The following is a 106,317-nucleotide window of genomic DNA, read 5'->3' as shown; positions in this document are numbered from 1 at the left end:
TTTATTTATTATTTATTTATTAAAAAATAGAAAATAGGAAATTACATAAAAAATCGCCAAACTGCAAAGCAGTTTGTTGGCGATAATAGCGCTCTTTATTATACATTTTTCTTTATTGTGTTTTTATAGTTTACAATGAGTGTAGTTGCATTTATTATTCTTATATATAAACAATAATCACATTATATATACTTTATCTTGCAACTATTACAATATAAAAATTAAATTTATATTCTAGGAACATCAACCTGTTTATATCTACCATTATTTATTACAACTAATTCTTATTGAAATTTCTATTTGGTTAACAATTGTAATGAGATCTGTTCTTACTCCTATGTTTATTTATAATATTAATACTTCTTTTAGTCTTTTCTTAATAGTTACTTTGCTTACTTCTTTGGACATATTTCTTATAAAGTCTAGTTTATTAAATATTACAGGAGTTATATATTTCCTTGTTCTTTTACCATAATAATTTCTTACAGATGGTATTACATATTTACCCTGTTCAACCCGCCTAGTGCGATAATTATGTGCTATTGGATTTTTTGTACATATTTAGCTTATATTGTTCTAATGCTATAAGGTAATCTACTTTTGCATGCACTGGTAGTATTTCACATATTTTAAATAATTCGTCGTAGTTTTGTTTGCACTTTAGTTTAACTTTTTTTCCTAACTAAATATTTAATTATTCTTATTTGTAACTGTTTAATGCGATCTAATTGCGTTTTGAACGTGAGGCCATAACTACTTAGTCCATAACTAATTATTGAGTCGACGAGTGCATAGTATACTACATATAACTTTTCTATTCACAAAGCTACTCAAATGAAAGAATTTGCTTAGGATTGATTGCAGTCTATTGCATACCTCATTAACGTGAAGTTTCCAGTTAAGTTCACTATCCACTGTCAAACCTAGGTACCGGAATTTATCTACTACGTCTATAGCTACGCACTGGCATCCTATTTTGTTGTGGTGCAGACATTCGTAAGTATGTCCGTAGATAGGTATACTTAACTTACCTTGTTTATTGTAGTGACTATACGGGGAACTGATGTACATTACCTTTGTCTTAGCGAAATTAATTATTATGCCGTTATCATGTGCCCATTTAATGATATTTTCAAAATCTTCCTGTATATGCATTTGTGCATCTCTTGTGTTATTGGACGAATACATTAAACACATGTCATCCGCGTACATGAACATCTTACAATGCTTTATTACGTTAGTGACACTATTGACATGCATAATATAGCCAACGGGGCCGTACACGGAGCCGGTCGGCACACCGAGACTCACGCTTACCTCTTCTCCTGTGGTTCCGTCTATCGAGGTGCGGATAGTCCTATTCTCCAGATAACACTTGAACCACCTGCTGACGGGGCCTCTGATGCCACATTCATCCATTGCTCGTAGCAGCACCTCGTGGTCCAGAGTGTCGAAGGCCTTTTTATAATCAATAAACAGAGCAGCAACAAACTTACCCTCGTTGAGACTGTTGTTGACGTAGTCTGTGAACTGCGTGAGCGCGGTGGCGGTGCTGCGTCCACGCCGGAACCCGTGCTGTGCTTCTGATATTATATTATTTTGTTCTAAGTAACTACTTATTTCATTAACAATTACTTTTTCTGTTATTTTATTTAATACAGATAATATCGCGACTGGCCTATAGTTGCCATAGTCTATGTGGCTCCCCTGTTTATATATAGGACGTATGATAGATTTCTTTAAAATATCCGGGTACATTCCTTTATCTACACACATGTTTATAAATTTCGCTAATACTGGGCTTATTTGTTTTTTGACTTGTTTAATATCCTGTACTCTAATTCTATCTATTCCAGGTGCTTTATTAAAATCTAGTTTATTTATATATTTTTCTATAGTGCTTGCATCTACCTTTCTAAAATAAAAAGACATATTAATTGGCTTCACATATGAGCTCCTATCTAGAAAATTGTTATTGCAATTATGCTTAATTTTTAATATTTCTCCAGTGAAGGTTTGAGAGAACTTATTACATATATTATATACAGTATTTGTTGGCCCTAAGTATTTTAAAATAACACTATCTAAGCTAGTTTTAGGGTTACCTATCCATTTATTTATATTAGACCATATTTTTCTAGAATTCTTATTACAATTCTTTATCTCAAGCTGTCTGTATCTATTTTTAGCGATGTCTATTAATTTATTTACTTTATTTCTGTATCTTGTATATATTAATCTATTATTCATGTTATTCGGTGAAGATTTCCAAGCCCTGAAAAGCAAATCCCTATATTCTAACTTTTTTTTGAGTTCACTATCTACCCAAGGTTGCGTAATTCTCTTTTCCTTTTTTATTATTTCTATTTTACATGTATTGTATGTTTCATCAAAAATCTTGTGTAGTTTTTCATACATTAAATTAGGACAATTAATTTGCAATAATTCTGACCAATCAACTGCTTCTAAACTAGCGCGAACCATTTTTTCGTTTAAATTGTTTGTATTTTAAAATTATTGTTGGATACCTCACCGATTTTTGCCAAGCTAATTCCAACCATATAGTGATCGGATAGGGTACAAGTTAGCAAGTGCGCGCGCGCATCGAGCGGCCGGCCGCGGCCCGCGCGCACGCACACATGGTCAATATTCGAGGAATTCAGCCGGCCGTCCACGATCGCTTCGCGCGTCGCCTCGGTCGTAGGTATTGCACTTTGCAGGCCGCTTTCACACAACATGATTTTATAAGCATTTAGACTCGTGTCTGTATGTTGACTTATATTAATGTTGACATCTCCGATTAATAATAATTCTTCTGAAAATGGAATTTGTTTCAGTATGGCTTCCAATTCCGCAATGAATATTAGCTTGTTTTTGTTTGGTGGTCGGTATATAGCCATTATGTGTGTAGTTCTGTTCCCATTTGTAAGTTTTCCATATGTCAATTCTGTTGCTTTTAGTGCTATTTGTGGCATTACTGTAGTAAAAGTCAAGTCTTCTCTTACATACACCAGTATCCCACCTCCTCTTCTTGCCTCCTGGTGTTAGGAAATACTATATATCCCGGAATTTTATACAATGAAACTTCTTCACTTTTTATGTTCACTTCTGTAAGAACTATGACACTTATTGTTCTGTTGACTATACAATGACTTAATAAGACAAGCAATTGGTTAAATTGTTTTCGCATAGATCTTATGTTCAGGTGTATTATGTTATTAAGAGTGTTGTGCTAGAATACTATTTCCATCGGTCTTGACGTGAGATAGTTGTTGAAACCTGTAGAAGTCATTAATTTATAAATAATTTTTAAGAATTTATAGTAAAATATAATAATAATTAAATGGTTCTAAAAACTGTCTCACCTCGACATCGAGTTATAATCAGTGTAAATTTTAGAATAATACTGAATTATGTTAAAATGACTGATTTTTTATTATGTGTTGGAGCCTAAGATTTTTGTAGACTCGGTTTTAATAGACTTCTAATAACTTAACCTAATGTAAGTTCACCCTCTAGTTTGCACTAAAGACAAATAATTAATATTCAAGTACCTACATCAATATTAAAGCAATTCTCGTTAATTACTATTCATGTAAGTAGGGTTTCATAGTTATTATTATTTTATTGATATCATTACACTGCCAGTATCATACATATAGACGAATTACGATAGCGATTTGGGTCCGAGTTTTATATTTCTGTCTTATACAACGGTATATTGTAAGTTTTTGAACTATTTTATAATGCAATTTTGTTTTCCGACATTGGTGCCGCGGCACACAAGGTTCTGTTTTCTCCTGCAAGCTCTGCGCTGTCTCTAAGCGTGCACTCTACTGTTTCTCGTTCTTTGTATTTGAGCATTTGTTATGTACTATAAGTCTCCCGTCAGTGTTGACGGGTGTCATGTCTTCGTGATAATACATGTTTAAATAATCGAAGTAAATTTAATGTTGATAGGTAAGTTACTGTGACTTTCACTTCACATCACGACTTGAGCAGGCGTTTGAATTCTAAAGCCAATATTGATTAAGCGCTGCAAACGTTGGCGCAACACTTGCGATTCGTAATTCGAAATTAATAATAAGGTCTATACTAAATCCAGTAAAACATTTCTTTTGAATTACGAATCGAACGGTTGCAACGAAAACTTACGTAATAAGGTCTTGTAAATACGTACGTTAAAATTGTAAGACAAGTTGTACGGCACAGATGTAATTCTATACGGATAGTGACGTCACTGGACGGTACCGTCCAGAGCGATGGAAGCACGCTGTAGGTACACAATGCTCCCCACGCTGCACGCACACATAGACAGCAGAGCACACAACCCCAGTACAAAATACAAGAGGTGCGATATCTCGCCGACGAACACCGATTTGTGTTTTATTTTAGACATTAATTATATTATACCTACAATATATATTACGTTTTGTTTCAACTGTGATTATTTAGTTGTACAATTCTGACGATTATAAAAGAATGAATAAAATAATATGAAAAATATTTACTTACGCGTTTTAATTATGAAATCCCATTTTCCCAATTGGTAATAAATCTCTAACATAGCAAATTAGTGTAATTAAACCTTGAGAATGTACATATACATATTGTATATCACTACTGATTTGTAATTTGATGTGGCTTAAGCCTAAAGTACCACATAGCAATTAACCAAATAATACTGGACATTAGACAGACAAAGCAACTTTTAAGTATATCAAACTCCTGATAAAAAAAAAACATCTTACGACAACGCCTCGACTATCCCGAGTTCAAAATCACAACGAAAAGAAAACATGTAAGTATAGTAATTTTTCAGGGAAAATCTAATCCTTAACACATTTACACAATGTTTTAATCCTTACACTAGACTAATAAATTCTTCTCTTTATACACAATTACTATAGCAACAATATCCATATGTTAACAAAATTAATTTCACTCTGGCAATTAAGTAGTTTGTTCCAAGCAATTATCGCTTCATTTGCTTTAAATTGAATATCACAGACGCTTGTAGGCAATACAATCGAATTACACACACATACAAACATATACGTTCACAGTTCAAACAATAATCTTACCCAAACCCAACGCAACCCGAACTAATACCCAGTAATCTAAATTAAACAGTGCCTGTGAAGGACTCGGCACACACCGAACACTCGTCCCCAGTATGTATTATGCGGTCGTTAAAATACCTTCTACGTTGAATTTACAATTGAATTTTTCACATCTCGCCTCAGAAACGAAGTGTAAAGTCTGTAAAGGTACTTTTACATTTACATAGGAGAGACTTTGCATTGAATAGATAGTAAACATAGATGTAGTCGCACAACGCTCCGACCGACAAACGAAGCCGCATCTTGACGTTCGGCCACCGCAGATCCGAGGTCAGCGCTCGCCACAAAACGATCGCTTCGCTGAGCCAGGACCCAAAAGCTTGTTGAAAAGGCCAAAATTAAATTGAACAGCTTTTCCATGAATTCATGTTCGTATCGATCGAATAATACACTAGAAACACCACTCTATATATGAGACCGCATTTAAAGTAGATCCCTACACAACCTATTAATCGCACCGAGATTAAAGGGTTTAAAATTAATCCTAACTGATAACTCTGAAACGCTAGTTTCAAAAATTATGCAAATGTGTTTTATTACAACAAGATTTACAAGATTATGTTAATACACATGTAGTTTTACGAAAGGGGTAGAAATGTAACAGCCATAAAGTGAGAAATATCAAAGCCAGGCCTGATAAACAAGTAGGTTCGGGTCCGCTCACTTTTATGATCTCTGGGATTACGATCATGCCTAACCTATTTAACCCGACCTAACTGCCCGAGCAATTATCATGTGCGGCCTTCGGGCATAGTAGGTGTCAATAGGCTTACATGAGCCTGGATAATGTACTTGTATTGAACGTACAGAGGGTACATAGCCGGTAGGTGGCTGATATGATGTGCGAAGTTATTGTTAGCGCCAGACAATTGGACGTAGGGTGGATCAGGACGTTTATGTCCCGCCCATTGTTGTGCCTGGATAGATTTACCGGACACCTCCAAAAGCTTACTAATGGTTTCTGAACTTCCGTCGTCAGTCATTTAAGTTTACGCACTGACTAAATGAAGAAGGGTTAAAGGGTTATATGTGAATAAAGACATTCTTCTCTCAGTTTGTAATAGTTGAAGTTTTTGATTGTTCCAGATATCACTTTAACTTATTTATGGATGTTAAATGAAAAGTAGGTAGATATAGATACCTTTGTTTAGTGAAACATATAATATTTTTATCCAAATCAATTATAACACTGAATAATGGTAAGTACAGACTTAATCGAAGTAGTCAATGCACAATTTGTCTACATTATAAGTCAAGCACCTCATAATGGTCTTGGCATAAAATTCAAAAGGTTTGGCACTGGACGACGTCTCCTCTCCAAATAGCGATACGCATTATGTGATGCGATTGTACAAAGCACATATCTTCCGTGTAATAAACCGAACTTACAACTAATGGGGGAGTTCGAAATCGACTGCGGAATAAAGATATGTAAAGAGCGCTATTCCAGTCATACAAATCCACTTACTTTGCATATTCGTCGGGGACCGTCGCACGAACAAATAGTTACTAGAATAATAAAGTCAAAATTTATTTTCATCGACTTTAAATTCTTAAAATAGAGAGAAAAAAACAAATGAACACTCCAAGGCAATCCTAAATTGTAGCTCTCTGCATGCAACTTCGTCACAGAGGCAAAGCTTCTGCGGTTCCGAAATAAAAAGTACGTCCTTCGCTAGGATTCAATCTATCTGCATACCAAATTCCATCAGTCTTTTCGACGATAAAGCCGTCAAATTTTACAGAGAGATTTGTTTTGCATTATTTTGTGCTCAAGTACTTTAACGGAAAATTTGGACAGTTTTCCTCGTTGAAATTGAAGTATTTCGATGGTAAAGCAGTAATAGGTATGTGACCTTAGCATTCCGATACACAAACATGGTTTCTGAAGCCGACAGATGCAAATGCAGATGTAGACGTGCATGTGACGGCCCTCGCCTCATCACTCATTCGGGTCAGATGCTACGACACAAGTAATCGAAGTTTACGGTACCTACATGCCGGCAGTAAGGCAATTAAGATAAACGGGTTACTATTGTGCTCTCAAGCGACTAGCTATCAATTGCCGGATACGCTTTTACAAACTGCAAACCATTACAACCTCGTCTATAAGAACTTGAGAACCATGAACGCTCCATACTCTTTCACAATAAAGGAGAGAAAATAGAATTAAAACTCTTCCACTTTTAGAATGTTTTAATCTTTGAACGTTTTTCGCTTAAACAAAGCTCGAATAGCAGTTTTAAGGTACATAATGAAAAGACTCAGTCTTGTTGTATTCAAGGTACGCAACAAAGAGGAATCTTTCGTGTTTCAAACAATAGTTTGAATGATAAAAACAATTTAAACTTCATCTGTGTATGATCTTACAAAACAGGTATACTCTAACAATTTTTGAATAGGTATAACAGTATTTCATATTTGCAAAAATAAGAAAATAAATGAAAGTTCCGTTATATATTACTTCGTAATGGCTAAATGGATACTAAAATATTTTTCATCGTGAAATATTACAGGGAAATATGTAAGTAGCTGCGAAGGTGACAAAAATTCACGAGAGATTTTCAACAAGCGACACATTGAGATGAAATGATTTGCTGTCAGTTCCTTTAACTTAGCGTCAAGTATTCAGAGGATTTTGAACATTGCATGTTACAATATTCATAAATGTTTTATACATTTTTTCGTCGTCTTATTTCAATGAGCTTGTTAGCAAGTAATTATGTATCAGGAGGCTAACGAGTCTTGGGTGCACAAGTTTTAAAGAGTAAACGAAGCGTGGTCAAAGCGCAAAACTTGTAAAGATGTTGGCTTAGACTTTTCTCCTCGACATATTTATCCCTATTTCCTTAAGTTGTCAATAGCGATAACCAATACGAGGAACGTTTGGTATTTATTAAGTTAAAAAAATGCAGCAGTTTATGAAACATGCATGAAACTGGTAAAAGCAAAGAGGATATTCATGGTTGTCGTTACTTAACGTGTGCATGTGTCATATCGATTTATTAAAGTTTTTTTACTGTTTCTTTACTAATGGAAAAAATAGCATTTTATTTACAGAATGTTTTGATGCTCATCAACATTTACGATACTAATGTTTACATTTTTAAACTATATTAAACTTAACAAATTAGTATGAATTTCTTGTTGATACTAATGTTAAATATCTACCCCGTCTGGTATCCGTCTAGATGAGCTCAACAATAGCGTTCACCTTTCGTTGAGCTAATCACTTTGTTTATTAAGCTAAAAAGGACATAATTCTGGACAAAAATAAGCACACAATGCTTATATTTATGAACATCAACGCAGTTCAAGTAACAGACAAAAACTCGTAATATTTTGTTCTTGTATCTTGTCGTCATTCGTAGATATGTTACATTTCCTAGATAATATTTTTGAGAAGGTGAGTTTCGATATATTTGATACATCGTACATACATAGGTACCTACTTCTATCGTAACACATACTTGTATCGATAAAAGACTTAACGTAGAGAATAGTAGATCAAAAACTTTTATACACTTAGATGGCTAAGTAATTTCTTTAGTCTGAAGGACAGGGTACCTAGATAAATAAACGTAAGGCCTTGTCTTCAATTTCTACTATAGATGGTTTAATTCACTTTTCTTGAACTAGCAGAAATCAATTTGCAGGAGAGTAAATGTTGTATTGTTGGATTCACGTAACTCCTTAAGAGGACCTTCAGTCTTTATCTTAATTAAATTGAAAGAATATAAATAAAATTAGTCGACTTAGATCATCATCATTGGCCTAGCCTTTTCCCAACTATGTTGGGGTCGGCTACCAGTCCAACCGGTTTTAGCTAAGTACCAGTGTTTTACAAGGAGCGACTGCCTATCTGACCTCCTCAACCCAGTTACCTGGACAACACGATAGATGGTTAGACTGGCTGTCAGACTTTTTCAAGCTTCTGACTACCTGTAACGACTGACAAAGATGTAGGAATAACAGCCGGGACCCAAAATTTAACGTGCCTTCCGAAACACGGAGGAACTCGTTATGACAAAGATGGTCACCCATCTACGGACCAACCGCGTCAAGCATAGCTTAACCTGTGATCGAATCACTTATGCGGTTATAGCTTAGCCACGAGCTCCTCGTGTCATTAGTCGACTTAGATCATCGTAATATAAGAGAGGACATTTTGGTTACACCGCTACACCTATTTCTACATGAGTCTTTAAATTGGCATAACTATTGTATTGGTGAAACGAGATATTATCAATAAAAAATGAACAATAAGCATAATTTTAAGAGAGTCAATAATACATCTTTATCTCTACCCAAGTCGGGAAACGTGCCTAGAAGGCTGGCTGCATTGCCACGTTGTATGGCAATCCTAATCCTTTGAGTAAAATACAGACCAGCCTTTTAATCGTTGGCAGAATTCGCTTCACTTTTTATATTAACTTAACTGTAAAAGCGTTACTTTAGGAAGTAGTAGTAAGCCTCTGTTGCCTTCTGTTTTGTTCTTCTGTTGTTTCTTGTTCACAAAATAGATCTAACAACAGCTATCGACAAGATACCGTCAAAAATATCGATACATACAAAAAGCATAAAATAGCATAACATAAAAGTTTATTATATCATTCTAATACTGAAACGTCTGGCAACGAAACAATAAAATGTACTCCGCATAACAAAGATGCCAAAAAGAGACAAACTACTGAACTTAAAGTTATAGCAAAATCAATAAATTATCCATTTAGTGGTATTAATACAACGTTGAAACAACAAATAATTGGAACTATAACGTTCAGGGTCAAACGCTTCGGAACATCCACTTAAGATTGAACTCGTTACAATGCCATGCTTAAGACAAAGGACAGACGTTACGCAATTGTTAACAAAATTATGTTTCACGATTGACTAAGAAAGGGCGTGCTTCATGTATTAGGTACGTTAATACTAGTGGCTAAAGTTTCGTCTCAAAGGATCAGATCCCAGGCAAGTACTAACGATAATATAATTGTTATATAACCTTCAATGTAGGAATGGAAATGTATTTTCTTTTGGTAAGTTAATTGGCTAAATAAAATATGGATATGTAAAAATGCATTGGAGAGCAAAATACTCTACAATCGCCAACACTTACGTTCATATCATGAGCGTTAACAATTGTACACTCTTTTTAATTTATGCGAAAAATTTAGACGAAAAACGGAGTGTGTGTATTTTATTTTTTTAAGTGTCAAATGTTTTTTTTAGCCACAAGAAGATAAATATAGCCGGTATTATAGACTTTCCTAACACGATTTTTAACAGAAATCTTGTTGCAGTAGTATTTTATTTGCCACAAAAATATATCAATGATAATTAAAACTGTGCAGAAGGGTTTCGTTTCGGTCAATTCCCGTGGGGACTGATATTTAGATGAACAACGTTTGTGCAATATGAGATTCATCTGAAAACACCCAAGAGGAATCCAGTTTAGAAACAATATTAATACACCAATTTGGGCCAAAAAATAAACATAGTAATTACATTGGTCTCCGTAAGTTCTATGTCTATTTTATTAAACAATTTTTCTGGACCCACCGCAAACTCGGTAACGAAAGTTTCGCACGAATATTATAATGGTCTGTCATCAAATGTTGCCCATAAATTCAATATTCTATAATTCAATAAAACCCAATAATTTTGCCTTTGTGTCAGATACCTTAAAAATGCAGCAACCTCTTTATTTGCGCTTTCGAGAAAATTAATAGTCCTTTCCGGAAACCGGACAAAAGATTTATTTATCGAATTTTAACTATTGGGCCTGAATGATTTATGAAGCGCAATCACAGTAGGAGAAAATGCTAGAGCGAGAGCAGTGTTTTGAGAGTTGAAAAAAATTGGATAAAAGTGGTTCTGCGTACGTTGAAGCCTCTTCACGATCTCGCGTTCCACTCCATTAATTCGTTTCGATTCGTTTTTGGTATACGGAGCTAGTAAGCTTGTAGTTTCAGGTACCTATGTGAAGGTATTATACTTTGTTTTTGCAGGTTTTACAATTAGTTGCAATCGGTGTAGTTTTTTTATAATGGGTGTAGGGTCATATATGTAGATTTTATTTTACAGTTAAAAGCACTAAGTAAATATTAGAATCAATTAATATTCTTCATAACTATGAACTAAACTAAACTAATATTTACATTTTGAAAGCTATATAATATAAAAAGAAAAATATGCATTATTTACAAAGCGTCGAAAAAGATATCCTCATCCCTGCCAAAGTCGGGAAACGTACCCAGAAGGCTGGCTGCATTGCCACGTTGTATGGCAATGTTAATTCTTTGGGCAAAATATAGACCAGCCTTCTGATCACGTGTAGAGTCGACCAAACGCTTTGCGAGTTCTTTATAAAGAACTCGTGCACCTGGTCCCCATGTCCCGAACGTTTCGACCCCAAACGGCTCAAAAATATAATTACCAACAAGGTTATTATATTTCCGCCGTTTTAGGGCTTCCGCGGCTCCAGCAGCAGCGCCCGGCGAGACCGCTGAACTTAGAACATGGGATGGCGCGAGGGTGTCGACGCATGTCGCGTCCCACACCAAAGGCCGACCCAATTTCCAAGGCAGCAATGACATTCCGTCTGGTCTCTTACCATCGTTGCGTACCAAACCATTGGGTTCTAAAACGGCAGGTACACCAGCAGTGACAAGAGCACGACGAATGATGTCATTAATATTTGCATGACGCGGTATACGCCCCGCGCTCCTGCCGCAGGACAGGCCATGATGGCCAAGGCAATCGACTCTTTCACCGCATTGGCAAAGATGAGATGCGACACATTGTACACCCAAACGCAAACCAATGGCGAGCCGGAGAGTATTGTTATCCAACATCGTACCTATGTTGGCTGAAGGTAATGCCTGTAACCAGAGGCCCGATTCCCATTCTCCCAGAGCCAAGAGACGAGCACGCTCTGCAGTATTGAGTGACGTTTCAACTAATTCATTCCGTATCAAACTGCAAAGCGGCTCATCCCATTGCCTCTGAGAAGAAAGTTGTGCGGGAAGATCCGTGCCCGGGCAGGACATTTTCCAACTATTTACTGCCTCCGACATGCATAGGATCTGAAAATCAACCAGAGAAAATTCTAAAATTTCTCTTGTCAATTTTTCAGTGCTATGGACTGAAGACAGAAACGCTGGCAAACTCAAGCTGGTAACTTTACGGATACCTAGTCCACCAAAACGAATCGGCAATGTGGCTTGGGACCACGCTCGGTCGTCCAAAGTCACATTGAGAATAGACGTTAAGGTGGACCGTATAATTTGGTCTACTTTTTCCAAAAGGGGTAAATGCATCCATAAATTTGAAGACCGGAGGAAGTATATAAATTTTGGACCAAAACAACAAAACCGAATCAAAGTTAAGGCCGAATGCAGAGAGATTTTAAAAAGTCTATCCGAAATAGATTGAAAATTTTGAATTTTATCATCTATAAATTTACTAAAGGATTCTTCTAATATTGGGGACCCTAGAAGGCGAAGTGAATATTGGTCTACAATTTTTATATCTGGGGCTAATGAAAAGAATTTTTGTAATAATGGTTGATTTTGAATTAATGGCTGATTGTTCGGGATGAAAATTTCACATTTATTTGTGTTTAAATCAAGGCCAATGGAATGAAGTTCATTTTTTAAAGTAGTGAAATCTTCTGTGATTGTGTTAATATCGCCTCCTAAGGTTCCGTCATCTAGATACCATACATTTAATTTAGATTTAAGTTTCCTGATGATTGGGTGTATTGCTAAACTAAAAATGACTGGCCCGAGAGGATCTCCTTGTTGGCAACCGACGGAAGAGTTCAAAAGATTATCTTTATACACTAATTTAGAAGGGGTTCTGTAGCACTGCCAAATAAAACTAAAAATTTTAGGGGTTTCATTTTTGACTTCTGCCAACAAGGTATCTCTATTGACAGAGTTAAAGGCATTTTTTATATCAACCTTAAGGACAACCTCATTTTTGCGGTAGGCCAAAAATGTTGAAAGTGCATGTACGGCAGCTTCACAACCACCTTTCGAACCAAAACCTAACTGAAGGGGCTGGAATTTTTCCGATAAAAATTTACTGTAAAATTTACAGCAAATTTTAGCTGCCGTACGTCTATAAGTTGATCCCACTGCAATCGGGCGAATGCCTCCGTCTTTTTTGCGAAGAGCACAAAGATTAGCACCGTAAAGTGTATCAATGACGCCCTCATGGACCTTGCCTTCTAGCATCAGGTTAGTCAGAGCAGTAAGCTCTTTCAAAAGGGACTCACCGGCTTCACCAGCGCTGGGACCTGTCAAATCCTTTAAATGCTGAGGAGACAGGCCATCCAGACCACCAGCAGAGCCACTTCGGAATGAGCCTATTGCTGCGACTAACTGGTTCACTGAAATTTGGAATGAGTGTAAATTTGGGTCTGGTGGGTCAGGAAAAATAAGGTTGTCGCCAGGAGTTGGGTGTTTGCTCTCCAGAGCACTGAGTGTTTCTGAAGAGCACGGTGCGACCTCGTCATCACTAAACAGTACTTTAGCGGCTCCCCGAATATCACCTTCACTTAATTTACTCTCGACAATGCGAGCAACGTCAACTGGTGACTTGTGTTTTTTAGATGAGAATTTAGCGTCGAAATTGAGGTGCAATGTGGAACAGTTTATTTTAATTTGTGATGTCAAAGATTTTTGAGTAGCCGAATTTTTCTGTACATGTAAAACTTTGTATGGGAAGGTGAGTAATTGTTCCCAGGCAGTTATTGTATTCTCTTGAGATGCAAGGCGAACACATCTTGCAAGATGCAGAGCAACTGAAGGCCTTGCACCCCGAGGAATACGTTTTATAATAGGAAGAGAGTTTTTTAAAGTAGATAATTTTTGCCAGAATGGTTGAGTTGGTGTCGTGAGGGTAACATTAGGTGACGGATTATTGAGGCCAGGGCAAGAGGACGCACTTTGGGATTTGTGGACTTTCCCAACATGTATCCTCAAGCCCCGGTTACCTTTAAAATATCGTGCCTGAGAACAATACGGGCAGCACACTAAATCACCCGTAGTAGATGACGTGGGTTGCATAACAACACCCACCGACACATCACCGCCCGCGCTCGAGGTCATATACACTTAAAAATTAAAAATAAACACAAAAACAATTATAAAAATAAAAACACAAATTGTTCAGGTTCGCCGTGCACGCAGAACCCGGCAGCCACGGCCTATGCGATGCACCCGGCAGCGTCGCCACACCTTCGCTAGCACCAAAATCCTTATGGTTTTGAGTGATTGAGCGGATGTTCATAATACATAATTTACACACGTTTTGGTTAAACAATAATAATATTATTTGACAAACATGTCATGTCATGATGTGTCATTGGGTACGGCGCAGCCGCTTGGGGCGCCGCAACGCGCGCATACTGGCGGCGGCGCCCTAAAAAAAACTTTCCAAACCTCTGCACCTCTTTAAGTTGTTCCTGTGATTTAATGTATTATATATTAATATAACGATGGACTTTATTGTAGACATATATAGACAATATATGTAGATTGTGTCTTAATAAAAGCATAGTGATGCCATCGTCCATTTCACAAATTTTGTTACCTTGGATTATGATGTCACAATGCTCGTATACTTTGTATAAACAACTCAAAAATAATAACACCCTGTATTTTTCCTGTACAAGGCAAATGCCTTCACTCAGAGAAGAAACGAGCTTTGATCCTCCCTATCTCATCCGTTCTTAACAGTTCCACGAATAGCAACATGTTTTGCCTATAAGTTCAACCTTCTTAAACATTTTGTTTTCCCTTAAAATACGTTTCATACTTTCGTTTGTTAGAAACCGTGTCTTGAATATTTAGTACTACCTTCATTTGGTAAATATTCGATAGTTTATGTACATTCAGCCTGATCAATATTCTTGAACGTTCTCGAATGACGATCAAATAATATTCTCTGTAAACTATTCCCAGGTGGTACCTAATTTTCCTTTACATTACAATAAATTAACCTATGTAGGATGAGGTCAATGACCCAAATCAATAGCCCAAACTGAGGTTTCGGGTACAATTTGCAATTACCTACAGTTTACTGAACATATGTCAGTACATTAAACCCAAGTGGTCTCGCGTTAACCAATTATATTCTACTACAGGAACCATGCATTATCTATACTAATATTTGATTGTTAATAATCTCGGTAAACTCCAGAACTACTGGTCCGATTTGGAAAAGTATTGTAGTATTAGACACCTAGCCCTTATTGAGGCAGGATATAAAATCAAGCTATGATTACTAGGAGCAGAGTAGTAATTTAATATTTTACAAGCTCGGGAGAAGTTGCGTGCACTACTACTAATAGATATATTTTTTTATATTACATCAAGTTACATAATTAAACCTATTTTTTCATCAAAAAAACTACACGGAAGGATTTGCGCTCAACACCCCCAATGAAATAATGTAAAAAGGTTGGATAAAAACTCAAGTTTAAAATACAACAAGGAGCATTCGCCAACTCAACAAATGTGTTGTTGAGTGTTTACTTCAAGTAACTACACTATCTTATCTAGTTTAAAGAAAACACTCAGCAGTAGTGGCTTAATTCCGGGTTTTTTCCTCCTAACTCTAGTTTTTCGCTGGTTCTTTTATCTGGCGGAAGGACGGGTATTGTCACCAGGTTTCATGATCACACTGTCTTAAGCGTTTCTGTTTAGTGTTAGTACCAACAAAAAAGGCGTGAGAAGAAAAATACTGTTAGTTTTATCCGACTTCAAAATGGAGGTCCTCAATTCGGCCAGTTTTCTTTTATGTGTGTACCAATTTCTCGGAGATTTCTGTTGCGATTACCGAAGCTTTAAATAACTAATGACGAAGAAATACATACAAATGACTTCAAATAAAAACTACTGAGCTAATCTTGATGTAATTTTAGCGGATCAAATGACAGCTATTTCACGTAAAATGAAAAAAGAATCAACAAAATCAATTTATCCAGTCCGAACTTCTGAGGTAACAATAATAAAAAACAAAAATACAGAAGAATTGATAAACTCCTCGTCTTTTAAGTTGGTTGAAAACATGAATGCTTGGCGTTAGATCAACCATGAAAATTAATTTCATCATCATCATCTTCATTTTTTAAGTCGACTTAATTTTGATGAAAATAATTGGTAACTTATACGATAGGGAAAAGACAGGTAGTTAGGTGCCCACCTAACAAATCAAATATATACCTACCTTAATTGATTCCCTGAGGTACAAAACGATGTTCGGGGTTATCCCATGACGACCCAATTACGAATTCATATATATTACATACACTAGAAGTCGTAAGCGGCTTCACCCGCACCGATGTTGAAGCATAAGACTATTTTTAAATCCAATTAGAAGTACGAAGAAGTAGATGTGTGAAAAAAGTTTAATCATGATCTATTTAGTATTTTTTGCGTGAAAGCGTAATAAACCAACTTACCTTTTTATCATTAGTAGGGCTACCCAAGTAATTTTCTCAAATTCTGGAAATTGGTTCTCCTTGTCTTCATATATAGACATAGGTACTTAAGTAGGTACATACTGTAGGTAAATATTCCAAAAGCTGCACAAAACTTTTCTCTAGTACCCGTCACAAAGAACTTGTTCAGTTTTCTATTTTAATATGAACGAAGATGCTTACGTTTTCGTCTGATAAAAAATGGAGTGTCAGCAAATTTGGGGTGACTGATCATTGCGGGCGATACGACGCTAACGTTATACATATATACCAAGTCACATCTGGCTTCTAATGTTATCCATGGGGATATTAAAAAATATCTCATAATTTATCGTTTTGATTAGTGATGGTCATCCCTCTATCGATTACGGGATGTTGTGTTTGTTGTAGCACAGAAAGCTCATGAATAAAGGTTGTTATCGAAAACCTTTCCGAGCTTAAAGTATACATTTCCGAAACAACATATCAATTAACAGTTTGGAACTCGAAACTATTAAAACTGCTAATTATTAAAGTCTGTTCTACTAAATTAAGTGCAGCACTATCATATAGAAATGTGGAGAAACCGTCTCGAGACTTAAAACTTTTTATCGTGTGTGAAGAAGCGCTAAACGGACTGAAGTTATGAATGATGAAAACTTTCTGGCAGCCGCTGGAGAAAGTTACGCTTCCTTTAAAGAAATAAAGAAAAAAGCTAGATAGTTCGATGGTCGCCTTGATTGGACTAACAATAGAATCGCAGTGAGGTTTTACGAGTATAATAATAACTGACAGACAGATCGGCATTTTGTCGCCATGCACGCCATGTTGCACGTTTGAATTCACACGTCAATATTCGTCGAAACAACATTCAATAAAATGTTTTATATTTATTTGGAAAATGTACGACCATAATATAACGTACATAGACAATATTTAAGTCGCTTTATTTTACGAGAACTTTCGAAAACCTTTAGGACCTTGATAAGTAGGTAATTAGAATTCGCATTGATATTTTTTTGTCTCATACGTTTTTATTACGCAACTATCTTTTGCCCACGGGTGATTTTTATAGATGCAATTAGTGTTACAACCATACCAAATATCTTCAAAATGTATTAAATCACTTGGACTTTGATCGTATTAAATTTAAAAATATACCTCATAGTTATCTATATAATAGGTATATCATTGACCTAAAGTAATCACAGAATTTCGAGATATAAATCAACTTAATATACTTATTACGCTTTAGCAAATTTAATTAGTAGGCACATAGACAACAGTAACCGACACTGCAGAGGCATTGTGGTGAGCGCTATATGCGACGTAATATTTAGCAGGCGACTTATCACAAAGAAGTATAATCCTTGTGGGTATAACGTTGTTAGATAGGGAACAATTATGTGCCGCTGCTGTCCCGAGAATCCTAAGTATGCTTATTTAAGTGAAATAACGACGTGCCGCTGCGACGAAGTCTTATAAAATTTAATAATAGTAAAATGGGCAACGATGCCCTTCTTGAGGCCTTAGAGCCACATAACGCGTTATAATGGCTGCTAATAGCATGCAGTCAGTCAGTTTAACGTGAAATAAAAACGAATCAAGGTACGAGTTTTAACTATCATTCAAAATCCGATCCAGAAAGTTTTCAAATTTAACTCACGCGATAGGCATTCACAGCTATGATGTAACTACGGGCGCACTCTGTGTACGGTAGTTGTTCGATATCTAGTTGTAAGCCATCAAGCTCCAAATTCACGTACATAATATTGTAATATTTACGACCAATTATGAGTATCCCAATAAGATAATTCTATCGTATAATACCCGCATTCTGCCAAAACGGTTCATCATAAATACATCAACGTCGCATGAAAATGTAATTACTAAATTGAATTCAGATAAACCCTTGGAATAACCGTTTGACTAAAATATGTCTGTTTGGTTAGTTTGCGGCGATCTCGGGCCATGAAATAAAATTTCTAGAGGGTCGGCTACGCTTGGTAAAACGTAAAACTACGAGTTTATTTTTTAGAAACAAAATCCTATTGAATCATTCATTGATACCTGCGTGGAAGCGCGTAGGCGTGTGTTTTAGGTGTATCTAGCCGTATAAAGCGTAGAAGTAACAGTCAAAGTTCAAGGATTCCGAAAGAAGTCTACATTTTCGCCTCACAAGTAATAAATAAGTATAAAAACACAAAGAAATGTAGGATTTTCTACACTAGTCTGTCAGAAATTAAGCAGCTAACTGAGCTAAAAGGTTCAATGATAACTTGAAGATAAAAAATCTTGTTACGGACCTACGTAAGTAGATATTTAGTTCATTTTAATAAGAAAGAATTGCTCGTCTCTCTTGACATCTGCTGAATTCACTGAACAAGAAAAAGTTAAAAACAGTTCTGCTACGCTGTAGGTAATCTTAATGTGAAGAACAAAAGGAGCAATGTCAGTGAACAGCTTGCTGCTATAATATTCTTTCAGCGCAATAGAAAAGGACATTAAAACGCAATAACAGTACGAGAGCAATAGCATACAAGTTGTACTAGTAATAAAAATTCATCATGTAGGCAGTTTCGACGCACGCATTTTGGAACGTTTGCTGTCAAATTGCATTTTTCAGTTGAATAATGGATTCTCACTTATCCGCAGTAAAACGGATTGAATAAGCTTTACACTAACACTTGATAACAATAGAGGGGCGCTCAATGGCCGGCCGACATGGCCGCTCGCCATACTTATAGATCGACTCTGATTACTCTCATACATAAAGCATATTTGACCTGCAACGTTTTTATACTCGATGATTTCATACGAAATCAATTTATTTTCAAGCGTAGCATTTTGTAGTGGCGTTATTGATTGTAGTATGCTTCTCGTAGCACTCGGCTGTAGACGGACACGTTTTCATTTTAAACATAAAAAAATGTATTTTATTTTTATGTTAAGTTTTTTATGAAATATCAACATATGGTGTACACTGCATATGACTTGTTTTTGAATGTCTACATTTCTATGTATTATGTAAAGTAAAAAAACATTTTTTTACAATTATTATAAATACGAATATCAATTTGTCTGTTCGTTACGCTTTCACAGTAAAACTGCAAATCTTGTGGGTGCAATTTAAACTCAAAGAAGGAACATCAGTTTCTTTATGACGAACCTTTATACATGTAAAAAAAAATATAAAATACGGGGTCGAAACAGAGTTCATATTGATTAGTTTTATGCTTTAATAGAACCCGGACAAATTGTATTCGGACTCTTGTATGTTTCCTACGTATTTTTTTCTACATACATGCAAACTTGTGCGATTTATATAGCCATCATTTTTTGGTTACTTATCCTTATATAAACTTACAGTGACCCCAGCTGCCATTAAGACCACTTGCTACGAGAGAGAATTAGTCTGAGTCGCTATCACCAGACACGTTGAAGAAGACTTGAAAGATTAATAAAATACACGGATCTACAAATATACTATTATTATTGTAGCGAAACATTGAACTAGACTAAGTATATATGCATCTCGCTTCCACAACAGCGATGGTCCTACTCTAAAAGTCCTGTTTAAAAATCTACTTGTATCCTTGAAAGGAAGCTAACATCAATAACTAATGCACCAAGAAAATCTCTACTTAAACGAAATAGAAGAAATGCTCTTTGAACACAGAAATTTGCAGCGGTATCGTTCCTAATAAAAAAAGTCAAAATATCGACTGCAATGATACCGTAAAATTGAAGAAATAAAAGCAACGAGCAGTGTATCGTTATTCGATTACTGGATGTATGATGTAAATCAAATTGGGACGGGTTACTTTCTAGCAAAGTTCTCGATATACAATCTACTTGCTTGCTATTTACTTTTTCTTTTGTTTTTAAGCATCCAAATGTTTACCGGTCTTCTGAATAATCAGTATGCATATTTACCAACATCGTGTTCAAAAGTGATAGGTCTACTTAGACCGAATTTGGCCCATGAGACAGTCAAACATTATTGTTTTTTGACCTAAACAAGTTTCGTCGTTTACATAGATGGTTTAAAAGGTTTGTCAAAGAATAATGTGTTTTTAACATTTGTATTAAAGGACCTAAAAACAAACTTCAAACGGTTTTGATCAACCTGTAACGTTTGAGGCAAACGTGTTTGATCGTCTAGGATACATTTTTAGAGCTCATTTACAAAAAGAAGATGTCCTCTCATTTATACAAGACCGTTCAAATTTAAAACCTTTACAACAAAACATAAATTAAGTATCATACGAATGCTTTCATACATATTTCTTCAACCAATGAACTTTGAGATTCAAGTGCCGTAACAACGTCTCATCATGAATATTTATTTTATTTTTGTAGATTCAGTACCTAAAGAATTGTTGGCTACTTACCTTGAATAAGTTTTCGATCGAGTTCTTTCATATTTCAACAATTCAGATGAATAATTTCTCTTTAAAAGAATCTTTTCTGAACATTAACTTTGAGTGAAATTCTAAACGATGAACGTTGGTTATTGTGAAACTTTCACTTTCAGTTTACTTTATATTTTATTACGAAAGTACATTGATGGGGAATTGCAAAACAATAGATGAAAAAAAAATACTATTGAAAAATATTTTGTAAATAGTGAATTCTTACTTAATTCCATGATTGCAAAATGAAGACAAACAGATCAGCCACCACTGCTTGAAGCGATACCATTCCAGTTGTATTAGGACGAGACGAGATAGAGATAGTTATAGTTTCCCAACCCTTTTCATAAAAATTTACCAATATAATGACCATGCTAAAGAAGCAACTTTTTCCAGGTACAAAATGTAGCGTTGTCGCTTATTTATTAAAACATTGTTAAAATTGGTCTCTAATTTATAATATACTTAGAACCACACTAATTCAAAAATAAAATAAAATAATTTTGCTTTTATACATACTGTTATTCATTATTAACTTCCACTTACAAGTACATCATTATTAACAAAATGCATTCTCTACCCTCGGATTTTCGAAATAATCGTGTATATTTTCAATTAAGTTTATTGGCGTCCGCAGGTCCCTGTAGAGGGTTCAAAAACAATGCTGTAAACATGAAGCTGGTCTGGTCGGCGACCGCAGTGAGCCTCGCGCACCGGTGCCACTGAAAGGGGTACTACAATTAGTGACAAAGCGCCATTTTAAACTTCCCGGACACTCGATGTTAAAATTGATTAGATAGTGTTACTGTTTTCTGTGCGTTTTAAGTAAGTGGGTGAGGATTTACCTACAGAAAGTAGGTACGGAGATAGCTTGAGCGTTTTCGTGTACCACGTGATATACTTATGACGGACTTACAAACAGTAGTTGATTTATAACAAAATGTTAGATTTATATTTATGCGATGCTACGTTTAATTACTTGGATTCTCCTTTATGATACCGATTGGATCAGAAGCTAGTCGGGTAATCTGAATCAATGTATGAATCATCCCCACAAAAGTTACCATAATAATATGTTATTTTTAATTGATTATTTTGGTCCATTCAAGTCTACAGCCTAACGTTTTTCATCTATAAGTTATTGCGCAATAATGTGTTATTTTTTATTGCTATAAACTCCCACATGGGAAAGTTAAAGGGTTCTAATATCAGGATACAACTAAAAATAGCTTATTAGAATCCCACTATTTACTTTTCCCGAAAAATACTCCGATACTAGTTCCGTGCCGCCCCTGCGTATCGCTAAAGGGATTTCTTATTAATGTATAATGCTAATAAAATTTGGGAAACTGAAAAACAAAATACGAGCAATATCATTTTTGATAAATAGATAAATTTTGACCAGCCATTACTGAAATAAAAAAGGACTCCCACACTAAGGAATTACTCCTTGTATCGTGAGGGTTTCAAAAACATTCAAGTCATATACACAAACACATACAGAATCCGCGAGGACTGCCCTAATCAAGGATTGAACCCACGACCCATTGCTCTAGTGTATCTACTACTATACCACTCGGCTATACCAGCAGTTGGATTTGAATTTCAGCTCTACTTTAAAACAATGATGTATTATGTTTTACTTACTACATAGAGTAGTGTCGCAGCTGCGATTCGACTCAACTGGAATATTAATCAAAGTTTAAGATGAATATTGGTATTTTACAGTGAGTAGGTACTATTCAGCACTTAATAATTTCGACTACGGCCAGGTTTCAATGTTGACTCTCTACCTACGGAGTTAGTAATTACCAACGCTTCATTTATGTTGCAAAATCGGCTGCAAAAGGAATTGTAGCATGTTACTGTAGAATATTTTCTTGAATTTATAGTGCTTTCGATGTTGTATCCAATGTTTTCGTTATCGCGTTTTTCATTGGCATGCTATATCACTCTCGACAGTCGAAACGAAAACGCTTGTCGCACATTTCATCTATATTTTTATCTTCCCCCATTCGTAACCAAACGAAATACATACTCGTTCTATTTCGCTTTACTTTCGCCTAGATTAGAACGGGCGGAATCTGTACAAATCCCATAGTACCTACTCACAACATACGAGCGAACGAGCGCTTACTGCCGAGAGCCCCGGGATGAAAAGTACAGACACACACATGAGTATACCACTCCTTCCGAAAAGAACCTTCAATGCAATTTATAAATATAACTGCAGATTCAGAGAGACGGCAGGAACGAGTGCGGAGTGAAATGGACTGTAGTATTGCATTATATATAGGTAGGTAGAGTCATCAAAACGCTGAGGACGGTACGTTTCGTTAAACTGATAAATTCAATAGAAACGACCTCTGTCCGACTCCGTCCTGAATTAGGTTTGAGGACATTGTAGCCGTATTGCAAACTAGAATAAGTAAGCAAGTCCCAGCCTTAATAACATCAAGCGAAGAGAATTTGTTTCTTTTGGCATAAATAAAGTCGAGTAGCTGCGGTGCACTCCACGGCTTGGCGAAGTTTAGAACCTTATTGATATGTTTCTCCCAATACCCGTACCACGTATTTATCTTAAGCCATGTGGAAGTTATTAGGGTAAATACTGGCTAACTCTTAGTAATACCGAGCACCGGCGCGGCTTCTAGCGGCTACAGTTGTTTACAAACTCGTGCTGTTATGTAGGTATTCGTTCGCTTTAAGAGAAATGTAACAAACGTTACACCAATAAAGCGATCACTTTGCATACATATCGCGGATAACAATGTTCAGTAGCATGCGGGGATCAAAGTCAAATCGAATGAATGGTTATCATCGGTGCAATTACGTCGTACACCCACCCACGAGTACGCCAGTTCCAGTAAAATTGAGTCACACAGTCACTGTCATAGTGTTTTGTATCCAGCGAACCGATATCTCGTACTTTTATGTTTTAGGAGTTAGCTCGGTAGCGGAGCCAGTTTCAATTTTACAAAGAGATCCCGATACGGTATAATATTTGTGCCTCACATGTCCAATAGGTGAATGGTATTTCCAATACTTGTTTGCTTGAGATTGATTCTGCTCTTACTTGCATACGTACGCAATATAAATAAAATTGTCTCGCTTCTATTTGTGTCTTCTTGAATTAAATATTTTCTTTCTATTTGTTCAAGTTAGTTACCAAGACGAAACGATTAAAGTAAGTATTAATGTTTTGTCTAGCTTCGTATTTCTCTAAATACACGAGTAATTGACAAGCTTTATTTACCTTCACCTGTTCCTTTGTTTGTCTGTCGGTCAGTAACCAAATCTCTCAAGTTGAATTTGATCCATTTCCCGGTTTCCGATTGAGCTGAAATTTTGACAGCATATGCATATTGCGTGATAATGCAATATTATATCACGACAATGACATAGAGCCGATCTGATTCTGGCCATTAGTAAAAACACCATTATACAATATACACAACAACTAACAGCATTTCGTTTAAATTCTTTTGAGTTGCATTTCATAGTCGAAAGCAAAAATTAAAAGCTTATTTTGAATGATTTTTTTTACATAGCATTAGCCTGTTTAATATTAAACTTTCTAAATACGTCTGTCTTTCGCATTCTGATTATTATTTTATATTGAATTCATTATGCAAATGTATTATTCCTGTGCTTGTCATTATGACGAATGGCCTCAGGCGCACATCAATTATATCTTACTAACAGAATCTTAAGCTTGGTTTACGCTGTAACACTAAACAATTAAAGATAAACTTCTTGTTTATATTACACTCTACATTTTGATTATTTAGATAGTATTTGTGTGTCGTGACTAATGTCTTCCCATACATTTTAGCAATGTAATGCGGAAACAAATACAATCGAAAAAAAGTAATCTAACTTTTCAAAAAAAAATATGACGCATTGATTGTATTTTTAATGTCAAATGAGAGTTTAATATTAAAGAATATCCACACTGGTGTTCTCCATTCCATCTACATTATGAATTCGAATGCATGTTTGGTTTGCCACGTCTAAGTTGAAAATAATTTTATGAGCTGCGGAACATTGCGAGATTAGTCGGTTTTAGTCTCGAAGAAACTAACATCATACAGACTCAATAGATCTAGATAGAAGTTGTCAGATATTGTAGTCTGGTGTGTAGAGAAAACCTTTGTAACGCATCAAAAGAAAAAAGACTTAAAAATACAGTCAAAATCGTTATCAGAGTGGTTTGATTTCTAGAAGACCTAAAAAGGCGCTCTAGAAACATTAAATAATACATCAAGTGACTGTTGTGCAAATTCAATCCAAGAATCCAAATAGCATACAGCATATTAAATTTAAAACTGTCACAAAGCGTATAACCATTCCTTTACCTGGCAATATAGCAGTTGATACTATCGAAGCAATGTGTACAAAGAGCCTTAATCCCACCTACTAATATAGGTACATGTGTATAACCTGTCATTTACGTCACTTGCCTTACTTGCAACCGCTTCAGATTTAATTGAAGGTATGATATACGCATTAATGTATCCTCAGTCGGTTTGTAGTAATTGACGATTGCCGATTAAACTAATGAATGCGGATTTATCAGCGTAATTTGTCTCGGATCGTGCCGTAGTATAGGCCTTAATGAACTCGATGTCAAAACGTTTATGATAATCAATTTGGCACTTTAAATTAACGACGGGGTTTATGTTTTGTTTGTCAAAAGTTTCTATAAAGATAGTCTTATATGTACATCGGAAAAATAGTAAAATGTGTTTTTATGAACATAATATTTTAACTCTTGAGCTATTTTTGGTATGATTCTTAATTGAATCAAAGAAGATTGAAAAAAGAAATAATAATAAAAAAATTACCATTTAAACTACCATTTTAACTCGTATAACTCAGAAACGTCTATCAAAACCAATTACCCTTTAAACTTAAAAAAATCCATAAACTTAAAACTATTAAACTCGCTACTAAACTAAAATAGTAAAATCTAATTTTCTGGCAAGCAGTAAAAGTATGAGGCGCAATGATATAAAAGTGCTTGCTATGGAGTATGAAGTAAAATATTGACTCCGTAACGCTTCCGCCAAAAGTGCGTTATTACGTGCTCAGAGGTTTTATAGTAACTGTTCCCGAATTGATACCGGCGCTATCAAATAGTTATTAGATACGTGAAGAGATGTAACTTTTCGTCTTCGTCTGAAATCCGTATGTAATATCAATTGTACAAGTAATACTGAGTGATCATTGTGCCACAAAATTTTAGGTATACTTCTTTGTAAGTATATATTGAGTGTATTAAAATTAACAAAAAAACAAAATAAATTTTGTATGAAAGGGGAAAATTAAATTTTAAAAGAGACTTGAGGTTAAAAGACTTTTTTCCATTTTAGTTATGACTAAAGAATGTCGATCATAAACTATATTACAGTTCTATCAGAATCAGTAACGTTGCATCACACGGAGTTATTTCACTAAATCGGACTATCGCCTTGCAACAAATCAGACGAATGTTCAGTCTACATGACACAGTTTTCAGAACTTAGTTTGTGTTATTTCAGAAAGGAGATGCGAAGTTTAACTCTAAATCATACTTAGTTGAGACAACAAGCATCCGAGGTTGCAAGTGCCGCTCCCCTCCGCCCCGCCCCGCTCGCGTCCTGCTCCGCATCACATCAACACTTCGCCAAGCATTGGACTGAAGTATGCACATGGAAACTTTCCTCCTACTTCCTTCACTGTTCAGAATATTCTAAGTCATACATAAAAGGCGAGTCGGGAAGCAGGATTTAGTTAGGTATTCGTTGTTCGCTCAACTAACTTGACCCATGGTTTGTGAATTCTTATCTGAATGGAAAGAAAATGTTCGTTTTGGTACCGAATGAATACAAATTTCTGTATTAAACGATTTGAGAGTTGAAATTGGTATTTATTCGTAAACTAAGAAGTCTTTCATGTCTTTATTTAACTGTACGTTAATATGAGTGATGGTATGGTTTCTTCATATTGTGTCAGAGCAAGTTCAACTTTCTGTTATAGAATTGTGTCCAGTAAAAAGTCAATTAAGTTTCGTAAGTAAACTTTGTTAACTCGTTATCTGTCATAGTAGTTATAAAGAATAGGCTTACGATTAACCTTAATATTTAACTATATTAACTCTACACCACCAAACACAGCAGAAAAGCAAAGTCCTTGCTAAATGAATCATAGAAGTCTAATATCTAGAAGTGACTATCCAAACAAACAAAATAACCAAGCCAAACGAGACGGGAAATACACAAACAGTGCGCACCACAATTTACCGAATGCAGGCAGCACTCATTGAAGGGGTACAGTGAATTAAATGCGCCACAGAAATAAGATAGACGCCTGTGTGCCGGGCACGTGCCCTGTTTATCGAGTCCCGAACAACGTACAACCGTATTTAAACGTAAACTTTCTGTTACCATTCACTTTAAGTAATTTCAAAATTTAAGCTCAAACTGTTCGCTAACGATAATTTAAGAGCGAGTTAATGTTCGCTTTATTTGTCGAATAAATAAAAGTTAATTCGCTAGAGACAAATGCGAGGATTTGATTTGTTATTGCTACATTAGGTTAGGTGCTTTGGCTCATTAATATTGTTTTAAGGTTGGATAAAAGGGAAACGGGAGCAAACAGATGGTACTTAGGTCAGGACGCCCGTTTTTTAGTGAAACATTAGGTAATCTAGTGTTGATCCTGATTAATTTGTGGTTATAGGATTTCTAAACTCTAAATGCGATGTATTACGGTTGGGTAGGTTTCATTTGCCTAATGGCTATATCTAGTAATCTATTTTCTCTTGGTACCGGAATTGTATACCTATGTTCGGTATACAATTTCGGTACCAAACAGCAATCAAGGCTTTGAAATGTTAATTTTAGAACATAACGGTTAAATTAGACAACTTTAGCTTTGACCACGTAGCTTTACTCACATAAATCTGGCAAACATGTACCGACGAACATAAATATAGATACATCATTATAATTTACTTTGAAAGTATGGCAACACTCGTCCCTTTTATAAAAAGGTCATCATTTGCGGTCGGTAACGTGGCAAACATGACATATGCTACCCGAGAAGGAACTTTGACAGCTGGTTTAGACAATTTTATCCGTCAGAATTGCCATAATTCATGTTGAAACTATTTGGAAGGATTTTAATCAAGGTTTGATGTATGGCTCGGGTGACTGGGTTTTATTGGAGCCATATTTTACTGAGTATTGCTTCCGATTAGCTTAACGAGTTGACACGAAACAGTGGATAGTGGTTTTAGGACCACAGGGCGACGTAGGTGTGTGGTTAGCTTCGTCGGCAGTTTGTAGACATGTAAGCTGTATCTACGTAACTATATAGATGTTGGTAGATTACGGAACGACGGAACCTCCGTAACTGGTGCGGAGTAAACCAGTTGTTCAATATTTATTTTGTTCAACTAATACGATTGGAATCAATTACTTACATCTCGGTTAAATATGTATGTGGTTGCGGGCAGTCACTATACAGCTTATCGGAGCATGTACGTAAAAAGCAGAAATTTTCGATGAGAATGGACGTATTGCCAAAAAAAACGATCAAGAGAGACAGGGTTCTATGAATTCCATCAACATAACAAATGAAAAAAAAAATGATGAACATGAAATGAAAAAAATGAAAAATGAAACCCAACCCATCATATTTGTGCCTGTACCAATCGTTGCTTAAGATTAATTTTGATAAATCTTACAAACTCTAACCAACTAGCTACAATCTCAAGAAATTTAACAAAATAGAGCCTCATTAAATCGTAAAAAAACATAAAATTATGAACATAACAACGCAATTGTCCAACATCATAGATTAATTCTAATAAAATTATAAGAATAATTTCAAATAACAAGCTAACGAAAACATAGAATTTTCCTCCGGTAATTGCTTTAACAAGTTAAATAAGTACTCAGTTCACCTAAGAAAGATACTCCTAATAAAAATGTTAAACATACTTGTAAATGACGCTTTCATTGTATACTTACCGAGAGCAAAGTAAGTAAAAGCGTTTATCAAGCAGTTGCGACCACTCGGTAGTTTAATTAAATTTTTAATTTATTGTGAAGGAGGCAGCGTGTGGCGCGGCTCGACTCCCGCAATTTGCTCTCCATCTTTATCTAATGTAACTACACCATATCTTGGTACTAACCAGTGAAATATGTCTTTTATTATCAGTCAAGCCTTCGAGCAACTTTCTTGGCGACCCAAATCTAAGAAGATGTAGTTAAATTTGTTGTATCGAAAGATTTCGGACCTGGAAGACAGTTCATAACAATAGTGAAATGAGATTTTTGCAAGTGTTGATGTCAATAGATAACGCTCAAATGTATGACGAGAAAAATCAAAAATCAAAAATCCCGATGGCATAAACCCTCTGCCCTAACAACTTTAAAGACTTCACTAAGAACACTCTCACACAATTCACCTTTCCAGACAGACAACCAGACAAACAAAGAGACCCGTCAAACTTAGAACACTCCTCTTTTCGCGTAATAGGTTAAAATTGACATTTTGTTTCTATAAATCACGTGCATGTGTATTAATATTTGAGCACTTTCTATCAAAGTTATTGATTTTCGAAGTGATACATATCTAGAAAATTTTGCCGGTTTCTGAACAGTATTTCGTTTCCGTACCGTGGCTAGTACTAGTAACTATCCTCCATAATATGTATAGACATAAGCCAGCCCAGTTCGCAGCTTAGCTATGCATTGCCGTGGAAACCCATCAAACGCAAATGCACTATGCGACTGTACAACAATACGACTCGAATTAAATTGAACATACATATATTAACCTGAGTACAGATTCTTTGAGCATACATGGAACAGTGATGTTACACGTAGCTACAGAAATAAGAAAGTACGGTAATCCGTTATCATTGCGATGGATGTTCGCAATACGCATATGCTAATATCAACATACTCGTACACGCCAATATGAACTCAGTTTATAAACTTAGTTTGATACCTATCTCAAACTACCTACGTGATTGCCATAATAGTTAATTGAATCTCCTAATTAGTGTACTAAAATTGTCTACGTGACCTTCGAGTAATTAACCTACACTAATTTTGTAAGCTATCAAATTAAGCACGTGGGTATTCCAATAAATTTATTAGGGAACTAAAAAATGGGCTATAATTATAAAATGTTCCAAGAAAAAACTCTTAACTTGTTTCAAATTACAACAGGCGATGGATAAATTATCTCCTCTTCTGAATCAAAATTAATTTTAGTAATTTCTTTCTTGAAAGACGGGTAATATTGACGGCAATTATTTTCTAATTATAATTATTTAATTTCGTTTTGGATTTCTGCGAATCATTTGAATTTGAATGGTAATGGGAATGGTCTTTTGCGCTCTGATGGGATATGGCAGGTGTAGGTAGAATATAAAGAAAAAGTACATTTTCATAGCGGGTCATGTGGAATGGGAGGCTATTACAGAAGGGATTTATAGCGTGGACGGGAGTGGAAATACCGGGAAGGGACGCCCTAGAACTTTATTGGTCATGTCCTTCAAAGGTGAGTAGAGCAAATGGCGGGTGCAACTTAAATAAAAAGCGGAAGTTTTAGTTCCTATGTCACTCGATGAAAATACGTCTTTGTAGTTTCAACTGTCTTTGGAATAAACTTAACATTAACTTACTTTTATTTATTTTTTCCTTAAAAAAACGGCACTCACATTAAGGTATTAATTTAATCCTTGAATTGAGGGGATTTTCACAAAACTTCAAACATGCACAAAGACTCCCAGACTCAAAACAAGCATTCTTGGATCACACAAACGTTTCAGGATCGAACCCGAGAACCGTCACTCACAGCATTCAATGTACGAAAACCGAATAAATTTTGTACGAAAGCTATCTAGTGAGTACAGAGTTATGAGAACCATCAGAAGAAAATAACGTGCATTTGTTGTTGAATAAGATATTTGCCTACGAGATTACCTGCCAGTAACAATGCAATCGCATGAACCAACAATACCGTTCAACTAGAATTTCGCAACTCTCGTGTCTATTTCAGCCGATATACGTCCCTTCTAGTTACATATTTTAGCTTTCGTCTAGAGGTCATTCCAAAATTTTCTGAGCACGACCGCTTAATTAATATACGAAAAGTTTTATTTAAAGTTAGTAAATTACTGACTTTTTAATATTTATAATACAATATTTCGCTGAAAATCATAGCTATGTTACAGATTGAATGGTTAACCACACAGCGACGGCTTATGAATAGAGAATATTCGTGAATAAGCCCTAACTGGGTTCGAAAAAACTAAAACCGAATCAAATATGAATGCTTTGTTTTGTAGGCAGTACACACGAGCCTTTTTGATTGATGGCGCGAGAGTCCCCGTGGCCAATGGCCTGAGGCGATAGAGGTGACTCGATTTAAAATATCAGTGTGGGTACAGTCAGCATCAGAAGTTGGCTAACACAATGAGCGGGGTAACTCCCGAAACTGGTTGCGTTCTGTTTTTGATTCCGTGCTCTATTTAAACCTCAAATGGTACTATCGAACCAAATCAAGATCGATGGCGTTTGAGTGTTATCAGCTTTGGACGTTAGCTGTTTTCCAAGCGTAGTACCAATTCATGCCCCTGCACGATTAGCGCATGTGTGAGGTTCCAAAGAACCAACTAGATCTCAATTCAGTTGAGACAGACCTCGATGTTGTCTTGTGTACATATTTATAAAAAACGTATTTCAATGGGACATGTAGAATAGGGATGATGACTGGGTATAAAAAGAAAAAATCTCATTAGTCCCTCAGTTAGATAATTGAAAAGTATGAGACACGTATTTTTTTATTTTTCAGAAAAACTAGAATTGACAAAGATTAACTGGTTTAAAGTTTAGGAGAGGGGGCTTGTGACGTAATGATAGAGTAAAATTTATACTCAATCGTGACGTCACGCGTAAGTTTCATTCACTGTAATTTGGTCAATTTATGTTTGCGGGACAAATTAAAAAATACGTATGCATTATTATACAAAAATCTACAAGACGGACACTGCAAAAAAATTGTCATCATCCCTATTGGTGTTTAGTTTGTTTGAACTATACTTTAGGGCAAACTTACTTTGTTACCCAATAAAGCACAATCGTAAATCCTTGAATTTGATTGGTAGTTGTTGTGACAATCTGATTGTGGTATCCAACTTCCTTTGCCAACGGTATAATATTTGATGACGCGTAATCAGAGACTCGTGTTAATTTAATAGTCAAAAGATTGTGTTATCTATATAGAACGATTTCTCCAGATTGATATTTATTAATATACATGTCCCAATTACAAACTGCTTTTGGCTAACCAGATATCGATGATAAAATACGAAAGAAAAATTTCAGTTTTCATTACAAGAATTGTATCTGAAATTAATAATTCTTTTAAAATTTACCCGGACAAAAGTACACGAACCTCTGTTCTTGAAAAAAACAGATTTATTTTTAATTTTGTAATCGATTAAGTACTTATAAATATTGAAAATCGGAACGCCTACTCGGTTTATCGATAATTATTATCTTCTTTGACAACAACAGCTGTTTACACGAAACTCTGGCCTGTACAGCCTGGGAAACGAAACACACTTAGCTACGTACCTATATATTATTCTTTATAAGTTCTAACAGTAGGTACGTGGCCCTTAAACTTATAAGAACTTTTGATTTAAGCATAAAGTTTCTATCTGTTCGATATTAGACAGAATTCAGTGTTGTGCCACCGTTACACAGAATTTATGTACCTACTGTGTTTTTTTTATCCTGTAACTTTTATTTTTTGGATAGAAATAAAAAATATTTTTGACAAACTTTTGACATAAATATAACGTGAGATATTTTTACTTGTTTGGAATGTTGGTGTTCAAAATTATTTTGTTTATTTTGTTCTCAAACAAGCAAGCTGACATTTTTGATAGTACATAATTATGTCTAATACTTAACGCTGAAAAGAAACAAAGGCAAAGCGTATATTTTTTAACTTACTTGAAACTGATTTTATTCACGGAAAGAGTAGATGTGTTATGTTTCTAACAATGAAGTTGTTTAAATGGGTAAGTCTTAAGGTAATAATGAAATATTGGCGAGAAGGATAATCTCTCTTACCTTAACTGGAAACACCAAAAAACCTTATATTTCAGAAACTTTGATGGGTAATGATAGTTGTTGCAAGAAATTATCCGCAAAGTAACCGATATCAAGTTTCCAATAATTTCGTATGGAGGCGAAGTTTGTAAAGAACATTATGACCGGTTCTTGTCTTTCAAGTAGTTTTTCGTAGAATTTAAATATTTCATATTTGTTCAATATTTTCCCGAAAAGCAATTCTGAAATAATTTCACAAAACCGTGAATGAAATCGATACAAATCTGTAAATTAATCCGAATTCCCATAGCCATTCCGTGGCTATAAATAACATCCCTGTAAAATAACGAGCGAAATCTACAAGGAAAGTCTAGTAAAATATTTAACTGTAAAGGCTAATTTAGTTTACCCCACTCGCCTTCTCCTTGAAACTCTGACGGTAATATCGATTTGAATGTTAAATTGCATTGTTCACAAGTGACATTATAACCAAGCCAGAGAATATTTAAATTATATACATTCAGCTTCATGATTTGCCTCTGAATGAGAAATTTAGCTTTCCAAACTCAGTCCAGAATATCTTTGTTTTTAAAACACAGTCGGTTTTCTCTTTTGTAAATAATTCCCAGTAAATTCAGGGTAAATTTGCCTTGCGGCAAAGTTCTCCCTGACAATCAACAATATTTAGAAGCAAATTAAACTATTGAGAGGTTCTAAGTACCTTAATTTGTTGCTCTACTGTGAAAACGGATTTAGGTTCGCTCGAAACCTTTCCAATCACGATTAAATTCCATTAAGATACTCAATTTGATAAGCTAGACCAAGACACTGAATATGGTTAATATCGTAGATGGAGAATATACTTCGGAAAGTGGAATTGCGGATTTAAGATATGGATGGATATAAAATATGGGGACTAAACTTGATGTGATTAGGTTTTAATAAAATTTCAAGTGTTTCTCTATTTTCAGGAGATATTTGCCGAAAATGAGTTAGATTTTCGACATCGTCGTTACGGGTTTTGGTCGTTCGCCTTTAGTATTTTTCTTTACTAAAAAAATGGAAAATCTTACTACCATTATTGTTGAGCAAGTTGTCAATGGTGTGGGTGGAATTCAGGTGCTTAAGCTATTTAGTTTCCCAGTCCTAATACTAAGTTATCTTTTACAGTTGATTGTTTTCAAAATCATTACAAATCTGATAATGTTCGTGTATTTCTGTTACTGACTGTAGTTCAGTTTTAAATAATGCCCATAGTAATAACATTAAATAAGCACACCTAGATAATCAAGACTAGGCCACAGTCCAGCTGCAATAATCGCAACCAACACCACAACTGGGCAGTAAAACGTCTTTTACTACTCCAACATCTGCTTTGTATTTCTATTTAACTCTATTATGGAAGGGATGATCAAAGTAGAGCATGCCAAGCGCGTAGCTGTAATGTGAAAAGTACTAAGAACCTACAACCACTTCTTAAAATAATAAATGTGGAAGAGAGAGGCCTCTACGCTGTGTAGACTGCTGTCACGCTTTCACAAATGCAATATTATATAAGATGGCGAAAAAAAGAAAATGAAAGGCAGACGGAGACAGGCGCCACGATAATAGTATAGAGCGAACTACTTGGGCACCTACCTAACGCAATTCAGAACACTCGTTCGCAATGCGTGCCGGTTGCTAGTTACTGCTCCAAAATTGTTTTGTAAAGTGGGGTGATCATCTCTCTATTTTATTAACGGTGGATATTTGCGTCAAGTTGGGATGAAAATGTTGAAAACAAGGCTGTTGATATTGATTTGGTATCTATGTTCCAAAGATAGCGGTCTTATTTCCACTAAGAAAGTTTCTACGAACTTATTATTAGCTACTTAGGTATCTACTTTTTAATTTCTTTGTTGTTGCCAGAATAAGTATAGAACACTAGGCGGGGTCCTTCTTGTATTTAATACATTTTACCAGTAGGTGTCTGAGTATAAGCGTGGGCTAAGTTTAGTTTTCATCCGTACCAAGAAGGATTATTTAATGTCAATCTTGTTATTTCTCTATTATTTTGTCTTATCTACGCAATACTTATGTAGCAGACTAGAGTGAAACTTCTGCCCTTGCTGCAAAGAAACCGACGAATACCTCAGAAACATTCAAGCTTGATGTGTCCCTGGGGCAAAGATTGACTATCTTAGAACCCGCAACGAAATTAATCAGAAATAGTAAAAGGAGGAGTAAGAAAAATATATTGCACTTCCCTCCTCTGCAAGCTGGAGACAAAAATAAATAGCTAGCTGAATCAACGAAGAGAACGAGATTGACAGCTAAGACCGGTCCAGTTGCGAGGCATCATGGTTATAAATTAAGGAGCTGTTTTTGATTGCCATTTCACCATCAGTTCCTCGGACACATCTAATTTTGATTTAAATAATTATAATCTGTCGACCTTTTTACGTTAGCGATGGCTCAAGTCGTTTTGTGTCTAGATCAACCGGTAAAAGTCGAGCGGGGCTACAGCAGGGCAGGGTACAAGAAAATAAAAGTCAACCTTTGTTTTTAATGCGCACTTAGATGTAATTATGTAACTACACAAGCACACACTAAATCCTCGTATAAATAGATCTAGATGCATAGGTGTGATACATGAAATCTAGCTCAGAGACGTTCTGGATTCAATTAATCTAAACCCCGTCAGATTAAGCTTACGAACCTCGCTCTATTACGTATCTACGAATCCCGCTAGGGCTTCAGGTAATCTATTGTGATTCCAGGAAGCCTACTGTCACTTTTTACTTTAAGTAAAGTGTGACCATCGTATGAAAGAGACGTCTCTCTGTACAGACTAGTGCGCTCTCTCTTCCACAACTGCGAACGTCTTTGGTCTGTACTCTATACCAGTGACCCAGTTGTTATGCTTTGCAAATAATATAATATTCCATGTCTAATACGTGATATAAGCACATTAGTGACCTTTTGTTTCATCATGTTTTAAATAAGTAGGTTAAGTAAAGTGCTTCCGAGAACTCGACGACATCGCATCAATTTTCCTTTTTTGGAAAAGTTCAAACGAGTCTATGTGCCGTATCTACTCATATGTACCCTCTGGCATTTTACCCTCATGGAACCAGAAAACTTTTAGGTAACGAAACATGTTTTATCTAGTTTTGGTATAGACCTATAAGAAAAGTGTGAGCAGACATAAGGACTTAAAGTGACAGATGTCTTCTGAAAGTGACTTAGAAACATTACCTATGTTATGCTGTATTTGTACTATTAAATGGAATGTTAAGATAATTATATAATATATTTAAAATTTCACTTGGCAAAATGTGTCGTCCTGATTGAGTACGGCCATAAATGCGCTCCTACACTTATGATCATATTAAATCTGCGCGATGAAGCTATGGTATATATATATAGCTATTCTAGAACGACGTATCCGTTTGGTGATGTTCGGTCGAAAATCAAAATTCGTCAAATGGAGACAGAAGATTCGGTAATTTTAAATGATATATATTCCCAGTTAGTACGATATAGTAATGTAAGCATAAGAATATAAAGGACCGAAATCTTCCATCGTTTGTCGATCGAAGCAATATCTTTTAGATTCTTAAATCACGATAAAATAGAGATTGGCTTTTCTTTACGGACCTCACATCTCTAGTGTCTGCAGTTCCTTATGATTTCATTTTATGACATTTTCCTAGATATATCAGTTAAGCCAGGTACCTATGGTATTTTGTGGGTGGGGTATAAGTAATTGTTAGAGATTCAACTAGCTTTACTTCATATCTGCCCACTCTCTTAATCATTATACCTAGTTAAGCACTGAAGATTAGTGAAGATACAAACTCCTAGTCATTATTCGTGTAGTTACGATAATGTCGGTATATAGAGTAAACAGCTGTCACACTTCCTGTCTGCCTGCCAAGTAATGATGACCACTTAATGTAACCGGTTCTCGGGAAATCTAAATACATTAGTTATAGGTCAAATGTCAACCTGTATAATTGATCTGCTCTACCTAGTTACAGTAATTACCCTGAGTTTACGTTTCTTCCAGAAAAAAAAGGCTACACGAGATTTTTTTAAACTGGTCTCTTAGGTATATATATCTACGTATCTATGCAATTAGTAAAATACCTATGCAATATGTATACCAATATTTTACCTAACTATTCAAACTTTCTTCTTTTTGACGTCTGTTAAAAACCAGTCCGAGCTTTCAGTCAACGCCATCTATTTCATTTTACATGAACTACAAATAAAAAGAGTTTTATTAATCCAAGGTTTCCAACATACAACGCCGTGGCTTTTACAATAACCTAGCAACAAAATATTCGAATCGTAAACAGAATCGTGTCATAATGCAAATTCTTCGATCGAATAACGAAATTAGCGATACGACTACCAACTTCCTTTGTCGATAAAGTTTATTAAGATCTACGTTATTCGTCCTTCTATACATATTTTTTAATAACTACTTTAACGTAATCCATAATTATCGCAATATAATTATTTAATCACATAATTTGACTTACTTAGATAATGAAAATTAGCACAATGTTGTCGTCCGTATCAGAGGCTAATAAATTAACTGGTAAGCGATTGTAAGATAGATCGGAACTGTGATTGATAAGCAAGATGACAGGCGTTAATTAATTGTCGTTAATGAGATGAACGCAGATACCTATTACGGAAATCAATCTAGTTTGTGATGGTTCATATTTTGGACTTATTAACTTATATACATAAAAACTGAATATTATATTGTGTTAGGTACTAGAAAACTGACACTTCTCCCTTTTTTATCATTTACAAGACTCAAAATAAAGTATTTCAGATTGGGTACTTTTCAGTATAATAGGTATATTTTATAGGTAGTCCTACTAATAATTTAAACGCGAAAGTTCGGATGTTCGTTCCTCTTTCGCGCTCTTCTTTCAAAAACCACTGAACGGACTAAAACAACTTGGTACACAGGTAGTTTATATATGGGTAGTTTATGACCAGGATTATTGATAATTTTTATCCAGAATTTATATTCCCGTGGGACCATTCTCTATTTGTAGGAGCGGGCCCGCAGGCAACAGCTACTAAAAGCTAGCCAGCCTTGCCTTGAACTTCAATGTGCCTGATTTCTGTCATATGCGTGTGACATAATTTGGTTAAGCAAGAATATGGAATAAAAACACAGGACTGTAGATTTTGGTTGTTTATTCTCAGGAAGCAAATGATTCACAGCATTGGTGGGATACAGAAGTTTGACAATACTGGGCCGAAACATTGAATCTCCTGAAATTTGTATTTTCTAGCAATAGGTACAACAGCTTAGAATATATAAGTACCCAAATATAAAAACGTGGGAAAACAACATTACATAGCTGTAGAATAGTATAATTTATTTAGTAAAGCGAGTTTTTTTTTCATATTTTTTTTACAAACTACACACCTTACTAAATCACAATTTCTAATTATGTCAAAAATTATTTATCACATTTATAACATTCTGTACAAAGTAAAAAAATATTTTCATACTCCACTAGTACAAAGTAAAGCTGCATAGACATTTCCGACCACTCATATTATTATTGATGTCTATGTAGAAAATGAATATTCAGATATACATTTACCGATTTCACTGAAAATGTACTTTTTTAAACAATTGAGCAGACATTAACAAATAGTTAGACAATCCACTTTTATATCACACTCAATTGATGATTGATTGATATGCTGTATGTAATGCTATCAATGTGTTGCATCGACGGTACCACTCTGGGGCTAGGCTACAGGCATACTTATAAAGTTACAAATATTAAGTTACTCTTTCTATGTTTAATCTATACTTCAACTTGTTTTAAATATCATAATAAAATTGTTAAGATATAAATAACACAAAAGTTACGTTATGTGGACTTACAACCTTCAGAAGGAGTGACATATCATGTATCTTACAAAATAATAGTCCCTTATGGTTCTGTTAACAGTAACACTACTAATAATAAAATCACAGCACAGAAATGTATTCTCTTCGTATTTAAATAATTGTAGATTGAAGAAACAAGGTTTGGTAAGTCAACAATGGTGTTATCAAGAGAGAATACAGTTCTTTGGCAAGTGATTAATAAACAACATCAATAAAACGTGTCGACAAGCTGCATATCAATCGGCCACAGCACAACACCCAGCACCCACCCATGCGCGTGACTCATATGACTCGATTAAAAAAAACACTTCTTTTTTATAATTATGCAAAAACAATTATACAACCCTTCTAATTAGAACTTTTCATTAAAAACTGGGACTTTAAAAATGCAAATTGTGATTTGTGACAGTGATCATAGAGAAACAATCAAATATACTCTATAGGGACACTCAAATTATTACAACGTAATTTACAAATATAGTCATTCTCTAAATATCAACTAATTTATATAAACTGAATTATTTACAAAATACGAACACATCGGATGCGACGTGTCACCTCTCTTACATATTTGTAACTATTTACAATGACTATTATTATAAACATTAATTAAGAGCATTGCATTTTCGTGAGCTTGATCAAAATAATCCCTTGTTCAACTCATATGTATAAAATGGTTTAACATTACTAGGTACAATCACATAAATATGTGGCCAGTCACAATATTACTTTAGCGCCTTCTCAACCATTGAACAAACAGTCCTCAACTCTGAAAGTGGCCGATGACGCTCGTCCTTGTGAACACAGTTTTAACATTACGTTCGTAGAAGCCCAATAATTTTCTAGTATTAGAGATCAGTCTTGGGACAAAGGAAACAGTTCCGTATTTTAGTATAATTCGTCACATTCCGACTTAGAACTGTATATTGAATAGTTTTGAAGTTAGCATCGTATTTACAAGATCTATTGTTTTATATTAAATTATGTATTGCATAAAAATTGTAGAAATTCGAGGCAGAGCAAAGAATATAAGGGAATTCCAACATTTTATGTTCGAAAGATGCCACAAGCAGCAAACATTGATGTTATTGAAAGAAGATAGAGGTTTATCCTAATATTATTCACACTTTCTTTTGATTATAACATTAACAATAAAAAACAAACACTAGAATACCTCTACTATTATGTTATTATACTATCTTATAAACCATGTCACTTAACTAATCTTCTTAATCCAATTTTAAACTCATACAAATTCAATTTGTACTAATGTAAATGTACTAAATTGTCATGTGCATTATTTTTATTTAAGAAAGCAGTTCAAACTACCTCTTTTGTAATTTGTTTAGTTTTATTGCTTGTTTGGTTACCCTTGTCACTTAAATAAAATGTTGCTATTTACTATCAAACTATGGATAAATTGATGGACACTGACTGTTTCAATCTATTACCTAAATAAATTTTAAGAAATTTATACTGACTAAACATGAAACAAATAATTATTAATTATACACCAATATATGGCACTTGTATTAACCCAAAATGTTTAACACATTGTAAGCTAATAAAATTGATCAAATGAAAGTGTTTGTACCAATTTTTTTATTTGATTTCATTTCTATGATAATAACACTAAAGTTCTGTAAAGCTGCCAATAATAACGTAACTATTATCTAGATATGCCCCTGAAGGTGGAATTCCCTCAATATTCTACGCTAGAACTACAAACATTTATGTTTATAAATAATTGCACTTTCAATTTGTGATTCAAAGATTTGAAAGTATGGAATATTGTAACGGATAAAAGTCTGGAAATTATCATGACTTGAGTCAACATCACTAATTCATTGTGATTTATATTATTTAATCCTGATACTTGTAAAATCTTACATTTTAAGGATAAACTGTCTACAGTCGAAAATAAAATCCTCGAGCTTTTTACAAATGCACTTTCAAAAGATCCGCCAAAATCGTTATTCAAGAAGTAGATCGCAGCTGTCAGTATTTGTATCATATTTTTTTATCTAAAGAGATTAATTGTTGTGTAAAGATGTTCCCCTCTCAATATGTAGAGCAGCTGCTTTGTCGGACGCGCCGAGATCAGGCAGATGTAACGGTGCATAGGCGGATGTGATAACTTCGGGTCACAATGGCGAAAATAATAATAATACATTTGCTGATACTTGGTATGCAGTAATCTTGAAGCACAAGGAAGGATAAAAATGGGTTACTTTTCGTTTCGATTAAGGAGGTCCAAGCTCCGTGTTTCGAGGACTAAGTTAAAATAGGAACTGGTTTTTTACAGAAAACAATTGTTAAGCTAAGTTAGTGGCCATGTGAAAACTTGAACAAATATAACCACATCGGCCACTAGATAAACACGTAAGAAACATAAATACTTATTTGATTTCAATTGATATCAATTTATCCGATTTTTGTTGGTTTTTCTGAAGTATCTGTCCTGTGTTACGAAAATGTATTTACAATACTTGATTTGGACGAAAACTTTTCACTATCTTAATTAGCATTAGTAAGATTTAGTTATTTTTATACATGAACCACCTACTGATATCAACCTAGAGAAATGGTCACAATCTAAATATCAATTTGTAATATAATTTATTTTTTAAAACTTTGTAATTTATCAAATTTCCTATATTCAGCGACTTCACTCTAAGGCCCATCGTAATTATTATTACACATTTCTAAGTCATTCTGTCAGAGTTTGCATTGATCATTACTTTAGGTGTGGTCAAATTTACAGTAAGATAAAAATTATAATGTGCAATCAAATACATGTCTCCAGTTAAAAAAACAAAAATTAAATAATCATTGGAATGTCATTAAATCCTAATAAATACATCGAAAGTGCAATTACCCTTAAACATTAGAAATAGTTTTCAGTAGACCCTCTAATAAATTAGTCCGTCAAGCCCTCATAATATTTAACATCATAGATCTACCTAATATCTCATTCTACTTCAAAAGAAATCCTTCAGGATTCACGTGTCAAGGGTTCACATCACGCCGGGTACGGACAGCACGCAGACGGGCCGACCGGGTCAATATTTACAATTTTTGAACTCACACTTTGGTACTAATCTGGGCAGATCACACGCGGACACGGCTCAGCCTGCAGACTACTTGTCGGCGGGCTCGGGCGGCGCGCCGCCGAAGTCCAGCTGGTAGCCGCCCGCGCGCGTCATCTCCTCCATGCTGGGCTCCTTGCACTCGTGGCCCGCGTGGCCCGCCGCGCCGCAGTTCCAGCACGACAGCTTGGGCGGCGCGTACAGCACCGACACGAAGCCGGCGTACGGCGCGGCCGCGGGGTAGGGCGGCGGCTCGCCGTTGGCGAAGGGCGGCGGCGGCTGGCGGTACGCGGGCGGCGGCGTGGGGTAGGCGAAGGGCCGCGGGTACTGCAGGAAGGGCACGGGCGGCGGCGCCGAGGCCGTGGCGCGGCGCGGCGCGGGCAGCGGCGTGTCGGGCGGGGACGACGCCGCGCTCGACCCCGAGTCCGACGACGAGCGCGCCGCGCCGCTGTACGGGCCCGCCAGCCGCCGCACGCCGTTCAGCTTCTCCAGCGATCTGTACTGCTGCTGATGTACGGCACTTAATTCGCGTAACCGATCATCCCCGATATTATGACGCATCTGAAAATCACACATTTTCTCTTAAGATTTAGGTAACATGTTATGTTGAACCACCACCATAATTTCAGGACTACGCTGATTACGTTGTTATTGCACAGAATCCACTCAAGTTGTATGTTTTATTGCACTCCTATTTTACTTGACTACACACATGAGTGTCTTCCTGCAATAACAGTATAGTTGGATAAGTGGTGTTAGTAGTGATTAGTAGTAGGTTTAATGTAGTATTAGGTACAACAAAGCACGATAATGCACATAGCAAAGTAAAAAAAATAGGCGTATTCTTATGTGTCATTTCGTAAATTGTTGTATTTCATAGAAATAAACATAAGACAGTCGCAACGACACCTTGCGAAATTAAATCGCGTGACACCGTGCAGCTAAACTCGCCTCGTGTGAAAACAGCATTAATGCAGGAGATTGTTTGCGGCGAAGGAGGTCCGTCGTAAACACAGCGAAGGGGCCGCGTTGATGGGAAGAGGGACCCACCTCGGCGACTGATAGGTTCTCGAAGTTGGCGGCAAGTTGGTGCGGCAGCTGCGGGTCGAGCGCGCCGCCCGCGGCCGGCGGCGGCGAGCGCTCGCGCGACATGCGGCGCCGCGCGCGAGGCGACGCGCAGCGGCTGTCGCCCGGCGACGACACCAGCGGCGACGTCGGCGCACCACTTGCCGCCGTGTAATTTATTACCTGGAAGTGTCCCAACCACGCACACTGCTATCAATTCATATTTTACTACAAAATCTTATTTCACTGTTACTTTTTTATTAATATTTATAAAGTATGGTACTTTTTAAATATTACTAAAAAGCTATAATAGTACTAGGCCAGTAAGGAACACATGTCATTCATTTAATGACTATAAAAAATCAGTTCAGCAGGTTCAACCTCACTAATTGTAACACAAGTAACTTGAAAGTTTTATTTATGGCACCTGTATAAGTTTGCTCATACTTGAATTATGAAATTGACATAAACTTATTTTTCTTTAGGATCACTGAAAGGAACACATCGTTTAAAAAAATAAAACAAAAAACATAGTGACAGAATTTTACCTCAAGTGGTTGATTTATAGGTGATACTATGATATTTGCAGGCCATGCGTTATGTCCCATGTATTCAGCCATATTGTACTGTGGTAGTGGTAGTCCCGGCGGAGCATGAGGCACTTCACTCAGTAGCGGCACAGCTCCAGTCAGGACCGGTGGTGAGCTGAGCTCAGGCACTGTGTCTGTACTCTGCGGCTGAAATATTCATAGTCACCTATATTGACACTTTTATTACTAGGCTATAAATGAGTAAGTTTTGTGATGTTTGTTCAAATGTTAAGCTTTCACAGACCAACCATACAACAACATTTTATATTGTGATGGTTACAAATTAGGCTGTTTATTACTGTGATAACTAATCTGTATACAAAGTTATTGGCAAAATCTAGTATTAATGCTTTAAAAACATATTCTAATAAATCAGCTGTAAATTTTAACCTCAATTTAATATTTTACAAAATGTTGATCTAAGAATAATATTACTGGCATGGTCACCTGGTAAGAAAAAAGTTTTGGTTGCTATAAATAAATATGACCTTATTATTCAATTTGGCTTAAAAAGAGGACATGTGAGTGATTTCATGAAAAGATAAATTTCATAATTATGAAGACCATACAAGCATAATGAACATCAATTATTTTTATGAGGGTAGGGAGTAAAACATGAATGCAAGGAAAATGGACATAATGTTATGGATTTATATAGACAATGTCGTAAATTTTACAGATACTATAATGAGCAACCAAATCTATGAAATTATTTTTAAGCTTAACAAATAAATGACAATCACACAACTAATTCATATGGTTGATGAACTTATTCTAATGAAAAAGTATATTCAAGCAACATATACATATACTTGGCAGTAATTTTATACAACAGGGAACACATCAATAAAATTTTACACAAGGTAGTAATGGATAGAAATCAAATGCCAAAGTTGATCCCAGCTGGCCGATAAATATCAATTGTTATTCAGACCTTGAATATCAGAATTATATTAAAACTCATTTGTACAAAATTTATTTAGGACAAATAACATATAATGGAAAATACTAAGCGTCATTAGTTTATCAGTGTAATCCCTCAATAAACATGAACTGTGTATGTAATGATATGCTCAGTGAAAAGCGAACTCAGCAGTGATTGTGGTATGGAGGTGAAATAATATAAACACTGACCTGCACCCCAGGTGTTTTGACAAACACAATACCGGGAGGTGGCCCCAAGCTAGACAAGTTAGGTGGTGGTACTGACATATTAGCAGTGATACTAGACTGTGTATGGCAAGCACTCACAGGCACTAAATTTATATGCTCTTGTGGCTCTGAAAACTGTATTCTCTGATCTTCCATTTTTAATTTCTCTAATATTTCACCAAAGTGTGACTTTTGGTCAAATGTAAACGCTGGGTGATGTAACGCCATTGTGTACAGGAGAAAGATTTCTTCCAAGAGGTCACCATACAAGCCTTTCAGCAGACCACTCTGTTCCAAACTGACCATAGCATTGTACAATGTGGTAGCACACGCAAAATTACACGAGCGTAATAACGACACATACAAGGCCATTTTCCGTCGCGTTCTGGGGTCTGTGTTAGCGCCTCCAATGTCCGCAGCCAGGTCTGTGGGATTGTTGGCTCTCAGTTCAGCACCACGCAACTCCTGAAAGTCCCGCTTACCTAGCTCCTCTAGGTAGGTGCCAATGAAACGTAGTTCAAATGGCAAACACATATTTAATAACGTACACATCGCGTCTATGCGTTTATAGCTTTCCAATTCTTTAAACCATGATACCACGTCCTCTTTGCAAACCATTTCCAGAACACATTGAAATTTTATGTAAAGAATCAACCGGTCCCCTGCAGCCGAAGCGCGTCCGTTGCTTATAATTTTTGGCACACGCAATTCTCGTGACAATGTGATGGTTGTAATCTCAGAATTTTCGATTGTAACATTAGTAATTACAAGCTTTTATCCGTATTTTACAAGTACAGTATATTGGTTAAGCAACTACAGGCAATGCTAGTAGTTTCGTCTCGTCTATAGTCTTTGGAATAGGAAAGGCAAAGACAAAAGCATGCATATAGACAAAGGTACTACGTAAAGTCTGTTGAAAAATTATTTCTGTCTGTCAATTTAAACAATGTCAGTAGTTTAGAACCATGAATACGTCTTGTTGAGAGACATTGTAAAACTTGTAATTCTCTAATGAAGCGCGAATTAGTCATGTAATTTTAAAGCACTTCTTATCGTTCATAACCACTCAACATAATCATCCAGTATTGCTGGTTTAATAACAATAACTTGATATTAAAATGATTATAACACCTCCAGTCAACTCCAGTGCTATAAAGCTCTATACATTAAAACTTAGATCATTTTATTTACGTGTTAGCGCTTTTAATTTTTTATTAAGAACTAAGGAATAAAAACGTAAAATAATAAATTTGGTTTTGTTTATGGTCAGGTACTCAGCAAATACTTGGCCCGATTTGGTTCTATGGGAACGTGGCCAAAATAATATATTATTGTAAATTAATTGTTCTAGACGATTAGTTAAATCAATGACTTCTTTTAGCTTTTAGGTTAAAAATATATTTTCTAAACATTTTCTTTCCATTTATTAGAGATAATGATAGGGATGAATGAAATAAAATAGTACTACACTGTTTATAACGTGACAGCAATAGTTTTTTCTTACTCATATTATCATGTGAATTTGAATATTTAAAGGATATTTTAGTTCCGGGGAGGAGTAGTTAATTTTATTTAGTTCCAAGAAAGTATCCGAACGACATACTTACTTTTTAAAGTTGTTCCATTCGGAGTATAGCCATAAAATAAACATGCGTAAAATTTGAGGAGAACACGAGTAAAAGAGCGGCATGATCAGATTTTCCTTTGAGTGAAAGAGATAGCTAAAAGAAAACATTCTACAATCCATAAGTGCCTGGTGTGGAACGCTTCATAGTTACTCGGCATTTTTTGACAAAAGGAACGAAAAATATCACAATCATTAATTCCAAAAGATCTGTTCCTCAAAGATTACTATTGCTTGTTGTTTATTGAATAAACTATAAGAAACCGTGTCTAAACATGGCTCCTGCGGAAGATGTTGAAATGAAAAATGTGGAAAGCCCTGCTGCTGCGAGTGATGCTGAAACCCCTGAGGTGAAGAAAGATGCAGACGTGCTTGCTGTTCAAGATTTGAGAGAACATGTAAGACAAATTGATAAGGCTGTAACATCCAAAGAGCCGAGGTTTGCTATGCGTGTTTTAAGGTCTCTTCCAAGCACCAGAAGGAAGTTAAATGGCAATGTTTTACGTGCTATTTTCAATCAACTCTATCCAACAAGCGCTGATAAAGAAGCACTACTGGTGTTTGTCGAAAACCCTCTACCTGGTGCCGTGGAAATCGAGCCTCCGCGCTCTAGGAGTGCACCAAAACAACCAGTACCAGAAGTTGATGTGTACTTGCATCTCTTGGTGTTGTTGCGTTTGCTTGACACCAATAGATTGGAAGAGGCAGCTGAGTGTTCTCAGCAACTAATGAACAAAGTATTGGCTCAAAACAGAAGAACTCTTGATTTAATTGCTGCTAAATGCTATTTTTACCATTCAAGAGTGTTTGAATTGACAAATAAGTTGGATCTTATTAGAGGGCTACTTCATGCTCGCCTGCGAACTTCTACTCTTCGCAATGATTATGAAGGACAAGCTGTACTAATCAACTGCCTTTTGCGTAACTATCTGCACTACTCATTATATGATCAAGCTGACAAGCTTGTCAGCAAATCAGTCTTCCCTGAAAATGCAAGTAATAATGAGTGGGCAAGGTTTTTGTATTACCTTGGAAGAATAAAGGCTGCCCGCTTGGAGTACAGTGATGCTCATAAACATTTGGTACAAGCATTAAGGAAGGCACCACAGACTGCTGCAGTTGGCTTCCGCCAAACTGTGCAGAAGCTGGCTATTGTTGTGGAGTTGCTCTTGGGTGATATTCCTGAAAGAGCCATTTTCAGACAAGCCCCTCTAAGGAAAGCTCTGGCACCCTATTTCCAACTCACCCAAGCTGTCAGGCTTGGTAACTTGCAAAGATTTGGAGAAGTGCTTGAGAACTTTGGGCCCCAGTTCCGCAGTGATCATACATTCACATTGATTCTTCGTCTGAGACAGAATGTAATAAAAACTGCTATCCGTTCCATTGGTTTGTCATACTCACGCATCTCACCAAAGGATATTGCCAGGAAATTGGGGTTGGACTCTGCTGAGGATGCAGAATTTATTGTAGCTAAAGCTATTCGTGATGGAGTTATTGAGGCTACCCTTGACCCTGAAAAGGGCTACATGAGTAACAAGGAGAGCTCTGACCTCTACTGCACAAGGGAGCCACAACTGGCCTTCCACCAACGTATCTCCTTCTGCCTGGATTTACACAACCAGAGCGTAAAAGCTATGAGATATCCACCAAAGTCATATGGAAAGGAGCTTGAAAGTGCTGAGGAGAGGCGTGAAAGAGAACAGCAGGACCTAGAGCTGGCTAAGGAAATGGCTGAAGAAGATGATGATGGCTTCCCCTAAATAACTTCTTCAAATGTTTCAAATTATTTTGTAATTGTGATGCATTAGATGTTTAATTCTGCATTAACCTTAATATTATAATAAAATCTAACTAAATGTTATTAGTCTTATTTGAATTTGATCCAAAAAACTTTGTTTAGGAACAAAATCGTAAAACAACATTGGTCATAGTTGAATGACATCTGTTCTCAAAATAAAACTAGAGTTATTGTTTCCATTCTCATAGTATTGGGTGTTTCTTTCCCATAGAGGCTGTGTATAGTTTGTTTAGGGATATGACCATATTTATAAACCAGTACCAAATGAGTAATATAGGATATCTGTTACAAAAGAGGAGAGATTTTTGAATTTGTAAATTTTTTTTTTTCGTAAAATAAGTTTCATATGACCTACTTCTCTATTTCTGGTTCAGGTGAGATTTCACATGTATATTATTAAGGCTATAACTAAAGAAGTGACCTTATACTGAAATTGTGATAATAGATACGTAATGAAGATTATATGAGATTAATCTACTAAAAACAACATACATTACAGACCTATACAGACATTACATATCTTAACAGAGTTAAGGCTCGTTTGGTTCGTTTAAATTGGCAGATACTTAAGTCCCAATTAAGGGTTAATACCCAGCCTTTATCTTTTAAAATCAGAATTTAACTTCTAGTTAATATTTATTCCAAGCTGATATTTACACCAAATCAAGTCGAGGTCAATGAACTCTAAGGCGATTATGCAACCAGGGCCCCAATTCCGATATTTACAATGCCCGATGAATGGATATAGGATTAAAATGAAACTGTTCTGATTTTCTTAAGCATTTTTCTTTTTCATTTCTTTTTTTTGAGCCTGAGCGATCCGCACCGTACTTCATTGCCAATTATGGCAAAATGATATTAATTTGCTAATGTTATTTCCATTTATTCATCGCCTATTGTAAATAGCGGAAATTGGGGCTCAGGAATCTTTAAGACATTCGGTTTGCTGTATTGGCATTGAAAATGAGAGTTTAAAATCAATATAGTTTTTGTCTGCACGTCGCTATAGCAACAAACTCCTTTAAATTAAATCATTTTCGTATATTCTGTAATCAGTATCGTAGCAACTGCGATTCATTGATTAAACGAAACCAAAATATTAATTTGAAAGGTATTTTTTCTTGTTTGTGATTTTATTCCAGTATTTATCGCTATATTTACCATCTTAACATTATTCCGATTCTGTTTAAGGAGTATTTTATAAAAGATCTCGATAAAAATGGAGTTTACCCCCGCAACTATGAACCAACTCGTGCAGTTATTGAGACCACCGGAACCAGAAGTTTTACAAGGAGAAGACCTGCCGTCTACCGGTAGATATATTGTATATAGTCTCTTGGTATTATTAACATAGTTAGGTACCTAACAAATAAATTATTCGTGTTGCCTTTTTAAGGTGTTTTGTAAGTTCCTTAGCGGTGGAAAATTTGGATTTAATAAAATAGAGTAAAGGCTTCCTAAGGTACTGAGTTCCTAAGCTGAAAACAATCAAACGTTTGATGTAGGAATAGATATCCATCTAAAATTACACAAGAAATACCATTATCTTATTGTAATTACAAGTTTCAAGCAACTATTCCAAGGTTTAGTTCCGCATGCTTAGAATTGAACATCTAAGTAAATAAAGGAACTAAACATGAAAAAAAAATGTATTCTCTTACCAGTAGCAACCAACCTATTTTCAGGTTTTGATATAACTTCAAACAGGGATAAAGTAGCAGTAGCGGAAGAAAAGAATCCTCCAAAAACAATTGAAGAATATGAGGAACAGGTGGCGAAAGAGTTGGACAGTGTCGGTCACGTCGGCGTTGGATTAGGCGACAGAAAATGTCCAGAATATACCATGAACTACCAACAGTCCGTATCAGCTGAAGATGTGTATCTTCAGGTAGGTTTTACATTAACATTTGGGTCTGTCAACGGATCCACTCCACGGATCCAATATCGGGATATTTTTTAAGAATCCGTACATTCCATTTCCCAGAACTTCTACATACCTCTCCTCTCAGCTTCCTACTTAGGAAGGGTTCTGACCTAGAAAGATTTTATGGTCTCCTCTAAGCCCATAGAGAACTGAGTAAGCTGTTCCACTCAGCCATATCGTAGTGAAGAAGAATGTATATAGGGGAGACACGTGTATTTACATATAAGTACAGAATATTATATCACATACAAATTGCATGTTTATGGTCACCTTGATGTATCTTAAATGTAGATATCTAATTACATAATCTAGACACACAATAGCAAACCTGACGTGAATTAGATGTCGAGATACAAAACCTATTAAATACAATGGGCTTTCATGTTCATAATATATTTTACAAAAAAAAAAAAACAGCAACAATAATTATTATTATTAGATATTTATCTATGAAACTTGTACGTGCTGTTTAAGGATCTACCTACTTCCTCCAACTACCAATTTATTTTGAATACTTTTTTGTAGATTGGGCCAAAAACACCCGGTTCAGCCAGTTGCGAGAATCTCATAGTGCGAGTAAAGATGCCAGGAGATAAAAAGGAAAATGTTGATCTAAACGTGGATAAAACCAGTGTGACTGTGGACTCCTCACAATATTCCCTGAAACTGCCTTTACCGCATGGAATTGATCCTGACTGTTCGAAAGCAAGCTGGGACACAGACACAGAAACTTTAGTTCTGACTCTCAAGTTAGACAGAGAATTTGATTTTGTTAATTTTTAATATTAATTTTCTTGCAATAAAATTTAAATACGCTGAATATTCTGTTCTTGATTTAAGAACCAAGTAAGTTCTATTTTCCATCAAAAAAATGCTTTGGTCCTGCGCAATAAGTAAATGCTTTATTGATGTTTATTAAATTGATTCTATGCCTGTTTTATTAAAAGTAATCACAATACATCCACCGGTCATCGACGCATCAATTAAGCTTCCAAGATAACGGCCCGCCAATGTCGAAGTTATTAAAATGATGACCTAGGGACTTTTAAACAACCGTTCAAAGCTATATTTTATCTGACCTATTTAATTTAGCAACCTCAACTTTAATTTAATATCAGGCTTGCTATTTTGCTTGTTGACCCATTAGCAAATTGTAGAATTTGAACTAGCTTTTAATGATTTCAATTGTTTGTAATGATTGTGTGCCCGTATTGTTGAACTGATATAGGTATGAGTGGGTATCCACTGGCGTCTTACGTACCTATGTCTTAATGGTCGGAATTTTCGTTCAACAGATATTAAAAAAATTGGGATACTTAAATATCAAAATGATTTGGACAAAAACAACAACGACAATAAAGACAAATCAAAAAATATTATAAACTTAACAGTTTGTTTTGATGGATGGATGTTTGTAACTGTTTCACAAAAAAGACACTAGAAAAATATATATAGTTTTATAACTTGGATTTACTAATACCTACGGTAGTTTTTATCCCGATTTTATGTTTCCGTGGGTTCTTTTTCGACTTGTAGCGGGTGTAGCCGCTGACAAAAGTCAGACTATTTTAATTTTCTGCTAGTAAATCTGACAAAATTAACCAAAACGTAGGTACCTAATTAACTCTTCAATAATAGTTGTACCTAACTAATATTATATTTGAGCGAAAACTGCAAAAGTAGACGCCAATTTAAATATAATTTTATACTACATGTGTACTTTTAACAATAAAGGAACGCTTATTTGTGCTACATAATATACCAAAGAGCCACGAAATAAATAGAAGAGGAAAGAGCGGGCTTATAATAGTATGGCATATATATATTTTAATAACATGCTTTCACTTGTTGACGGCATCCGTAACATTTAATATTATATAAACAAATTTAACATATGTACTTGATTCGTTTCGTTTCTGCCTCATAGATTCATTTAACCTTAATGTAGCGTGTAGCACAGTTATTATTTTGTATTAACAATGAATTTGTCATGTTTTTATTTAATGCTTGGAATGTGCGCCCAAAGCTTGCCATTAAACAAAACAAAACATTCAACATGTCTCTATACAGCGCAATCATAGGCTACGAGGGATATAAAAGTGTGCCATTTTTTGCAAGCTCGTAACACCATACAAAAGGAAGTCTGTTCTCCTTTAAACTTGTAAATAATGAATCTAAGTAGGGTGAGCATTATTTCAACGCAGACACTGCTGGGGTATAGGATCCACCCTTTCTACCGCATTTAGATTTCCTAGAAGCTTAACTTCTCCTCGAAGTGATACACTGCACTGTGTATAGCAGCATTTCTGCCATAGCTGCAACAATTTCACTATAAGATGTGCCTAAATGAGGCTTTATGGTAACAATCAGTACAAATCTCACCATTTCAACATGTTCTGACAAGTCGTTGTCTCCAATCTGTTATTGTCTAAAGTTTTGTAACCAAAAGTAGAGACTAACGAGCGTTAAAGTTCGGCTCAATACGTTTTGAGATATGACGTGAATATGAATATAAATACCTATTCCACGTTGATAGTGGATGTGCTACAGATACAAGAGTTTATTCTAACAATCAAGAAATCAATTTAGTGTTAGGAACCAATTAAGGTCAATGCTCAGAACTGCACAAACCTACACGAAACTTGACTCTATGAATCTGGCGCCATGCATTTTGATTGTTTTCTATAACGGTTTAAATTTCTGCGTTTGTTTTTAATAATTGAGAAAGATTCCATTGCCTACCCTTATAATTGGGTCAGCAAACCAAGCTTTCCTAAAATTCCTCAATTTTAAATGTTGTGTCCAAAATCTGAACTTGTGATTTGAAATTTAATTATACTGTTACTTTAAATAACCTTAATTTCAATTAAAGTTTAATTACATTATCCCTTTAATACACCGGAAACAAGAAACAAAACCTCATACTTACATACAAATTTATAATGATAATCAAAAGGTCACTTCGAATTATTCTCAGTAATGATTATGTTCGAACTTCCGTAGCTTCAAAAGAGTATGTTTTGTTTAGCTATATTTAGGAAGCGTGCTAACAACACTCGAATTGAAAAGACCAATACAGTAACAGTAGTTTTCAGGGTTCCGCTACTCTTCAATATCAATGTTAAATTTGTTAAGAAAGATTATGTATATAATTGGCTACGCTTACGACAAAACAGTCATTTTTAGTTCATTGTAGTTTTTTTTTTATGTAGCCTGTTTTAGATCCCACTGCTGGCCAAAGGTCACCACCCATCTCTTGCATAATAATTATGTGGAGCTAGAAGTATAGATGGTTTATAGAATGGCTCTCGTTTCTCGTTTCTCGTAAGAAAATTAATTTATTCACGTTGGTCTTATGTCTGCCTGGTAAACTTAAAAAACAATCTACTTATACATATCCTTCACCCATAATTTACAGTTAAACAGTGATTTAAAAATAGAACAAATAGGGCTACAAAACTTTACAAATTATAGCATCCTTATAATGAGGCACTGCTTTTTTTTAATTCTATACATTGATATAAAGTATTTGAAGAAAGAACGCAGGTGTTTCATTTTTTATGTTATCTCTTTGACGGACCTTTTTTTTATTTTTATTAAAATGCCTATTCAAATGCATAAAAGGACTGTAATTAAAACCTTTGTTATAGTAATTAATTGTAATGGATACCTAACAATGGGTTTTCAGTCTCTTGGAATTACCTTGACTGTTCTAATCTAGACAAGTGTTTACAATTTAAATGTTAATCATGTAGCAAGCCTAATGATTTTGCCGTGTTAAAATATATAAATAATTAAAAATGTAATTGATAGGTATTCAAAGTTAATAATTAAAGCAACTGCAAAAAAACTTGTTGATGTGTGTTTACATATTCAATCTAGCAGCCGAGTTTTCGAGAAATCATGTTATGTTACAAAGATACGATAATACTTGTAGATCGAACTATAAAAATATCTTAACCAAAATCGCATTTTGTTACTTTCATTAAAATAGTAATGACTTGAATAGCCCCATGCATGAAAAATATTTTTAAGATAACTTATCTAAGTATGATAACAGAGTGGTAAATAATAAATAATATTGTAACAAGTAATAAGCAAAATAACTTTCCTGATTTCATATTTTCGCGACCGGCATCATACTACAGTAAGTAATTAATGTTTATATTAAATAACATGTAAATATTTAATCAAAATAACTCTGTTGAACACAGTCTGCAATCGTGCATGCCTTGTCAGTTATTTTTTGTATTAGGTAGCTGCGAAACGTTTATCAAGGATCATTTGTAGTTCTTCGTTCGGTATAGACTAGGCATGGTTATTTCAATTGAAGCGTTCGCGTAGCGCGGCTGTGATTGGCACACATTTATTAAATCATCAAATTCTCAAGAGATTGTAATCAAGCGTACCTAGTCGTCGTGAGAATGTTTTCTGTAAACTTCGCTTGGGGAAGCAGTCTTGTGTGATCGACCGTCAGAGTGTGGTGTAGACGACATTTTACGAAACAATCCTCATAAAAAGTGCATTAATAAATCTGTTAAAAAAGTAAGTATCGAATGCGTGTATTCGAGTCATAAATCATTTATTTATTTCCAATTCTGCTGACCATTTGTCATGGGTTGTAATCTTAATTAAACTTAAATTAAGGCTTGGTTGTTTACTGATTCATTCTATAGAGTCTACTCGTTTACGGTAAATAATAACAACTATACAATATGTCAACGGTTGGATTGAAATACAGGAAATTTTGAATTTAAAAGTGCATAATAATATGGTGCGATGTAGCTATAAATAAAGAAATAAAAGTTTATTTATTTTTAAGTCGTATTTAAAGTTTGGTACCATAGAGATGAATTTATAATAGCTACCAAAATATACATAATGCAAAATATTGTGATCAAATAAGTAAATGTTAATTGAAAAGTCTTCATAACTTGTGTAATATACATTTTATTTGCAAATTGATTCTGATGCACGTCGGCGCAAATACTGTTTGCGCTACAAAACTCAATTGCTGACTAAATCTAAAACTAAATTGTCACTGTTTTACAAACCTATTGACTTTACTAATATGTGTAATTAATAGCAACTAAATACGAAATAATATGACCGTTAATGTTTCAAATACGTTAGTATTTGTGTAATGAAATTCACGGTTAATTGATTTAGATAAAATGTTGCGTTAGTTTCAGCGGCTGTGTTGTTGTGTATGTTTGCAGCTGTATTAAAATATAAACCATAACTTATTTCGTTTATAGCATGTACTTACGTGGTATACTGTGGGTCCTGATCCTGGTCTTATTAAATTCATCGTTTGAATACGAACCCTCACATCAATGGAGTAATAAACGTAAGTAAATTTTTTGGACCTTATTTTTGCACTTATTTTCAGATTTAAATTAGAAATTGAATAACAAATGTCGAAACTCTGAACAGGATAGCTTGAGTGTCTGAAACTGTAGTAGTATTGGCAGCTCTACTTTAGTTTTATTTCTTAGTGTACTTTTTCTTGAAGCTAAACAGTTCCATTAGTAGTTTGTACTTACTATTCTGATCAAGTCCCCAATTGAAGTAACCGAACTATCATGAATAAACTAAGCTAAACTACAAAAAAAACGGGGATAAGATGAGTGAAATCAGAAACTATTGATCCCATTTTGTAAATTATTAACTTATATTTTCAAAATTACGTGGAAAAAGTCGCTTGTAACGGCTAGTCCTAAATAAAAGTCCTACTGATTTACCCAAACCCTGCGTCTTTTGGTACAGGTATAACTGGAACTAAAGCTGTTTACGTATTTTGTGTGTTTCAGAGATGTTCCCGCCACATTTTATACCTGAAAATGCTCTTCACCCCCAAAGGTCGGTGGTCCGAAGAAAAATAGTTCTATACCACAATTTCTTCAGAACTAAAGTTCGTCCAACTGCTGCAAACATGTTATTAATGGTAAGTGTTCTTTTGTTTTTGTATAATTTGTGTACGAAGGGCCTACCATCACCTCCAAGGGACTTAGTACATGAAGTAACTAAAGGCAACTATCAGCTTATAAACTTCTTCAAGTTTCCTGTAAAAATTGAATGGTTGCTAAAACGTGTATTGCCGCAATTTGAAGGCATCTTTAAGCAACTTACGGCGGCCCTGTCATTGCCGGGTAGAGTGATGGGGAAGGATAATGTGAAATCGCCAGACACATTGCGATAGATTGTTGAGGACACCGGCAACTTTAAAAAAATAGGCAATTAGGACCTAACTAAGTCATCGTTTATAGCAAGTGAAAACTGTTTACTATCACCGGAATTCAAAACTCGAGTTGGTATGTCAGCTGTTGGTATAAACAGCTGTTTGACAGTTTTTTGCAATAGTTTATCCATGCGCAAACCTTCTTGGAGTAAGACTCTTTGAGACAGGTAGGCTCCTAGTAGATATTTGATTGTAGTGCCTACTGGAATTTGCCATAAAGTATAAATAGCAACTTGTTATACAATTTTAAAAGAAACGCACCCTGTATTGTTTACTTACAAACCATAACAAATTAAAAAATAAAGTTTTTTGTAGAGATGATGCACAAAACCTTATCTTTTTCCCACATTGTCTTGTTGTAAAAAAATATATTAACAGTGTGTTAATTAGCTCCCGAAAAATACATTTTCATTTTGATGTCCATTAAAACTCTTATTATTTATCATGATCAAATCTTCAGGACTGCTTTTGGCATTGCTTGGTTTGACATGTCTTAAATTATTTATTGAAATTTAGAAAGAAAACCGTTCCTGTGCCGATAAGTCAATGACCGTTCAAATAAAAAAATAGTTTTCAATTATAGCAATATAATCAACAACCTACGTTGTAAACAATTACAGAATTCCTATTAAATGAAGTTTTAAATTGATTTACTCCTATCTTTCTCATTATTTAATTAAAATAATATTCATCTAATAATAACATTCGTACGTACGTGATACATAATTAAAACGATAGTTTTAATTACGTATGCTTACGAAACTTGATGTCGTCGATATACCATCATTACAAACGTCACTTCATGATAGGTAAATGATAAGTAAATGCGTTTTGTTTAGACATGGCATGCAGGCGCTGCCCGTCAAGCGCAGGCATACGCCGAGAAGTGCATGTTTCTGACGCACAACGATGTTAGAGAAAATAACGTTCCACACCTCGGCACCTGCGGGCAAAACCTTTTTGTGGCTGCGCAGAAAACACCTTGGTAAGTCATTGTTTGATTTAAAAGTTTACTCACGTTTATTTGTCAGGATCACCTGACCAGCCATTGGTAAGTCTTATAAATATGCCAATTTTACATTCATTGGCATTTCCAAAACATTGAATGATTAAATGACTCTAGTTGCGAATTTCTTAAATGTAATTCCCGTGAAGAAGAGCCATCAAGATACATTGTAGGTAGGACTTTTAAAAAGAGAATTTTAGGGGAGAAAATACTACAGGTACATGCTAGAGTGATTTTTTTGCTCTTAAGACAAAAAAAAATCATTCTGTCTATTCGTTAACTTTTCTTAAAATCCAGTCATAAAGTCGAGGTCTTTTGTTTACAATTTTTGTATAAAGGTCGTTAGATGATTTAAAAGGTTTTTGATGACCGCTGATATTATTCACGACACTATAATTAAGATTATTTTTCGGAGTCAGTCTTGTATAACAATTTAAAATGTTCAACATTTTGTTTTAGCAATTTCAGGGTAGGTAGAGTCTCACCAAATTGTTCCTTTCGTATGATCCTTGCCTACATTATTGACTAACTTAACATCGTAATAATATCGTAATAGAAAGACTATTCACACAGAAACTTTGTGACGTTCTGTTATAAAAATGTTTGTTTTCTTCTATATTTCAATTGACAATGGAAGACCGCATCATACTAGCCTTATCCCAACTTTGTTGGGGTCGGCTTCCAGTCTTACCAAATGCAGCTAAGTAATAGTGTTACCATTGCCTATCTGACCTCCTCAGCCACGTTACTTGGGCAATGAAAAACTACCCCTTAGTAAGATGGTTGCCAAACTTTCTAGTTTAACAAATGAAAGACGGGACCCACAATTTAGCTTACATTCCGAAACATTGCGGAACTCTTAAATCGCTCTTAAAAAGCTCTCAAATAGTCACCCATCGTTGGACGCGCAGCTAAACCTGTGATCGATCAACTTACACAGTTGTAGCTTAACCACGAGCTCCTCCGTTGAAGACGGTATGACGGTTAAATATGTCAACTTAGTGACTTATGTGAATACGGTCAATGGTCGCTAATTTAGTTAGTTTCAAATTAGCGACCATTGAACATGTCCTGTATATTCCTTTTTTCTAGTAATAATTAAATTTAAATATAGGTATATATTTCTTTAATTATGCCCGACTTAAAGATTAATACTTTCACGTGTAGGTATTATTCTTGTACTAAAGTGGTAGTCATAATTTACTTTAATCTTTAAGTCGTTGAGCTTTGATTGAATTAGTTTCAGTGTAAAACGATTAATTTTACACAAAATCTAATTAAAAAGACACAATTTCAGTTACGAAAAAATTAGGATAGTTTGTATCGGGAATTGGTTCCAACTTTTTAAGTACCTACAATCAAACAAAGAAAATTTTAAATATTCACGATTCAGCCAAAGTATTTAAAAGAAGGCGATTTTGGCTTTATTCTAGGATTCTGCATCTACTCGGTCAAATAAGACTGTTTCTATTATAAGGCTCCGCTGTCTGTCCGTCTGCCCAAGGCTCACGTCCAAGAAGGCATAGTAGCAAGATAGCTTCTCACCCTAAGATCTGAAAGTTCGAACAAACAAGAAGTACAAAGCTGTAGCCTCCCACTTTTCCTGAAGATAATCTTCCGGGCTTCCTTGGAGATTTCTGTATAAAAAAAAATCCATGTAACAGCGTAGCTAGATTAATTAAATTACCAAACAACGGCAAGGTTTCGACCTAAACACGCACTTTAATTATACAAATTGAAGAAGATGAATTACAATTGCCGCCATCATGATCATGTTTTTTTTTTAATCGTTTTATTTCCTTGTTACGATGTTCCTATTCACGATTGTCTTTTTACCTCACCTCGTTTCCATAATGGTGAATTCGTGAACAGGCAATTATCTGTAATAGATAAAGGAATTGCCCTTTGGCTTGCTAAACCAATCAAGTACAATTCTATAATAATACTCAACAATTTAATCTGTGTTAGTTGAGAAGAAAATTAAGTTATTTACGTTAGTCTGTTAGTCATTAGCTTTGCAACCACGATTGCAAGTTATTTTTATTGTTTTATTGAGATTCTTATGCTAATAGCGAATACAGCTAGGTTAGGTTTTTTTGTATAAGACGATGTGTTGAACATTAACAAACAGTTTTTTGTGTAAAAATCTATTCAGACGTTGGTTTTAGTACTTTTTGTATTTTTGTTGTTGCCTCCTTTGTATTTTTATTCTCTATATTCGATCTTTTTTTTTCTTTCATTTTCCAGGTTCTTCGCTATTAAGACATGGTTCCTTGAATATCGAAACTTCACGTATGGAGATCCTAGGTACAACCTGAAGCATATTGGCCACTACACTCAGATGGTGTGGGCCACCAGCCATAAGGTCGGCTGTGGGGTGGCGCACTGCAAGGGAGGCCCTTGGGGACAGTTCTATAATTACGTGTGCCATTATTGTCCAGGGTAAGCTATTCTTTTGTATGTTTTAATTAAGTATTCTCTTGTGTCTTGTAGTCTCATAAATAACAGTAAGACAATTTCCCTCCTTCGTTTAATAGAGTTCAGATCCAGCCCTCTCTTGATGCTTGCTTGATAAGATTGTTTTGCAAGGCACTAAGTTGGGACCTTAACCTCAACAGGGTGTTGCCTTAAGGATACGTTGCTACCATAGTTTTGTCTTTGCTCAAGCTTGATAAGATTTCATAAAAATATATCATAAATAACTTTGGTCTACCATATTCAGATAGGGTACTACAATTTCACTAACATAATGTTTCGCTTACTCGGTGCGGTTTATTTTTTTCTTGGTTTCAACAAACTTTCTACTTATCTTGATATGACGTACGAGTAGAACGAAGAACAATGAATGAATGAAGGAATCAAATGAAAAATATAAAACATGTCGTAAAATAAACCAAGTACTGTATTTTGCGTTTTTTTCGTCAACACTTCATTGTGAGATTATACGTATTAGTAATAGCTCGGGCTCTATTGAAATACAAACGGTAGTTTAGGCACTAAGTACAGTTTTAGCTCTGATAGATTAGTGATAAGACCGCAGGACTGTCAAGTCAAAGATCCTGAGTTCGATATCATGGCACTCACCAACTTTTTGAATGTTATTTGCTGTCGTGTTTCGAAAAGCATGTAAAAATGTAGGTCCTGCAAATAGTGCTTTGACCATAAGAAGGGAACAGAAATTCACTTTTTTTTTATTCCATTGAGATCATCAATTTCTTTTGTTTTAGCGGCAACTACCACAGCATAACGCATTACCCCTACAAAATCGGTCAGCCGTGTGCAGAATGTCCTGATCACTGCTTATCTGGGACTCTGTGCACTAACTCCTGCTCTAAAATGGACTTCTATTCAAACTGTGCAGATCTTGTGAGTATAACGCAAGACGTGTGCAGACAAGGCGTGTGTAATGCGACTTGTAACTGTGCAGAGGACAGAATTCACAGAAATTATCCGTGGAGATAAAAGTACGAAGATTATTTCATTTTGAAAATAATTACCCTATAGCTATGTAACCATCTGTAGGTCATTGTCATGTAAGCCTTGAATTTCTGTAAATAAATAAATATTACGATAGGTTTTTTGTTTGCTTTTGATAACCTCGTGAGCCTGAATTACGATTTGTAGAAGTAGAGTCTATGGATAATTCGTAAACTACACTTCGTCGAAAACTTTAAGAAAACGGAATAGATTTTATTAACTAGCCTGCTCATTCTTTTTGACACTTGGGATTGATTATAATATTTATTCTGAGCATGCGCAATTTTACAACATTTCAGGCACGTAACATACCGCGTAATTCGGAAGCCTGCGAAGCCATGATGAAAATCTTATAGCAATGTGTACTAGAGAGATGTTGCTCTTTCGAACGCCTTTGTATCTTGAATTATATATCGCTGCAGAGTTGCATCGTTTCATATGTAATTCCTCATGCGGATTCCGGCGTTTCTGGATTCAGCACTTCTCTGGACGCTTACTTTATAAGGAAAGCTTTATTTTTGTTTGTCCATTTAGTTGTAATTTTTATATGAATTCAAATTGATTGGTTTTCCGGTATTTTTATTTGTGTGAAGGGTTTTAGCTCGACAGGTGAGTCAACAGGTAGGGTGGTTGCCGGCGCGGAACCAACCGCGTTCCCCTAGCGTGTCTTTCTTTCCAGTACAAAATCTGTTTTGTAGATTGGCAAATAACAAAGAGTAGAACACTCTACATTTTGGCAATATAATTACAGAGTACGAGTTTGATGTGTATTGTGTATTATGTATTATTATTATGCAATTCTTAAACTATTTTGTAATAATTGTGTGGATACACTGAAACTAGTGATTGGTTTAATCTTAAAAATGTTTATGGTAAGGTGTTGATCGTTATGTAAATTTTATGTAAACATAAGACGACATAGAAGAGTATAGCAACTTATCGTGAATTTTATTGGCATCGCTTTGTATTCAGTGATGTTCCCGACTGACCGAGCAACATGTTTCCCACCCCCACCACGTCTCCGACCCAATTGTAATGCAGCGGCGGGCGCGGGTCCGGCGCGCCGCGCGGGCATTGTGAGACGGCCGCCGCACCCGCCGCCACCTGCCGCCATCTGCCGCGCGCTATGGTCTGCGACCAGGCGCTGCACGCCTCATCGCCTCACGCGCCGCGCAAGTCGTTGCGCCGCCTCGCTTCCACTCGAGGATTCAAACCGCGACCGGTCAACGAATATGGCTGGATACGCGTTTTTGAAGGTCTTGAGCCTTTCGCCGTTGATGCTCCCAGCAAACTTATCAAGGTCACCCTAAACACTACCGTCGAAGAAGTTAACAGAAACCTTGGCTTTGTTGATGAGCTATCCCTCTGGATGCAAATTGGTGGCGAGAATGCGCGACGATTGGAACTGGACGAGTTTCCCCTTCGAATTCAGGAGCAATATTTGGCGACTTGTGGATGGAATTCACAGGCCCGCAGGTTGAGGTTGGCTGTGGACCCTGAACTGCGACACTCGTTAAGGTGGTGCGCCGGTCCCGCTCCGCGCTCTGGAGGTGTTCTGAAATCTGGCACGGTGTATGTGCTCAAGGGGCACGTTTTTCCACAATGGAAACCGAGAGCAGCTCACGTGATAGGATCCAGGTTGCATTCTTATGGTAAGTGATGATCTGGTTCATAAGCAATAACATCCGGCCTGCTTGTAATAGATTAACAACGTTATTCCAACTATTTCAGGTTCGAACTGGGAAATGTTAGAACTAAGTGGCGGCAGTATAGAGCTATGCCAACCCAAAGCTCAAAGGCTGGTCCTCTGTGTGAAGCCGCGTTGTCAAGGGAACCCAGTGTCTGGAGACAACAGTATGAATCACCTGTTCCTGGGATTCAGCACGATTTGGGAGAGAAATATGTGGTTCTGCTGGTTGAAAGAGGTATGTAGCGCTGTGATGCGTATAAAATGTTATTGATTAACTTGATGTGGAAGGCGCGTGTAGAAAACTAATCTGTTCTCGTAGAGTTAAACGTGTGTAGGCAAATTGGTTTGTTATGGTTGGCAAGCGGTATTTCAAGCAGTGTAATTGGAGCAAATCTTTTGTGGTTTTATGTTTAGTTCCGTCGCGTGCTCTATGTCGTGCAAGATATGAGCTCTTAGCAGATGATTGGGGATTTGATTCCGGTACACTTCTCAAACTAACGAACCGTCAACTTAACTGCGGCAAATTGTTACAGATTTTCTAAAGCTTACCGAGTTTTTGACGTTTCAATGTACAATGTGACGTTAATTATCGTACGGTTGTGTAGTTACGAGATTAGGTATAATACTCGTACACCAGTATTTGTTACGTGATCGTAATAATAGTTCTTAAGAAAATTATTGTTTAGTTTTATATATAGTCGGACATTTTTTCTAATTCTTAAAGATGTTAAGTAATATTCGTTTCTCACTAAACTTTATGTTAGAAAATAGCAAAATTTTTAATTTCTGTTGATAAATATGTTAAATAAAAAAAATCCTGAAAAATTGAAATAATATTTTTATCGCACAATATTCAAAAGAAACAAGTAGTAGAAAATTTGTTGTTTAAAACATTTTCAGCTTCTAGTCTCGCTGATCATGTTTAGTGTACCCACTGTATTTCAAGGTAATATGGTTCATTTTCCACAACTCCTTGCTCCGCCGTGGTTACGAGGTGGATCAGGCTTTACGGTTCTCGAAAGTTCGCGATCAGTAAAACAATACTCAAAAGTCTTGTTTGTTGTTAATTACTCACTTCTAAAAATAGTTATTTTTACTTTCGTTAAACTAACTCTTACTCGTAGACTTGAAAATAATTTACAACGTGTGAGAGTTGTAAAGCATAATTTATATGCTAACTATCTGATTTGGAAAAAGATAAGGAATGTCTGTACCAGAAGAGGTATTGTTTGTATTATGATGAGTTCTAAGAAAAGTGTGTTAATTGAAAAATTGTGCGCTACTCCCTAAAAGAAATGTCACGGTCGAGATGCGAAGAGTACGGCTGCGCCGGCGCCGGTGATAGTAACCTGCGCGCACGTTGACGCATCACAAGTGAAAAATCACTCGTAGCGATCACACAGACCTTACCTTCAGAGCACAATACGTTATCATCTTAGTAACATATAAAGCTTTAAATAAATAATATTGGTGTTTTAACTCACAAAAAAACATTTTAAAACAAAACATGAACACGAATTCTGGCGAAGTATTCAATGATCATGGTTTCTAGAAATCAGTATTAATCAAGGGCAAAACGCCATTTATGCAAGCAATACCAACGTGAACGGAATAATCAAGTGGACAGGAGTTATTCCGTAGTCTTTGGGAATAACAATGCTCAAAGGAGTTCGTCGGCCCCACCGTGGTTACACACCGAGACAAACGAACAGTGTCTTACTGCAGTCACTTTTAAAATGTCATTTGATGTAACAACAATGGGTGAAACAAAACTCTTTGGTTTTGTGGTTAGTGTTGTGTGTCAGTGATGTGATGGTAGAGAGGAGTAAAATGAAGTGTGAAGGTGATGAAGTGGACAGTCTGGATGTGTTCACACAGAACTCCGAGGACGTCTTCCTGGACAGCTTGGAGCCCAACACCCTGAAGGAAAGATGTGTACTCGCGGTTGGTCAATGTTCATGCCTCATAAACAAACTTTCTCATAATTAGTTACTATGTTATGTAGAAATTCACTCTAGGTATAATTTAATCGTGTCGTGTTAAAATTTTCTTTCTTTTGCTAGCAACAGATTAGATTTTCACTAAACAGAAATTAACTAGATATAAAACACTATTGTGTTGTATCGTACTTATTAAGAAAAATTTAGTAACATCTATGAAAAAAATCAGACTGGAATTTGAAGTGTAAACAGATGAAGGTTTACAGGTATTTTACTCGTAATTACAAACCATAAAAGATTTCAAATAATCTGTGAGCATACCTACATATTTTTAATTACAAACCTCACTATTTCAACAGCACCATCAGTCTAGATTTCAAAACTAATTTATTGTTCTAGGGTACACAAAGCACACAACCTCCCAATGTGTTGGACCTGAGCGGCGGTGGTAGAGCATCCCTTGGAGCGGCGCTCGCGCAGCATGCAGCCGGCGCGTTCACGGTGCGTGTGCTGCGCCTGCGCAGTAACGCCCTCACGGCCCTGCCACCCCAGGCCTGGACGCTACAAGCCCTCACACATTTAGATATCAGTGATAACAGGATCACTGAATTACCCCTGGAAATATGTCAGCTTACACAGTGAGTTTATTTTCATTTCATACTATAATCCTTCCAATTTCCAGTGGCCTCGGTCACCGGTAACCGAAAAACATTAGATTTGTATTTGGTCAGTGTTTTGAGATAAACTACTGAATAGAGTCCATGCATTCAACTGAACAAGCAACAGTAAAACTGAACATCGTTAAACATCTTACTGTTTGGTAATCGATGATACCAGCCTTAAAGATATCGAAAATACTCAGTGCAGACAAGCTTGTAAGGCTTAAAAATAATCAGGCATCGCGCTTAGTCGTCCGTCCCGTCATCTTTATAGTTTCCATAACACGATAGTCGAAATACTTTATACATCATAGATAGAAAATATATTCGCTCTTCCTATCAAGATAAGTTTTACAAGAAATTTTTCAAAGAAATATTTGTGTATGGTTAAAAGCAGACATGATTTAAGAATGTGTCAAAGAAATATGAATTATTTTGCTTAGAATACTTAGTAAGCTTATCAATTCTATCACATGTAAAGGAATCCTTTAGTGGCATTACAAAAACTAGCAATCCAAAGACATTATACACCTAATGTTGTTTATTAGTGCTTTCTACGACATCCTTAAAAGTCCACCCATACATAATGTTTAAGTTTTTTCTAACTATCGCAATGAATAATGTTGTAGCTCGGAGATTCAACTAATTCATCGGACATTTAAAACAAATTGATAATTCAATAAATGTAAATACTTGTATAATGTGTTCCAGTTTTTCTCACTTAGGTAGGTACATTCATAGTATCAGTAACTGTCCAACTCTACTCATAAATTCAAGTTGGTATTTGGCTCTTAAATTCTAAATATTAGTTTCCATATGATCATGAACATATTTACTAGATGTGTTGTTTAATTGAATCTTACTAACAAATGTTATAAACGTGAATGTTTCAATGTATGGATGTTTGTTACTGTTTCACGTAAAAAACACTGAACAGATTAAAACGAAACTTAGTACACAGATAGCTTATCATCTAGATTAGCATATAGGATAGTTTTTATTTCGATTTTATGTTATAAATGACAGTAGTTACGAACTATGACAGAAGGTGTTGTAGAGTGTAAACACTACACGAAAAACTTGAATGGCGTTTCGTTAATAATATGCATCAGAGTAAATGCAATAATTTTGGCTGCCTGACGACTGAAGTGAATAGTGTTCAAGCGTAGTGTGCATACGAATATGTACAGTCAGCAACTCAAGTTATTTAATACAATAATATTATTAAAACAACTATACACTAATTAGTATTTTAGTGTGTTGTTTTTGTGCTTTAAGATAGCAAAATAGGTTTGAAACCTAGTGTAATTAACCGCTGCTACTGAGAAATACTCACATTGTAAATTTGGTTGTGCCCTTCTAGCCTTATAATATAATTAGTAGCGGTATCGGAAACTATTAAGGATGAAGAATTTTTTTTCAATGTCTGTTTTCTCTTTTTAAGCTCTTGTTCTGTTCAGCAAACTTTAATTCTGTTCTATTTACAGTGACGTCATTTCTGTGTATACATTCTTACGTCACAAATCTCTCTCCTTAACTTTAAAGCAGTTTATCTTTGTCAATATATATTGTTAACAACTAAAAGCATAAAGATACGTGTGTATGATTTTATTGACCTGACGGATTAGAAAGAATTTACTTTTCACAACCAGTCTCTGTTAGTCGCTTGACTTGTACCTGTTATTTCACACAGCGTTTTCTGTATATGCTAACGATTGTCCAAGTAGGTAGTGGTAATTCTTAGGGCTGTTTCTGACCATACCTATAGAGTATACGATCATTACTAGACTCATTCAGTAACGCTCGGCTGCCGGAGCGTGGCATCCGCGGCACCTCTCGCATGAATCTTAGCCTTCGCCCCATTGTTCCGATATGCATGTACTTCTAATATTTACATGTGATATCGAGAGATATTCCTTGCATGTAAATATAGTGTAGTCTACACGATGTATGGATTAAATGATAACGCGATTACGAGAGGGGAAGATTGTTCGGCACAAAATTAATAAATATACTCTGAATTCTAAAAAAGAATCAATTGTAATTTAACTGGCATTTTTCAAAAACAAAAACATAATTTTGACAAAATAATATATTTGCAAAAACATATTTTGCATACAAACCAACAGCAAGCAAATCTTTGATATTTTGTAATGTTAAACTGTTGTCATTACATATAGACGTGATTGTTGATATTATCATCGGAAACCATTATCATGGTTCTCGTGTACTTGTCTAAGTTAGTAGTCATCATATGTTAGTGTAAGACGCTGAGTTTCCGTTGTGTGCTAATTTTTTTAAGTGAGTGCTTGCGTACGCGCCGCGGGGCGGGGCTATCTACATCTGCTCGCCGGACCGTGCGCGTTACGTTCACTTTGCTTCGCCGTACGCGCAATCCCTGTTAGCTAATCTATATAGAACGTATGTTTGAAGTACTTATTGATAAATTTTCATGGTGTGTTGCGAAAAACTGCACTTTCCATTGCGATTTTCTCAATTAAATTACCCCATTTTCATTTTGCCTTTTTTTTAGAGCAATTTATGAATGATTTCATAAAAGTTAACGATGCATTTTTACGCATTTCCTTGGATAGATTAAGAAATCAGACATTGAAAACAAGTAGAATATAAACAGTTTCTCGGACATCGCTTGACCGGCATGGCGTTTAAAGGTTAAAATAAGTCTAAAGTCTCTCTAAGAAAAATACAAGTAAGTAAGTAAAGTACTCTACTAAAATTACTATGAAGCACGCAATTTCAAAGCCAAATAAATACAGGTGCTTAATAACAATCATTTGATCGTATCAAACGAAGTTTGCGAGTCATTCGAAGCATTTATTCGTCCTTAACCATTTCCGTACATTCTACTGTAATGAAGATTCCATTATTTATGTTTGTTTTAATGCAATTATACGTCTGAGGAACGACAATAGTCATTAATAGGCAGTTGGAGTGGTTATAGATTATGGACGAGCAAATGTATGTATTAATTATTTACTGTGTTTTCGCTTTTTATAGAAATTTTACCGATTTTCTTTGAATAAACTTTTCGGTATGAATTTATTGAAATTACGTATTAAATATATTTTTTGCAGACAAGATTTTTTGGTTCAAATTAAAAAAATAAATTATTGTTGACCGACAGTTAAGCTACTTTGTTTTCGAAAGTAGGAAAGAGATGAAGAAAAATTAAATTTATAAAAAGTGTTTTTTTCTTGTGATCGGTAACAAATTCAGTTTTTCTTAATTCCAACTATTTAAGATTAGAGAGAGTTAAATTTAAACAGTATTCAAAAGTTCAAAGGTTTAATAGATTTCAATTGTACTGTAAACGGCTTTGAAGTGGGTCAATTTAAAAATTATGTTTAACGACAGGAAATAAACACGTAAAATGTTTACAAATCTTTTTTTATATCTACCATCAGAGCACTTACTGTGATAATACTACAGCAAACGAGATTATACTTAACCATCTTCAACATAGTTCTCAACTCTATACTTAAGAGATCCAAATCAAGCCAACATTAAACGAAAATAGCTCGAACTATCTAGAAGAAAACGAATTTCCTAACCGAGACATAATTATAATCTAAACTTGAAAGAAAATTGTGTAGTAACATGATGAATGTGTTAAAGCAAGATGCATTGATAGATAGGGCAACAACAATGCTTGTTTGTAACATCGATGCTAGAACTCTATGGTAGGAACCTCGTTGCTTAAGCCGCCCGTGGCCAGTGGGCCGGCGCCTGCGCCTGCGCACTCTCCGCGGTCAGTTTGCGCACACACTTACTTTACACCAGCAGTTCTATTTGTTTTTATTATTGTATTTTTGTTGCAACATATTTTTTTTGAGGTTTTATTATGTGTCGGTATAGTGAATGTGTTTTCCTGTGGTTGTCTGTTTTGTTGTATTAAGAGAAGGCTTTTTAATTTAGTTGGTTTACCGGTGAGTTACTTTCATTTTTGTTCTTGATATCTTTTATCCCATTAGAATAAAGAAAAGGTAAACTTATTTTGTGACAAAAATGACTCTACTGTACAAATTCTGTGCTTTAACTCTCGCTCTCACATCTTACAACTCAGGAATCGAATCCGTTAATAATATCAAACTCATATTCTCCGAAATTAATTGAACCATCGAAGTCTAAAATACTACCATATCGATGCGATCATATATCTGTACAGCCGCAATGACGACTGTAATCCAACACCTTATTCAAACATAACCAAAAAATATAGTTTTTCACAATTTTCTTCTGAAACAGTTAACAAGACTTACCGTAAATTCCCTTATACATATGTCGGCCAACAGTTATGAACTTGTACGTAATAATTGTTTACCCAGTCATTATCACTGTGTCGCTCTCGTTGCTCCATATGTCTTCAAGATAACAATCTCAGCGCGTTAATTATTTAATAAGAAATGCTTTTAAGTTAAAAGGCATGTAAGTTAGGTGCCTTGAAATATTGCCTTTTGATTTGCGCATGTTTTACATATTTTAAAAAATGACGACCCCTGGCTTAGGAATTTAATCCTGGTGTCGCAAGGGGTTTCACAAATATTCAAGTTAAATGTACAAACACACCCAAAACAGGCATTCATGAATCACAAAAATGCTTGTCCTACGTGGGGATCGAACCCGCGACGCGTAGCGCACCGTGGGCTTACATTGATGTTCTATACGGCAGTGTAGACGAACAGGAGATAGAATAATTAAAATGGGTAATAAAAGCCTTTTCTCCTAAAGAAACGGAAAGGAAGGATTAATCAGGAAAATATTGATCACGACGCCTACTTGCTGAAACTTGAATTTTGAGAATTCCAGATTTGATTTTTTTGACCACTGGTTTTCGCCCCCACCTATCTCTATTTATCGTAGAATATTAAACAACAGTTAAAATGCATGTTGTTACCTACCTGGATTTGAACCTGCAACTTATGTCCAAACAATGGTCTTTATTAAACACCTGAGCCATAAAGATCATAAAGTTTGTGTATACCTAAAGATCGAAGGGGGGGTTAATCACAATGTTGTCCATGATATTATTTTCAGTGTTATGTTCAGAACTCTGTTGTCAGAAAATTGCCTCTTTTAACTTTAATAATTTCAGGAAAATTCATGTAACGAATTACTCTATTTCCTAACTTTCATTCTACCTACATATAAATACATAATTAGATTGGATACAGAACACACTCGTTTAACGATATACATCTCTATCATTATTGTAAGTAAGGCATTGTTTCCAGCTGTTAATAGCGCCATAAACACAACGTTCGAGAGTTTTCTTGATTAGAATCTATTGACTACAATTGTCTATCAACAGAACAATCATCTCTAGGTAATCTCGTATTTGTTATTTAGTTTACATAAAAGCCAAAGTATCTATCCGTAAGTGCTTATTAAGAGTATATTTTCAATAAATTTCTAGTTGGTTTTAAATAAACCATCCCCGTTCCAAGGAGTTTAATCCTTGCGAGGTGGGGGCTAGATTTATCGGTTAAAGGAATTCGCTCTACCTTTCGGAAAATGCCAAAGAAATTCTCGAAACATAACTTTCCAAGCATAGTGCTACTTATTTCTTATTTCAAAAATATTTATAAGAATTACTTGTAAAAGCTTTTAATTACATTGGTCACGGTTTTTGAACTACTGGGGCACATTAACATGCGCGGTCTGTGCCACACAGCTGCGAAATAGTGAAAATCTATTGTTGGATGTAAATGATGCAACGATATCATTATTATAAGGTTTCCAAGACATTCGGGCAATAAACTATATTTGTTTGTGTCCTTCACAGATTAATTTTTGTTTATTTTAGGGTGTCATATTAATGAATATATCATGATTCGTGTGCCTACTTGTCTTGTAATTATCCAATCTCTTCGTTGCGACTTACTTTACGATGGATTATGTCAATGAAACTGGCAACCACACATATGAAGGCGGATTAGACTTAGTGCTATCTCTTTCAAAATCCACTTTTTTCAAATAAGTATTCTTTTTGTCTACCAATAAATGAATATGTATATAGTATCTAACCAAAAAACTGTGTGATAAAACAATTGAAGTAAGACAGGCTAAAAAAAAATATGTCTTCCAATTTCATGATTGCTATATAACATACCTATCTACAAGTGTATAGTAGATGCAGACAAGTTGAGATTAGATCTTTGTTATGCCGTAAATTGTCTTGCAGCGCAGGTATTTCAGGTAACTTGCATTTACAAATTTTAATTGGCCATTCTTCAGTGCATTCAACTCAATAACAAACTATTTATTTGCCGAAGTAGTTATACTAAATTTCAAAATACGGCATTGCTTAATGTAATTAGAACAGAGCTATATTTCAATTATATTTGACATTTATAGCTTTAGGCAGTGTGAATCTTCATTTTATTGTACTAAACTACGTGTTTCTATCTTGAAACCAATCATAGACGGAAATAGTATAAATTAATAGCTCCCTATTTCCTCTTTAAATATATTTTCAGTTCAAATTTAAAACATATTTTTCTACATGACCATTTTTGGTAAGAATAACCAATTTATTTCGCGTTGTCAAGTCGCGATTTCTATATTTATATTTTTTTACTAGACTTTATGAGTTCCCGCGATTGAGCGAAAATCACTTTCTTCTTTCGATATTTGACGGCCTTAAATCTGTTTTTTTTATTTAATTGATGTTGTATTGTTTTTGATCTTCAGGTTGGAAGAGATTCAGTTGAGTGACAACGAGTTGCGGTCGGTCGACTGTGTTCTCCGACTGCCGAGATTAAGGACTCTGGTGGCTTCCAACAACGTTATCAATAGTTTTGGGGTAAGTTATTGCTTTGAAATATGAACAGTATCATTACTTTCATTTGTTTTAATCGTTTTTTTTTAGAATTTTATGTTTATCGAACGAACACTAACTAACTAAAAACTAACCAATAAAACTATCTCTATCTCGTAAACAAATCTCTTGCTTTATTTTTATAGATCGAATGGAATTTCGAAAAATTACAGGCGTATTTTTCATTTCACCTAAGTACTAACAAATAAATATTATAAATAAAAAATAAACTATTATCCAACAGAAAAAAATGAAAAATTAAATTGAATTGAAGTGTACTTATCATTAAATCACGCAACAACTCGACTAATTAGTAAACTTTTTCATAATTTCCACATACCAAATACCTTATACTTATATTCCAGGGTAGCAACAGAGTTCAAATGGGGCCGGACGACGAAAATAAAACGGAATACCGCGCCCCCCTCACCACCGTCGACCTGCGCCATAACAAACTCAAAGGAAGCATCATACTCGGTAATTATGAGGTTTGTATTAATCAGCAGTATTTACGCAATATTTTTTAAACATGAACTAATTTTATTCGGAAGCGCGTCCGCTGTTAAGGCCAATGTCAGATTATGGTAGTAGATTTTATCATCGAACTTGCTTCTACATATTTAGCCTATTTGCCTGTTTTAGACGAACTTTATTGAATAATATTGTAGAGACTACGTTTTGTGTTTTGTTTTTCAAAGATATCGAAACTCATATTAAATTACCATTCTTTATCGAGAAGATTTTTCGTGCTGAGATATACCAAAAACATATCGCACTTGGTGGTTCCTTTCTTCAGCACCTTTGTAGAACAACTATGTGATCACAGTTTAACGCGTCTGTATCTAACGCAAGTGAACATACACTTCCCCTATTAATTTAATTACATAAAGAAGCTAATTTTGTCACTTCACGTCCTCATTTCCAACAGGCAAGCACCATACCCTTGCCATTAACAGCCGTATTCATATAAGACACTTTACTTTGTGACATCCTTAAATGTTCATGATGTCTTAACAGTCCAATGTCCTATAGAAAATTATAGTAAATATCTTAATTTCAGTAAATTACTCTTTGAATCGCTTATTTATTCACCATTTAACTCTCTGTTTCAGCACCTTGTATCCCTGGATGTGTCATATAATAGCGTGGAAGTGTTAGTTGTGTCGGCACTGCGTGGACTACGGGAGCTGTACGTGGCACACAATACACTGCAGCACCTGGCCTTGCATGGTGCTATGCTGAGGACACTGCGGGCGCCATACAACCGTAAGCCATCTGTTTTTATTTTGGAACGATATATTTTGTGGATATAGTTGAATGCTTAAGGTTAGATTTACATGTAAAAAAATAAATCGAAAGGAATCGAGAGAGAGAGAAACTGTTATAGGTTAAGCCATATTTGTTTTATCTACCATGTTCATTTGTTATGGTGAACTTAAGTAGGAATATTGTTTTTTACGTATTAGTTAAAATCATTTCTTTCCCCTTTCAGATTTAGAAACCCTAACGACAACCGTACCACCGATAAACCTGGTTGAAATAGACGTTTCACACAATAAGTTGACATCCTTACCGCAATGGCTCAGCGGCTGCTCGGATCTCACGACGCTCCATGCCAGCAACAACCAGCTGACGTCACTTCCCGAACATCTGTTCTGCAGTGAACTGTCCAGCCTCAGCAGCCTACACTTAGCCCACAACAAGATCTCCAGTATTCCTTCAATGCCAAGACTTAGGTCTCCTTTACGGGAGTTACTTCTACATGATAACTGTATACAGTCCTTACCAGAAAATTTCTTCTCAGCTTGTGACAGACTGTGCGTTTTGAACCTAACAAACAATCGGCTAAGTAGGTTGCCACACGCAAGAGGCCCCTCATCACATTGCTTGGAACGCCTCTATTTAACAGCAAATTGTCTTACGGATGAAGTCGCAGATGTGATAATAGCGTTTCGAGGACTAAAGATACTCCATATTGCGTACAACTGTTTAACTAATATTCCCGAAGCATGCATTAACTTTTGGCCAGATATTGAAGAACTAGTCTTATCTGGTAACTGTTTGTCAAAATTACCTGAAAACTTGCCACAACTTAATAATATTCGAGTCGTCAGAGCTCATTCAAACAGGTTACGTTCAGTTCCAATGTTTGCATGTAGTGCTTCTGTCAAAATTCTTGATTTCGCACACAACGAACTAGACAGTATTGATTTACGACTACTTGCTCCAAAACAATTGAAGTTTTTAGACATATCGTGTAACAAGAAATTACAAGTAGATCCTTCACAATTTAGTGCTTACCGATGTCAGCGTCCACTAAGTTTGGTCGATGTCTCCGGAAAGCATTCTTTGCCATGGACACAAAAAAGTGGGTACCATGAAGAATTAAATGGCTCGACGCCTTGGACAACAGGGTTCTCTGAATGCCCTAACAAATCATTGCAGTTATGTTGTTCTCAAATCCGTCTTCCCTCCTTTTGCAATCGGGAAGGTTTATTCGCTATCATCGACGGTGAAACCGATATTGAAGTGCCAAAGATCTTACAAACGTGTATTCCCGGTCTCGTTCTAGAAGAGAAGTCAATTAAGGAGACAGTAAACGAGTACATGAAGTATGTAGTGTTATCTGCACATAGAGAGCTCAAAGAAAAAGGACAGAAGAAAGGGGCGTGTTTGATTTTGTGCCACTTATCACCTATGACTCCTCAAGAAAACGGATTTGGTCATACTTCTCGGAAATATACCTTAAGACTTGCGAATGTTGGAGATACTAAAGCAGTTCTCAGCAGAAGAAATGGACCGTTAAGTTTAGGAATCGAAAACAATAAACGATTAGGATATTCAACTCGGTATCCTAACACTGTGCCGGACCCTGATGTTATTCAAACTGTCATAAAGGAGGATGACGAGTTTCTGATATTAGGTAATGGTAAATTTTGGAACGCTGTTAGTATGGAAACTGCTGTTTCTGAAGTACGGGCTGAGCGAAATCCCGTCCTTGCAGCTAAAAGATTACAAGATCTAGCTCAGAGTTATGGTGTAGAGGACTGCATTTCCGTTATAATAGTCCGCTTTGACGCTGCTCGCTCCGACGTAGATTTATTAATGAGAGAATTACGGCAAACTATAAATAGCAATAAGTCTGTGTGTCGGTCGGATTGCTGTTGCTCTCGTTTGGAACCTTGTTGTCATTCAGTGTCGCCACCAAAACCAAGTAGTGAGAGGTCGTCACCGAGTGGCCAGAGTGATCGACCTCCAAGCGAAGCTGTGAGCCACCAACACTATGCTAGCGTACGGTCACCGCATAGGCCATCAGAGCGAAGGAGCTGTAGGGGAGGCGTCGCTCGTGCCATCCGCGTTCGTGTCGAAGAAGACAAAGAGGAAAATAAAGTTGAAGACTTACCCAACCCAGAAGAACAATTTAAATGCTGGGAATACATGCTTGAGCAAAACACGCAGATGCTATTTGACAAAGAACTAGACAACTTATCAAAAGGAATTAAATCGAATGTCAGTAGTCTAAGGAACTTGAAAGGTTTATCAGGCAGCAGTCCGCAATTGCATTTAACCGGTAAGCAATCAAAAGGCGTACCGTTTTTGTCCAAACATTTCGGTAGCGCAAGATCTTTTGGCAATACACTGAAACCTGATTTCCGTTTTGGTTCTGGAAGATTGCCAAACGGAGGTCCGAACGCTGCATATTTCGGTTCACTGCAGCGGCTGATGCCTTACCACTTGGAATACGACTTTGCGGTTATACAGGAAAAGTCAACACAAGACTCTTTGGACCTTGAAGGTCGTATGCAGCAGTACTGGGGCGTGGCCACAACGGAACTTTAATACATTGTTAGCTCTATGTTAGGTTATGTAAGGTTTTAGAACTAAGTTGTAAATAAAACTTTATTGTAATTACATGTACAATTATTTATATAGATACCATTCATCTGTCGACTAGATTTTTTGCACAAAGTATTATAATCACTATGGACTTGCCTATATCAGCTATTAATTACTTATCTTACTTTAATTCTATGTACAATATTGTGATAATTTCTGTCGAATGTTAAATAGTAAATAAATATTGCGTTATGCTACATAAATTATATTTTCTTTCATAATATTGTAGTAATAATGTACATATAATATTGGTACTCTTACATCTTAACATCTATTAATGACTCTATAAAGTAATTATTTACAGTTATTTACCTTGCTAGTTTAAGGCGTTTAAATTAACTTGTGCACAAACTTTATATACAAATATTTTAGATACAAAACAATGTAATAACGGAACGAACAGAATGGTTTAATGTATAATAACAAAAAATCTAAGAAAATTAATTGGATCATATAAAGGGGACACTGTGATAGGGGTGGTGCACAAACATCTTGGGTTGTATACTTATGTCTTAAAATCTTCAAGCGGCAACAACATCGGCAATTCAAACTTCACAAATGCCTTGGAATATCTATAATAAAAACTTAATGCAATCAACACCTGTGCTGTCTCCACGCTTAAACGTGTGCACGTAATACAGTGCTTAGTGTTTCAAATGTTCACAACATCTGTGCTTATTTGCGGCACATTAAACTTACACTTGGTTCACAGTTGTGTAGTCACAGCTCACGTTTTACGACTAGTTCAAGCGGTTGCTGTGCAAGCGCGTGGGGGTAAGGCGCGAGTGTCGGGGGCGCCGGCGGCGTGGGCCGCGCATGCGCCGGCGGTGGCCGCCGCTAGGGAAAGGCGCGCGGCGAGTAGTGGTGCGCCTCGCCCAGCCACGAGTCGGGCGACGGAGGGAAGTCGGGGTACCCACCCGCCGCGGGGGACGACGAACTACTCAGGTCTGATGCGCCACCCGCACCGCCAGCGCCACCGATGCCCGCACCACTCATTGCTTGACCTATGACAGAAGATTTTGCGATTGTATTTGAGTCTTCATAAGTAAGAATGATACCCGATCTTTTCATAGCTCTGGCGTACAACCAGCTTCTTAATTCTTCTCTTTCGTTAAATGGCTTCCTCAATAAGGAATTCAATTCTTGTTACGGAGGCTTCATAAACATTTCATTTCAATTCAAAGGCGCAAAGGCAACAAGTGTCATACATCACATAACTGCTTGTTCTCTATGCGATAATCGAACCGAGGATCTAACATACCTGCACGGGCATTTAGCTATACCTACGAAAGTCCTTCCAACTTACCTATATTGGTATATACAAGATGATCAGGAGGGTAGTGGTAGTGTGGGTGCGGAGGCGAGTGCGCGCGCAGGTACGGCGGGGTGGCCGCGTAGCGCGCGCCGCCGGCCGCAGCGCCGCCGCCCGCAGGGGAACCTTCCTCGCCTCCCAGAGCCACAGTGCTGTAGCTGTCGTTGCTTAACTCTGCAATTTGTATGAAAAAAAATACAGTTTCAAATGAAAATACCCTGTAGGTTCTCAAATGATAGGGCAGTATTGGAATAAAATATTATAAAAACTTTGGTGATTAGTGTCTATCTGTTAAAAATATTCAGAAGGTTAAGATATGGACTGGTACCAAACGTAAATGAATACCCTTCAGTTTAAGAGATTACCTAAGGCTATAAGTATTATTACTTTGTGGATATTATTCTAGGGGTATAGATGAAGCAAATATTTACCATGATGGCTGAACGAATCCAAGTCTATCTTGAGTTCGTCTTTATCGAGCAACCTGTCATGGGACCGTGGCGACCCGCTCCCACTCTTCATAGATCTGAAGTACTGCGACCAGCGCGTGCGGCCCGCATCCTTTTTCAGTCGCTTCTCTTTTGCTCTCCTATGGAATAAATAAAAGGTTTAAAATATTGTCACATAATCTATAGTTAAAAATGTCCAAAGTAATGTTGCCTTAATTTCATCGCGAACGATCACTAAGGATTTCCACAATTTTTATTAGGTACCTATAGGCAGGTATAAATATAAACTACTAGTCGTAAAACTGTCTATTTGTATACAACAATAAGCGGAGAAAAGTTATACCGACATGTATTTAAACCGAAAAAACTAGCAGTAGTTTACTACCCCAAACTAGCAAATTAGCAATATTCAATGTTTATTTAACAACTATTTAGTAATAACGACTGAACTTTGATTTAATAATGCAACTCGTTATAACGCTTCGATTACTTTCGATTTAAACAAATAATACAGTATAGTATAAACAAGACACCCTCGCATGTTTTGCGTGTGTTATTAGTGAGGCGGCGGGGCGCCGGCGCGGGCTTTCAACAAAGAGCTTGATTAATTAAAGTGCCTCCGCCCAGTCCGCTGGGAGCAAAGCGCGTGCCGCGATATACCTTGTGCGGATTATTGATGCATTGTCCCGGATATTTTCTAGGACTAGTCCCAGCTGAATACCCCTACCTAAGTACTAAGCTATAGAATTTATTACTGAAAAAAAATCTGTGGTCAAAGAGGTTCTTAGATTTCTAGTAAGGGATGAAAGAATAATCGACTAGCAGAAACAAAATAAGAATAATGAGGATGGGCGATTCCAAATACTAATCCAATATAAGCAATTATACTTCAGCAATTCATCGCCGTTTTCGGAAGTCATTCACGTTTTCTACAATTGAGAAAGTCTTGAATTTACTGAAGTACTTATGTACCTACATGTATGAACATAATTAATAACTGAAGTGAATTGAACTTGAACCATTAGGTAGCAAAAAGCACCCCAATTAACAGGCCCTTAGCGACCACTAATAAACAAGGCTAGCAGCTAGTAAATACCACAGCTCGGGTTAACAACGCTAAAGCAGACTTGTAAAACCGCCATATAAATGGCTGCCAATATAATGCAAACTACCTCATGTTCAACACGAGCATGTATTGTGTATATCGATCACATAAAGTAAAGAAGTCGAGCATTGTGATATCGCGTTCAGTTTTACGAGGCGAGGCCGATGTGCAGGGCGTGACCGTTGCCGTGACTGTGTCCACTCGCGCGCGACACAACATAGCTCCGCGGCTGCGCTCCCAACACACCAATAACCACATTAACAGTTGAACCACAATACGCGAATATCGAAGGCCGATCTATTGTTAAATATAGCATTATGACAGTCTGCCCACAAATGATGTTCGCGTAAAAAGAAAATGCATATTTAAATGTCGAAGCAAGAACTTTGTAGAGCTCTTTGGTTGATCGTCGTCTATAAAAATAGCATATTCGCTCAGCACAGTGTCCGTAAAATAAACTTCATTCGTTCGATCTTTGAAAGAGAATTAACCTACGGAAACTAAAATGCAGTATTTAATCATTAATAACCTAAAGAAAAAGTTTTAAGTAGGTCAAACAAGAGTAGGTACACGACCAAGTTCGATAGCTAGTCACGCCTCAGGATTTCTCTTAAATACCAAATCGACTGTACGAGTGTAACCTGCTAAACAACCTTTAAAGGAATTCAGATCACAAAATGCAAATATCAAAATTGGTACTTAATCAATCGAGATCTTGGCTCTAAAGCGATTACTTAAAAACAATTTATCATTTATGAGGTTTGAATATTGCCTAATGAAGATTAATGATTATATTCCTGGAAAATCGTACAGTTAAATGTGATATGACACAAAATTAATAAAAGTTATGTTCACTTGTTACGCAGTGTTGCCATAAGAAAACGTGATTTCCATTATTTATTGGTGCTTCAACAATTTATCTACAAGGAGACTACAACCTCCTTGGAGTATTTTATTTCTACAGTAATCGCAGTTGCACGTTACATTAATTTTACTGAACATTTTAATGTTTACCTCCGTTAGGCTATAAAGCTCTAATCTCTCTTTACGTCTTGTTAAGTCACTTGAGCATTTCAAAATCATTTCGTTAAGAAGTACTAGAGCAAGTGTGCTCCTGAGTAGATTGATTACAGGTAGCGATTGCTGCGGTTGTTCGGCACGCTTAAAGAGGCGTTACTTTGGTGCCATGTCCAATTCTTACAACGTCATAAAGGAATAAATGTCACACATGCAGTTTTAATATTGTTATATTCAATACTTGTAATAGTACGTATAGCTATTACCTATAGTACTAAATTAAGTTTTTTTATGTTTTTTTCTGAAAATGGCGAATAAATGCGATTGAAATCATTGATCTTTTTATATTACAATTCTTAGATTATTACGATATTTATAAAAAATTTTCATTGTAAATGAGGCTTTATTCAGCACGAAAGTAAGTGAAAATCAACAGTGAATGTAAAATAAAAACAGACAAAAACATAAGGTTTGCCTATAAATCGTATTTGTTAATGGTATCCCTCTTTTTACTCATTGGCATTACTATGACGGTACTCGCGGATATATACGAAATAAAACGTTATTTACGCAAACCAAAATAAGCCTTTATTGATTTTCACATTTTCGCATTTGCTTAAAGCGTGTATTTTGCTTCGAAGACTTGTCGACATCTTCGCAGCGACATCGAAACCTTTTTTGGTAACAACAAAATACCTGAACAGTGTTCACTAACTATCTCATAAACTGTTCATATTCATTACGGAGGGGATGGGATGTACATTAAAAGTATATCAGTAAAAAAATATACTACTAAACAATGCCGACGGACGACAAAAGAAAAAAATACAAATAGAGATTTTTAGAGTAGAGTAGTTCATTGTAAAGCTAAAATTTTAAGTGACAGAAATGAAGAAATAAGTTTAGTTCTTATCACCAGAAACTAAAAGAACAACTCTAAAAACAATTGAAAGATTTCTAATTTAATACAAAAGAATATTTGAATATTTCTAGGGCATGTTAACGAGACGTTTTCTATCGATTGAACTTTATCTATCGAAGAAGGAAAGAATAAAATAGAACCAACCTGTTTTGGAACCAGACTTGCACCACTCGCATGTCAAGTCCCGTGTCGTGCGCCAGCTGTTCTCTCACGTGCCGCGCTGGCTTCGGACTACTGCTGTACGCATTCTTCAACGTCTCCAGTTGCTTCGCCGTGATCGTCGTACGAGGCCTCTTGCTTGCAGCATCCCCGTCTAAGGAACCCTCGCCGCCTGGACATTGCATATTAGAACTGATTTTGATGTAGATTTTGCCATTTTCTTTGCCTAGGAGTGGATAATTTGTATAGCGTTAAGGTAGATTTATTTTATCAAGTGTTTCCCATGCTAATGTGATTTTTTTATTCTACTCTACATCACCCTAATGGCTGTCATGTAATACTCTAGAAATTTTGACGATCGTCCCATTAAAACTAAACAATTATGCGTACCTTTTGCTCTGGCTGCTTCGTAATCAGGTTTACAGACGAGTTTTCCATCTTCCATGAGGTAGAACTCGTCCCCGGTGTTCAGGGTTCGTGCGCAGGCAGCGCATGCGAAGCACCGCAAGTGGTAGACGTGAGACTGTGCTCGCCGCACCACCTGCGTCGGCGGGATGCCCTGCCCGCAGCCCGCGCACTTTGTACCAAACCGCCTAGGACAACAGCCGCAATCACAACAACATTATCAACGTGACAAACGCCGTTACATACATGTTACTGATGAACTATAGATGTTCAAAGGTTACTTTATTTGGGACTACATAAAAAATGCCTGCTAATGGAAGTCTACTATGATGATTACATACATGGTGAACAAGATAAGTATAAACCAATGGAGACGTACATCTTATGGTAATGTAAATTTTAATTCCAATAAACTATCACTTAGATGGACTCTTCTATTTTATAACCTGTGCTTTAACACCTCGTTATTTTCAAATAACCAATAACTCAGGAATATATCCAACGGAAACGTTACCAGTCAAATAGTCAACCTTATTTTACTAACTGTAAATAATCAGTAGAAAGAAATAAAGGTGATCATGTTATTTTCGGGAGGCGATTAATAGTGTGGAAATAAAGAAATCTTTTGTTCGGAGGGTTGGTCTTACACTGTTAAACTAAAGGATCTTTCTGATTATTAAATAAGAATTTACCAATAGGTATCTATTGTTTTTGGTTCCCTAAAAACCAAACCTTTTTTTCTCTTCAATTTACCCCAAAAGTTACCAAGAAAAATGTTGACCAATTAATCTGACATAACATAATCAGATCAACAATCTACATCGACCCCTAAGTTTGTTAAGACATTTCTTCTCTGGGTAGTCAGTAGTAAAAGTGATGATATTTCCTACTTGCAGAATAAATGATTTCATTACAAACCGACAGTTTTAACTTGGCTAAAAGAGGCTTACTTGAAGAAGTCATCGGTGCAATAAAGCTGGTTGTTTCTGGCGAAGCACTTGCCGGAGAGCATGGCGCGGCACTCGACGCAGCGCAGGCAGCCGGCGTGCCAGGTGCGGTCTGACACCTTCAGCACGTACCGGTCCACGATCATCTCGTGACAGCCACCGCATTTTGGGATACTGGCTGCAAAATACGATGCTGTTAAACACTGGTTGTCTTAACGAAGTAGGTTTTTTATGAAATTGCCTTAAGTGGATATCGAGCTCATGATCGTTTGAACCTTCCCCATGGTATCTTAAGCATATGAAAAATGAAGATAGCTTTTTGGATATGTCTATCTGTTCGTGATTCCATTTACCATGATTGTTACTGGCTGATGTATTAAAGAGATAAATGAGAATAATCATGGTATTTTCAAGACTGTAGGATATATACTTACGTACATAAAAAAAAATACATAAAAAATACGATTAGATTTTCTTAAATTTTTAATATTTTTAATTTTCAAATATAAGGTCATACTAACATTGCAGTACAAAGATAAAGAAGATCTTGCAATAGAAAATGTATGTACATTTCATCAATTTAAATATATCATAAGCAGGATGCTGGGATCTTACTCACACTGAAGTCGGATCCTCTATTTCAAAAACTTTTACATTTGTCCTTTTGCTTTTTTCCTGGTACTAGGAAAGAACCATTGATACCTCTTTTCCGGTATTGGAAGTAACGCTGCTAAGAATCTATATTTGCCTTCATTGAAATTATTCTTAATAAATAGCAAAGATAAAAATGTAATTATTATTTTAATATACAAAAAAACCTTTTTTTCGGATGTAATGAATACAAATCCAAGTCGTTTGGGATCCGTAGAGTGGTAGGATATAAAAAAATAATTGACTTAAAACGATTTGAAACAGAAGGAGGTTCTCAATTCGGCAGGTATGATTATTTAATAAATGTTTTAATTTTATTTTTCTCAAGATTACGCCTAGAAGACAGGTCCAATTTGAGTGATTCTTTTTGTTCAATACAGTATAGTTGCTATTTAGTCCCATGAAGAATTAATTTATCTTAAGGTCAAATTAATATTACCTAAAGTTTATACTTACACGGGTTTTACTTACAATGGTTATTATTCTGGTATATAAGCTACGCTTGTTCGAAATGCATTAATGTTTCAAATAATTCGTTACAGATTCGTGGCCGCCCGATAAAATTATATTAACCGAAACTATCTAATGTGTAAGTAGGTACCTACAATAACCAGTAGGTAGTACCTACCTATTTAAAAATCCTTCAATATTTCACGTATGATTCAAGCAAATTTGTTGTTTTATGTTATGTATTCCTTACGTGAAAAGTAAAATAATTACAGATTAGGTTCGAAAGTTTACTCTATTTTGTTTTGTCATTGCACTACCAATGTCCATTTAAATTATAATTTATTTACTGTTTTGTGTAAGCGCTCAAACTATCACAAAATACAAAATACGTAACACAACCAATAACTGGTCTAAACCGTTTGTTTGTTTACAATTATTTACGTAATTTTGAATAAATCTACATAATATTACTGCTGGAAATACCACATTTATCAAGTAAACATTGATCACATTCCATACTAAAACCGTACACACGTCAGAAACGCACAAATAGCACAGCACGCAGGTAAACACTGTCACGCATATAACACAACGTTACGTACAGAGGAATACTTCGGGCAAGTGCTCGAGTTGGATCGGCGGCACTCGCATGTCCTCGAGGTCGGCATCCTCTGCGCCAGGATACATCATGGCCCCCAGCATGGTCACGCGGCCGCCCCGGGCTGCTCCGTCCGGCGCACTGCCGCTACCCCACCGCGCAACCCCAACCCTCTTATCACCGACCTCCTCCCATTGGTCGCCGATAACAACCACCACGCCCACCGACCAATCCACACACACAAAGCACACACCCACCGATCGATTGTAAAAAGAATTTTCGCAGCATTTCCCACCGATATTGAACACTTTACATTGCTCAAGTGTTTACAGATGAGCGCCGCTACACCGCTTTACTTTTTATGCACCATTCTTTTACTTCGATAAAGGATTAAAGGTAAATCTGAATATCGCTACAAATGTTCGTAAAATGTAGCTTTATTTGACTTTTATTCCCTTTCTGTGTAGCTATGTGAAAGTTGTGGTGAAAAGCTGATGGAGAATTTGACTATCGTGTAGCTACGTGCTACGATGTAGATGACAGTTCGAGAGATCTCATTGCTTACATTATGCGGCACGTCGCGTAGCATCTTCGTAGCTTCTTACTATAAACATTGAAAAGTTGGTCTATTTCGTGATATTTTATATAGTTTTTATTGTACTTATTATATTTAAAAATGAGAAATTTAATGTGAAGTGACTTTAACTTATGATATCTATTTCATGTTATTTTCTTGATCAGAGAATGGAAACGCACATGTGCAAAGTTGACATTTACTTTCGTACCTTACCTACTTCATACAGGACATCTAAAACTATTTGTCTGTATATTTTCAAATGCATATAACAGTTTTCAATATTGAGAAATGAAGCACAACGAAAAGTTCGTAACGTAGTTATGACATAGTTCAGACAAGAGAAATTTGATAGTATGTTAAATACTATCAAATTTGTCATGGCTTGTATCTAACACAAATCATTAACAGTCATTGTCTCAGTAAATATTTCAGTAAAATCATTTGCTACTTAGTTAAGTCTATAAACATCAAGGAAATGTTGTAGTGGTCTCGGAACTTTAATTGGGTTTTCTAATCATCTAAATTCGTTATATTATTATTAAAAGTAAAAAATGTTTTTAAAAACTTGATATGACTCTTAAAAAAATAACACGTTATAAAAACGAGGACTATCTTGAAAGCTTACACAAATATGTAGATTTCTGACCATTTATATTCTTAGTATTTGGATTTACATTAAGATTTAAGTATTTTGTCATCCTTGCGATCAGTGACTCCTTGTTATTATCGGAAAGTAAAACCACTAATTTATTATAAAAAATTCTACATTATGTTAGCAACGATTGAAGTTCGTGATAAACTGGGTTCTTTATGAAGAAAAATATCCATATTGAGTAGTATGCAGTAATGTCCAAGTTGAGGCCAAATCAAATATCTATGACTCAGCTCTTAGTCATAATGCACGTTAATCGTTATATTTAGGTAAAATATACTCAACATATACGTATGATACAGTATGAATACCGAAATAAAGTACTTTTCTATGTAACTAGGATAAGGATGGTCACTTTTACACATCAAATTTATGTAAATCCTTTTTGACTTGAATATCGATATGTAAGACCATTATTTAAAACAAAGTGTAAACGGTGACAGCTTCTTAGATTTGTCTATACTAATATTATAAAGAGGAAAGATTTGATTGTTAGTTTGTTTGTTTGACACGAATAGGCTTCGAAACTACTGGATCGATTTGAAAAATTCTTTTACTATTGAGAAGATACATTATCCCCGCTGAACATAGGCTATAATTTATTTAGAAAAATATTGGGGTTCCGTAAGAAAATTGCGATAATGTAACCAAAGGTGTAAAATCGGAATGCTATTTCTGCGTACTCTGCTAATACTATTGAAAATAGAACAAAATGATGTACTATGGGTTTGCTTACCACGCGGACGAAGTCGCGGGCAACTGCTAGTATCTAATAATTAGAAACATCTCCACACGACTTAACAAGCTTAATATTCGTTAATTCAAAATGGAATCGTTACTTAGGCATACGTATAATTTTAATTCAGCCAACCACAATCCATTCTGGCTATTTTATGGTAGAGCAGTACTATAAATACTCAATATGAATCGTCGGTTCAATCCGGCTGTGCCGTGGTCAACCGTGGTTGCTACGATAAATTATCCAAGTGAACGCGAGGCCAGCCGTGTGCAACTTTACGACGGCATAAATCACGGCTTAGCGTCACTATGGCACCCTAAACGAGTGCACAGCCCAGCCTACAAGGTTATACATTATGAAACGTGCGCGGCGCTTGATTCAGTTGGAGCGATGTTTGCCAGTGGGTCAACACGATGTTTTATAGATCAGTTCATTAGGTCCCGTTGTGCAAGAATGGTCTGAGATATGTATTGATTTGTCAGACTTATCAGTTACTTGCGTTTTTTAGCTAAATATGAGCACTTAGCTTAAAAACGCATTAGCTAATTATATATATAAAATGCATCTGTCAGAGATCCTTACTAAAGCATTGATTTTTCTTTTTATTGAAGCATTGATTTAAGAATTTTTAATAACATGAAAACGTTGCGAAAAAAGGCTAACGTACTAAGTGATGTTGAGTTAAAACTATCCGTGATGTAAAGAACTGCTACTAAAAATATTTGAATAGCGCATGAGAACTTTGTGGACCGATAATACTGGCACAAAATCTATAAACCTATGATTTTAAAAAAGCAACCCATTCAAAAATATTTTTATAAATTTAAACCCCGAACCGGGGCGTAGTGATGTACTTTGTTCCATAAATTGTGCGGGGCGGTCGTGTGCCAGGTCCCTGGGGCAGCGGCGCGTGCGCGGCCTATCATAATTGACGGTTACGCCGCACTCGTGGTGCTTCTTTCCCTCCAAATCTGCGCATCCGATGCGACAGCAAGCAACTCGGTCGGAAACACTAGGGAAGCATTAGTGCTTCTTGAAAAGCCCCTCGCTAAATTGTTTATGTTGGAGAAACTTTAGTAGTTTATTTTTTTAAGGCGATCGATACCTATTGCCAGGTTTTTTTCCGGTGGTAGAAAGTTGAAGCCGTTAATTGGAACTTGTACCTTAGCTTCCGGAGATAGACATAGATTTTTATGCTGTGCCAGAAGAGATTGAAACATTAATGTTTCTGATTTTCTACTCTTTATAACTAGACTTGGATTTTGCATACTATATACAATTATATATATATATATTTATTCCTATAGCCTATAAATACCTTTTACAACAAACCTCAATACTGATCTCGTTAGATATGAATTTGTCCCCATTTGTATGACGTCTCTCAAACGCGTGCCGTCGCGCCGCGGTATCCAGTTTCTATGGGAAACTACACACAAATGGACTCGATCTGTTCCCATACTTATTTGACTAATATTGACAACAAATATTATGTAACTTGTAACGTTTGTGACCAAAAAATGTTTTTGTGGAGGAATCGTCTGATTTATTAATTAAACAACTATTTAAAAGATAGCACCTTCAATAGCACCATGATTTCTGCGGGGATTTCGTAACAGCGCTGAGAGTCGATCATTATTCCTTATAAACATTAATTGGTTAACTAGTTTAAACTTAAAAATATGGCTTCATAATAAAATTACTTTGCATCGTCGAACAGTGACGTTGCTCCAGCTCCCGCCTACTGTAGACCTTAATTTCATAATGTCTGCCTGATCTGATTATGACGGAACCGAAAAATTATATCGTTTCATAATTAGGTTAAAATGCAATTTAGAGATGCGCCGCGGGCGGCACGCGCCGTCGGCCGAAACACTTTTATGGTACTTTAGCAGCTGGGGGCTGGTACCACCCTTCACTACGGATCGTACGGCGATAACTAGATGGATGAGAGTGATTGCTTATTGTTCTTTTGTCGCGACACTATCCATTTTTATTTGTTTAATGTTAGGAGTAAGTTATTTATGAAGTTCACTTGTTGTCGCCTTGGAGAATTGCTGTTATTTTTTGGAGGTTGTAGATCGTCGTGTTGCCTAAGTTTTGTAGTAGGCGTTTGTTTTCAGCAATCGTGTAGCATTACATAATTGCTCAGTTTTTCTTGGTGCCAATAAGCAGAAATTATAAGATTCGTATTTCAAACCAATTACTTGTAAGAGCGGTGACACGGGTATCTACATTACGGCACCGTACTTAGGACACAACATCCTTTAGACAATGAATGAATTTTAAATTAAAATTTAAAACAATTTATTAAATAATTGGATATAATCTTAAACCGCAGGGCAAAAAGCACTAACAGGAATCATAAAATCAAAACTAACAAAATAACCTAGAGGCCTGTCATCGCCCCTCATGCGACGAACCCCACTTATTAAAATTAATAAGTGGGCCCTTGCCTGCATTAATGATCGCCTTATGTCAATAGAGATGTAATATATTTGACAAACAAAGTCCACCAGATCGTGGTTAACTTGCGAAGGACGGGTGGCTCGTTTGTAGAAGAGAATCGCTGACTTTGAAATTTCGGACCATGGATGGTTCCAAAGTTGATTAATATAAACAATAACATGTGATGAAAAGTGTGCGTGTGGTTAAACAAATACTGTTTAATTACTCCTACTATGAAGGTGTCTATTTGTAATATTTATATGAAACAGTGCAATGGTCTGGTCAATAGGATTTTTTTCTAAGTAGAGTTCTCTAAGTACTGTTGGTCTTATAGGAAATGCCTCTGAAACCAACCCGTAATTTGTGACTGGCTGATTTGATTGTCGATGTTCTTTTTTTTTAACTTAGTCAATTGAGATAGTAGTTTTTTTTTGTTATTTCTTCAATTACACTATTTATTTCGATATTTATAGTTGCATATGTTTATACATTTAGGGCCGATTTTTCAATCGCCAGATAACTTTTATTTGACGAATATGTTTGACGTTTTGACAGCTTTTGTATAGAAAATATGTCAAACGACCATATTTATTCCTCAAATAAACGTTATCTGACGATAGAAAAATCGGGCCTTAATCATATATCCAAATTCTCACATAAATCCAGTCAAGTCTTAAACTAAGCAAAGCTAGTATTATGAGTACTAGACAACCGATAAAGAACACAACCCAGGCAAAGAACAAATGATCGTGTTCATCACACAAATAATTGTCCTGGGTGGCAATCGAAGCTGCGACCTTCGGTATAGCAGTCAGGGTCACTAACCACTAGACCAACAGGTAATTTAATTCACTCATGTAAGCTTAAATCACCAGTTATAAGCTTAAATGAGTGTACCAAAATCCACGCATTAACGACTCTTCACTTTATATTGAAGTGAAAACTTTGAGTCTTTGATCTGTGTTTGCTAACCACTACAGACCCCTGTAGGGGACCGTTACCAAAGGCAGGGGAACCGTGTTTGCTAAATAAATATTTTTAATAAACGCACTTGCATTATTTGTCTAATAATTCATTATGACGTAATGTTTGTGATTTCACCACACATTAATTAATTATTAATGTTTTCTTCTTAACAAGAATTTCTTTTTCACAGGATTGACGCATTACACTTTCTCCACTTTGTTAAACATAGGAATTAACATACATACATTCTTGTAAAAATTAGATTAAGCTTAGTTAATAATTATATTGATGTTAAATATAGATGTAAAACTATCTGATAACTTTTCATTTGTCATTGTTTTTGATCATATGAGGTATTTTTTGTGTTCTCACGTGAAGATTTAATTGTTCTAAATTTATTCAAATATAATACAAAAAAAAAACCGGTCAAAAGATAAATATATGATATATTGTGTATGATAAGAAGATATGTGTCTGGCATTCTGTACCATACATACACCCATACCCATTATCGCAAAGGCCGACGATAACGCATCCCGGAAATAGACAGGACTAGGCAACACTTGATACTGGAATACAAGATTTTCGGAGTCCTTAATTTACTTTTATTTTTAGAGCTTATTGCTAAGTTTTTAGTAGCATTGCTGAACTCAAGTTTACTATTCAGTTTATTTGTCATTCTCAGCAGTGAAACATAAGTGCCTATTCTGTTAAGCACAGGGAATCAGGTTGCAATAGGAACTCGAGTCTCGACGCGTTGTTATTATTTACGCAGTTTTGTCCGGTAATGAGGTTGGATTAAAAAAGAAAGTGTTATTTTTAACGCTACCTCATTAACCCACAATGCGAGCGTGGCGAAGTTGCCGGGGCTCTGGGCTCCGGTGGCAGAAATTGAATCTCGGGTGCATGCCTACTGCGACGCGTCGCGTTTAGTTATGCTTCCATGAAATGCCTCCCACTGCATAACTTTGACTACAACTTCAGTACATTCAACATAATACAATGCACGTGCAATGAAATAAATATAATAAATTATTATAAGAATGAGTTCAGGGCAAAGGCAACCGGGTAGTTAACGACTGCTCTCGTAGCCATAGACCGAATAAATGGAAGGAGGAAAGGGAGGCCTTTTGCTTGCAGTAAAAAAATCAATAATCAAAATGAAATTGCACGGAATAAGCCATTTACAACGGTGTGAAAACTTTACGAAGATTCTAAACTATTCAATGATAATTACTAGCGATTAAATCCAAATGCATAAAAAGTAAAGGGTTTTCTTTTGACTTGGGCATATTATTATTTTACATAAAAAGTATAATAGTATTTTTCTACAGATATATTTGGAAAAATGACAGCCCATATGTATCATCTTTCCTCGACAATTTCAAAGCAGATTATACCCTTTTAGACAGCCGATAAAAAATATTCAATTAGAGAAGTTTTTCTCATGAATGAAGCACAAAGACTATTTAACGGAACAGAGGCTATGACGCGCGACGCGGTCAACCAGTTCCAATAGAGTTCTAACAATTTGTACCACTTAGTACTATTAACTAGATTGAAATCTGTTGCTTCCGCCTGTTTTTTGTGCACCTGAACTTAACAAAAAATGACCGTAACTCATCGGTTTGTAAAAAGTGTATATTTTTTGTCCAACTATGTTACTAGTGCGTTCTGTACCGGGCACCGGACAAGCAAAAAATGTAAACAAACTTTTATAGAACTCTCGAACTGGGTGTTGCTGAAAAACAATGTTTGGTTGTTTGTTAGTTGACAATTTTAGTCCATCGCTTTAAGTTGATGTTTTAACAATAAACTGTGAAATTGAGTTTATAAAATGACGTTTTTTCTATTTTAGTACTAGATTTTTGCTCTTTTAATAAATTGAACTGCTATAAATGAAATTTTGCCTAGCTGTCTTGTGTAGTTATATATTTTTAATTAAATACTAAATACTTTAACATAATTAATTAGATGCTAATTTGACTTAAAATGTAAAGACACACAAACACGTATTTAATCAACAGCGTGATTACAATCGCATAGTTAATCATTTTAGCAGTCAAGTTACTTAAAATGAAATAAAACGGATTTTTTGTAACAGAAAAAATATCTTCTTTTACGTCAATAAGGATAATTTTAGCAAATAAAGATCACCTATCAGTTTAAAATCTCAGCAAAAACGAAATATAAATTCAAAAAGAAATATACACTAATTTCATGTCTTATTATGTTAACAATTTTCAGCTTAAATATAATTATCAAAGCTGTGTTTAGAGCGGAAACTTCAAGTTATCAAACTATAATCAACTTGGGAAAACAATGCTGGCGTAATAACTTCGTTAATTTGAACTCAACAAAGGCGAGGTCAAAACAAAGGAATACCTACCTATTGATATCCTTACAATGCCACTTTAGCCATGTTTTGTACTTGTCAATTTCCTTCACAGGGAATGTATAATATGTATGTACTATGTAGGTATAGGTATTGCCGTTTTGCAACTTTAGAGACGAGATCTAATCAATACAATACATGTATCCAATTCGACGCTCGGGAACATAATAGTGTCCAATTTTGTTAATAAGAGTAATACAATACAATAGGTAAGAAATAATCCACAAAATATGAGAACTGTATTTTGACACAAGCTAAACTCTTGTTTTCGATGAATGGAGATAGAGTGAATGATTTTTTTTTACTCAATAGTCCAAGAAATAAGTATTGCTTTAATATTCTTTTCTTTCCATATCCGGAGGATAAAAACGACACCCAATTTCTAAGACGAAGATGGTGTCTGTCTGATGGTGTGGCTACAAATATGTTGGGCATTCTGATGAATATTTGGTACTAGCTGTTACCCGCGACTTCGAACGCGTGGTTAAGAAATAAGATATTTCTCGAAATTAATCGTAGCCTATGTGCTAATCCAGCTAACTCCATACCAAATTTCATTAAAATCGGTTAAGCCGTTTTGACGTGAAGAAGTAACAAACATACACACTCACAAACTTTCACCTTTATAATATTAGTGGGATAACGAATTGTTTCCCTTCAAATCATTTATGCCTGTGCTAGTTCCTCTCGCACTTTACTTTTTTAAGTCACATAGTTGTGTGTAAACATGACCTAGAGTATTGAACATGTCCTCGTCGGGATCGTTCACAATTATAGTGATCGTCCTGCCCTTGTGCCTGTTGCGACGTCGCGTGCTGCCCAGACCGGACTATTACAGAATTACAGCTAAGGTTAACGCTTCAGATACATGCCCTAAGATAACGACGTGTAAGAATCACTACTGCAATCATGTTTGAATTGACCGTCATTTTATTTTATTTTCTGTTTCTTGTATCAGACTGTGTATTTGTATGTGTTGCCTAGTCTTAGAGCTTTATGTCTCGTATTTGACAATGGTCATTATTCTTTTCCTGTATAGCATTCTCCCTTTGTATACTGCGTCAACTTTCACTCTACCCAGATTGATCTCCTTCATACTTTTAAACACCGACGCAAAGAGAGGTGTGATGCGTTTGATGTGTCTTTCTGTATGTCTGTGCCATCATAACTTTTAAACGGATTTTAAGATTTTAATTTAGTATGTTTTGTATTAGAGCGAATGTGCAAGAGTTTTAGACATGATAAAAATTGGTTGAGCCTAAAATTGTGTGTGTGAAAGTGTTTTACAATCGAGGTGTTTTTTATGTACAGTGCTATTTTAAGACCATTGATTAAAAAAAACCGGCCAAGTGCGAGTCAGACTCGCGCACCGAGGGTTCCGTACAAACCTGATGATGTAACTAAAAATTTAAGGTTTTCGGAATTTTTCCTTTATGTGTGCTATAAAACGTTGCTTCGTGCCAAATTTCAAGATTCTAGGTCGACTGGAAGTACCCTTTAGGTTTTGATTCCCTTGCGAGTACTTGCGAGTTTCAAAATATGCAGCTTAAATTGCTGTTTCTTTTGATTGCGTTGACATAGAAGTTTGATTTTGTTACAGCTTAAAGGTATTATAGACCTGAGTATTTGGTATGAATTTCAATTTAATACCTCTACGCGTTTATGAGGAAATAGGTAGTAAGTTTAAAATTATTAAAAAAAAAATATTATGTGATGTAACTAAAAATTTATGGTTTTTGTAATTTTTCCTTTATCTATGGTATAAGACGTTGCTTCGTACCAAATTTCAAGATTCTGAGTTCACGGGAAGCACCCTGTAGGTTTTGATTCCCTTGCAAGTGTCGAAAATTTGCGGCATAAACGGCTGTATCTTTTGATTGCGTTGCCTTAGAAGTTTGATTTTTTCACAGCTTCAAGGGACAGTAGACCTGAGTAATTGATATAAATTTCAGCTTCATACCTCCACGCGTTCCCGAGAAAAAGGGTCTTGACAGACGGACGGACGGACGGACGGACAGACGGACGGACAGACGGACAACAAAGTGATCCTATAAGGGTTCCGTTTTTTCCTTTTGAGGTACGGAACCCTAAAATCACGGTAAAAAAAAAGCTACAACCTCATAGATCCAAATTGACTCAGAAGCAAAACTCCTTTCTTAGTTTCTTTCTGACCTTCAAATGTCGAATCGATTAAAAACCGATTAGGTTGTTATCCTGATGATTATCAGTTAACTAACTATTAAATAAGTAATGATGGGCTGCCAAGACCAAGGCTTGGTACGGTTAAACGACTTGACTATGGAAATGGAATTGCTCCCAATTATTTTGCCTACTTGGCTTGGCTTGGCTTGGCTTTACCTGGTTATTGTCTTTTATCCATTCTGTGGTATTTAACTTGTAGGTTTTTAACAAAATATAGAAAAAAAAACATGAAGTTATTGTTTTTTTACACAGACCGAAAAATAATGTTAATAAAATGATATAGCCTTAGAATCATTCATTTTAGATTTTGGATCTCACATAAAAAATAATTTAATGATATGCATAAATTAGAGCTAGATCAACAAAACTTTCGATGAATCCTCTCTACAATTAAGAAAGCAATTTTATCTAAAACTATTTCAGTAAGGTTGAGTCCATCATAACATGTCATTAGACTAGGTAATATGCGTGAGCACCATTACAACAAGTAGATAACAACGTTACACGGTGACTACGAAGATTGCTCGCTTCAAGTTCGCACAAATCAAGGACAAGAGCAAGAACAAAAGTTACATGTAACGAGCAAGGATGTCATGCAACTGCATAACCGTATCCGAATGTATGTGATATCCGAAGGAAGACATTATCGACAGCCCTATGAAAGTTTAGAGGAATTTTGCATACTGACGAAGCAATAAAGAAATGGTAATCCATTTAATTATTATTATTTATGTCGATTTAGTCTCACACATTAAGCAAGACCCTCGAAGTTTTCATTTAACTTCTACAATGAGCTAAAATAATATCCTTATCCGAAACTAACAATCCGAATGCCTTTCGTATCCGAATCCGAACGTGCAAACTTTATCATCCCTAGACACAAGAATAGGAAAACAAATGAATCATCAAATGATTGATTGGTTAGGACAATGCGCATGTCATTTATTATGCAGTTAATAAACGCAACAAGAATTGTGCTTCGGCTAATTACGATTGCAAAATAGTTGTTAAATTCCAAGTAAATAAGAAATAAACTTGATTATTTGGATTTTGGCCGCAATGTGACCGAAATTTGTCAGTAAGTGTTGTATTGTTTTTCGCTGTACCTTCTTACACTGAAAATATTAATGGGGAATCGATTTTAATCATTGGCAAGTAATTGCAGTCCCAAATGACACCAGGTATTTTTTCGGTAATAAGGGATAAGAAGGTAACTAAAAACTAACTAAAAAAAAAGTTTTTTTTAATATAGTTTCGAATTCTGGGGTTCTAGGTTCACCATACTTTATTACCATAACAAATTGACTTGTATGAGCCCGCTACCGGCATCAGTAAATCACTATGGGTCAGCTGTTGGGATGTGGCGCGTGCTAGAAGCCCCTGCGGCGTGGGGCTTCGCGTGACGTCAGCGCATCTGCCCGCCAGATGGCGCCCCACCAGATAATATCGCCGCACGCACTGACCAACACTTCCATATAATCAAAATCAGGTATAGATAGTGTGCGGATATGAGAAACCGTGTTTTGCGTTAAAAGTAAAATTATGCACATCAATAGAATACTGATTTATAAAGTAAAGTTAGCAAATTGATAAGAAAATTAATGAGACCAATATCGGGATTACTAGAAGATTATTCTAAAGAAAAGCTCCAAAATTATAGGTCACTTTTATAAAGCAATCTGAAATAATGAACAAACTGACTTGCTCAACGCGACAGAGTCCATAATTGTTTCTCTTTAATTTTACCCACTAGCTTTTGTATAGTGGAAAAGTGATACATTACGGCAAGCAAAAAAGTAATGAATAAACCGATAAAAATAGCAACCAATGTGCCTCAAAGGAATCTTTCCGTGAAGAGACACTGTAGACACATATCGTCTTTATACTGACTAGCAATCTATAACTACAAATGTTTACTATATGGTATTCAAATAAGACTACAAAAATTAATCAGCCATCCTAAAAATAATTTCGTCGTACATACGCATAAAAACAAATGCCTATAGCATGACATGCGTGCGTGAGCGATATCCTACAACCCCATTGTTTTTACGGCCAAGTAAAACGGTAATTACCGTGGCATCATCATAATAGTAAGTGATTTGACGTTATGTAGGGACACCATATGTTATAGAGAGTCCATTATGGTATTTACGGTACTGCCTAATTAAGTACTTGCTCATTTGATCACGAATTACTAGTATGCTGATATCACGTTTATAAGGGACCGTAAAAATATAACATGATTGCATGGAAAGGTTGATAGACATACAACGTATTTCGTCTCGTGCTTTTCTTGAAGACGTATCGTTTATACTGTGAAAGGGGGCAGTGAAACTCGTGACTAAGCTTACTTAGATTATGATACCTGCATCGTGATAATGTAAAGATGTTTGTTACTCCTTCACGCAAAATCTACTTAACGATTTTTCAGGAAAGTTATTGACTACTTAATTGAGTACCTTTGATTTAAAAACAGGATATATAACCCAGAAGAGCGTAGGTAAAAGAAATTTCTTATGAGTAAAATAAATTTTGATCAATTACTTAGTGTCATTCAATTTTGTTAAGTCCTATAACAGTCCAACTCCTTGTATATAAGTTTATGTATGTATTGAGATGTCATAGCATTAACACTTAAGTGGTGACATTTATTAATGTCACTATTCGTAATAAAACTGGCACGTTTATAATAAAAATATAGGTGATTAAAATAAAATTGTAGTACTTTAGCTTCATTAACAACCGTTACAGAGCTCAAACTGCATTTTATAAACTATAGCAACTTTTGTAAACTATTTCTTTCATTCATTGTAATTCCATTTATTTACTGCCAATGAAGCTCTCAGCAGAAATGTGACTTTTTTCAAATAGTCCAAGATTTGGAAATTAATTAAAAAAACCTTTATAGAGTATAGATAGAGTACAACCTACTTTAGATTTATTACAGTTACATTATTAGCTGCCAACAGTTTAAACAATGCTTTGAGAAAAAACTTTATTTTTGACCCTAACCCATATTGATTTAATGATTGTTATAATTAATTTATTCAAACATAATAAAACTATTAATTACAGTGTTTAACGACCAGTTGTCGCCGTCGTCCGTTTCTGATAATTATGGAAAAATATCTTTAGATTGATTGCATAGTAATGGTAGAGATAATAAACTAGGTAAGTACATCTATAGCAAATAGTATACAGTAGTGAATATTGTAATTAATCAACTTTTTTGTATAAGCTACCGCAGTACTTCTATACTTGAAGCTGGAAAAACGGGGAATACCAATTCGTGAACGCAAATTTGATATCATCATCCTTACTAATATTATAAATGCGAAAGTAACTCTGTCTGTCTGTCTGTCTGTTATGCTTTCACGCCTAAACCACTGAACTGATTTTAATGAAATTTGGTACAGAAATAGAGTTGACCTTGAGCAAGAACATAGGATAGTTTTTATCCCGGACTTTTGAAGAGTTCTCTTGGAAACGCGATATAACCGACCTCGACGCGGGCGAAGCCGCGGTCGAAAAGCTAGTTGTTCATAAGTAAGAGTAAGCATAAACTAAAAAAATAAACGTAAAATTTAAAGCCAGTTTTTTTACAATATTTATAACTGCGAAAAACCTCAGTCAGTATTTTAGAATTCAAATATTGTACAGCATACTGTTCAAGATATATGTTTTATACCAGATACTTTATTATACTGCTTATATTTATATTATATAATAGCTTAACAACAACACATCCATCCATTAAACATAAAAACTTCATTCGCGTTATGTTATAATTCTTGCATGTATCTATGCTAATGCGTTGAATACTCACAATACAATGTTAGAAATATTGTAAATATTGTATAAAATCATTTATAACTTCTTAAGCTCCTTGTGTTGCTTGCGTTCCTGAAGATATTTCTATTAAAACAAAATTTTGTTTCTAACTTCGACAATTTACTAACATATTTTTGATTCCCAGAAAAAAATAGGTTCGTATATTTTAGTCAAGGCACCTTTGGTTATCTACTAGTTTGGGGAATTATTTAACAAAAAACGATTGATATATTGACGAAAACAGCAAAGACATTACTTTTGGGCCTCTGAACAAACTTCTAAAATCTACTCTGATTTTACAAACATTTTCGCCGAAACATGAAGCTGTTTATTTGTATTTAGGTCTAAAAATAAAATCATATAAATAAGTTTTCCGTTCAAACTCCAATTAGAAACTTTTCCATTCTGTTCAAATTAATATTTCAATTACTAATATCCGTGTTCAGGTCCAATTATATTTTTCCTCATTCCTAAATATTACTCATATTGAATAACACCGTTTTATTCAACCGAATATGACCTTCCGTGAACTTTTAAAAGTGAAAAGGCAAAATATAAAATAGCTTTGATTCCAAATACGAAAAAAGTTACATGAACTTAAATTTCGGAATCGGCCGTGACAGAGATCGTCAACATTTTTTTTGCGAATTTTGCCTTTTCGCCTAGCTATAAGGAAATCGTAAATTTGCCCATTGGTCACGTATCTAATCGAAACCGTGAAAAATGTTTCCTGGATTTGGTTTATTCGCAGTTGGGCATAATAAGTCCGTAAATAACGAATACTGTACTTAATTGAATATGTTTTCTTAGAAACGAGTTCATTATTTTTCTAGGTAGGAACCTACTTAGTCAACAGCTCAATTACATAAAGGAAATATTGTCAACGTTATAGATAGAATACTATGACTAGGTTTTCCGAACATATATATTATTGATCTACCATGTAGAGTATTATAGAGCGGCGTCAGTTGGCACTAAGCAGGTATGATTGGCATTTGGCATAATAAAAACAAATAAAGCGCTCCCTTAGCAACAAGACTGCATGACGCACAATTTAAATAACGAATGACTTGCCCTACAAGACGTTGATTTAAGAAAAAAAAGATTTTCAATTTAAAATTGAAAACAATAAAATACTTTTTTATCTTTCTATTGCCGATCATAAAAATAAATGGCATGGAATTTTTTCATCATCATTAATCTTAAGATGGTAAAAATGATCGAGAATGTCAATTTATAAACGTAGATATAAATAAACATGACAATTAAACTGAAATAATGTAATAAACTATTACAAAACATTATAGTAATATTATTTTCTTTACGTAGACAAATGATTACATTTTTGGATCCATCCATTTAAATAATCTTTAACCCATATTATTTTTGAAAATTCTCTTACTCTACAAAATACTCTACAATTATTCGATTCTTTACTTTAATCATGATTGAGCTGACAGTCATTCCACATGTCTTCCATTAGCTAAGCTGCATTGTTGTCGTCACGAGAGCGAGACAGCATTCTACTCAATGTTACTTGTCTCCCTTCTATAACAGTCATTAAGATGTCATTAGGTAATACTACTTAAACTGACTTTACGAGCACAGCTTTACTGAGCCTTCTACAAGGAAATATACTGAGTTCTTCTGGCTCAATTGTTAGTCGTCAATCCATATTTAAGTACTAATTTTCATAACTTTGCCCTGGAATTGAAAATTTACCTGTTTTATTGCTCATTTGTATTTTATTTGCATTATATTTCATTAATATTTTTCATAGTGTGGTTTTCTGTGAGTACAAAGGTTTCTTCGTACTTACAAAAAATACTTAGATCGATTCAGCCGTGTAAAAAAACGCACTAAAACTATAAGCTCAAAAGGCACTAGAACTATACTTTGGGGTCTAACGACACATCTTAAAGTAATATTTTTGAGCGTGTGGAAGAGAGATGCAGCTCTACACCATGTATTTCGCTGTCACGCTTCCACAACCCTTATAATTTATTTATTTATTTATTTATTTAATAATTTATGTACACACAAAAAATAAAGAAAAACACAAAATTACAAAATAGGATGTACAAGGGTGCTGCTTATTTCTAAAGAAATCTCTACCAGCAGACCCGCGGTAGGAGAAGTGGTTGATATTGGCAGTCAACAGTGTGCAACATAATAAAATTATTAATAAATAACATAAGCATAATCCTACATAGCATTATAATAAATATATATCCATACATATAAATACACAAATACATAGACATATACATACTACTACGCTACATATTACTATATATATACACACATTATAATAGCTCAGTCGCAGGAGGAGAGGAAGTGTTCTTTAACGTTTCTCTTAAAGATAGAGAGCGATTTAGAATCTCGGATGTTAGGCGGAAGTGAGTTCCACAGCCTAACTGCGTGGATGGTGAAGGAATAGGAATAAAAATCTGTGGAGTGAGGTTGGAAATGTAATAGGGATTTTATATGGGATCTGCAAGGGACGTCAGGAGGTCGATTGAAGGTAAACCGTTCCCGCAGGTATGAAGGATAAGTTGGGTTGTAAAGGACATTGTAGAGGAGACATAAAATGCGAGTGTTCCGGCGAAGACGGATTGGGAGCCACTTGAGCTGCTTGCGATAGTGAGATACGTGGTCATACTTACGCAGACCAAATACAAACCGAATGCACAAGTTTTGCAGGCGCTCAAGCTTATTTAGGAGCTCCTCGGTAGCATCTAGATAGCATGCATCTGCGTAGTCTATAATCGGTTGGATCATAGATAGCGCTAGGGAAACTTTTGTTTCAAGAGGAAGAAAGTATTGGAGAGATTTTAAAGAGTGAAAAGAAGAATAGACTTTACGGCCAACTTCGGCAACTTGATGACGCCATGCGAGCTCGGAATCCATAACTATACCAAGGTTTTTTACGGTATTTGTGAACTTGATTAACAACCCATCAAAAAACAGACCAGCCGCAGGTAAGGTGAGTTTACTGCGCATGGACTTGCTACCTATGATGATGGCCTGAGACTTGGATGGATTTACTTTAAGGCCATAGGAGCTAGCCCAATCACGGATCGAGGCCAGGTCGCCATTTATAGCCTCAATGGCGCTGTCGGCATCGGTTGCCTTAAAGTGTCGGTACAGCTGCAAGTCGTCTGCATAGAGATGGAAATGCGAAGAGACCACTCTAGTTATAGAGTTAATAAAAATGGAGAAAAGAAGAGGAGAAAGAACGCCACCCTGGGGAACACCTGTCGCAAGGTCACACCAGTCAGAGTAATCCTCTTCCAGGCGAACACTCTGCAAGCGCCCCCGAAGGTAAGACTCAATCCATTCAAGAGAAGTAGAAGAGAAGTTTAAAGATTCAAGGATGCCCAGTAACACATCAAAGTCTACCGAATTGAAGGCACTGCTGAAATCCAACAGGACGAGGACCGTCAGCATCTTATTCTCCATAGCCCAGCGGATGTCATCAGTGACCTTCAGCAAAGCAGTAACCGTGCTGTGACCAGACCGAAAACCAGATTGGTAAGAAGAAATAAGGGAGTTTGTTGTTAGGAAACCAGTAATCTGCGTATGTACAATGTGTTCGAGAATCTTGGAGAGGTAAGGGAGGATTGAGATGGGTCTAAAGTGAGATGGTAAAGTAGGATTGGGAATCTTAGGTAATGGAATTATATGGGCCTGTTTCCAGGCAGACGGAAAGTTACACGTATATAACGAGTGATTAAAAATGTGGGTTAGGATCGGGAGCACACACGGAAGAATGGGACGTATCATCCTCGAACACACACCGTCACTGCCGACTGCACTAGAAGTAATTGAGAGTACTGATTTCTCAACGTCAGCCTCAGATAGGGAACTAAAAGAGAAAAGGGAGCAGGTTGGTACCGGCAAGCTCTTCAACTCAGATAGAGTTGAAGTTTTGACTGAATGATCTAAATGGATAGGGGAATGAGAGAAATTAGTGTTTAACTCATTTAGATCAACGTCTTTACAGCAGTTGAGTGATGATTTGCCAATACCAACCGATTTGAGGAATTTCCAGACGTCGGAAGAACTGCGGTTAATGAGGGATTCATGGAAGTAGCGTCTTTTGGCATCTCTACACAGTCGACTGCAACGGTTTCTTAGGACCTTGTAGTAATCAAGGAACACATCCGACGGCCTACACCTATACTTAGCCTTCGCTCTGTCTCGCCGGGCCATAAGGTCCCGTATTTCCGCTGTAATCCAGGGTGCAGGCCTGTGTTTGATTTTTACACGGCGGACGGGCGCATGCTTGTCCATCAAGCCGAGAACCATGGAGCTGAAGCAAGAGACCTTATCGTCCGTGTTAGGGCTGTCAGTGACAGGCGACCAGTCAAGTGCAAAAGCGTCGTTCTGCAGAGCTTCTATATTAACGGCGTTGTAGTTCCGCAAATTAACGTAATGTGCCCTACGTTTTGGAGTTCGAACCCTAAATGACACATAAATGAGGTCATGATAAGAAAAGGTTGCCGGAAGTTGACCGTGTCTGGTGACTTTTTCAAGGGAAGAGACTATGGCAAGATCCAAAAGGGAAGGAGTACAATGAGGTGAGAAATGAGTTGCAGAGAGAGGCAAGATATGTAAGTCATAAGAAGCAAGGAGAGAAGTAAGTCTGGAGGAACGAGAATCATTTTTAAGAAGGCAAGTATTAAAATCACCCAATATGATTGTTTGACTATACAAAGGGCATAATTCACTCAGAATAGAGTCAAGAGTGTCGAAATAGTCGATCCGTAGACTAGGAGAATAGAAAACAGCAAGAAGAATTTTAGAAGAATTAAGAGAAATTTCAAGGAACAAATACTCAGCTGACTCGGAATATAAGGACGGTGAAGCCAGAACAACTTTGTGCGATAAATCAGCGCGCAGGTATATGGCTACACCACCACCACCTTTCCCTGTCCTGTCATTACGTATAAGGACAAAACCAGGTAGAGGAAATTGGGTAGAAAGGAGTGAAGGCTTCAGGAAGGTTTCCGATATCAGCAGAGCGTCAACGTTGGCATTGCTAAAAGATGCTAGAAGATCAGAATAATGGCACGGAACACTCTGAGCATTTATATGTACTATGTTAAGGTTGTTGCGGTGATCTGAAAAGAGAGAGGAAATTTGGCTGTGCAGTGTAGGAGGAGAACTCACTTCATCCGCGCTAACATATCCGCAAGATTCAGACGAGCAGGAGAAAAAACTGTCATTGAATACACTATCATCCATTAACTAGCTAGTATATAAATATAAATAATAATACAATATTAAAATAATAATACACGAAAATAAAAAAAAAACACACACAAAATTGACAAGTAGCCACCAACGACATCCCCTTCTCGCTGGTGATGAAGAGAAAAAGGAATACATATTAATAAAACAGGATACAAAAAATAAAATAAAAACAAAATTTAGTCTACACAACAAAATATAAAAAGGCAAGAAGCCAAACTGGTAACACTAACAAAACGCATTGACAGATGACCGCTGTCAGAGCTGTCAGTTGTCATTCAAGGACAACAGTTTGATTTTTGAAAGTGCGATTAAATTTTAAAATAATTAAAGTTACTCATTCGTTACCAGCTACGACCAATAGTAAGAAAAGAAAACTGCGATGTGGTTTAACGATTTAAAAGTACCTACAAATAAACAGATTAAATGCCTTTGTGTCGTAACCGAGAACAAAGTCTTTAAATGAATATCGAAGTACCGACACAGAAGGAAAAACTTAGCGTTGAAACCGAAGTGCGCGCAGCTAACAATTCCGACGACGAGTTTTACGTTGAGCTTTGGAGACTTCCTGGACATCTCTAGGTGATCCAGGATCGATGACTGCGGTCTCGACGATGCCGGTGGGGAAACGCACCACCAACTCGTTGAGCTCACCCATCGTCTCAATTTTTCGTCTGGTTTTGTCAGGACAAAGAATGACTATTCTACCTTCTGTGGATAATATTACTTTAAGATCTAGAAGATATCCCATAACAAAAGAGGTGTTATTTTTACTGTACCTGCCAATACATTTATAAATTACTCAACAATGTGTGTACAAGGCTTTTTGTATACACGCTTACACACTCCGCTATTGTATGGACAGACAGACGCAGTCCATTACCTAATTGGTAAAAGTCATTGAGTCGCTTTATAACGCGGTTCGGAAAATAACTTCTGTTTCTTTTTGGTTCCCGCGTCTATGGTAAGAGATTATGTGTAGTATGTTAATTGCTGTTTACAATTGTTAAAAATAAATTATTTTAATTTTAATGTATGTTTCTTTGTTATTAAATTAAGAAACAAATTTTAAGTTTATGTAAGTATGTTTTGCGTGTCATAATTACCGTTTGCGAGTTTCAAATGACGTTAGAGACGAGAGATGTTTTTATTATTCATTCCTCCAAATTTTATCTACCTAGATTGGAATATTAGAAGCAAGACTATTTCTGACTAAGTATAAATTATGTTTGTTGAATGAAGGACTCGCATATTTCACCTTCTGTTCGGTTCGCAGTATTTTTTATTATTAATAACCCTAAAAAGGTAATAAATCTTGATGCCTCTAAATCACCTACCAAATCCTATGCAGTTAGCCTGAGTTATCCTTTACACTACCGCGGTTTAGTGTGGACTTAACGGGCTTTAAAACATTTCTATGACCTACTCCGAAAATAAATTACTCTACTATTTAGGTACCGTACTTGTTATGCCGTCTTAACTAAATACATACCTTTCCTTTTCTCAACTAGACCTTAGGGACAAAAAAATCCATGAGTAAGAATATCAGGCGTAAATTAAAAACATTAGATATAGGTACCTTAAAGTTATAAATTGTATAAAGTAATCATTTTATTAATACTGTTTAGTATCTTTCCTTTTACTTTCAATTGAATTGTCATCGACATCACACCTCCTCGGGGGAGGAAGCGGGTAATGTCAGACTCTGACTGACTATGCAAGATCTCCCGCATTTAATCGGGGTCTTCCCAATTTTTTTGTAAAATTGATAAAAAATAAAAATTACTCAATTTTACCTAACAAAAAATTACAAAAAAAGATGTGTACGTTGAATGTAACAAGTAAACATTTCTCAAACTGATTTACCAACTGAATCCATCTTAAAAGAAAATACAAAAAGGTTACAAATTCTTATCACATTCCAGAAATCGAGAGCAGACCATAAAACAACGAAAATACGAAACGATATTGTGATTTGGAGAAACATTTCCCACCATAATGTTCCTCCACATTAAGAGTAAAAGAAATATGTGCGTGGTTTACGTAAAAACAATGAACCTTCACACGCGGATCCACGTTGATTTAGTGTAGTTTACTGAATCAAAGCCAAGGCTTGCGGTAACTTGTAATTGAATTTGGAGAACAATCAGTTACTCGCTGAATGTTGGAAGCATTCGCAGCACGCACACCCGACGCACCTGTTCACTATTTTATTAGATAAAGTACAAATCTAAGTATATTTAGTAGTCCCGAACAAACATTGTGTATTTTTCCCCCTATAGTTGTAATGATAAAGAATAATTGTCACTATTGTGTTTTAGTACTATAAACCTTTAATATTTCATTTATTTCTATCTTTATAACTTTACCAAAATAAATATTAATTTTTGAAAAGTATAATAAACAGAAATTGAAAATTTAATTATGTTCTATTAACAAAGCGTATTTCCTTTTTATTTCATATTAATCAAAGTAATTAATCAAATAAGATACCTATTTATCTAACCTCAAAATCAGATCTTCTAATTTGTTTCAAACTCTTTGTTCTAATGACGAACTTTAAAAATCTCAAGAAAAATCTCGATTGCTGTTTATTAACGTAGTTAGTTACTTCGCAAAGATAATATGATCTATCGACCTTGTATAAGCGGGGGCACGTGGCTAACTTTTTAACCACGAGAAAAAACAATAAAGCAATCTCTCACAAGTATCGTTTTCAGTCGACATTGCCGACAATAGATGTAAGCCCCGCGTGATAATTGAATCGAGAGGGTCTGGCCGACCCCACGGCGCACATTAGTGTTACATTGGATTCGTATGTGATACACACTAAAGTGTCTTTATGGTTGGTATAGAACGTAGAAAAAAATTTGTTCAAGTTTGCGAGGTAGGTATTTACGCAAAATATGTAATTGTAAATTAAGAATTGTTTTTTTTTATTTGGATAAATGTCAAGTAAAGGTATAGATAAATTAATCCTTCGTACCAATGTATTGAAATGATGCCTATGATATCGGAATAAAAAAATGAGAAACCATCAGATCACCTCAATAGGAAAGCCTCATTTTATACAACATGTGAACATGGTAACAAACATGTAATCGACCTGCCTGTTTGTAGAGTTGTTCCAATTGTGTTAAATTAATTATTATTAAAGCAAGATTATTCAACATAAGAATTCAAATGAGTC

At 35.8% G+C, this 106,317-nt stretch overlaps 6 protein-coding genes across 9 annotated transcripts; 4 read left to right on the top strand and 2 right to left on the bottom strand.

The window, feature by feature from the left end:
- Nucleotides 1–38,324: 38,324 nt before the first annotated feature.
- On the bottom strand, nt 38,325–45,839 carry LOC113493514 (protein enabled homolog). Of its 3 annotated transcripts, none has more exons than XM_026871524.1 (4): nt 45,049–45,839; nt 43,756–43,944; nt 43,094–43,390; nt 38,325–42,703 (listed from the first exon to the last, which is right to left on the bottom strand). In XM_026871524.1, exons 1-4 carry the CDS (start codon nt 45,565–45,567, stop codon nt 42,194–42,196), a joined length of 1,515 nt encoding a protein of 504 aa, XP_026727325.1. In that variant the 5' UTR covers nt 45,568–45,839; the 3' UTR covers nt 38,325–42,193. The 3 variants fall into 3 exon arrangements, with proteins under 3 accessions (XP_026727325.1, XP_026727323.1, XP_026727324.1); XM_026871522.1 differs by having other exon boundaries at nt 44,932–45,829; XM_026871523.1 differs by having other exon boundaries at nt 42,194–42,703; nt 43,193–43,390; nt 44,932–45,567.
- Nucleotides 45,840–46,691: 852 nt separating this feature from the next.
- Nucleotides 46,692–48,434, top strand: LOC113493512 (probable 26S proteasome non-ATPase regulatory subunit 3). The gene has a single exon (XM_026871519.1). The coding sequence runs from the start codon at nt 46,849–46,851 to the stop codon at nt 48,331–48,333; it is 1,485 nt and encodes a 494-aa protein (XP_026727320.1). The 5' UTR covers nt 46,692–46,848; the 3' UTR covers nt 48,334–48,434.
- Nucleotides 48,435–49,279: 845 nt separating this feature from the next.
- LOC113493513 (protein PIH1D3) lies at nt 49,280–51,115 on the top strand. The gene is made up of 4 exons (XM_026871521.1): nt 49,280–49,482; nt 49,563–49,684; nt 50,057–50,259; nt 50,821–51,115. Exons 2-4 carry the CDS (start codon nt 49,591–49,593, stop codon nt 51,076–51,078), a joined length of 555 nt encoding a protein of 184 aa, XP_026727322.1. The 5' UTR covers nt 49,280–49,482; nt 49,563–49,590; the 3' UTR covers nt 51,079–51,115.
- A 3,308-nt stretch (nt 51,116–54,423) lies between these two features.
- On the top strand, nt 54,424–61,116 carry LOC113493511 (cysteine-rich venom protein TEL1-like). Its single transcript, XM_026871518.1, has 6 exons — nt 54,424–54,840; nt 55,554–55,645; nt 56,109–56,242; nt 57,376–57,521; nt 59,790–59,984; nt 60,770–61,116. Exons 2-6 carry the CDS (start codon nt 55,555–55,557, stop codon nt 61,002–61,004), a joined length of 801 nt encoding a protein of 266 aa, XP_026727319.1. The 5' UTR covers nt 54,424–54,840; nt 55,554; the 3' UTR covers nt 61,005–61,116.
- Nucleotides 61,117–61,927: 811 nt separating this feature from the next.
- LOC113493509 (protein phosphatase PHLPP-like protein) lies at nt 61,928–76,246 on the top strand. Of its 2 annotated transcripts, XM_026871515.1 has the most exons (7): nt 61,928–62,671; nt 62,751–62,944; nt 65,049–65,287; nt 72,020–72,131; nt 72,512–72,634; nt 73,259–73,412; nt 73,639–76,246. In XM_026871515.1, the coding sequence occupies exons 1-7, from the start codon at nt 62,146–62,148 to the stop codon at nt 75,984–75,986; spliced, it is 3,696 nt and encodes a 1,231-aa protein (XP_026727316.1). In that variant the 5' UTR covers nt 61,928–62,145; the 3' UTR covers nt 75,987–76,246. The 2 variants fall into 2 exon arrangements, with proteins under 2 accessions (XP_026727316.1, XP_026727317.1); XM_026871516.1 differs by lacking the exons at nt 61,928–62,671; nt 62,751–62,944 and adding an exon at nt 63,762–64,653.
- Nucleotides 76,247–77,745: 1,499 nt separating this feature from the next.
- On the bottom strand, nt 77,746–84,289 carry LOC113493510 (LIM/homeobox protein Lhx3). Its single transcript, XM_026871517.1, has 5 exons — nt 84,063–84,289; nt 82,363–82,537; nt 81,398–81,600; nt 80,993–81,179; nt 77,746–77,944 (listed from the first exon to the last, which is right to left on the bottom strand). Exons 1-5 carry the CDS (start codon nt 84,160–84,162, stop codon nt 77,758–77,760), a joined length of 852 nt encoding a protein of 283 aa, XP_026727318.1. The 5' UTR covers nt 84,163–84,289; the 3' UTR covers nt 77,746–77,757.
- Between the last annotated feature and the right edge of the window lie 22,028 nt (nt 84,290–106,317).

This window comes from Trichoplusia ni, chromosome 4 (genome assembly GCF_003590095.1).
Source record: "Trichoplusia ni isolate ovarian cell line Hi5 chromosome 4, tn1, whole genome shotgun sequence".
Lineage (NCBI taxonomy): Eukaryota > Metazoa > Arthropoda > Insecta > Lepidoptera > Noctuidae > Trichoplusia > Trichoplusia ni.
Note: the sequence above shows the minus strand (reverse complement) of the source record. Positions and strands in the feature narration are given on the sequence as shown.

Coding starts and splice junctions, on each gene's coding strand:
- LOC113493514 (XM_026871522.1), bottom strand. CDS start 45,567: ATGGTTTGCAAAGAGGACGTGGTATCATGGTTTAAAGAATTGGAAAGC. Junction 43,945..44,931: donor TCAAAACACCTGGGGTGCAG/GTCAGTGTTTAT, acceptor TGAATATTTCAG/CCGCAGAGTACAGACACAGT. Junction 42,704..43,093: donor TAATGCTGTTTTCACACGAG/GCGAGTTTAGCT, acceptor TGTGATTTTCAG/ATGCGTCATAATATCGGGGA.
- LOC113493512 (XM_026871519.1), top strand. CDS start 46,849: ATGGCTCCTGCGGAAGATGTTGAAATGAAAAATGTGGAAAGCCCTGCT.
- LOC113493513 (XM_026871521.1), top strand. CDS start 49,591: ATGGAGTTTACCCCCGCAACTATGAACCAACTCGTGCAGTTATTGAGA. Junction 49,685..50,056: donor AGAAGACCTGCCGTCTACCG/GTAGATATATTG, acceptor ACCTATTTTCAG/GTTTTGATATAACTTCAAAC. Junction 50,260..50,820: donor CTGAAGATGTGTATCTTCAG/GTAGGTTTTACA, acceptor ACTTTTTTGTAG/ATTGGGCCAAAAACACCCGG.
- LOC113493511 (XM_026871518.1), top strand. CDS start 55,555: ATGTACTTACGTGGTATACTGTGGGTCCTGATCCTGGTCTTATTAAAT. Junction 55,646..56,108: donor ACATCAATGGAGTAATAAAC/GTAAGTAAATTT, acceptor TGTGTGTTTCAG/AGATGTTCCCGCCACATTTT. Junction 59,985..60,769: donor GTGTGCCATTATTGTCCAGG/GTAAGCTATTCT, acceptor CTTTTGTTTTAG/CGGCAACTACCACAGCATAA.
- LOC113493509 (XM_026871515.1), top strand. CDS start 62,146: ATGGTCTGCGACCAGGCGCTGCACGCCTCATCGCCTCACGCGCCGCGC. Junction 62,672..62,750: donor ATCCAGGTTGCATTCTTATG/GTAAGTGATGAT, acceptor CAACTATTTCAG/GTTCGAACTGGGAAATGTTA. Junction 73,413..73,638: donor ACTGCGGGCGCCATACAACC/GTAAGCCATCTG, acceptor TTCCCCTTTCAG/ATTTAGAAACCCTAACGACA.
- LOC113493510 (XM_026871517.1), bottom strand. CDS start 84,162: ATGCTGGGGGCCATGATGTATCCTGGCGCAGAGGATGCCGACCTCGAG. Junction 81,601..82,362: donor TGCACCGATGACTTCTTCAA/GTAAGCCTCTTT, acceptor CTGTTGTCCTAG/GCGGTTTGGTACAAAGTGCG. Junction 77,945..80,992: donor CAAGTCTGGTTCCAAAACAG/GTTGGTTCTATT, acceptor TTTATTCCATAG/GAGAGCAAAAGAGAAGCGAC.